This window comes from Blastomyces gilchristii, assembly GCF_000003855.2.
Source record: "Blastomyces gilchristii SLH14081 genomic scaffold supercont1.12, whole genome shotgun sequence".
Classification (NCBI taxonomy): Eukaryota; Fungi; Ascomycota; class Eurotiomycetes; order Onygenales; family Ajellomycetaceae; genus Blastomyces; species Blastomyces gilchristii.
Genome location: NW_003101671.1, coordinates 1,161,949 through 1,284,040, shown reverse-complemented (window position 1 = coordinate 1,284,040; position 122,092 = coordinate 1,161,949). Strand labels below are relative to the sequence as shown.

Below are 122,092 nucleotides of genomic sequence, written 5' to 3'. Positions count from 1 at the left end.
CTAGCTGAAACTTGTCGGGTTTAGGAGTAACGGTGACTTTTATGGCTCACCGAGTCTTGCTTGGGCCTGTCGGTAGTTATGTCAAATAGCGGCCACTGGGTCCAACACTTCGACCTAATAGCACTTGGGTTAGAAACTCAGTCAACACCAGAAGAGGGCGGCGGTAACTGTTGTTCTCTTATGGTCGATTGTGGTGAATCGTGATATTGCAACAGAATGCCGTGTGCTTAAACACGTTGAATATCGCTGCAAAGGCGACTGGTTCACAGTGATTGAAGCGGACCTAGCTGCTGTTGGAATACCGTCCGTATGTCGGGGCTGATTGGCCAGAGGGTGGAAATTACGAGTTGAGACGTTGGAAGTATCGCTCTTGATGGCTGATCGGAGGAGACCAACCAAAAAGCCCATGGGAAGACCGTAACGAGTCGATAAATTGTTCATTGGAAATGAGACGATGGGATTCGCTGCGTGGATAACATGGAACTATTCATCGAGACTTACCAGTTTTCTAGAATGTTCGAATGAAGACGAAGATTTTGTACAGGATATTTGGTCTGGGGGTTGCAGTCGAACATTCGGAACTATTTAACTGCAGCTTCTATCCCTTTGTGAACATGTACAGTACATGTCATAATTTCCTCCAAATGAACCAACACAGCCCTTTCATCAGGGTTCGGGAAGTCCCGAAAGAGACTGTCAAACCTAGATAATCTTCTTCAATGAATACATGTAGGTAAGTCTCAAGTTATCTGGCCCTGATTCAACCAGTCAAATGTTTGAAAAAACCAAGATCGAGTATAGGATGGAAGTTATTCATTCCCGTCTTAACGTCACAGAAACGTCGCAAGTCGTTGACATATTTTAAAATGATGCCTGAGCTGAAAACTAGTTAAATATTTTTAAGTGGCCGCCACCCCAATGGGCCTAATCAGCACCAAACAACACATAATCACCATCAGCCCAGCAGTTGAAAACCAGAACTATGGCACAAATTAAATGGAAAACAGAACATGAAAGCCGCCGGAATATATAACATTAAAAAAAGGAATGGGAGAGGATGATGAAGATGAGCGCGTCTTCTTGTTTCCCGAGACACTATGCTGTATGGGTTGACGATTGATTGGTTTCAATTAATAATAACCAACAACGGAGGTTGGGCAAAGGAATTATTTAACGCCAATTACATCCAAATGTCAAAGGCGGTTTACCTCGACGTGGCTTACTTGCATGTGAAGGAAATTCCTTCCTTTACCATCCTTAAAGCCGGAGAGGAGCAGAAGCAGATTGACAAACCCTGCTGACCGTTAGGTTCAATCACCAATAGCGCTTCAACACGCAGCATTGCTGGCTGCGAGCCTTGCACAAAGATGTCTGCAGCGCATAGCCTTTTCTGACGCACCTCTACGTGTTCTGACTGCAGGAAGAGCTCTCCTTGCAGCTGGCTCTTGGGCCAGTGAGATGTGCCACAAAACGAGGCGAATTCCGTGTTACACTCGCGGAGTGGCTGCGATTCACTTTATTCAAAACCGGCGGCATCAGGCGAATTCTGAATGCTATATTTTATATTCGGTTTGCTTCCACTTGCTTTTGGAAGCCTACAACTCCCTTTCTCTTGTTTCATGCTCTTCTCCACTTTGCGCCAAAACACTATGGTGTGAGTAAACGATGCGATGATTTTGGAGTGCCGGCCGTCAGCGTCAGGGTATCTTCACCTCACACACACGTCAAGCACTCATGTCGACAAGAACCTCTGGGCCACGTCTCGACCCGTTGCCCGTTTCGTGGCACTCCACCTCCGAGGGGCACCACGCTGCTCTAGGTGACGATGGTGCTGCGTTGCCTGACCGCTTCTACCCCAAGGAGACCTCGCCATTTGACCACGACTCTCAACCACCTGGTGACGATGCTTGGATAGCCCAGGAGCAACCACAAGATGTTCGTAACCTCACTGATATCAGGCAGTTTGCGGTGTGTTGTTTCGAGGGAAACAACTTTCAATAGCTAACAAGACAGCCAAGTTTAGACATTCGCTTCAGAACCATTTTGGCATGCACTTACAGTTGAGGTTCGTCAAACATCGCTTGACTCTGGTAAAATATACAAAATCCAACCTCAACAAGACTATGGCCGGGTGAGCTTTTTCTTTATTTTCCTTGCCAAGAGAGTAATAATGTTCTACTGCTCAAATTCCTTTCCTACTCTCCTTATGTGCGCCTAACCTCACAATGTGGCCGCAGCTTGGGTTTTTGGGGAAGATCCCAAACTTCTCTCGACCTTTTCGCTCGCTGTCTTCAGCCCGGGGTAGAGACGATACACATTCTGAACCACAGGTCGTGAAGGAGAAGCCAAAATCGCAGGAGAGCACCAAGCATATACCCCTGGCTGTGCAAGAACGGGAGATTCTGTAAGTTGAACAAGCCCACATCTTTGATGGATTCAACTCACCGTTAGGTAGCCCAGTCCACTCTGATTCTGAAATCCAAGCTTTGGATCACTTCCGGAACCATATTTCTAGCAGCACCTCACACACGTCCGTGACACTACAAGGCCATATTGAAAATCATCACAATTTAATGCAACCATGCGGTCAACCTCCGCCGGAAACGGGACGACGCCCATCTAGCCCATCCGCGATCCCCAATGATTGTCCCGATGACTACCCTATTGGTCCAAGCAATCTAACTCGTCCTCCATCTCCTGATAATCCTGAGAGCCCTCCTCCTCCTGAGCCACCCCCCCGGGAGGAACGGCCGCACAATTCTGCGTCCAGAACACTTAACAGATTAAAGGGTCATTTCCGCACATCTCATAACAAAACCTCCTCGAGAAATTCCGATAACTCATCCACTCACACCCAACCCCAAACTACGGACAAAATTCAAAACCCTGAAAACCGTTCAACATCGTCATGGTCAACAACCCTCAAGCAAGCCCTGAATTATCTTCCGCGACGGCAAAAAAGGGAAACAGGCCACGAACACATACCTCGAGACCAGCATGTTGATTCAAATTGCAGTAACCGGAGAAATTCCACAAAAGAGCCACATACAGGGAGAGTGATCCGTGATCAAAGCCCATCGATAAGGTCGAAAGCTCTCACAAGAGAGACCGAGTGCTCCACCTCAAAACCGCCCACATCGATTTTGTCCAATGCCAGCTCTTCCTTCGAGAAGCCTCGCTTGCCTCTAAAAGTGGCAACAACTCCCCTCACTACAGTTAAAGAGTTTCATTGCACGTTTTGCCTGTTCGAATGTCAGAATAAAACAGACTGGCTCAAACATGAACAAAGATTCCACCTGGAGGACCTCGAAAATTTCAGTCGACCTTCTAAACTTAAAGAAGCACGACGCGATGAAATCAGCTCATCAGGCTCGCGGTGGAGCAGAGGTAAGAGTATTCGCAGACTCCTAACTAAATCACAACCTCAGTCATCCAGCTCCTCGTCCCACAGCCAGCCTAGCGCACAGAGCACTGGAGGGAGTATCTACTCCAGTCAACGCAACGAGCCGCAAGCAGCCGCGAACATATTCTGGACCTGCGGCTTTTGTGACGAACTCCTGCGCTCCTGGGAAGACCGACAGGCCCATCTTGCCGAGCACTTCAGCAACGGCCAGACCATGCGAATGTGGGATCCCATGAAATCGCCATTCCCATGGCGCAAAGGCTCAGCCGGAACTGTTGATGCCCCGTCATACTGGGACTTGCCGTCGCTACTCACGCTACAGCGCCCCACGCTGCAAGATTCCATAAATCAGATCGGAACATCACCCAACCAGCGGGCAACAACAGCGAAGCCCTGTAAAGACTGCCAGGTGCCGCACCCCAGCCTCGACCATTACGACCTCTGGCACCAACCCAGGAACACCTACACCTGTCCCCAAATCACCGATTATACAAACCTAGCAGATTTCTTCGACGAGGACGAAGACGAAACTGGGGAGCTGGTTGTGGACTGGTGCAATGCTTGTGAGGAGAGGCTCGACAGAACCCATTATCTCGACAGGGACGTGCGCATGCACCACCTCTGGGATTTCCATGGCTTCGGTGATTGTGTGGGTTGGCATGATTGTCTGGATGAGGGCCAGTTTGTGTTGCATCTGGCGAATGCCCATGCTGTTAATATTGAGTATATCAAGGGGCTTGTTCGCAGGTGTACCAGAGTCAGGGATGCGCCGGTAACGATGGTGGTGGGCAGGGGCCGCTCATGGGATGAAAGGTGGTCGAGTGCGTGAGAGAAAACTGACTGATTTCAATCTTACATCGGTCACCCTCCTGATGAAGCCGTGTTTATTTTTATTTATTTTTATTTTATTTTTAATTCTTTTGCATAAGCGTGGCGTTGGGTGGGCGGTACATTTCTGTTAAATGTGGTAGCTCTTTTCTTTGAGTTTTCTCTCTGCATAATATACCCATTCCGCAGTTATTTATACTCCATTGATACTTTTGTTTCTATTCCAATAGATTTCCGCCTCTCCCAAGGCATTATTCTATCCGTTTCAAGCAGTTTCCTTCATGGACAGATGTGTCATGGCGACTAGGGATGACTCGCACGTAGTACAAATGTCTCAATCATTTAGAGCTTAAAATCAAATGTAAATCCAGTTCTCTCTAAATATGAATGGCAATCCCGCTGCTTTTCGCACAAGTAGAATGAATTGTTTTACAGGCAGATCATGCCAATAATGTAATGAAAGGTGAAAAGCAAAGATACATTGGTTTCTATTCGCAGACTAAATGAACAACAGCGAATCCATCTCAGAAATCGGCGGATTGGGGGGAAATATTGTACAAGAGTTTTATCATGAATTGCATCGAGCGCGAGACAAAGGTAAAACTGGAAGAAAGCACAACACGGGCCCTTAAGATAATGTTTTTGAAGGGAAAACCTCCGTTTCATGCATGAAGCACACAGGCGATTCTGGGGGGGTAATATATTTACCAATGTCCCTTTCCGCCTGGTTTAAGCGGCAGATCAGGGAAAAACCATGCATCCCACGGATCGTAACATCAGTCAACAATGGTAACAAGATGGAAGGAAAATGGCAGCCCTCCGGGCACTCTAATCCGGAAATAACTATTCTAATCGACTGTTCGAACAATGGAGGCGTAGAAGTCAAACCGAATGAGGAATAGCTGTCAGAGAATACATTTGTGGGAGTAATATAAATATATAATTGCGTATGGATGCAAACGCGGGTAGGGGCGGGGCGAGGAAGGAGGTAGCCGTGTGTATTTATAATAAAACAACGAAGAAAAGGCCAAAAACTCCACGGGCATGAACCTAGAGGCCTAATAGGAGACCTCTTAGTTGTATCCTCTGCGACGCTTGCCTTGGTTCCGTACGCGTGGGATAACGACAGCTTTGTTGACACGGTTTTTTGGTCTGGTTTTGTATCCGGATTTGGCCTGCATTCGAGACGAGCAAGGTCAGTAAATAAATAGAGAAAGACGGAGTTTATGTTATGAGAAGATAATTGGGGAAAGAATAGGAAATATATAAAAGAGGTACGGGAAAAGGGATAACGTACCGGCTTGCCCCAGGGACTCTTTGGATGGACATTACCCTTCGACTTTCCTCGTCCACCACCGTGAGGATGGTCGACTGCGTTCATAGCAAGACCTCGGACGGTCGGGCGGATATTTAACCACCGGCTTCGTCCAGCCTTTCCAAGGGACCGGTATTTGAAGTAGGCATTGCTTACAACACCGATTGTTGCACAACAATCCTTATGGATGAGTCTGACTTCACCGCTGGCAAGGCGAATAGTAACATGGTCGGCAAGCTGTTTGAGTTTGTGTCTTTCCTGTATGGTAAGAGGTTTCTCGTCCCCTTGTTCTGATGATAAGCCTTCCGCCTGCTGTATTTCCTCGGGCAGTTCTTCAGTTGCTTTTAGGGTGATGGTTGCAAAGGTACCGGCAGCTCGGCATAATTGACCACCTTTGCCTGGTTTTAATCCGATATTGTAGATCAATGAGCCGACGGGAATCATGTGAAGAGGAAGACAATTGCCTCGCCATGCGGTTCTGGCAGCCAACACACCGGGATCGACTGTGCCGCCCATACTCTGCCATAGCTCGTCGGGGATACCGGCTCTGTAGCTTTCGACGACATCACCTGCCCTCATGCCCTCCGCAGCGATGATATAGCTAAATTTGCCCGTATTCTTGGACTTAATAAGGGCAATATGCGCATTTCTGTTAGGATCGTGCTCGATTCTCTCAACTGTGTGGGGTCCTGGTTCCTTCCGCTCGAAATCAACAGTGCGTATTCTCCGCTTGTGGCCTCCACCCCGGTGTCGAACAGTCACTCTACCGGTACTATTTCGGCCACCTTTGCCGTGGCCTCTTTTGGGAAAAGTGAGCTTGTGGAGCGGCCTTCCTTTCCACAAGTGATCGTTAATCGGCCTTCGTAGATGCCTAAGACCGGGAGTGCGAGGTGTGTAAGAGCGCATACCCAGCCCTTCTTTGTCTCTAATTGGAGGCGGCGCAAAAGCGAAGCTAGGAGTAACTTTTTTTTCCGGTTCGGCTGGTTCATCTGGTTTCTGAATGAGTGTGCTAGAATATGCGCGAGCGGTAGCTGATGAGATACATCTACATGAGCTCTGTAGACTCCTCAATGGGAGGCGTGATTGGAGCATGATGGGCAGCGGAGGGCTCCAAATTTTGCTGGCAAGGGATAGGGGCAAGCGTAAACAGGAGGTCCAATGCTCAAGGCATACCCAGCAAAATAGAGGTGGATAAAGTAAAGAGGGGTTCAGGCGGCCCTTGCCGCTGTAATTGATGCCGTGTGTTGTGGTGTTTATATCAACGTAACGTCCGTCGTTCTGATCCTCGCTACACCAGGAACATTTCCTTTCCCAGATCCGAAAAGTTTCGCGGGTAGGGTGTCACATGATATGTGGTCCACGTGATTATTGAGCCACATGTCCTCTGCCACCAGCCATAGAAGCATGCACCGCCACAAGTGAGTTTCTATTTTTCATATGAGTAATTTTGATACGGTATTTTACTAGCTGCTAGCTATGTCTAGCGTGTGCCTACAGCGTCGTAAGTATCGATACACCCTAGAACGTATAGAAACCAACATGTCAGGAGGCTTGTTTCCCGGCCAACAGTCTTTGTTTACACCCAAGACCTACTACTCGTACGGCATTTACAGTTTCTTACCGCGACTGACATCCACAGCGCGTGTATTGATTGTACCGCAGTGGTTTGATACGCTACAGTACCTGTTACCCGCTCCTTGTTCCCTGTACCATTTAAGTACCGCTGCCGTACGCAACCACACACATTACAAGCTCCAATTCTGCTCCTCCTGTGTTCTTTTTTTCTCACCACCATCATCATTCTCTCTTCTAATCCTCTCAGACCTCACCTCAGTATTGACCACAATCTCATTTTACTACTTAACTATTCACTTCATATCACGCATCCTACTGCTTATTCTACTTTTGCCAGCTCCTACAACCTCTATGCACGCGTGAAGACTCCTGGAGTGGCTCTTGGCACTATTACTGCGCGAAAGGAGCACCAAACACTTTAGACTTGCCAGGCACCCGCACCCCATTTCTACTTCGAAATATATAGTAAGGAAGTTCACATCCCAACCGTCTACCCCCTCTCACTGCTCTTTTCAACGCTTGAGCTGGTGTGTGTGGAATTGTTGTCGTGCTAAACAAGATTATCAACAAACAGGGCTTCGTGAATACCAAGGCGTTGCTCTGGTTTTCCAGGGTTGTTTCTTCGACAGTCACAACAAACTCCCATCCGCCCCTCTCAAAACAACGACCCTTTTTTCCCATGAGATTTTTATCACAACTGGTGCGACATAATCCCCTCAGGCATATCATCATACTGTCTTCATCCCCTAATATGCTAGCGTGTCGCAGAACGAGTAGCAATTGTGACTGTTGCACGTAACGCCATTCTTAGTTCTTAGAAATCCAATTCACTTCGACGCGTTCCTCGTAACTCTTCACACCGCACAGGATGCCACCTGTAAGTCTCCTTTTCTCTCGGTTGTTCACTCAAGCATACGAACGATGGCCTCCTGGCACCCTTGTCCTGATAATTGTTTCTATGGGTTTATCATTGACTCCCTTCCAGGTACGGTCTCTTCGCCAACGAGGCGTCACAAACGAAAATGACGAAAATGCCCCCACGACACGTTTAACACGGGCAAAGGCTGCTGCCCTTGCCGTGCCAGACACTCATGGAGCAATAACAAAACCTCTACAATCGAAGAAATCTGCAGCCAATACTTCCAATGCTGCCACACAACGGCATCGCCCTGCCCTGGGAGATGTTAGTAATATGACAAAGGTAGATAACGTGGAGGCCAAAGAGGGAAAGAAACCAGCTACCTCGCGCGTTGGTTTGACTTCGAAGGCTTCCACACACAGCGCAGGAGTTCAGAAGCTTAGTCGAACAAACACAACACGATCTGCCCTGGGTGTGAAGGACACCAACAAACAACGAGAAACAACTGAGATAAAACGCCCGGGTAGTGGTTCTGGTGTTTTGGGAGGTACACAAACGAAGCGTCAATCAGGCAAAAAAACCGCCCGAACAGAAGCCGCCAGTGCTGTTGAGGAGCCACCTCGAAAAAAGGTTGATATTGAGAGGAAGGTCGAAATTGAGAAAATCGAAAACCTCGAGAAGGAGAAGGAGAAGAAGCCTGTTTTGAAAGGGGCTCGCGGTGAAAAAGAGGTTGTTTTGGAGGAAGAGGAAGACGAGGTCTTGGACCTCGACACCGAAGACCTTTATGATCCTTTAATGGCGGCTGAATATGTCGTTGAGATCTTCGACTACCTGAAAGAGATTGAGCCCCAGACCATGCCCAACCCAGACTACATCGACCATCAGGAAGAACTCGAGTGGAAAATGCGTGGTATTCTTGTTGACTGGCTCATCGAAGTCCACACCCGTTTCCGTCTCCTCCCTGAAACTCTCTTCCTCACCGTCAATATCATCGATCGCTTTTTGTCCGCCGAGGTCGTCGCGTTAGACAGACTTCAGCTTGTTGGAGTTACCGCTATGTTTATTGCTGCCAAGTATGAAGAAGTCCTCTCACCTCATGTCGCCAACTTCAGCCATGTCGCCGACGAAACCTTCTCGGATAAGGAGATTCTCGACGCTGAAAGACACGTCCTCGCAACCCTCAATTATGACATCAGCTACCCAAATCCAATGAACTTTCTGCGAAGAATATCCAAGGCAGATAACTATGACATCCAGACGCGAACTCTTGGAAAGTACTTCTTAGAAGTTAGTTTGCTGGATCATAGGTTTATGCCTTACCGACAAAGCCATGTTGCCGCTGCCGCCATGTATCTAGCACGCCTGATCCTTCACCGGGGCCCTTGGGTACGTCTCACGTCACGTGAATTGCTTTGTTTTCTGCCCTAATCTAACAAGTTGGACTAAATATAGGACGCGACACTTGCACATTATTCTGGCTACACGAAGGAAGAAATTCTCCCTGTTTTTCAATTGTTGGTTGACTACCTTCACCGTCCCGTATCCCATGAGGCGTTCTTCAAGAAATACGCCAGCAAAAAATTTATGAAAGGTATGCTTTGCGATCTTACCCGTCTTCTCATAACCCCGCTCACTAACTTTGTTTTGATAATCAGCTTCAATTGTTACCCGCCAATGGGCAAAGAAATACCATTCTCTCTACCTGGATACCGATACTGCTTCCTCGAGGGAGAGCAGCAGCAATACCAAGTATAGTCGATAGTGACACGAAGAGTCAGGCCCACTGTTATATGCTATGATTGTGATATAAAATTTATTCTCGCGCCTCAACCTGTATGTATTTCTGTCTGGACGGCCGGCGCTCACTTCCTTCATTTCCTCATTTTTGGGTCCCTTTTCTCGAGTTTATGACGGAGTATATATATATGTGGGTGCATTTTTGTTATGATGGCATCGTTATCACTCCTCGCTGATTATCTACTCTCCTCCCCACCCTCCCCCCATTCCCCCATCACTCTCTCGCCTCTTCATCTTCCGTTCGGTGCCCTAGGATTCCTTTTGATATTGTTGTTTGTTTGTGCTTGCATGTCTATTTACTCTGGTTCCCGCTATTATCTTTCTCAGGTGTGACGAAACGAAAGGACACCGTTCGCAATTCTAACCTTCGCCCCTAATTTTGGGGGGATTTTTTTGGAGCTTCTCACTTGTTTCATTTCTCTTGCCACCGGTGTTAGAACATGTGTCAGGGTTTGGAAAGCATCTTTGCCGTTTTTCTTTTTCTTCGACTTCGTTTTATTTTGCTACGCCCTATATTTGTTTATTGCCCCTATGTTCTTCTCGTTCCGAGGTTCTTTTTTCTTTCTCTTTTCTTTTCCTTGATTTCTCCTTTTCTTCATCCAAAGAATAGTTTTTACGCTTATATTTGCTATTTTGCTGCTGTTGCTCCTGCGTGAGCTTCAGTGTTTGTTTGAAGAGAAAATCTCATTTTTCTATTTTATTTAAATTCTTAGGGGGCGCGTGTCCAGTTGCTTTTTTTCCTGGTTTATTCACCATGACGCGTTTGCTCTTAACTCTCCAAGGTCGGTACGGCGCTTGTCCTGTCTATTTTATTGCCGGTAAACGCTTTCCGGAACTTGCTTGCCTGATGATATCTTATCTCTATCTCGACATCTTGCCATACTCCGCTATCTTGCTTCCGGCGGCTCGCGTGCAGAGATGTGCGTGATGGGATCTGACACAAGACAAGCAGGTAAGGGGGCAGTAGAGGATACAGTAAGGGACACTAGGAGTAGTTTCATGATACCACCCATCTTCTATTACTAGACGCGTGGACGATTTCAACTTATCATATAACTAACTGGGGATATTAAAATGATCCTTGCCACCTTCACGCAATCCAGGGTCACCATCACTTCTTGAGTTAGAGGCCGTCATTCATCTATCTATTCACATCAGCATCGGCTTCGCCGGTCTGGCTGGGTCACTCAGTTACCCATTGCCATAGATAACATATCTCGAACCGTAATCTTTTTATTATTATTTTCCCTGGGATATTACGTGCCTAAGAAGATTCAAACAGAGCATGGTTGACAGGAGCGAGAAGTATCTCGTCACGTAATAATGTTTATGGTGATCTCCCTTCACGGCGCTAGATCTGAAGAATGCGCGAAGAACAGAATATTATTAGCCTTCATATCGGTTGCGGTATGGAGTTTGCTGACCTCGGGATGGTACGAAATAACCAAGGCGAATCAACAAAGAGTCAAAGGCAACGATGTTTTTTCTTGTTGTAAGGTGAGCGTTACGAGAGCCGTGGTTATGATAAGGTATTTAGCCGCTAGCGCGACTTCCAAAGCTGGCGGGCCTCGGCTTCGCAGAGCTGGTGGGTTGGTCAGGAACCTCCAGCCCGCAGGGGGAGGGAGGGAGGAGGTGGTAACCAGGTCTCTCCAGCATATTCATATTCCGGTGTCAGATTCTGAGCTCGAGAGAATTATCTTGTCCTCTTTTAATTTCTCCGGTTGTAGACCTCGAGTATTGTTCCGTGTAGTTTTCTCTGGGTTCGCTTTACCGTCCTTGTTTCTTGTTCTCTCCACGATTGAAGTTCCGGGGTAAATATATATATTTATATATAACTAACTATAGTATCCTCTCCAACAATTTGCACCGGGCCATTTTTGAGGTATCGACGCATATCAACAGGGACACGAATCCACATAAAATCGGAAAGGTGGGACGTACGTACCCAGCTCTTCGAAATACAATGGCACCTCCAGCAACCATCTGGCCACCCCCATCCCTCAAGAAGCGTGTTAAAAAATCCCCCAAACCCAAGCCTCCCAGCTCACCAACATGCCCCTTCTGCGCTATAGCAGCCGCTCATCCCCCTTCTCCACCCTCCCGTCGGGATGTACCGATCAATCCACCTGCGACTAAGAGAGACGATGCTGGCTCCCCATCGCCCCAAGCACACCTCTTTCTCTCGACGAAGCATGTGCTGGCGTTTCTTGACATTATGCCCCTGACGAGAGGTCATGTGCTGGTGATTGCTAGGGGTCATTATGAGAAATTGGGGAATGTTGGGGCTGAGGTTGGGAAGGAGGTGAGTGCCTTATTTACTTGTGTATTAGCATTTTATTTTAAAGTTCAGAAATATTGGTCCCTGATTACAGGAGAATTGGGAGAATTGGGAGAATTGGGTTGGGGGGTTTAAATTTGATTACTAGCACGAGAACTATGGTTGGTGTTGATTTCTATATACTGATTGGAATGAATTTAACATATAGCTTGGTAAATGGCTCCCGATACTTTCTCGAGTGGTGACCAGGACGGTGCTGGGCACGGACTTAGATTCGCGCGGCGAAGATCCGGCGCAGTGGAATGTTGTGCAGAATAATGGTATGTTAGCCTCTGCTGCCTCCTGTTTCCTTTTAAAATTACATCATAAGGCATTATGTACTTTGCAATTCCTTCCATGTATTTCAATATTCATAAGCTCTTCTCTATATATTTTTTGCATGCCTTGCAAATTAATTGCCATGACGGTTACTTTTCTCACACATCCCACTCCTCGCCCCTGGAGGAGTTGAACTCCAAAAACAGGTCCGAGAGCATCACAAACGGTGCCTCATGTTCATTTCCATATCATCCCACGGCCACCTCTGGATACGAATACTCCCACAAAGGGAGGCTGGTTGATGTTTGGGCGCGGCCAACGAGACGAGCTTGACGATGACGAGGCGCAGGAAACGGTAGCTCAATTGCGGGCTGAGTTGGCGAGAGAGGTTGCCAGGGTTAAGGAAGCTGAAGGTATCGATTTAGATCTCGATGGAGAATTCGAGCAATCTAAAGGGAAAGGGAGAGGGCTGGAGAAATTGTGATCGTAGGTGGTGTTTGGATTCGATGGGTGAGGAAGGCGTTGCTTTTCGTTGTCGAGGTGTGGTATTTTGAGTAGTGGGTTCCATGGTTGCTGAAGTCTTTTTGGGAGGGATTGTTGGATGTTTTCTCGTGCCCTTATATTTTTGCGCAATATTCCCCCTTTCCGCTTGTATTCGGACTGATAAGACATGCGCTTATAGAATTTACGTGGACTGATTTTTCGCTACTCAGGGATAAGCAATAGACAAGAGATGGTTCATCGAAACCATGAAATAAGAGCTTAGATCGCATGCCCACATCATCTTCTTCATTGTGGTGTTTTGTTATCAGGGCTGTCCGTGGGAGACGGCTTGGATTTGGTAAAGTACTATTTGACAGACGTTAGTTATCGCCGTTCAGACATTCCGCATACAGTAGTAATGTATTCGTACCTTTCTTCGAAAAGAATTCAGATCATCAGCGTTCACACCATTTATCTCCTCTCTTTGGCGTCGTGGTTCAGACGATGAAAATTCCCCATCAGGTAGGAGGCGGTACGTAAGTAAACGGCGGGACCCTGCACAAACAGTGTATTAGGGGGGAGATCCAAAGGTGATTATCACAAAAAAGGTTGGGACAAAAGAAGAGTTAACCCTGCGTTGAATGGGAGAACTTACAGTGGCCAAAAGGTTGTACGCAGACACTCACAAGTTCTAGCCGGGGATGACTGGGGATTTTAAGCTCAACATCATCTTCATTGGCAGTGGGCATCCAAAGAGAAAGTCTCCCGTCTTGGACAAGGGTGCGGGCAGCAAAATCGAGGATATCGTCTAGCATTGCGTCGAAGCTGTAGGGCTTCTTGGGCGCGATGTACCCGTCCAGACTGGTTGTTAGGGAAGAAGCATATATGTTAGCTTTTTGAACCATGTAACCCTTTGCCCTGAATGCCAATATTGGACGTAGGACCGGTGAGGAGGGCTTTTGAGGAGTAAAAAAAAAATAAGACAGGTCCCTCACCTATGACTCGGGACACCATCTAAGAAAAAAGGCTCTTTCTTTTTACCATACCTGCTCCCTAGAACTTTCAAACCTTCTCGAACGCCATACGGAGGGTCGCAGATGATGCCGTCCAGAAATGGCGTCGACCTGATTGGCGAGTTGGTCAGGTCAGAAACAAATGCATCCAAGTGATATTGTTGTATGCCGTATTGTTCAAGGTTCGAGACGAGACCTATCGATTTGCCCTTCTTCCTATCCTTACCACTGAAGCTGCGCCCGTCAATATCAGAACCCAATGAATGGGTTCCAAAATGCGCCATAGCAACACAGAAGCTCCCAGTCCCCACAAAGGGGTCAAAGAACACCTTTCCTGGCGCTGCTAGTGCCATGTTTGCCGTGACCAGCGTCAACTCGGCATCCATTGACGTGGTGCTGATATAGTTTCGTTTCTTCAAGTCGTATTTATCTATAACATCTCTGCTCCCACATGCAATCCATCTACCGAAATGGACGAAATTCGGGCCAGGGCGAGCTTCCCCTGGTTTGATTGGGCGACAGGGGTATTCCTCGAATATGCAAAACTCCTCGTCCGGGTCGGTCATACGGATTGGGCCTTGGAAACCCATGTAGGCGAATGAATGGATTATTTGAGTTTTCTCATTTGCGGAGCGTTTTCCAGCATATGAGTCTACGGAGAACTTGAATGATTTGCTTTTGAAGTTGTTCCATCGCGCTTCAGTCCGGTTACGGATGTCCATATGGAGCTCTTCATATGTTTTGCCATGGCCCCAGATCTCATATATGCCCTTTGCAAGGATACTGCGACATATGACTGCTCTTGCAGCGGCTTCATCTTGAAGTTTAACGACGGCAAAAGGTGTCTGGTTCAAAACGTTAGGATGCTATCATAAAATAAGGGGAAATTATGGCTTTTCTGCTGAAACATTTTTCGGCTAACAGACATTCTCTGCGTATGCTAAGAATTCGACATTAGTCCCAACAAGCGCCGCGAGAGCTTCAATCTCGGGCTTCCGAAACGACTCGTGGACTTGTGCGAATCGAATCAAATACTCCATGCTCTATGGTTAAATTTGAATATACGAGCAGTCTCTGCCAGGTTTGGAATTTGGGTAGGGTGGACTCTGAGCACCTTTCAAGCATAAATGAACATAAATGAGTCCATTTGCTCCTTTCCTGGCGGTCTGATATGAAGTGGAATTTGTTCTCACAAAAATTGATATAAATTATCGTGAATCATGATTCCAGCAGGCTTGGAACTAGCCAATCAGATATCTAGCTTGATTCCATGTCTGACTAAACAGAAACTCTTTTTCTATGTCAGAATATGATCCAAATAAAAATAAGAAAATAATTTTATTTAATTTAATCTCTTTCTTGTGCTGAAATTATTAATTTGCAGAGCGAAGCGAAGCAAATATATGATGAAAACCCTGGTTATTAAAAGTGGAGAATTTCCTTTTTGGGGTTCTTGGCGCGAATACAGCCCACTGATTGATGTAGAATTAAGCAAAGCACAATTCCATGACATTGTACTATGACTTCTACACACTCATAACATGTTCATCTTTCATCTCATTAATTATATCATCTACTCTGTACAGATTCTTGAATAATAGATTACACATCTTATTAACTATCTACTTTATACAGATTCTTGAATAGATAACACATCTGATCAATCATCTCTTATAGATTCTTAAGAATGAATAATATATTAAAAGTTTGTATTCACTGCTTATGAAATCAGTCTCTTAATCAATTCATTTCTTTATAGTATTTTACTACTTCTACAGCTGTCTGTCTTCAATACTGCACTCAGAGAACTCAGATATTATAATCTTCTCTTATTACATCTTTTCTATCACTGATTATCTCTTTACACTGTGTAGAACTGTAAACAGATATATACAGTAAAACTAGATTCTTCTATAGTTATAGATTTTATAATAAATAAATCTGAACTTTCTCTATTATCTCAGATATATTAATACTTTATATAATTAATAGCAGTCTCTCAAGCCTGTGAATAGTCTATTGAAATAGATATATTATCTGAGATTAAGTTTTATTACTATAAAATTCATAGTTCTGATATATCTTTATTAACAGTAGTCTGTAAAAAGAAAACTATTATTCAAAGAGCTCACTGTATTATCAGATATTATAGAGAATATTTCTTATTAACTTTATTCTTAACTTAATTAAGAAAACAGCTGCAGCTGCTATCTTTGATAATTAATTTATCTCTTAATTTTACAGATCTCTCTTCAGTCTTTTATCAATTATCTATATTATTATTTAACTCATTTTTAAGTTAATCTTATTTCACTTTTATAGATATACTTTCACTGCAGATATCTTTTACATTATTTTTCTTACTCTTAATTTCTTAAAACTCTGTTTCTCAGAGCTCTGTAGATCTGTTTATTAATTAACTTAATAAAAGAGTTAACAGTCTTTTAATATCTCAGTACTCTATATAATCTGAAAGCTTAATTGATATATTAAATATAGAAGTTCTTATAATTCTTCAGAAATATAATCAGTTATAGACTGTAATTGTCTCAGACTCTTTAATAAATTCTCAGAGTTCTACTTATCTTACAGATTCAGCTGTTAATTCTGATAATTAACAGTGTATACAGAAATTTCATTATATATTTAAAGATTTATAGATAAAGATCTGTAGTTATTATTAAATTCACTGATTCAGAATGAATTTTTAAGATAATATTTATACTTATTATTATATTATTAATTTAAGACAGCTGTCTGATAAACTGTTTTTATTCTCTTAAGAGAATAATCTTAATCTCAGTGATCTTAATTCAGATCTCCCTGTTCTCAGTCAGATTAAAAAGATATTAATTTTATATATATATATCTTCATTGAGATTTGTCAAGTCAGAGAACATCATAAGTATAAAGATTATATTATTAGCTTTCTTAGAGACACTGACTATATTTATAACACTCTCTCACTTCTTTCTAAGAATTTTAATATTATTATATTAAAGTCTTCAAATTCAAATACAGATCTCTACTTATAATATCAGTTTCACTGAGATTTTATAGTTTATAAAGAAGCTGTTACTCAATGACTAATCTATCTCTATAAAAATCATCTCAGTTATCAGAACATTGTAATTAATAAAGAAACTTGAAATCAGTTATCTAAAAATAAAGATGTCTCTGTTCAGATTTCTTTTCATAAGCTTAATAAACAAGAATTGACAGTTATTGAGAATGAGAATTATTTAAATCTTAATAACTTAAATATCTCATCTAAATACTCTGATATTTCAGATCTTTTAATCTCACAGTCTGAAGTTAAGTAACTCTGTTATGAACTTAAAATATTACAGTGAGAATAGATTGATTATCTCACTCTGTCTTCAGTCTGTAATACATTACTTAGTGAGTTTAATAACACTCACTCACTCTTTTCTTAAATCTTTTCAATACTTTTTTCATAAGATAAAGCTGAATTTATTCTCTCTAGATAAAGAATAATTAGTCTTACAGATTATACACAGTTTCTTCTTAAATATTATAACAGTTATTTTATCTGTTATAGTTATTTTTAATATATTCTTTTCAATTCTTCATTCTGTAAATAGATTAATAATCAGAACTGCTTTTTCTATAATTAAACTGACTCTCTTATTAAGAATCTCACTTTAGAGAAGCTGCAGACTGCTTTTACTACTGATACTTTATAATCTACTATAATTTTAAATTCACTTATATAATTTATAGAGAGTCTTCATGAAACTCATTCTTTTTAAGATGTAAAATGTCATCAGCTATAAGTCTATATTTAAAATATTAAATCTCTGCATCTATTTCTTACTCTCTCAGCTGCAGATTATTACTGAGATAATCTAATATATTACTTCTCTGACTATATTATTTGAAAGTACAGCACTGATCTTGAGAGATTGAAGTTTATAAGAGATAGTATTTATAACTATCTTACTATAGTCACATATTACTTTCATCTATAACTTATAATCTTCAAGGAAAAGATTCTAGATCTGAAATTCAAAATTCTAGATCACTAAACTTATTATAAGTGATAAGACTGTGAATCAGTACACTTACATAGTGTATTTTAGTGTAAGAATGCACTGAATTCTGAACTTGATATGAATAAAGACTCTTATCAAGCCTTTGCTGACTACTGAGATCTCATTATTACAGCTGAGAATTCTGAGCCTAATTATACTCAGTCTGAAGATATATAGTCACTTCTTTTTCTTAGCTATTCTGATCAGATAAATATTATTGAATATTTATCTACAGTTCTCAACTGTGTTCAATGTTATCACTGTAGTGAAAAGTACTGTATTTATAAATACTGAGTTACTGATAATCTATGTTACTGATTTCACTTTCTGCATGAATACTGAACTGACTGTGCTATTCTTAAATCTTTGAGTAGTAGATATTATCAGCTGTACTCTTATTATAACAACTCAATTCTTAATAACTATAATAGATTAATTATAGTTAGCTGACTAGTAAATACTGATATTATTTTCTACACTAATAGTTATACTGTTCTTGATTATCTGTCTAAGTACATTATCAAGGCTGAAACAGACACAGAATTCTATCATCAGATTGTTTAATGAGTGATTTCAAGAGTTAGTTCAAGTCACTCACTACTCTCTATAATTGTTAAACTTATGAATCAGCTCATTGATGAGTGTAATTAATCTGCTTAGAAGATTTATCATCTTCTTTTAAATCTTTCTTTATAAATGAGTTCTTACAAGTCAATTACAGTTAATTATCAGTCTGAATCTCAATATTATTATAGCTATATTCTTGAATCTGATGAATTATAATATGATTTATTCTTTTTAAAAAAATATAAGCAGCAGTTAACTGAATTTGAAGATCTTTCATTTCTTGAATTTCTTTGAATCTTTTCTCACAGTTATTAAATTTGTGATTCAAAGGTTGCTTAAGCCAGCGTACAATTACAGGCGTACGCCGGCTTCTTATATATTGTACACTAAATTAATTAGCGGCTGCTATGACCTCTTTACACTCATAAGCAAGTTTGAAAGTGACTGTGTTATTATCTGACAGTCATATGTTCTTCTAAATCACATTCTTCCTCATCAGATTTGATCATGCCTATATAACCATGTCATACACTCTAACTTCATGCAGATTAGCTTGCTACTAGCATTTCACAATTGTGTGATCTATTTCTGATTCAGCTAGTATTCTGTATACACTCTCACAAAGAAACTTTCACTATAATACATCACTTATTCACTAACTTTTCTCATTCTTCAATTATCTTCTTCATTATTATCATTATTAAATATTATTATCATTCAAGATTTCTATCTCTTCTTCTGTTCAACTCTTTCTATCTGTTTATCTATCACATTATACACATTTCTGGCAATGGCCTCTCATTCTCATAATAAGTGTTCTTGTAGTGCTTATACTGAGCAGTTCATTAGCAGTAAGTGTAACATGTTGTGAAATGTGGCCAGGACTTGTTTATCTTCTAACAATTGTCAGAACATACTGTCATGAATAATATATCTTCTTCATCTTCTTATATACTTCTGACTCTCTTTTCTTTAGTAGTATCTGATTATGTTTTTCTGATCATGTTATATAGTTGCAGATGCTGATGTTTTAATTTATATAGAATCTTCACATGTTAACAGATTTATATCTGTCAATGATTGTGATTCCAATATTAAATCATTGATTGAGAACTTGAAGAATGTGATAATGAAGAAATTGTTCATGTCATATGTGATCAGATCTTCTATATTCTCTCTTACTCTCTCTATTTCTTTCTCTGCTACTCTCTCTCAATCTTCTACATCTGTTTCTGTGTCTGACTCTCTCACTTCTGCTACCTCTGTTCCTGTGACTCTCACTTCTGTCACTTCTGATTTTACTGTCTCTGCTTTTGTTATCAGCTCTCCCTGTTTCAAGAAGATATTATATAGACTTAATGAATCATATTTTTCAGTGTATATGCTTTCACTCTTCTTACTGACTTTCAGAATAATTTATTATATAAAGACTGTGTATGACATGACTATCTGAAGCTCAGTCACAGATGTCAATTATTACATTCATTTTAAATATTTATAATAAGATAATTATTTATTCATATCAGAGAATCATCTCTCTTCTTAACAGTATTAAGATTATAAGTTTTTTTCTTTTTCATCTTTTCTTTCTAACACTGATTTTTCTGTTCTTAGAGAAAATTGTTATGAGTTTTACTGTGCATGAAGTCATGATATTCACAGACATTAAGAAGCTTTTTACAACTGTAAAGTTCAATATCACAGAAATATTCACTCTGATGAATTTCTTCAGAATAATAGATCTGTATCAGTCTATTCTCTAACATCTGTCATTTAACTTTATAATGCAGATAAAAGATATCTGTGTTTTCAGAAACAGAAACATGAATGTTGTACTCTTTTACACTCACAGATATGAGACTCATACATCTTGTCTGAGATATTATTATGAGAATGAGCTGTTCATACACTGCATTCTGCTTTCTGTATTTCTCTGTGTCTCTCTCTCTCTTTCTGAGAAGTCTCATGCATGTTGTAATTATACATACAATTCTAAGATCAGCAGGTATTCATTCAGTAATTATTATCTCTGCTTTTACAATTTTCATACACTAATAATAATTCTTAGTTGCTTCAGCATCAGAGATTATTCTAATTAAAGATGATAATGCTGCTGAGACTACTCTCTTTCATTCTCAAGCTTCTCTTATCACTTTCTCTCTCTTCTCTGTGAGAAAGATTATACATACACTGAGTTGTAAGTATTCAGCTCTGAGTGACTCTCACTGTCATTTATTCAGTTCTGTGTCTTCTCTTTCTTCTGTTTCTTTCATCTTCATTCTCTCTGCTCTGGTTTCTGATTCTGCAGATTCTGTGCTCTTCTTCAATTTCTCTACATGTACACATGTGCATTTCTATATTGGCATTTCAGTCAATCTTGTGATAAATGACATTAATGTTGTATACAGAGTAGTAGAGGAATTAGAGATATATACAGCATTATTGTAAGAGCAGCTTGCAGCTCTTAAATCTCTTACAGATCTTGAGTTTTGAGATTTCCTTTGTTTTTGATGTTTTTCAGATGATATGACATTGGAAATAGATTAAACATGTGGCATATGAAAATAAATGAGATGTGTATGATAATATTTGTCTTTTACAGCTAACTCTTACAGTTGATGATCAATTCATTATCTCTTTTCTTTTCTTATGCTTTTTCTTTATCTGCTAGTCACTACTCTTATGTGATCTCTATATAATACAGTATTCAGTGACTAGGTTCAGCAGCTTTCATCTTTTGTAATTCTGTCTTATACATTATACTGTCTCTCTTCACTCACTCAGATCACTACAGTGAACAGCTCATTAAAACTAATCTTATCTGATCTCTGAGTATTCTCAGAGATTGAGATAACTTAGTCTCATATATCTGTGAATGTTTCAGATAGTTCATTCTCTGTGATCTTCATGATTGAACTGATGTAAATAGTTGAATTCAACTCTGAATTTCTTTTTCTTCTGCAATCTGACTCATGTACAAGTCTGTCACTTTAAGACTGCTCTTTATCATATTGCATCTACTGTCTGTGATATGTTATTGTATGATCAGCTACAGTCTTATCACTTATTAAAGTATAATATTTATCTGATTTCTTCATTACTTTTCATTCTTTTCTTATAATCATGAAAAGATCAGAATAAGTGAGATCATCTGATTCATAAGTATCTATGATTTCTCTTACTTCATGAGACTTTTCAATTATAAGTCTCTTCTTTTTCAATACTGATAATAGTGCTGTGAATAATCATAATTCACTCAGGTCTTATATCTTTGCTTTCACAAGTTATGAATCATTGATTAAGTTGTATAAGATCTGTTCCTCTGATTCTTTCAATGTGTATATTCTCAGAGAATGTGATTTAAGTATTTTATATAATTCAAATTATCTAGATTGAAACTTCTCAGAACTCTTATTATGTATAAGAACTCACATTCTTATCTTGAGACCTGATTTCTTAACTAGTGAGTCTCATATTCTTTTTAATTGAATTGCTTAATTCAGAAGTAACTTGTTAGCTTTTACATGTGTGTGACTGATCTCTTTCAATCTTGATTTCATGTTCATGACTGTTGCATCTGCAACTGCTACTACTGTGTCTGTAACTGCTGTTTCTGCTGTGTCTGCAACTGCTGTTTCTGCTGTATCTGTAACTGCTGTTTCCTCTCTCATCTTTTCTGAAGCATTCTCTGGGATGCGCGGATGCAATTCATACAACAGGTAGAATAATGAACACTTAGAGACTGCATGCTGTCAAATTCATGTAATTAATAGTGCCTGTCTGAGATATTCATCTCATAGTTTTGTAGACTTGCTCACTAGATATTTTATCAGCATGTTACTCAAGATTTCATTCAAGCATTTCATCTTTTCATTTGTCTGTGAATGATATAGTGTTGTTCTATAATATCTTATCTGTAACTGACTCATGAAATGCCTCACTGCTTCTTCTATGAGATTTACACTGTTATTAGTTAGAATCTCACATGACATTTCATAGTTGACATAGATCTCATTATATAGTAACTTTGTCATTATCTTCTCTATCATCTCTGAAACTGCTTTTATAACTGGCCAGTCAGTAGCATAATCTATAGCAGTGATTATTCATCAATTTTCATTTGATGTCTGTGATAATATGTCTATGAGGTTCATCTCTCATCATTTAAACAGTTGTATTATACACTTTATCTGATATTGTGCTTTTTTATATTCTAATCCTTTTTTAGATTCTTTCACAATCTGATAATTCAGGCACTCATGAGTGTATATCTGAATGTTCTCAGTCATACTTGGTCAGTATACTCTTGATTCAAGTATACTCATGAGTTCAGAGCTTTCTAAGTGATCAAATTTCTTGTACATGTAAGCTATCAAGTTACATCTAAATAAAGATTCTAGATAGAGAGCTTCTGCATATTCTAGATTATGATAAAGCATAACATCATTTTTCAATTTCCTCAGCTTGAAGTTCAGAAGCATCTCTTCTACTACTTTTATAAAATGCTTATTATTCAATATCTTATCATTCTTTAAGTGAGAGATTATAGTGTTCACTTATTCTGATTTCTTGCATCTTCTTAGCATGTTTAACACAAATATCTCTTATATCTGGTTCACAGAACTCTCATTCATGAAGTTAGATCTGTGACTGATTGCATCAGATATCACAGTGTCTGATTTCTTTCAGTATTTAATATGAAGATTATATACTTAAAACTCTGAGATTTAACATGCTAAGCATTTGAAAGGTTTTATTATTAATTATAGATAGATGAGACTTTCATGATCTGTGATCATCATTATTATATGCCTGTTATTGATATATCTATCTCATAACACCAGTATATGCTTGATTGCTAGCAATTTCTTTTCATGCACTGAATAATTGAGCTCAGTGTCTGATAGTTTCCTACTATTATATATTATCAGATGCAGCTTGCTGTTCTTATTCATCTGTAAAAGAGTGTCTCTGATAGCTCATTTGAATGCATCTATCTTGATGTAGAAAGGTTTATTACAATCTGATTAAATAAGCACTGAGAATGTTATTATATATTCTCTCAGTGTGAGAAAAGTCTCTTCATATACAGTATTTCAGATAATTGAATGAAACTTCTTCTTTTACAGATTTGCATCTGTTTCTCTTAAGAGATCTGAGAGTGATATAGATATTTGTGTGAAATTCTTGATGAATCTGTGATAATATAAGACTAACTTAAGAAACTATTGTATATAATGTATATTTCTCAGCTGCAGCTAATTTACTATAACATTCAATTTCTTCAGAATGAGATGTATACAGTTATCACTCACTATATATTCTACAAACTTCAACTCTTTCATTTCAAACACACACTTTGTTGATTTAATGTAGAGCTTATACTCTGTCAGAGTTATAAGCACTTCATTAAAATGCTTCAGATATTTGTTGTATGAGTTTGAAAAGACTAGAATGTCATTGAGATATATAAGACATGAGATTTCATTCTGTTTATAAAGAATTGTATTTATCATTATTTAAAAGATAATGAATGTATTTATCAGACTGAATGATATTATCAGGAATTTGAACTTCTCTTATTGTATATTAAACACAGTTCACAGAACTGATAGTTTATCTACATAAATCTGTCAGTATTCTGAGAGAAGATCAATCTTTAATAGATATCAGGTGTTTTCAACTGTATTCAACTGTTATTGAATCTATGACAGTGAATATTCATTCTTAATTGTAAGCTTATTGAGTGCTTAATAATCAATATACATTTATCACTTCTCACTCATCTTTTTCATGAATAGAACTGAAAAGCCTCATACACTTGATAAGAATTGTATGAGATTATATTCTAGAAGATCAGTGATCTGACACTTCTGTTCTTTAAGATGCATTTGTGACAGAGAGTATACATTCTGATTGACTGGTTTTGCATTCTCTATGTCAATCTCATGTATAAATCCTCATTTCAGTAACAATTCTGATAAAAGATCTGTTCAGAAGATCTTTTCATACTTCTTCAGAAGCTTCTTTATACACTTATTCTCTCATATATCTTTTATCTTGATTTTCTTTACTTCTGAATCCTGTATGATATACAGAATGCTTTTGAATGAGGTCTTGTGAATTGTTCTCTTTACTTGTTAATATATAAGCAGATTTAATTCTTCTATATCAGAGATATGAAATGTCCTTCTCATATCAGTTGATAGAATTGTATGAACTGTTTTCTTTCTATCAGTCAACTATATATGATATGTATGTCATTGAATCTGCAGATTGAACCTTTAAAATCAATCAAGTCTGAGAATAAGATTGTATTTCACATTCTGCAGCTCTTACACTCAAATATAGCAAGATTATTCTCTGAAGTGCAAGGAAACTCTTACTCTTGCAGATGATATCAAATATTAATTATCAGATAATCTTATGTATTGAGAATTCTTCACTCAGTGAACTTCTTTCAATCTTCAGATCATATAATTATCAATATATTATATAGAAGCTTCTGTGTCTGCTAACACTTTTACAGCTATCTCTTGATTCTTATTCAAGTATCTCTTATACATTAACATTTCAGATCTTAAGATATTGAGATAAGTGTTCACTTCATCATTCTCATCTGTATCTTATTTAAGAGTCTGCTTCTTCTTTATATTCACAGAATTCAGAGAGTTATCTAACACAGACATCTCTTTCACTTTAAAGACTTTTCATAGAATATCAGTGAGTGTCTTTGAGCTCACTGATTCTGCTAATTTTTTGACTCTCTTGCTTCTCTTAACTGTGCATGCTGAGTGCAATCTTTTATATCATGATTTTGATATCTGCAGTTGAAGCAAGCTCAATACTTGTAATATCAAGGTTTTCACTCAGAGAATCTCTTTTTCAGAGAATTCAGTGCTTTAGTGATAATATTCAGATCTAGATTTATCACATCTAAGTGTATAACTTATGTCATAGAAGTCTGATTACTCATTCTCTGCTGAGATATACTTAATTACAGTATTTTCTATTGCAATTGACTCACTTATTTCTGTATAATGAGAATATTATATACTTTCTTCACTGTGTCTGACTGTGAGATTAAGCATTTTCATTTCACTCTTAACTCAGATGTAAGATCATGAATGAAGATCTGTAAACAGAAAGATGTTAAAAGCTCTTCATTTAATATAAGATAGTATAAGCTGAAGTGTGTGAAGTATAATATAAGATTATTCACTTATCTACACTTAGTAAAGTGTTTATAATACTTGTCTCATATGTTTACTTTCTCAAAGTTGTGCAAGATTCATTTGAAAAACTTATTTCATATTTATAAGAATGAATATTGCTTCAGATCTGTGAGATTCATCTTTTTATCAGTTATTTATAATGACTTTGCTTTTCTGTGTAGAAATGTGACAGATCTTAAGACTTGTTAAAATTTTATTAACTGTCTGTCTGTGAGTACATATTTAATTCAATAATATAATCATATCTGACTTAGTCAGCTGATTGCAGCATCATTTTTTCAGTCATTATTAAAGCTTAATAACTTCAGCAGATCTCTCAGCTTGATGTATTTTATACTTGAATTCTCATTCTATGCAGTGATCTCTGATAATGTGTATACTTCTGAAGAGATTATGAATAATCATGATAAGATCTTCAGATTTAGTGTAGTTATCTATCTATATAAACATTCAATCTCTCACTGCAGGTCTAATATCTGATTTTCTCTATTCTTATTAATGATGATGATTGCATCAGCAAAGCTCTTCATAGTGAATGCTTGATTCACAGTAAATGTCAATTATTGTTTGACTTCTGTCTCAGCCTGTCACTGCATATACAAGGCCTCAATCTCATTTAGAATTCTTATACATATATGAAGTTTTGATTCTGATTCAGCAGTTTCAGCTGCTTTTCTTACTGCTTTAAGTAAACTCTCTGAGAGGTTCTGTATATCTTTCAGTTCAGATAGCAGAGAAGGGTGTTATTTGTATCAGCTAGAAAAGATATTCATTTCAGTGATTTCTCATTAATTGTACAATATCTATTGTTATATTGCTGTATTATTATATCACTATATTATTATATAATTTCTGTTATCATTATATGACTCCGGTGATAGCCACTCTCTCTTTTATCTCTTTGAGTGAAGAGCAGTCTTCTTTGAATCTGGTTCACTGCTCTCATTTCTTTTTCTCACATCTCATCTATTCATATACATGGTATTCATCTGAGCATGAAGTTTTCTTTCAATAAGTAAAGCAGTATTAATCAGATGCTCTTTCACTCACTGCTCTTTATATGCTATCTTTTGAGACATTCTAGAATCACACTGACATGATAACTATGAATTGCTTTGTAAATAGAATTATCACACTCTGAAGAAGCCTGCACTTCTCACTGGTTTTTAAACATGCTATCAGATGTGATTCAAAGATTGCTTAAGTCAGTATATGATTACAGATGTACACTGACTTCTTATATATTATATGCTAAATTAATTAGCGGCTGCTATGACCTCTTTACACTTGTAAGCAAGTTCAGAAGCAGCCGTGTTATTATTCAACAATTGTATATTCTTCTGAATCATAAATTAAGAGACATTTCTGTGTAAAACTCTGAGTATTAATTTACTTTTCTATTTATCAGTTTGAAACTGATTCAGAGAACTATACTTATATCAAACTTCTTCTTTATCACTCTTTTCATCAAATTAAAGATCTCAAGATTGTTAATCTTCTCACTTCTTGATTCTCTTTTACAGAGATCTTTAATTATTACTGTCTTTCTTATAATTACTCAGTTAATGTTTATAATGAAGACATACTGAAATCAGAATCTGAGTTTAAAGATGATTAGAATAATGAAGAGAAGCTTGATCTCTCTTAAGTATTACTCATCTATTAAAACTCACAGTATAATAATAATGATCTTATTAACATCTGAAACTGTGAACAGCTTGATCATTGATTCTTAGATTTTAACTATGATTGAAGCTTCTATATTGATACTTATATCAATCTTAACACAGAATTTTAAAATAATATAAAGACTGACTTCTCTGCAGACACTACTTTTTATAAATATAACTTACTCAAGACTCTAGACTCTGATCAATATCTTCTTTATAACACTATTCTCTATTATTATACTGAGATTTTTAATAGCAGGTCTCTGAATCCTTTACTAATTAATTTAGATAATGAAGATAATACTGATAAAACTTATCTGATTATGATTTTGTCTATAACTCTTCAAAATCTTGCAGAGACTCAAGATCTCTTAATCTTAATTATTCAAGCTGTATCAACTGATGTAGCTACTCACTTTATTAATACTCAAATCTTGTATATGTTATTTCAGCTTCTTATATACAAGAATATACTATATGAACTGCTCAATTCTTAAAATCTTCAATCTTTGCAGACTCTTTTTAAGAATGTTCACTATCTATTAATTGATGAAAAGTCAATGATTGATTTATAGCAACTTTTATAAATTAATCAGATCTATTGTTATATATTCTCTTATAAGAATACTTATTTTAATAGTCTCAGTGTCATTCTCAGTGAAGATTTCTATCAACTCTTATCTATTTTTCAAACTCTGTTCTATCATAACAGATGTATTAATTATAAAGAAGATATTCAGAGTTATTAAATCTACTTAACTTTTAGTAAAATTATTCAACTTACTGTAATTTAATAATAAGTGAGTGAAGATGTCATCAGCTGTCAGTTTTATAAGATCTTAAAAAATCTTCATCTTAATCAGTTAACTCTGAATAATTAAGAGTTTCTTTCAAAGTATGTACAGACTCTTATTTCTTATAAAGCTCTGATCTTTGAGAATGCAATTCATATTTATATAAAGAAGTACTATATTTATATCTATAATAATAATACTATTTAAAGCTGTAAACAATCTGTTATTAATATTCAGATTATAAATATTGATATAGATACTTTTCAGTTAGATTCTGTAACATGGCAGAACCGAAGTAGTGACTAGTCAGTAGCATTATGTAAGAGTAGTTGTTTAAGAAGCTGTATAAGTGAGCTTGACTATCTTGCTTGAATAGCAAGCTTGTAGGCTACAGAGTTATTGCAAGAATATCACAGATATGATACTTAGTATACTAAGAAGATTGTATGAGATATGCAGTAACTCTTGTATATCTTTCAGTAGAAGAAAAACAAATCACTGACTTCTTTGATGAGAAGTCAGCATCTAGCTATTCTATATAGATAATGAGTGAATACTCTTCTCTCATTTCATAAGTGAGAATAGTCAGAGTGATATCTCAGCAGCATCTCATTATTAAGAAAGAGTAATCTGCTGATCTTGTATAGAAGTGAGATTCTTATATTTATCAATCAGATCTTTCTATGATATATCTGAATGATATTATAGAGTGATTGAAAACTGGTTCAGATGAAATGAAATTATTCACATGAAAGTGATAAGCTGTGTGAAATTATAACAGAGTCTTGACACAGCTGAGAGTATGATAATACTCTTCTCTTTAAGAGTATAGTTTCTATATTCTCAAGATTACTGAATTAGAAATTATCTTTATTATATAGTAATAGTTATCAATCAATTAACAGTATATATACTGTGTGTGATACAAAGAAATAGATGAGTTTTTCTGCTGACTGTGTAGATCTTTCTTTTCTCATCTTTATTCAAATTAAATATGTGATAAGTGAGTTTCTTATATATTGATTTGAAATGTGAAAAATATAATTAATAAGTGACTTACAGATCTTTCAATATATTCTGTTCTATATATGAAATTTCCTGTAAAAGTGATGTGTTTTAGAGATAAAGTTAACAGTAGTAGTAGAATTTTTTTAAAAAGATTCTCTTCTCTTATAACACATTTTTCTTCTCTCTCTCTCATCTGTAATAGTGAGTGCATGAGAGTATCATTCTTAGAGAATAGTAGAGAGCTTATTCTGATGTTTTCTAGTGAGTAAACATCTTCATGATGTGATGATGACCTCTGTGACTGCTAAGAAAGCCAGGTTGAAGGTGAAGATGATGATGTTAATAAGTCACAGAAGCACTGCTTTCATTATCACATCTTCTTCTTCTGCTTCTTTTACAGCTGTGATGATAGTTGCTATGCCTTGCAGTGAGATGTCATCTCTTCTGCTGATTAGTTTGTTCATGTTCAGTCTGTTCTCTGCTCTCTCTGTCACTGTTGTGACACTGCCCTCTCTCTCAGTCAATACAGTAGTGTATAACCCTGTGTGATCATTCAGAGAGAAACTCAGAGAGAGCTTGATTCTGGGAACAGTGACTCTGAGAAGCTTAATTCATAGTTTCTCTTCTGCAGCTCACCTGAGCCCTGCTCAGAATACTACTGAGTTGAGTTCACAGAGTCTCTCAGTTTCTTTGTCTTCTCTCTGTGAGAAGGCTCTGATGCAGTCTCTGACTGACATTACTACTTATCTACACTATGTTAAGCAGCTGAAGAAAGAGAGGATTTTATACATCTATCTCTTCTCTCACTTCTATTATTTCTGTTATATCTGTAACAATGACTTCTATCTCTCTATAAGTATTATTTCACAGAAAGATGTTGTATCAGCTCTGACAAGAAGTCTAGATACTCAAGCAGTACAGAGTAAGAGTCTTAGAGCTTTAAGTATTGATGAATTCTGTCAAGACTGAGAAGATCCTCCTTGCTTATCTGTAAAAAGAGATGAAAGTGTGAATCTCTGAGATGAAAAAACACCTCAGAATAACTAGTCTTAAGAAGAGATCAGCTGATACTGTCTTTGAAAGTATTATAAAGATTAATTACTGATTGAAGAGAATCTCACTTCAGTTGAAGTAGATGACTGAGATGCTTTATAAGTTAATAAGTTGATACTTTCAGCATCTCTTATACTCTTCTATAGTATACTTCTCTGCAGTGCTGCAGTGCTAACTTCTCAGCAGATAAAGATACTAATACTGAAGACTTCAATGATGAAGAATGAGTTTGATAAGAATATAGTTATTAATGAGTAAGCTCTGATCTCTTTTTTTACTTTTTCAGCAGGCTGTGACCTTATTAGAATAGCAGTGATCTGTGAGTTAATAATATTAATCTTTTTATTAATTTTAAATATCTCTTTTCTTTTAACTGCTTCAGAAATGTTACACTTGTATAGTCTCATTAAACTTCTAAAAACTCTTTGAGAGAAAATAGAAGAAGAGTGCTATAGAGTCTATAAAACATCAGCTCATCACTATAAGATTATCTCTAAAAAATTCTTTAAGAAAAATAAGAAGTCTTAAGCAGTATTTCTTATTCAATGTCTCTGATGTATAACAGAGCAGTCTCTACTAGCTGTCTTATAGCTTGTAATCTCTTTCTCAGCATTTTTCAAATACTTAAGTGATTTTCATGAATTCTCTGATAATGAATATTCTTCTTATTTAACAAGATATTGAAGCTTGCTGTAATATATTTACTTATTCAATATTTTCTTTATAAGATATTCAGTATCACTCTTGATCTCAATATTATTTAACTGAGACAGCTTCATCTCAGAGTGTTGCTTATAGAGCTTTAAATAGAAAATGTGAAAAACAGAATGAATTGATTTTAATTCTATGAGTAATTTCAACTCATATATCTGCTTACTCATCACTCTTATTACTGAGAAAGATTCTAGTTATTACTTACTGAGCTTCTTATACAGTCTTATTATCTTGATATTCTTTGCTGAAAGTAGCACTTAATTCTCTATCAAGAACTTTATTGAAAGATGTTTTTAATTATAGTATTTTATCTACTACTTCTGAGTATGATAAATGCTTTTCACTGTCTTCTTATAAATTTTATTCAAAAGTTCTAATCTCACTTTTACTTCTGATACTGAGAGATACTCTATTCTCTGTATCTATTCAATATTCTGACTATCTATTTCTTTCTTTAAAATATCATCTGTGATATCACTGAGTAATGAAGAATTATATTTATAATAAGTATAGAAAGAAGATATCTTTAAGATTGCATTCTTTGTATTATTATATATGAATTCAGTGATTAAAAGATGTTTAAGTTAATCATTCTAATAATATAAATAGAATATTTGAAGATGCTGTTCTAGTGTTTGATTCTGATGTTCAGTCTGATCATTAATCTGCAGATGAAATGCAGTACTAAGAAGACATCTTATTATAAAGTGATAGTAAAAAGCCAATCAGTATTTGCTAATGAAGAGGGATTCTCAATCTGTTATCAATGATTTTGAAGCACTATGATTATGAATGATAGTATTTAAAAACAGGTCAGTTAATTCAGAGGCTTTAATCTTTTTATAAGTAGAAATATATCTGATTATCTTTATAAAGTGATTAACAATGATTAAAATCAAGTCATATTCTTTAACTCTTGTTAACTTCAGCAGATCAACTATGAAATTCATTGATAGATTCTGTCATAAGCTCTTTGAAACAGGCAGTAATATCAACTCACTGTATTACTTATACTGCAGAATCTTTATTCTTTGACAGATATTATAAGTCTTAATATACTCTTTAACATCTGTTCAGAGCTTGTCTCAAGTATATTTATATTTTAGAAGCTTCTCAGTCTTCTCTAATCTGAAGTATCTCACATGGAAATTATTATGATGAATTCTCAATAACTTCTGACACACTGCTCTGCTATGAGAGATGAAGACTGAATCATTCAGCAGTAGAAGTTTATATTCTTCTAGTTATCAGTGACTTGATTTCTTAGCAGCACTGCCCTGCTCAGAATCTGTCTCTTTCAAGTTTAAACTGAATTCTTTCTTCTTCAAGTTTTGAATTTAAGCTGCAGTAGAGATGTTTCTCTTCTATAACTTATTAATAAATTTCAAAAGTAGTCAGATTGAAAGATTATAGACTGTTTTATTCTTTACTAATTCAATAATTGTAAGATATAACATGAGAAGCTTATAATCTTCAGTATCAGTTCTCTGTGAGAATCTGAGTTCTCTTTCATCTTCTATACTGAGTTATGCAGCTGTCTCTTCAGTGCTGTTTCTGAGCTTTAGAGAATCTCAACTCTCTGCAGCCAGCTTCTTCTACAGTGATAGTAGAGATTCTTTTATAGAATTCTTCTTCACATCAATGATATTATAATCAGACTGCTTAAACAGTGTGTTAGTGAGATTAAGCTGATCTGAATAATATCAGATATAGAAATCATACTCTGAAAGCAGCTTCACTCATCTGACTTAACATTCTATCAAGCTCTTTGTTGTCAAGAAGTAATGCAGATTTATATAATCAGTGAGAACTTGTACTGAGTACTTACTACTCTGAAGATAATGTTATTAAATCTTAAAAAATTTAATAATTACTAATATCTTCTGATTATGAATATTATATCTTCTCTGTATAAGTGATAACTTCTTGAAGAAGAAAGTCACTGATCTTTATTTACAGTATCTTATAGACTCTGTGAAAAAGCCTTCTCTCACAGACAATTCATTATCTGTTTTCTCAGAAATAATTATTCTCTGATTCTTTCAATGTTAAAAGATCTTCAGTGTCAACTGTAAAAAGATTTCACAGATCTTATTTCTGAATATATCAGTCTCACACTGACTGAGTAAGTTGAGATTAAAGTGATTCAGTATTATGACATCTATGAAAGCTTGTTTTAATTTCACAAATATCTATACAGTGTCTTGAGTGAGAATAAATAATTCTGTTTTTCTGTCTTTTACACTTCTCTTTAACAGATCTGTAAGAGAAGCAGTAATCTGTGAATATGTATAGATGAATCATCTGTAGAAATTTATAAATTCTAGAAATATCTGCATCTTGTGATATGTCTACAGCACTGATCAGTTCTCAATGACAGAGACCTGACTTCTGTTTATTGAAATGTTATTCATCTTAATAATATAATCTAAGAAATCAATCTTCTGCATGTAGAATGAGCATTTTTTGATGTTTATATAGAGTTGATACTGTCTTAAGTGACTTAACACTTCTTGAACATGAGTATCATGTTCTTTTTCTGATTTTAAGAAGATTAAAATGTTGTTCAGATATACTATGTAGAAGACATTGATAAGGCCTCACAGTATCTCATTTATATAGGTCTGAAAGATGGCTGAAGCATTACAAAGATTAAAAGATAAAACAAGATATTCAAAATTACTGTACTTGATATGAAAAGCTGTTTTTCAAATATTGTCTTTATTAACTCTGATTCTATAATAGATATTCTGTATATTAATCTTTAAGAATATCTTTACTTCAGATAATCAATCAATCATCTTATCAATCAATAATAATGAATAGTAATTCTTAATTATTATCTTGTTAAGGTCTCTGTAGTCTATACATAGATATAGCCTACTATTCTTCTTAAGTACAAAGAGTATAGATGTCTCTGCTGAACTCTTTAATAAATATATTCAGTTCTTTAATTGCACTTCTTCAAGATATTTATACAGAATATTCAATTTCTTTACAGACAAGTTGTAAAGAGACCTGTACAGTATTATTATATCATCTTTAAGACAAATCTTATATTATATCTTAATATCAGAAAACTTTGCTGCTTCTCTTTCTGAAAAGATATTCTTAAAATCTGTAAAGAGACATTGTGTATATCTATCTTCAATGATGAATACTGCTGTTAATCTTGCAGTGAGAATGATAGCTTCTTTATCTATCTCTAAGTCTCAATCACCTGCTACACAGTATATTGACTTAATCTTTTTCTCAAGATTCTTCTGATGAAACTCTTCAGATTTCTCTATCACTGTCTTCTCATTAGTGAGATAATATTATCACATCTGAGTAACTCAGTCAATAAGAGAATTATTTTCTCTTAATTATAGAAGATCTAGAATAATGTTCTTATCTATAATATTAACTGTGTAAAGAAGCAGACTACTCTTCTTAAAGATTTCTTCTGAGTCTGTGATTACATACTTCACTTAAATTATGTTAAAATAATGATATTTTATTTCATCAGTAAATTTTATATAGTCTAACAGATCTATCTTCTTTCAACTCTTCATCAAAGAAAAGAAATAGAATATGAAGTTAATATCTATCTCAGAGTTGAGTAGATATCTCACTGATATCTTCTTATTCAGAGTATGTATTATGATTGTAATATGAACTTAAAGATATGAGAATTATTAATTCTTCATTTCTTTCTCTTTATTATCTTTCACAGATATATTTGTTAGAAGAGAAGTTAACTTTGAGAAGATATCTTCTCAGTTTCTTCTCTTCTTCAGCTTCTTACAATCACTGATATAGTATTTATCAGCTCTGCAGTTGAAACAGAGATCTTTATTAAATCTTTTTTAATATTTCTTTATAGTGAGTGAAGAATCAGAATACTTGAAATTCTTCTTTACTTTCTCTGCACTGAAGCTGTTATAATACTGTTTAGATTCTGTTATTAATTACTTAGAAGAGATCTTATTAATCTTTTTCTCAGAGAATTGACTATTTAAATAGATTCAGAAAGTCAGGTTGACAAGCTCAGTATAATTAATTAATGAACTCTGATATTATAATATTATTATTCATATCTTATAAGTCAGCTTTATAAGATAAAGCTGTGTTTTTAATTGATTTAAATTATTAATTAATTTCTCTCAATATTCTTTAAATCTTGTATTGAAATTGAAAGAATTCTTATTATTTTATTAATATAATAAGTTAAACTACTGTGCTGCTGTGAAGCTGTGATTACAGTGATTTTTGATTTAATTTAATAGAAAGTTTTTGAATTCTTCTCAAGTTATAATAGTATTGATATGCTCAAGCTCTCTCTTCTTGATAATCTAAGTAGTCACAGAGATATCTTCAAGAAGGTTGACAGTGTATATTACTTATATCTTATGAGTATTATACTGGCTCAGATTAAGGTGAAATTTCTGTTCAAGAGTATAGATAAAGCTGTGAAATTCAGACAAGATGTTTCTCTTATATCTCAGTGAATCTCTGATCTTAATCTCTCTATCTTCATAATAGATATAAGTGTGTAAAGGCTACAGTGATGACAGAGCAGTTGAAGAGCTCATATTAAAATATACAGCAGATTCAGAAATCTCAGATTTCTGCTGAGATAGAGATGTACACACTCTAGAAAATGATGTAGTGTTTCTCTCAGAGAGTGAGATTGAGTCAGTTTCAGTGTAAGTGTATGAGGTCATATCAGTCTGTTAAAGCTTAACTGATTCAAATGTATAATCAGATTGAGTAATTCAAATTGTAATATAATGAAACTAAAGTAATGACTAGTTAGTAATATTATATAAGAATAGTTGTTTAAGAAGCTGTATGAGTGAGCTTGACTATCTTGCTTGAATAACAAGCTTATAGGCTACAGAGTTATTGCAAGAATATCACAGATACAATACTTAGTATACTAAGAAGATTGTATAAGACACATAGTAACTCTTGTATATCTTTCAGTAGAAGAAAAATGAATTACTGACTTCTTTGATAAGAAGTCAGCATCTAGTTATTCTATATAGATAATGAGTGAATACTCTTCTCTCATTTCATGAGTGAGAATAGCTGAAGTGATATCTCAGCAGTGTCTCATTGTCAAGAAAGAGTAATCTGCTGATCTTATATAGAAGTGAGATTCTTATATTCATCAATTGAATCTTTCTATGATATATCTGAATGATGTCATAGAGTGGTTGGAAACCGGTTCAGACAGAATGAAATCATCCGCATGAAAGCAATGAGCCGTGTGAAACCGCAATGAGGTCTTGGCGCGGCCGGGAGCGTGATAGATTCTGATAAGACTGATAATCTTTATCAGAATCTTTCTCTCTTTATTAGCTGCTGAATCATACTTTTATAGAATATTTAAACAGACTACAGTCTTATTAACAGTACTCTTAAGATTCTTTATAATATTATGTAAAGTTCAGATGTAAAGAATCTCTGTTAAGATTCTTCATTTGTATTATTAATTAATTTTGATAAATATAACAGCTCTGCTTATTTAAAATGAGAGAATCTTAAACTTGTATCTATCTTTCACAGCTGCTATAACTTTTCTTATATTAATCAAGTCTACAGCTGCATGCAGTTCTCTATTACAGTTATATATATTATTACTATTTATAAATTTCAAGAATTATTACTTGATCAGACTGTTCTTAATATTTCTGAGACTGAATTTCAGACTGATCTCACATATGTTATAATTTCACAGATTAAAATATATCAAGATCTTCTATTTAAATAACTCTTTGATTATTTCAGATTTCATCAGTCTGATGATGAAGTAAGCAGAAGCATGCAGATATATAAGATTAATTATATAAGATATTAAAGTTAATAAATAACTAAGTTATATTTCTTTTCTTTTTATAGATCTCTATTAATTTATATTCTATATAGTTTTATTTATTCTTTATTTCATCTTTTTCAAAGTTTATATTTAATCTGTTTATTCACTTATTCTTTATTACTGTAAGTTTTTCACTCTTTATTCTATCATTCTCTTTATCTGTTCTACTCACAGATTTACTGAATTCAATCATTAAATTTAATAAATCTATTACAGCTGATTCTATTATAATCACTGAATCTGAGAATGAGTAGTTAGTAGTCTACAGAAGATATTAAAATAATTCAGATATTAATTTATACAGCTTAGATTTAATATAATAATATCTTTGATCTGAGAGATTGAGAATCTTCTAAGATCTATGTTATTAAGATCTGTATTATATTATATAATAAGAGATATTGAATTCTTACAGCTATTAATATATATATAAGAGAAAGTGAATGAATCTCAGAGTATTCTCTTTCTCTTTAAAGAATTTATCTTATCTCTCATCTCTCATCTCTGCTAGCTGTTTTTTTTTTCAGAAATTATATTATTTATCTCTATTAATTCATCAGAAGTTCAAAAAATTATTAATACTATTATTATAGTTGAAAACAATGACTTAAAACACATTCATTATAAGTAAGATTCTTAAAATGATAAAAATTACAATTCTAACAATCAGTATAGTTCTTAATAATCTTATTCAGTCTATTAAGTTATTAGCTATTAATCTTATTCTTAGTTCTGTATCTGTATCTGTATCTGTCTCTGCTATATCTATCAGTTCTAGATTATTAAGTTAACTGTTAACTCATTTAACTGAAAGAATATCTGAGAAGCTGTTAAAGAAGCTACAGACTTTCATTAAATTATTCTATACTTATGCCCCGGTGGCCGAATGGTTAATGCGGCCACCCGGTAGCACCTTGGCGTGGGAAACCAAGGCGCGTGGGTTCGAAACCCGCAGGGGATACATTAAATCCGGAACTCAAGCACCTCAGGTTCCTAATAAATACAGAGGTGTACAAATCGCTCCAATGAATTGCTCTATGTTCCTGGGCTGGGAAGTTATTATCGCATGTATCTAATTGTCACTCCTTTGTATTTTCCTATGTTCTTGTTATCTTGGCGTGGTCTCAACACCTGTATTTCCTCCTGTATAACCAACACTTGACCTGTATTTAACATCACGCAAGGACTCATCATAAGCTCCGCTTGCATATGAGTATAATGAAAGAATAATAATAATAATAATAATTCTATACTTATTAGTCAGTCTTATAAGAGAGTCATTAAATTAATATAAAAATTAATATAAATTATAAAGCTCTTCTTCTACAATTCTATAATACTGTTTTTACAGTTCTCTACAGTTACTGTATTAGAGAAGAAAACTCTTTTATCATCTATATCAGTACTCTGAATCAGTGCTATGAAGCTTGTATCAGTTATCATTATAATAATACTGAAAGTTACTACTCTTATTATAGAAGTGAGTCACTTTTTAATATAAAATATATTAATTCTAATACAATTAACTAATAGTTATATATAGTCAATATCAGTAAGAAGAATAATAAAGTGAAAGAAAAGAAGTAGAAGAATAAAAAGAGAAAGAAAGTCAAGAAGAAGAGTTTATTCAAGAAGTATTCTGCAGCTGAGAATATAGAAGTTAGAGTCTTGAAAAAATAGACAGTAAGTGTTAAGTCAGTTAATGATTATAATATTGAGATTTTAACTCTTTATATTGAAAATAAGACTCTGTGTAAGAAGAATGCAGTTCTAAAGACTAAATTCAGAACTATTATAAGTCTTCTTCAGATCACTTAAACTGTTCTTGAGAATAATATATAAGCTGATAAGACAGAGTGAGATGTTTTTTATTTTTTTTCTTGCTTAGTTAGCTGATGCTTTTGCACTGAAAAATGAATCTCTATATATTTTTACAGTTCTATCTCTTCTATTATTATTAATAATAAGCTGTAAAATCAATCTTGCAGAGTCTTCTGTTTTGAGCTTAGCTCTGCAACATCTTCGCACACAGAGACTCATGTGTATTAAGATATTTTATTTTTAAGTCAGACACCGTCTATTTTGCAGTTATATATAACTATATAGAACAGTATAATTCTTAATGCAGCTTTCTTGTTATGAATTATGAATTAATTGTATTTACTGCTGAACAGTTCTAGATTACAGTTCTCTTAGCACTGTGATACCTCAGCATGCTTGCTGCTCAAGATGATCACAGTGATTAGTATGTGTGATCTTTTCTCTGTAGGTCCTTATATATACTTAGGCTGTTTCTATTGCAAATGTACTGTTTCAAGTGTGTGATCACTGGCCAGGTGAAATGAACAGTGCGGAATCACCACTCTCCATTAACATTGAGAGATAAATTGATTAAGTTAGTTTAGCCATCCTGTCTCTCTCACTAGAGTATGAGTGGGATGATGAGCAGCTCATGCAACATGGTACAATGATATCCATGAGGTGAAGGTAAGTGCAGATGGGGGTGGGGCATGAGTGATTGATAGAAAATATTGATCTATGTGCAAAGTCCAAGCTCTGTCCATGTTTATAGTTACAATATAATTAATCAGATGATAAAGATGGATGCTGCCTACTGCTGCAGTGAACAGGAGGTGATCCATCAACTACAGATGTATCCAAGTTCTACTTAATTTCCATTCAACCAGGATCTACAAAGGAACATCCGTGTGCATACGTATCCGCTGCTCGTATCGTCCCTTGATGTAGCCTGTCAGAGTAGTCAGCGAAAGCCTTTCACCCTTCTACTCCGCATGGGATCCTTTAACCAGCTCCTCGCAGTCTGGAATCAAATCGCCCCGCGGTTGCAATTTTCCCTTGCGTCTAGCTGGTGAAGATCATTCCGGACCGTCGGTACCAATTATTCCGAGGAGATGTTGGTGCCCGAACACTCTGGTGATTCTGGCCAAGCAGATGTAGTAGGATTGAAAATTTCAGGGCTCGATTAACTTTCCCCCCGGCATGTATTCGGGCGCAAGGCGCGGAATATTCATGGAAGTTGAATTTAATTTCACATAAGCTTGACGCATCATTTTTCGTGCCTGTCACCCGGACAATATCCCTGCCATTAGCCGCTACATTGCAACCCAACCCCCAAATGCCAACCTTCCCCTCACTCCCCGAAAGACGATGGATCTTCCATGCAGTTTGATCAACCCCCAAAAGGGAAGCTGGCCTGGTGCAGGTCATGGTCTCCACCTGTGCCTCTTTGTCATCAATTCGGACACCGAGTAGTATTACCCGCTATATCGTCTTGGCCGATGGAACTAACTCTCGGCCTCTTGGAATTCCTGCTCAGAATCTCTTCTTCCCCTTCTTCGGCTGGGGCTGCGAAGCTCCATTGCGCCTTCGAATATTCTGCTTCGTCAGACAACGTCGATACATCAGAGTCATCCACGGTAGGAGCTGCCTCAGAGCCCATCTGGTGTTGAGATCTTGAATGAAGAAGCTGAGATTGAGCGTTTGAGTATGTTTCATTTGCTGTCCTAATAAAATTCATCCCTCTTTTCATTTGCCCAGTCCCGAGCATTTCGATATGCACATACTCCTTGCCGAAATGTTTCCAAGTTCCCAGTCATGCCCCAAGTATTGAGTTGGGTCATAATATATTCAGGGCGATCACCTGAGCCTTTGGACTCAGTGAGATGAGTTGTGTATAGCTTGAGTGTACCGCCATGATAAGTTGATGTAAGAGTGTAAGCACTGTTGTCATAAGTTGAGCCCAATCCATCTTGTTGGTATGACTGGAGAGCATGCATAATACCCCGAGCTCCTAGTGCGCCGTCATAACAAGCCTGCCGTGTAGCCACAGCCAACCATTGGAAGATCATCCCGTGTTGATGGAATGATATAATTGTAGAGTTCATTGCGGATCTGACGATTATTTTTGAGTTGTTTAGGACGTGCACCATAGAAGTGATCTGGTCTGGTAGAAGCAAGTGTGCCATCAGTTAAGGGAGCAAGATTTCCAAATGAATAATCCCCTCCAACACATTTAAGGTCACTGATATCACTGTCAAGAATTGGAACTACTGAAACTGTAACTGGCTTCTCTTTGGATGCATATGCATTTCTCAAATCAGACAGGTTGGGTCCTCCCAATCTTGAAAACCTCTCTACCAGGCAGACAATCATGGAGAATATCCGGAGTGAAATAAAAAATTTCACAGTGCGTGCTTCAGCTCAGTAAACTGTTGAGTGATGGGCCTATGAAGCTTTTGCCATGGCTCTTGAGGGCTGTTTCTTCGCGTTCTTGGTTAACACAAACCTTTGATAGGTTAACTATTCCAGTAAGACTGGCTGAGCTTCTGTGGCGTAGTTATCGGAAGGATACTCAAGGCACTGGCGCTTGCGGGATAGCCTAAAGTTGTGCGACGAAGGCATATGGCGGTCATAGGGCATTTAAATTCTTAAAAAGGACAGAAGCGGAAGTAAAGGGCGTTTTGTAGTAAATTATCGCCCTCGCAATCATGGTGGCGTTACTCCACCACATTATTGAAAGCTCATATCCACCACTGGAACTTTGCGACTATTGAAAATACATATCTGCCATTGGAATCCAACAAGAGACACTGATTCGTTTCAGCCTAAACGCATTGGGGCCCAATGGCAAATCTACTAGGGTCGCACTCCAGCCCACCACCAACGTTGCGCAACCCCTCCTACAGGGAGATAGTGATAAATAGTGCGAATTTCTGGCGCTGAAAGCCGAGCGTCATTGCTATGCCAGAATCTTCATCTGATATTGCGTTTCGAAAAGGTGAAAGAGTTATTTATTCGTCCACCAACAAGTGAACCATATGTTCCAACTTGCACCCCGCCGTCAACAATCGAGATCCCAGGCCGGTTCTGCTCGCTGGGTTCTATCGAGGAATCGGGACTCTGGTGATCCAACTACATGAACGTGCGAGTTCATCGGGCAACTGAACAGGCTGGTTTGCGAACCACTTGGGATGCTAGGGTTTGCAAAGAAGAAAAGCTGTTTACATGCTATTGGCTTTGAGCAAAGCGAATACTACTTTTGCTTTCGTGAAATTTGCAAAAAGAAACAAGAGTGTGGACATCACCAGGCATGTCAAGAGACTCTGGCGCTAATTGTTCCTGAGAGGACAACTCACGCTCTCGACGATATAATATGTATAACCCGTTAAAGATGGAATTTGTGCCATGTCCTTCCTTTGGATATCCTCATCAAGCTGGACTTGACTCTCCTTCTTCATTCTATGTTTCAGCCAAGACTGTCCTTAATATATTTAACTCTTTGTTCGTCGAACTAGATATTTTGAACCATGGCTGTCCGCAATATCCCTCCCGAAACAGTTATTATCGGCATTGATTTGGGTTTAACTCATACAGGTGCGTATCTCCGTATTGTCCTCCCCATGCTCTCTTTATGTGGAACGCAATGATTCAAGAGCGGGATCTAGGCATAGTCATGCATAGTGCTTTGGGCGAGTAGGTTGATTATTGAACCGAGGCGTTTACTGATATCCTGACAGGAGTCGCATTTTCGTCTATAGACATGGAGGCTCCACTTGACGTGGATAGATGGCCAGGACAGAAGGAGGTAGCGAAGAAAGTGCCCACGAAACTCTGGTATCGTGCAGGCTGCAAGACACCCATATCATGGGGATTCGACGAACCTGATGAGCTACATCCTGGAATGGATGTGGTGGATTGCTTTAAATTATACCTTGACCCTGGTTTCCAGCCTGGTGGCTCCGAGAACAGCGCTGAGGTGTTCTGGACACATGAGGATGTTCAAACATGGTTTATCGATTTTTTGACCGCCCTTCGACAACACATTATCCAGTATATAAGACATACAGACCAATTAGCTGACCAGGTGGTGGGCGAATGGAAATTCCACCCAGTGGAATATATTTTTAGTTTCCCGACAACCTGGCAAAACCCAAAGGTGGTTGATGCCTTTCGCAGAATTGTGAGGAGTTCGGGTTTTGGAGACTGTGAAGCCCACTCAGTGGAAATTAAGTTGACCGAAGCTGCGGCGGCCGCAGTTTACTCAGCAAAAAACTTTAAAAATCAGCGGGCAGTCCAAAGCCACAAAGGAAGGAGGCAGCTAGCAGTTGGAAAAGCGGAGCGCGTTCGAGACGGCAACGTTATTCTTATTTGTGATGCTGGAGGAGGAACAACTGTCAGAAGCTCCCTCTATTGTCTACAGGAATTGTTCTTCTGACTTAATTTCGCAGGATGTATCCGTCCTTAAAGTTTTATCAACTGAAAAATTTGAAATCCGAGGCCAGGTTGAAGAGGTACTTCAGTTGGAGCAACTCGACTACGTTAATGGTATGTTAGTCTCGCTTCTGCTTTGCTTCCGGCCGGGCCGCTCATGCATAACGTACGTAAACTGTGTAGGACGAGCACTTGGTTCTGTGCAGATTGACCAGGCTTTCCAAAGGGAAATCGAAACCCGTTTGAAAAAGATCGATTACAAAAGTGGCGACAGCCGTTGGTCTCCGAAATCTGCCGCACGAAGTTTGACAAAAGGCGATTTTCAGACTATCAAGCATAACTATGGGTACCAAATAGTCGCATCCTTAGACACAAATGCCCCCCGCGTCCCCGGACTCCCAAAATCCTATGACAACCCAGAAGCAGGCTTCAAGAACGGAAGGATAATATTGACGGAGTAAGTTTATAAACCTGCGTTATGTTTATTACTAGCACAATCGAATTACGAATTACCTGACCAGAAACAAGCTCTGATATCCGCTGGTTGTTTGACGAACAAATCCAACGGATCTTTGGGATGATTGATGAGCAGCTTGAACGTATAGAAGATATCACACCCCCAGTGGAAGTGGTACGTTGTGTGATTTTGGCCCCTTGTTATATTAAATCTGACCATCTGCCGACAGACGCATGTTGTCCTTTCCGGAGGGCTCGGCTCCTCTCCCTACGTTCAAGATTGCTTTAAAATAAACTATGGCTACGGAAAGGCAGCCAAACAGATTTTGATTTCAGAGGATCCGTGAGGAACAAACTTAAAAATCGGATGACTTTCTAGAACATGGCGCGCTGACCAGCCCTATAGTCAACTAGCGGTCTGCCGCGGTCTTGTAATCGACCGAATTCATCGTTTGAGACATGGACACTCTGTCCTATCTACTCGCTGTAGTTCAATCTCCTACGGTATAGTGGTCAACAATAGAGTTCGTGGGAGCCAAACCCCCCCCGGCTTCAATGGCAATGTGGAAATAAGCCCATATAACGGGAAGCGATATATCGTCAACCAAATCCAATGGCTTATCGAACGCGATCAGATTATCCAGCACCAAGATATACGGCGTAAATTCGATCGTGTTTTTGAAGCGACTAATTCTGGGATCGCCTGGAAAACTTTGATCGCCATGTCGAGGTCACCTGCTAAGCGCCTCCCACAAACCATCAACCAAGGAGATGCCGACGTGAAATGTACAATTGAGTCATATGTGGACAGGGAATTCCTACGACAGCACGCCCAACCTGTTAAGCAGAGACGGTGGAGTTCGAGCCGAAAACCAGAACTTCAGAAAATACAGTATGAAGTGCGTTTATGCATCGCGTCATCATACGTGACGTTCGAAGTCTGGTTGGGGGATCGAGTGGTCGGGAAGAGTGAGGAGATTCACATCGCTTGGCAGTATACGAGTGAGGACGAGAGTGACCGGCAGGTGACGCCAACTGAATATCCGGTGGATTGGTCAAATTATGGACGTGCAAAGGTGGCTAAAGGTAGCCCTTGGCCCATATTTCTTCGTTGAATAATTGGGGCTGGCTACATTTTATCGTTTGTAATAGTGTGGATCTTCAATTCATAAATTGACTGTCATTTATTTACGAGGATAGCAGGCACCTACATAGTAATTGAGCATGGTTAGAAACTCAACCCTGATCATGACTATTAGTAGAATCAAGGCCCTCATATCAACGTCATCTAACTGACTATATTTGAATATTAGAAGAGTTTTTCAGTTGATCATTCTATAGAGTCGCTACTCTATACTCCGTAATGAGATTGACATGACAAGATTTTCCTTTTCTAACTCCCCCTTTCTCATCTCTTTTTCAACCACCTACATTCAGCTACTACGTACGGGATACGCGGTACACCCCGGACGATAACCACTCGCGGGTTTCTGGTCACTACGTATAAATACCCAGAAGCTCAAAATGTCTTTTCTTGCTCCTCTCTTTTCTATAGAACGGATAAACAGAAACACAGAACGTGCACAAATTAAATATCTCCACATCCCCAGTGTCCGGATGAGAAGACAGCAGAACTGGGAATTCTCATCATAGTTTCTAACATCTAAATATGCCACGTCAGAGCCTGCCTCAAATAGGCTAGAGAGGGCATACGTGCCACAAACTGAGGGAAAGGATGCATGCCGACCTGATAGTTTCGGTGTTGCTAAGGCTTGATTATCTTTGCCCAAGCGGAAACATTGTGTTGCGCCGCGCTTTTGGCAGTTTCATGCAAGGGTTTTTAGGCTGGGATATGGCAGTCAATTTGTTATGTTGGGGGAGAGTAGAGAGAGGTTTCCAAGAAACCCGATTCCTCGGCCGATGATGCAAATGACTTTTTTCCACGTTGCTCAAATAGTCATAATGATAGAATATCAAAATTATATATAACAATGTAATTTTTTTCCACAGGTGATTAAGGTTTGAAGTGGGTCTCATGATAATCTCCAGCGAGTATAAAATATAATTGGGAGGTTTTTGTGATGAGATCAATTCCTGTTTGAGGATGATGTCAAATATCTCTCGGGTTAACTGAGATAAATGTTGAGTTATCAAATATTTTTTGCCCGGGCCTTGTTGAGAAGGTGAACAGCGATGGCACAAGTTGACTGTTGAGAAGCCTTCATTATTATTACACTTCCAGCCGCAGTAAGCGCGAAAATGAAGAGATGGTGAGGCTGGCGTTTTCAGGATAGAAATGCCTGTGGATGTTTGCGCCTGGATGAAGCCCGTAACTAGTTATTTATTAATCTGTAAGTTAATCTGCAAAATTAATTTTTCATTTCTGCCACATTTGCAAGCAGGGGTGATAAAATAGTTGGGTTTTCGGGCTTTCTGTCCCTTTATTCAACAAATAACCCAGCATGCAAAACATGTGTCATTTTGCAAATATGCATCAAATTTGTAGGGAGAAATGGGTGACCCCGAGAATTGAGCACAGAGTTGTCCATCTTAAAAAAATAAATTTAAAAAAATAAAAAAAATAAAAAAAAGCTAAGCTTTGTTTAATATTCGTCAGAAGCTAGCTATTTACCGAAGCACCACCACCATGTTGGTGGGCAGCTAACTCAGGATTTTTCCCAACAAAGGAACTGCCCAGCGCCTGGGTATTATAGCTTTGAAGACTTAAAGGATGACGTGGTAGTTTAATGTCATCAATAGCTCCGTGCCGGTTGAAACATGGGCCTTGCCTGGGGGTTTGCCGTTAAACAACATTGCCGACCCGGGGTGCACAAAACAAGAAGCTCATTTTCCTAGGCCACGACATTACAAAATTCTCTCTTGCGATCATAGAATGAATGTACTGTACTTCTGAGGCATAATCATTTTTTAGTGCAAACAATGCAGGTATTATGGGATGTGGTTCCAGCAAGGTTCAACGCGACAACGATCCTCCCGGTACCAGTTATAACAAACCCCGTCCGGCAACTCGTCCAAATTCACATCGAACGCAGTCCCAAAGAAGGCTTGCCACAGGCACCGGGGCGAGAAATCGGACCCAACCTCTATCTGCAGTTCCAAAACCGCACTCAAGCTCTCAGCCAAGGACGCATTCGCAGTCGACAAGTTCGAGGACACATCTTCATACTGGAGCGAGGACGCGGCCATCGAGAACAGGCACCCGTCGCCGTCATCCCACAGCACTGGGGACAATCCATGATGGCCAACCGCCAGAGGATAGCGCGATTCGGGAAGAGATCAATTCGTTTCGGCTGTTCATTGATCAGCACGCGATCAATTTTTATCGCACACAATGCGACGAGAGCGGGGCATCGATATCCAGATATATTGCGCGAACGATCATTTCCAATGTTATAGAGAAGCGTTCGAATGGTAAAGTAGAGCCCATTTATTCCTTTTTGCAATATCCCTTTTCATATTCAACGGTCCCCTCACTTTGGAATTGTCACTTAAACATTTAGTAGAGAACAGCGTTGCCATGAACCTAGCCAGCGCCCTCGAAAAGTACGCTAATGATGCGACCAGCCAAAAGCGAGGTGAACACCTTCTCATATTGTGTAGAACGGCGAGTATGATAGGGAGCATGATGGACAGGCACCCAGAAAGCTGGGAGTTTAGTTGGCGTGGAGGGGTTGATATCGTGTTTCCCAGCGTGATGCGGGGCCACGCAGAATTTATGCAGGCAACGCTGGATATATAAATTTTTTCACTTCGGAAATCTCAGTTTTCTCGTCGCCTAGTTGCCTGGCTGCGTCTTCGAAAAGCCAATTGGATGTATTTTTCCCTGCTTCGTTTCAGATACCAAATTTTAGTCTATTAATCTTCTCTTCAATAGTAGGAAATCCTCCTACACTTGTCCAAAATAATTAGCCTCGGACCGAATTACGATGATATTTTATTTTCAATGATTAATATATGAACAGAACATATTTATATCAAAACAATATTCGTTCCCGGAAACATAATTTCGTCAGAAAACGCAGCATTTATAACGCATGAGCATAGCGAGACCCACATAAATATTGGAGAAGAAAGATAAATATTCGAGAAATGAGGCACCGTGAGATGAACAACACTTCTAATCTCGCACACGGTCAACGTCACAGCGTTGCTGGAGAAGCCACAAGCCCAAATCTTCTGGATCCGAGTAACGTGGGGAGATTGCAAAGCGGTCGTCCGCGTAGGGTAACGAAGACATTGTAAGAAACCGGTGCCGAGGCTGCGATGTCGGGAGTGAGTGCTGGCTGCCATTTGAGCGTTCGCCTAACATATCTCTAATTAGCTTTGTCAAGGGTCTGAGGTGAAGTATTGAAAAGTATGCTCGAACCTTCAGCCCAGGTTAACACCCTGGGTTCCTTGTTCATATCGACCGGTGGTCCTAAACGTGGGTTTGAAAATGTTCGCAGTTCCAGGCACAAACGATTCGAGGTCCAGGGAATTGTGCTCTCCAAGAAGGCCAATTCCGAGCGTATCTGTGATAGTGTGATATGATATAGACGAAGCGCAGTTAAGCACGTCTGTAACTCTGCTTTAGTTTTTAGGACCCAACAGATGTCGTTGATTCGGCGCTTGGCCGCATTTTTGTCCTTGCTGCCAGCGATGATTTGTTGCGCCTTTTTGAGCTCTTTGTCGGTGCGGTCAATCTGGCGTTCGGTGTATCTTCTGCGCGAACTTGGTAGATAGTTTCTAAAATTTTCGAAATCATATTTGACGCCGATAAGTAGGTCGGACGTGCAATTTATAATGTCATCGGCGGTTCGCATTTCTCCTGCTGCACCAGCCAACCCATTTATATACTGGATTAGGGTGAGGAATGACACAATAGGGCTCCATACTGCGAAATCTGTCATGACGGGCTAGAGAGGCTGTTGTTTGTAGCTGATGGCGATTTTGATAAAGAGTAAATTTGGCTGTTGATAAACATGTAAAGTGAAGTTGCCATGAGAAAGGTGGCTAAGATATACCGTCGGAACGAAGAGTTTATAGATACCGTCGTCGAGCGCTTTATGACTCTCTCGTATGTGGGGGCATTCGATCCTTAATTGGAACCACATGTAACATCCTCATTTGGGACGCGGAAACTCAAGTGATTAAGAAAATTTCGAGTCAAAGACGCCACTGAGGATCGCTGAGGATTTGCAGTCAAGGAAGATATATGTATGTCCCTTTCCAGTGCAATAGGATTCGCAGCATTGCATCGCCGCTTGGGCTTGTTGGTGGATGCAGAAAGAAATGGTTCAAATTAAATTGTCTTCAATTAAGCCTAAAGTCATCTCCGGGTTTGTTGAATGGATGAGCCCCAACGAGGCTATACAGCTACCGACAGAGGCAGATGCAGAACTAGGAAGAGCCGCGTCGGGCATCCATAAAGAGTATAAAGCACTAATCATGCGACAGGAAAGAGGAATCCTGTCGAGTTCCAGATGACACGCACTACAACAGCTTTGGCCACGGAGCCTGATTTCATGCATGGCATCGCAGTTCAAAGTGATCTCGAGTAAATTGAGCCTTGTCATCACGTCACGCCCCAGGTGGTGATCTCTCTGGTGGTATTAAACGGTTCCTGAAACATGGAGAGGTGGACAAAGATAGGCCTGGAAATCGGTTTGAAACGAAGTATTAGTATTGGGGCGATTCATCAAAAGGTCGAGGAGTGTCCAGCACAATTCTCGGCAATGTACATACATCTGTAGTCAACGTGGTTAAATATAACATTGTTGACATGTTTTAGCGCGCATTTCTGATTTGATATTGTGAGCTGCCAAGCGACCAGTAGCCTTGCGATCTGGAAACTTGATGAGCCCACATTTTAAATTGATAGGAGCCAGTGTCTTGCGCAGGAGTCAAAGAGCGTATCTGCAATGAGCCCTTGGGTATCTCCGCATTGCAACTTTCTGAGTAACTAAAGACGGCCATCCGATAAAGCCGATCAGAGAACCCATAGCAGGTATGGAAATCCCCCACCCCAGGGCCCCGGATCCAGGTTCTGGCGGTGAAAATTTCTGTTTTCGATTCGGAAAGGGCTGTCATGCGCCATTTGACATTCATTATTAGAAAGACGACAAAACTCCATGATGTTGAGGCGCGTACATGCTCAGCTACAGTTTGGGCTGTAACCTGACTGTGCGATCCGGATCGCGCGTATTTAAGGCTCTCTTGAACTAGGCAACACGGCACCAAACCTTGTCAGTAGTATTTGACTCCAATAATAATAAACTGCAAGGTGTACTTTACCCCAATGATAAACTGCGTGAGGAGACAGACTGGTGGGGTTTTGGCGTGGTGTTAGCGGTCTCGCTCTGCAGCGCGATGACGTGAGGCTGCATTTGTCAGAAGTGACGTCAATGCTCGGCGATTTTCATCTTTTTCGTCCGCTTGTTGAAGAACCTTTGGAAGAGACTTTGGCGACTACGAAACCTTCATATTGTTTCTATAAGGTATGCCGTCTTCGTCCTGTTTTCATGGTAGAAATGACGATACATCTCCCAACACGTCTCTCACAGATTTAATGGATCTCATTGAGCCTTCGGAGGCCGCCCCCCCTCCTGCATCCAACCCATCGCCATCGCCGGGCAATGGATCGTCAAACCGCAATAGAGATGGGTCTCTTACAGGGCGTTCACAGAGGCCGAGTATACGAGTCCTACGCTTTCCCTCCAATCCTACACAAACAGCGACGCTTCGAACCAACCGACAGCGCGACAACAAGACAAATGTGTCTGAGATTGCGAACCGGCGTAGAAGTAGCTCGGATCCCCAATGGGTTGGGCCATTTGCCAACCACGGCGCTGATATAGGTCCTGCTGCGGCAACAAGGGATTTAACACGAATGCCTTCGTTAGTAGAGGAGCCTTCATATGAGGAGATTGTCCCACAAGAGAGTGGAAGCTCGCCTCCACGTCCTGGTAATTTAGGGAGACTGTGGCGGACGAGTGCTTTTGCAATATCGTCACTAGGTTTGACGCGTGCTGCCACAGTCAGTGGACATGAAGTAGGTGCAATGACTGACCGAGTGGTTGATCTTCTCGACGTTGTTGGTATGAAATTCCCTATTCCGCGGAGTTTTGTTGGAACCCAAAACTGACTGGCTTGATGTGGCAAACAGACCCTGAAATATCGACCCTGACTACCCTTACAAATGTTCAAAATTCCCTCTTCGTACCTGATCTTGGGCGGCTTTTAAATCGTAGACCGTCGTACCAATTGACTCCTAGAATTGAAGAGGCCTCCCAGCCGGAGGAGCCTGAGGGTGATCGCGAAAGCCTGGCAGGGGAAGAGAAAGATATATCAGAACGATTTCGTCTACAGAGCTCCAGCTCAACAGTTATTGATGACCTTTGTTTCGCAGTTTTACCCGACGGGGAAACGCTTCCTGGCTGGAGTGAGGCAGATAAGCTGGAACTCAATGATCATGTTAGACATATGCTTCATTCGCGGCGATCTAAGTTCAAACGATCTATGAAGGGCTTTGGGCAGTATGTTCGGAAACGTGGGTCAACCCATTAACTAACTCCCTTACGCACCATCATGTCACAGTACTAACATATTTTCATATGCAGCTCTTGGGTTTCTAGTCACGCTCTATGCGACACTAATTACACTTTTTGGTCTTGCTTGGGTCCTGTTCCTCATAGGTGTGTTCTCTGATTACAATGAGCGCTCTACGTTTAAACTTCATAAAGCACATTGACCTAATGCAATATTCGTGAAGTTAGGGTGGATCAATGTTGGCGGGCGTCAGCTCTATATCATCAACGTCATAGACAATGTTCTCGTCGCTTTATTCGCCATAGTAGGAGACGGACTTGCCCCGTTCCGCGCAATTGACACATACCACATGATTTTTGTCGCGCGCTATGCCCACATGACCTGGCGTCTGCGGAAGGAAAAAGCGCTCCCTAAACTCCACAACAAAAACGACCTTCCCAAGGAGAGGATAGACGACACCAACCAACACATCGATACCGAAATAAATACCGTGGATAATCTTAGTGACGGACGCCCCAACGATGAAATCAAACCAGAGGAATACTCAGTCCTCAACGCAAAGCAGCAGAAGCGCCTGGAGCACCATCAAAAGAAGCTCTCGAGATCACACACATTTTACAAACCGCATGAAACAAGCACCCACACAGCCTTCCCCCTCCGCCTCCTGATTGCTATCATCGTGCTGCTGGACTTCCACTCCATCTTCCAGATAGCATTGGGCACATGCACGTGGGCTATCCATTACGAAGTTCGCCCGTCCGCCCTTACGACTGTACTTCTCTGCTGCTCACTTACATGCAACATCATGGGTGGTGTTTTGATTTGGATTGGGGACCGTAAGTCGCGCAAGAAGGAAGTTATTGAGAGAATGTTCCGGCAAGAGTTGACACAAGAGGCGATGAAGAAGGTGGATAAACGGAGAAGGAAGGCTAGCAAACGGGAGAGTATGGATGTGAGGCGGAAAGTATCTCATGAGGGTGAAGAGAGGAGGATAGAGAGAAGCAGCACTGACACGAAAACTTTATCCTAGAGGTTTTTTTACGATTAAACTTTTCTTTTAATGGCGTTCATGGGGTGGGATACAAGCGATATATACACGAACACAAACGTACCGTGAGGGTTAATAATTATACGTACAGTACGATCCGTAGTGCCTTGACAAGATAATGTATAGTAAGTCAATACTATTTAAACCTGAATAACTTAATGAATAAGGGACTGGGAGTTTTGGAAGGTCGATGGATGGAAGGATCCATAGGCGTTTGTCGACGGGTGATGGGATAACGGGAGGAGGGATCTAATACTCACACAGCTTCCGGATTTTCCATTTTTCCGGATGCGCCCCGATGCAAAAAGAGCTCAATCACCACCAGAACTATCTGGGGTTGAACCATTCCTTATGTCAACAGCTTCGCTATATCTAGCTCTGCAGATCTTATAAGACTTTTCTGATATTTTAAAATTTCAGAGTTCAATTTATTATAAAGATGTTTTTCTATGAAATAAGTTAATAATGGCAGCATAATTTAATAAACTGAATAATGTGGATATCATTTACATTTTTCACTTTCAAAATTCCGTCATTCTCTATGAGCTTAGTAAAAGATACCTGTTGTGTCTGATTAATAGTAGCACAGTAGAGTAGAGGGTGCAGGCACTGGAGGAATTGAGTTAACACAAGAAAAGACAAGATCAAACTGTTATTATAAATATATAGCCTGGCCAGAGCTGCAGCTAAATCAAAAGTGATGGTACTTGATCAATCGGGGGGATCTATGCCCTCCCAGAATGACTCTGTCTCTTTTATGTATCCTGTATTCTCCAACGGCTGCTCCCACTCCGCTCGATGCGATTCCGCTATAGCCATATATGGCCCCAAAGTCTCATCCAGTTTCTCTTTGGGAGTCCCCGGAAAATGAACCAGGAGATCGCCAGGATGTACCTGGAGATGTGAAGGGGAGTCTGGATTCAGGTCTAGTCCGTTTGGTGCTCTCATGTAGGCATTGAACCAGCGCAGCGGACAGTATACAGTGGATCGGCGGAAGTAATCATTCTCCTTTATAAGGTTACCCATTGCTGACTGGTCAAACCAGCGGAGTTCGACGTTTGGGTTGTAGATTGGGTAGGCGGTTGTGGCGGTAAGCAATTGCACAGACCATGGGTGTACGCGGATCAGAAAGACACCGCTGTTCATTCCGTTCCAATCCTTGGAGAGAAGAAGATGGACGTGCGGCAAATGCGGCGGAGGTAAGAAGGTCTCCAGTGGCATGTTGGGATTCATGAGTACAGTGTCGGCATCGAAGTAGCTGGGGGTCAATTATCAATCATTTGCAAATAAGAACACCGGTTCTTGATGGGAACAAACAGGGGGTCGCAAACTCACAGCAGCCACTCCAGTCGATCATCCACAGGCTTTTGTAACTCCTGTAGTAGAACTGATAGAATGATGGCCATTTTGTTCCAAAAACCATCAAGAACTGGAGCCTGTAGTTTAAATAGAGGATATCCTAATCGGCGGCTGTGTTCTTCATGCGTCTTTAACGCCCTCTCGTAGACCGGGTTGTTTCCCCATAGCATTGTCACTTTACCAACTTTTGGTTGGACATGATGCTTAACGGGGCTTGCTATGGCTTGATACTTAACGGGGTTCGCTATGGCTTGATACTTAACGGGGCTCCCTATGAGTTCTAGTCAGTCCTATCCCAATGGATATACAAGTCTCTCCCCCCTCCCTCTCTAGGATGCAATAATTAAAAGGAATGAAATGAACACATCACACGATAGTTCAAAAATAATTTGAACAACCAAAAAAAGGCAAAAAAGACCAGAGCTACACGTAGGCCAAGTTTTAGCCCAGTGTGCAGGCTTTGAGTATGATAATGCAGTCGCCATCGCCGAATTTGTTGAGGATGTGCCATCACTTTTCGCTCTTGCTTGGTGGCTGGCCAGACAGGGACGTCTGCGCAGTGCGTAAGTGCGCAGTATGTCAAAAATATAAAAAAAATAATAATATTAGAGAAATCCTCCAAACGTGGGTTTGAAAACAATCCATAAATAAAGAAATCACCATTCTGCGAAGGTGAACGGGTTTAAAATCCTCCCTACACCCGGTGGGATCGGCTCATCAACATCATGGGTTGGGGTAAATATCGACGTCAAGTGCTTGATCACCAGCCAATTATTTCAGTTCGGTCAAGCTGAAACAAAAGACTTTGAGTTACGCTTAGGTACGTATGGACATTGTACGCTATAGCCTTACAAGCTAATATCGTTACCGCTGGAAAATGTTTCACATGTATGTATGTATAGTACATACATGTACGTTGTCTGTAAGGTTTTGTCACTCTACCTTACCGTGTGAAATTATGCACCAGCACCTTTTGGTCGAATATTTTTTTCTAACATCACCCGGTTTAGGTCAGCTTTGGGACATGGAAACACTAGGGGGGAATTTTTTAGGGGGAAAAAAAGAAAAAGAACAAAGAAAAATGGAATAAAAGGGGGTTGAATAAGAGTGCTCTTTTAACGGAGTGTGACGCGCGCCTAATAATAATAATAATCATTAAGCTTTTTATGCGAGCCAGCTGTGGAACAGGCTCCACATTTACACTGGAACCAAGGAGAGTCAATTACACTAGTCCCAAAGCAGTTTGGTTTATGCAGTGCTTATTGTATATGATTCCACTCAATATTATAAGAGAATAATACGAGAAGTTTCATTAACTTGAAGAAAACATAGAAAGAATATAGAGAGAGTATTATTTTGAGAAAAAGGCGTGAGAAAATAGGGGTAAATGGGTGCATTTAACTATCATTCAGCTCTTAACTTCTGCTAAAGACCAAGTCTCGTATTGGAGTATAGAGTTTTCTCTAACACGCTTAGACAAAGATAAGATTGATAGACGGGGTAGCTACAATATATCGTACCAAAACTTATATTATTGAAGAAATTAAATATACATACATGTACTCCGTACACCAGGCAGGTATGAACAAGGCGCATGTATGTACAAGTATATAGCTAGAGAGAACAAATCTGGCCAAAGTCAAAGAGTGCGACAGAGAAGAATATTCTCGAGAATGGCTGTCATGACAAAATGAAATGAAGGAAATACTGAGAAGGAAGAAAGGGTATATAGAAAGTAAAGAATCAACAGGGTGAACAAAAAGCCTTCATCCATGTTTAGTCGCAGCCAATTCACTTGATGGTACATTTCTATTCCCTGACCAAAAAGACGGGGATTTGTATTGCCCCTCTTTGGTATGGATGATTGTTGAAAACGGCTACATCATTCTTGCTCGCCTTGCGTCGCCGCTAGTGCCAAAGCCCGATCGCAGCAAATATGGCAATGCCGCCCACCCCGAGTCAAGCCCCCCTGGATAAACCGTAGATCTAGATTGCGGAGAGCTTGTTGGGGCACCTGAGCCGGTCTCCGAGACCTGCGATGCGGTTGAAGAGGGCTGCGCGGAAGAAGAAAAAGAAGAAATAGAAGACGAAGATGCAGATGTAGCAGTAGCCGCGGTGACGAATAGGCTAGAGTCTGAGGAGTGGAGTTGTATCGTGATGGGTTGCGCCAACATGGTGATAGGCCCTGTGACCTGCGTGCTTGAGTCTGCTGTCTTTTGGCGAACGGTGACGATTGTGGTGCCTGTAAACAGTTTGTGCCTTGTGCATCCGGCGTATATTGCCGTGCCGTTTTCCATGAGCGCAGTCATGTACTCGTAATCCCTATTAAAAGCGAGGGTCAATAAATTACCAAAATCGTATTTTCAAAGGGGAAAAAATGGCTCATACTCTCTATCACACGTATGAGAGGCAACACACCGCAGTGGTTACTGATCGTTCGATATTCACATCGGCAGAGGTGGATCCCAGGGGACAGTAGCCCAGGCTATACACCGTGTCCGCTGTTTCCCTCCCATGCCTATTGAACCCCGAAGGAAAACACGATCGATCCGCATTGTTAGACGTAGTAGCATTTTGCACCGTAGGCCCTCCGGAACAAGATTTGCCGCCGAAGGCTCGTACGTCCACGAGCTCGAGCAAGACGCTGGGGGGGGGGGGAGGGGAGGTGAAGGCCGTTGTCAGAGCAATTTGGGTGGTTGGGCCTTGAGAGGCAATCTTGAAAATGAGATCTCTGCTTGGAAATTCCCGTCGATGGGATATACATACAATTCAGTAATAGAACCTTGGTGTAGGTCTGGTATATGCCATGTCCTCGGCCAGACAATGAGAGACACACGCAGCGGGATAAGGAGCTGGAAGGATATAAAACAAAAGGGGCGGAGGCCGTTGAGGGTCAGCTCGGAGTAGAGATTACTACGGTGGCTTAAGTCGAGTCGGGCGCTAAGTAGGCTCTAGCAGCGACATGGAATCAAAAGCACTGCTTATTGCTCAAACAGTGGACAAGAATAATATTAGAGCTGCCAATCTGGCACTGCTCATTTTGCAGCAAAATACTCCGGACTATGATTTTAAGTGGCATTTATGTAAGTACATGTACATTAGCAGGGAATAAATGAAACGAAAATAAACGAAAATGAAACCCAGATCTAGCGTCTCTTCGCGCGTTCGTGAGTACGAATGAAAAATAAAACTGAAAACTGACCTAACCGCCCAGTAATCTGCAAATCCAAACAACCCAGCTCAACCCTGAAAACTCAAAAGAAAATTAAAGCCCATCCATCTAGTCAATAAATATGCCAGCCATACCGAGTCCCACTGAAGAAAAGAAAATGAACGAAATGAAGAATGAATGCATGGAGGTACTGGTACAGAGGCAGGAGTCTATGAGAAACCAGCGAACACGGTCGAAGCAAATGAAACTAGGGGGTTAAAAAAGGATATCGACTCGAAAAAGGGTTATGGGGGGATCAAGCGTGGCAAAAGTACAACGTAACAAGAAAACAGGAAAATCTATCTAACGATCCTGAGGAATTGCTGATAATGGGAATAAACAGAACAGATTGGGGGGGTCCAAGAAACGATGGGAAAACAATTCATCAAATGAAGGGAGAAATGCACAGAAAGGTAAATAAGAGGAGGAAGAAGGATCCATCCTATGGGGTCGCAGCGGTGAACCGGTATCGCGAGACGTGGCCTTCATCCAGCGCAACTTCAACAGTTTGGTCTTTGGGTATCATTTCATGCTGCAAATCCCAACCAGCGCGACGGCAGAGCTCGGAGACCACAACGTCGCATTCACCGAGCATGTTAATATCAAAATCAATGTGGGACACCGGCTATTAGGTACGGGAACGCGTCAGCAAGATTGATCGCGATATTTATTATAGCGGCAGGTAGCTTGTCTTATCAGAAATACTTACATCACGCGAAATGAAAATTTGAGGAACATGGCGAGGTAGAATGCCTGGAACTTCGGCAACTGGTGCCACTTTCAGCGATGTTCCAATGACAATAACGAGGTCCGCTAGATCACGATCGTGACCAATAAGACGCTTCGAGAATGCGCTCGGAAGATCTTCACCGAAGAATGTGATATCAGGCTTGCTGGAGTGTTAGGAAATGGAAAAAATGGACTTTAGTTGTTATGGCAGTGAACGGAACCTACCTTCATCACACCAGGCGTGGGAATATCATAGTCTTCATCATCCGAGCTGTCGTCAAAATCCTTTCTTCTACGATCTTTTGCCTGGGATCCATTTGAGCTGCGCTTTCGTTTCATTCCGCAAGGCCGAGCTGCGAGCAGCTTTTTGCAGGCAGTACATTCAGGAAGTGCTCCCTTTCGGACATGTTCGAAGATTTGCTCACCCGGGACCTGGTACTTGCACTTGACGCAGGATGCTGTCGCGAAAGAGCCATGACATTGTATTAAATTCTCAGGCAGAATCCCCGCATTTGCTTCCAAGTTGTCAATATTTTGGGTGAAGTTCGTTAATAGTTTCCCTTTATCCTGAAGGAGACGGATAAAAGCATGCGTTGGAGAAAACTTCTTCTCTGTCGGAAGAATGTCCTTTGCAATGGAGTAGAAGATATTGGGGTCCTCGTGGAAGAGGCGTATATCGAAAACTTCCTGCGGGTCGGTCAAACCCAGATACTCCAACTTTGAATACAAGCCGGTATCTTTCGAACGGAAGTCGGGAATACCGAGACTGGTAGATATCTAGGAGCCTGGATATCAGTATTATTTTATTCTTCCTTCCCTGAATAACATAACCAAGTTGCTTACACCTGCTCCAGTTAGGACGATGATGTTTTTTGATTTTTTCAGCAGCTCAACTGCGTCATCAATCGTATTGTACTGTGGTAGCTTCACGCGCCGTGAGTATTCGCGCGAAATTCCGATAATTAGTAAGGGATGATAAGCCCTGTCTGGTGCGCCTTCAAGAAACGAGGGCGGCATGATCCCAAACGCAGTGCAGAGTTTCTTCGCGGTAATGGTTCCTCGCCCTATTGTCTCTTCCGCGAAAGCAGCCTTTCCGATTTCATGCAGACGCCTGCGAAAGGCAGCCGCCTCCTCTAGAGTGCACGCATCAGGGACTGGAGTACCGTTTAATCAGTATTTGCTTTGTTTTTCTTGAATGAACGGGCGATTAAAGGACGCGTGCCGGGGCGCAAGGGGAACATTTCTCTTACCATCGCGCAGCTGTTCATCGCGGACAAACTGTAACGAATCTTCATAAAACGACTCAGTCTCCCAGTTATCTTCGGAGTCGTCAGAGTCCCCTGAGGCATAAGAATCGCCGTCCTCCGTGTCGAACTCGGGCTGTGACACGTCCTCGCTGGCGTCAGGGGCGCCTGCTGATATCACTCCGTCCTCTGTGGCTACGTCGACCACCTTCACTACTGCAGATTTCAAAGAAAGCTCCTCGTTCGGTAGCACTGGCGCGACATCCATCTCGGGACGAAGGACAAGACCCAACCAGTAGTAAGCTCCGCTCCGGTAGCTTACATTGGTAGAAGGTTGTTAGCGATTAGGTGTCGGGAAAAAGGCCCTGGTCTCGCAGTTTGGCACGCGGCAGCTAGGCGCGAGGTATTAATAATATCTCCGAGGCTCGGAGGTTTATGATAATCCGGCTCCATCGCCCCTAAAGGCCACGAACAAAGGGGCAAATCCCGAGCGTTCAAATATATCCTAGGTATGGTATGGATATAAAAAACTATTATGTTAATACCATACATCATGATGATTAAAGTGCTCATGAGGGCATGATTTAATTTCTCATGAAGGTAGTCTAGTTTGTATTTTTCTGTATCTAGTATTTTCTATTCCCCTAACCAGGCGGAAATGTGACCTGGTCCATTATTTCTGCTGTAATTGGTATCATGAAAATGTGGACATGGAAGACATTACAGGATCCTTTCTTCTCCTTTCTATTTACTCCTTTCTCTTTGGTGGGGATTCATGAATCTGTCATTTTGTGATCTTCGCCCTGGACATTATCATCGTCATCATCTGAACCGTCACCTTCGTCTTCCCACTCTCCGCCCACGTCTTCGCCATCATCGCTGTCACTAACATCGCCCAGCTGGGTTTGGAGATCTTGGACGAGTTCCTCAGCGTGTTCCTTTAGCTTCACATCCTCATATTCTACTAGCTCGTAAAGTTTCAAACTCTGTTTTAGCCAACTTCGGCTGGAGCGTAATGTAGCCTGTCGTAGTTCAGATTCTGATAGGTCGCTCTTATTGGGGGGAAGCTTTTCGCCCTTTCCTAGCAAATATAGACACCATCCTCCCAAATACCACATCTCAACGCTATGGTCGTCTTCAAGGGCCATTCTTTCTAGCACTTCGAGCGCCTCAATTTCCATCTGGGCTTCCATCAATAGTCTAGAAAGGCTTATCCGTGTGGGAAAGTCTGGCACCAAGGGACTTTCTGGAGGTAGATCTTTCCATAACTCAAGGCTTCTCGACAACGCAGCTCGGGCGTCATCGTGTCGGAGCTGTGATATTCTAACCGAAGCCAATGTTTGTAGGCATTCTGGGGAATCGGGGGCAACTAAAAGAGCCTCCGTAACCAACGATTCGCATCGAGCTTCCGCGTCCTCTTCCCATCTGATTGAAAAGCTTCGATTCAGCATTCGGCATTTTCTAAAAAAAAATTAATTTGGATAAACAGCGAACTCACGATAGATCGGTCATGTATATTTCTACCACTCCGCATAAAGCATGTGCTAGCTTTTTCTTCTTCTCTTGCGCAGCCAACGCATCGTCTGTCTTGCTGCTTTGCTCTAACGACTGTATGTTCCGTCTCAAAGTTGCGACACCTTTTTCGAACCAGTTTACACTATCCTTGCCACCGGCCTCGTTCAATTGCGCAAGCCATAAGAATTTCTCTGCGCCTCCTCCTTCAGACTCAGAAATTTCCCCGTTCGGATCTAGAGCCACTGCTCGCATGAAGTGTTCCCGCGCGGCATCAATCTCTCCCAGCTCAACATATATTTCGCCGATCAGGTTCAGGCCTAATAACACATTGGAAGATCCGGTTGAAGCGATATCCAACCCGCGTTGCGCAAGAGGAAGAGCGGCCTCCGGCTGCCCCGTTTGGAGGAGAACAGTGGCTTGGTCGAAGAAAATTGCGGGATCTTCAATCATTTTCCTCGGGGCAGACCGGTTGGCACCAAGGCCAGATTTTACTCTTTTCTTCGAAGATTTGTTTGAGGGTCGCGTTTTGGCCATATGGATATATATCGGCTATATTCTAGTTAAATAATAATAAGTAAAAAGGAGAAAAGTACGCTTAGGGAAATTATTGTTTGAAATAAATTGATTTTTATTTCTCGGTGTTGGGATGAATTGGGTTTGTCAGTTCCTGGCAACTTTTCTTCTGGAGTTTGCTCTGTTTGCATGTGGAAACGGAACTTGATTAAATATCATCGCGGTGAGAGCTTCAGGGTAAAGAACAACGGTAAAATACCCCCTCAGCCCATGCTGAAAAATCCAGATTTCGTTTTGAATAGCACATTGCAGAGACATTACTTGTTAACACCGCTAGAAACTCGCGTTTGATTGCTTTGAAAGTATTTATTCCGGAAAAGGGGATCAAACCATCAAACGACCAAGCCTAGTTAACCCCTCTCCCTCCTACGTGCTTCACCATTGAAGCAAGGGCATTATGGGCATCGAAGATCAGCAAGAAGAGAGGGAGACCCTCAAGTCGATTTTTCCAGATGAAATTACAGGTATTCTAATACAACCACTGCCTGCCTTGCCTCCGTTGCCACGGCGCGCTGGGAACTAACATATTATCATACAGATATATCTGATACCGCATATCGAATATCGATAACCTTGGATGTTACCTCCCAAGGGGACGATGACCAAGAGCCTCCCGTTCTCATCCTGCAAGTTTCATATCCACCACAATATCCCGATGTCGCACCGGACCTCGACCTCTCCGCGCCTCCTAATGCACCCAAACACCCCCACTTTGATATCCAAGAAGACCGGGCCCGCCTCCTGGAGTCGCTGCAGTCCACCATTGAAGAAAATATGGGAATGGCAATGATTTTTACTATTGTGGATATGTTGAAAGAGGGTGCCGAGCTTCTTATATCCGAGCGACAGGCAGCCATTCAAGCCTTAAAGGAAATGGAGTCTGCGAAGGCAGAGGAGGAGGAGAATCGCAAATTTCACGGCACGGCTGTGACACGCGAGTCGTTTTTGGAGTGGAGAGATAGGTTCCGGAAGGAGATGGAGGAACTTGAACGGAGGAAACAGGAAGAAAAGGAAGCGGATGAGAAGAAGAAGAAGGTTGCTGGCAAGGACGAGAAAAAGCTTACTGGCAAGGAACTTTGGGAGAGGGGCCTGGCTGGTAAAGTGGATTATGATGAAGACTATGTTGATTCCATACCTACAGATATGGAAAAGCTACAATTGGTGTCGTGACATTTCATTCCTAATATACCTTTCCTTTCGTATAAATATAATGGATTTTGAGTTGATTGCCGGGCGCTTGGAAGTTCATGATATTAAGAGTAAAATATCTCCTGTCATTCAAGCACAAATAGAAAATATCACACATATGTTCTTTCTTCGGCTGCGGAGTGGTATTTGCAGCAGGCATTGATGATGATGCTACTGCCCTGATGGCCCTTTGGCGTGCTTGTATCACTCCTCGCTTGCATATTTCGCCTCATACGAGCCGACGATGCATACTGCACATCTGCGCCTTTACCGAATTTCTCATTATAAGCATCGATTCGATGTTTGCCATGAGCCATATATCCGGGTCAGATTATTCTGCTGTAAGGTTGGGCTTCAAGCCACACTCAATTATCATCACGATTAGGGGTGCTTGTCTTTTTGCTCAGTCGCACTATCTTCTTCACTTCCTTCAGCAGTGATATCCTTTGCTTCATCCTTGGATCCACCAACCTCAGCAGCCCCAATGTCAGATTCTGACTGTGCTAACCGGTGCATCCTCATTTCCTCCCTTTCCTTTTCTGCAAGTTCCCGCTCCTTCAGCACGACCTCCCACATCTTTTCCGCAAGCTCTTTAGTCTTCTCGTCCTCATACTGAATCGTTTTTATGGTATAATCAAGTGACTCAGTAACGGTTAACGCCCATGGAGTCCCATCGTGCTGCTCCACAATACAATCCCACTCATCCTCCTGCTGCGCTAGATAAACATCATCCTCCAACTTATCCCGTTGAAGGATCTTCTTCCACCGCGAGTCTAATTTGCTCCTCAATGCGCGACTCAAGCTTGGAGGCTCTGGCTTTTTGATCCGAAGGAATGGAAACCCACGCGCAGTAGCAAGAACAGGAACATGGCGGGGCCCATTGATTTGTAGCCTTGGTCGCGATAAAATCGGTTGGGTATCCGGGTGTGGACGGAGAGCTTCTGGGCGTCTCCTTGCTCTGCCTTCTGCTCTTTTCCTTAATGCGCGCGTGTTGCGGTTTTCAGGACGGTGTTGGGCACGTTGAATTTCGCGGGATTTGTGGATATTGACTTTGAGATCCAGCGCGCGCTGAACGATTGACTCAAGGCGGCCAATACTTTCTGGGTTTGCTTGGGCGCATGAATGGAGCAAGTCTAATGCCTTGCGTGAGTTTAAAAGTTTAAAAGTTAGTGTCTGAAAGATTCCACCAGGCCTTGGTGATGGCTAACCTCGTAGCCTGCCTTCAAAGCATTGACAATCTGGCTGGGACTTTGCAAGCCTTTATACTTGTGAAAATTTGATTTTATTAAACCTTGGATTTCCGCAGGTTGGAGGTTAATTAAACGCAGGCGGGCGGATTGGGACAGGAGGGCATGGTAGAGCGAAAGACCTAGAGTAGCTATGAGTTTGGGCATTCGATCACATATCCACTGTAGGAGAACCTACATGCTAGTCTATGGGCGCCCGAGCTCTTTGGTAACAAAAACCGGGGCATTCGAAAAATCTGAGTTCTCCGTTGGCTTTACTTAAATATCTCCTAAAATTGTTTCGAGAAACTCGGATGAAGATATTCATAGTCACATGATTTGATATCAGTTCCAACTATTGGTACGCTTGAAACATTCCCCAGTTGTATAGAATAAGCTGGAGACTTGCATGAGGAAATTGCTTATAGGTCGTAGGGTAGGAAAGTATAGCATGTTCATAGTCTGTAAACTAGAAGTTTATGCCCGGTCATACAACTTAGTTACACTAAAGTCCTTAAAATGAGGAGATGTAGAACGCTTCAGAGCCTAAAGCAAAAAGAAGAAAAGGAAAAAGCGCCAAAGCAATACCCCCGTCACGTCATAATGAGGAGGCATCTCCACAAGAAAAAAGAAACCATTTAGAAGTTAGATCCTTCAGGAGGTTGAGGGATCTTCTTATTTTCCGGTTGAGCCATGAATCTAGGGAATTAGTTAGTAAATAGACTGAAAGCCATTTCTTTGCTTATATTGCTTGCCTTCTAATCTCCAGCAGAATGGTTTCCATCGTGAACTCCCTCTTCCATACAGTAAGGCGGGGTAACTTCGTCAGATCGACCTATTGACTGTTAGCATAACGTTGGTTGGTTTTCAAATAGGACATCACAACTTACTTTACCGTTTCGGGGATCGACACACGGAAGGTTCACCTTGGAAACAAAATTTATCGTGGGTGGAGAATCGGGGTAATTTTCGCCGCATTTGATATTGACACTGTATATCCGGTTCTCATGCACACTCTATTTCACCAGATGTTAAGCCGAGTTGCAAGCAATTGCTGGGGTGGGGGAATTGTGCTCACATGAGGGGGTCCTAGAATGGTCCCATTCCAATTTGTCATTGTGACGTCGTCTCCATTCGCTAAACCATAGGAACATGCTTCTACTCAGAAAGAAGTTGAATATAATTAGCATGGGGCTTGAAATTGTTCTAACTGGTAGACCAACAGGAGAACATACCTGCACCACGCCCTTTCTCTCCATTTTCAAGCTCTTCCAGGAGACGGAAGCTTCGAGGTACGACGGCGGACATGTTGGAAAACGATATGAGGAATCAGTGAGGTGTTATATCAAAAGCAGAGAGAGTATGGCAGTAAAGAAGGGGTTCGAGGTTGTCGCATGCTCGTCTATATATAAAAGTTTACCTAGGTAGGCTGAGAGGTAGAGTTAGACTCAGCGCGGGACACGTGCTGCGTCATCTCATGTGACTTCGGCCACGCTACCTACTAGCCTAGGTACCTCCCTAGGTAACTTACTGTTGGCCCTTACGGCCGTTGCGGTTAGCGATCCCACTAGATCATGTGACCCACCACTATATTATGTTCTTGTAGATAGATCTATCAATACAACCTTTAACTATTCTACAGGTTATAGTCTGAATGGTATGTTTTTTAGAACATTGTATCAACATTTTTAACACAGATAGTTTATCTTTTTTGAAAAGACTCTTACTTTTTATTAGAGATATTTCATTTTCTCTGAATCTGCTGATTAGCAGATTTATATACTTTATATTTTTAAGAAAGCATATTCTTCATTGTGAAGAATATCACTTTTTTTTTTTTTTTTTATACATCTAGAAGAAGCAGAGTCATTTTAATATAAGTGATATATCTATTACTTCAGAGTTCAGCTTAAGACTCAGAATCACACACTTTATCAGATAACTTATTAATAGAATAATCACTTATTATAAGAAGACTTCTAACTTGTAAGATAAGACTGAGATCAGTTTTCATCAGAGTATGAAATTTAATAATGAGATAATAGAGAAGCTTCAGAATAAAGAAAAGCAGAGTTAATATTTATCTATAGAATCTGTTCATTTCAACTCATTGAATTCTTTATCATTTCTCACTCTCAGAATACTAACTTTTAATAATGATTTGAATCAATCTATCTATTACACTGCAGACAATTTTATAAATCTTATATAGATAATACTACAGAATTAAATAACTACAGCTGAAATCACTTAATATCTTACTATATCTGTCTCTATATAAAGAGACACTATGAGAAATGAGTTGTAGAAATATTAGAAGAAAGTCAAATATACACTAGATATTAAATTAGTGATTACATTTAATAACTCTAATTATAAAGTCTGATATATTAATATATTAACTGATATAAAAGTTATTAATGAAACTGATATTCTATTAAAAACTCAATGAGAATTTTCTTTTATATATTATATTAACTCTGAGAAGTGAAGAATTCATTTCAAGTCTCTATATAAATATATACTATCAAGTCTTATTAAAAATGTTTAAACTACTATTAAAATCTTGAAAGCTAATAATACTGCAGTTCTGTAAGACAAGATTAATATTAAATATATAATATTACTGATAGAAGAACAAGTTAATATCTTTAAGAAATTGATAAAATTATAAGTTAAGAAGAATGATTATCTTACTTTTCAGAGATATTTTCACTATCTTATTATCTATTATAAGAAGCTCTGTCAGAGTACTGAGAATATATATTATAATCTTTTTCTTAACAATCTACAAGATTATCAAAGATCATTTATTAAAATATATTTAAATGAGTTTTTCTTCACTGATCAGAAACTCATTGTTAATATTAATATCAATGATTTAATGAAGTAACTGATGAATTATACATTTAAGAAGATCATTACTAAGTAGAAAAAGCAGTCTCAGACTGATTCTGTAACTGTGAAAAAGAATAAAGATAAGAATAAAGATAAGAATAAAAGTATATCTGTATAAAAGTACACTCACTGCAGAAGATATGAATATACTATTAACAGATATTTCATCTTACACTCTGATAAAAAGAAAAAGAAGAATGATAAGAAAAATAATAAGAAGAAAGAGAAGAAGAATAACTTGATAAGTTCTTAATCAGCAGTAAATACAGTAATTACAAAGATTAAGTTCTATTTCTCTTTCACAGTTACTGAAAAATCATTCTCTAGATCTTGATATTTGAACACATATACAAGTCTGAATATAATGAGTGAGCTTTATTCTTTTTTAAATATTAAATCTTTTAATGATAATATCTCTGTCAATTCTGTAACTGAGAAAACTGAGTTTGTTAAGAAGATTAAGACTGTTATCTTAAAGATTGAGAATAATAATATTAACTTGCAGAATGTTCACTATATGTCTAATATTACAGTTAACCTGCTCTTATTTACAAAGCTTGAAGATCAGAGATTTCAATTTATATTATCTTTCACTATTCTCTCATTTTTCATTTGCAGAGCTCTGAATGATATTATTTTTCATACAGTTTAAACTACTCAGAATAACATATATAAGATTGATAAACAGAAGTTCAATGAGAATTTCAATTATCTGAATAAGACAGTTAAGTATATTATAATATCACATGAGTATGATTTTGACTGAAAAGTTAATCTTTCTGTAGTCACTGCTACTACTGTTAATAACATTGATTCTACAGTTTCAAATACAGGTCTTAAGAATACAAGAATATCAAAGACTCTTTTGAACTAGCACTGTGATCTCAGTCACATTCACACTGATGCTATAATTACTATGGCCAAGAATTCTCATACTGAAGTCATAATTAAAGATTCTAAGACTAAGTTCTTTTACAAGAAATGTGTCAAGACAGGTATGATGTGAGATTATTTGAAAATATCAATGTCTAGATCTATTCAACTCATTGAGAAGATTCATATTAATCTTGTAGATAATAGATATATATTGAAAGATCTCTCTGATCACTTCTTAGAGTCTCATTAGAGAATTAAATACTGAATACTTATCATCTGTGATGCAACTCACCATCATTGAGTATATTTTTTAAAATTCAAGAATGAGACTGTTCAATACTTTAAGTTGTGACTCAGATTCATGAGTAATCTTAGATATACAGTCTCTGCTTTTCTATAAACTGATATTGATGATGTTTTTCAATTCACATGTATGCACACAGTTATGAATTTATATGATATTAAATGAGAATCAACAGTATCATATTCATCACATCAGAATGATGTTTCTGAATATGAGATCTGCACTATTATGAGACAAGTTAGAGCTGCTCTTTTAAAAGATAATCTCTCTAAGAAGTTCTGAACAGATGTTCTAGAGACAGTGATTATAATAATTAATAATACTCTCATATCTACAGTTCTTTACAACTTGAAATTTTGATTCTCTACTGCAGAGATTTCTATGATTTCAAGTTTATATAAGATTTCTTAATGTGCACTTACAAATATCTCACTGAATGTGAGGTATTTTCATCAATTGAATGCAGAGGTTTTTATTCACTTGCATGAATCTCAGCAGTCTGTGAATAAGCTCTCTTCATATGTTAATTTGTATCATATCATTGAATTCAGTGACACATTGATATATTATCTATAACATTCTGAATCTGATAAGATTATTGTCAGTAGTAATGTGAGGTTCTCAATCACTGAAAAATCAGTTATTATATCTGTGAAACTTATTAATCATGTTGTTGAACTGATTGTCACATCTGTGATACTCATTAATAATGTTAGTGAACTGAAACCTGATATTTATCTGATTGATGATGAAGATGCTTCTAATATTAATAATCTGAATTTCACATGATTGCAGCCTGCGAAATCACTGACTATATACACTTTAAGTCTCATTACAGATAACCTTTCAAAGTTCTATAAGAATGTCATATCACAGCTAGAAAGAGTAGAAGATTATTAAAAGAAGTTCATGTAATATGAGATTACTGATCTGAAGAGATATAATATATGAAGTTTAATCTCTAGATCTGATATTCTGAGAGATGAATTAATTACTTCAGACTATTAAGTGTTTCTTAAGAAAGATAGACCTGTGAACCTGAATATTAATTCTGATAATATTCTTAGAAAATTGTGTTGAGTGATTTATAATAACTGACTTAAGAAGAATTCTAGAGAAGAGATCTACACTTCTGTCATCACTAATACTGTTAATTATATTCTTTTTACAATAGTAGTACTACACAGTTGAACACTTTATCAAGTGAATATAGTAATGATATATCTGTATGAGTGTCTCACTAAGAAGATCTATATAAGATAACTCACTGAATTTGAGATAGATTTGCTGAAAATACTTATCTATATAGTTGAGAATAGTCTATACAGTCTGAACTCTGCAGCAAAGATCTGATATGATTACTTAATAGCTCTGTTAAGTAATCTTGAATTTACAGTCAGTATCTATGATTCAGTACTCTAATATCATATATTCAGACATTATCTCTATATAATAATCTACATTGATAATCTTAACATCATATTCAAAGTTTCTGAGAATGCTGATTAACTAGTGAGTATACTCAGTGAGAAATTAAAAGTCAAGAATCTACATCAGTCAATCAAGTATTTGAGTATAAAGATCAATTGTTTAGATGAGAAAATTGATTTAATATATTATCAATATATTAAATATCTTATTAAAGATTTCTATCTTGATAATGCAGCTGTTATCAGAATATTAATAAAGAATGAATTCTGTATTGATAATTTCTCTATATCTGAGAAAGAGACTGATTTCACAATTCAGTGATATTAATATAATATAAGTTACTTGCAATATCTCACAGTTAAAACACATTCTGATATCACTCACACTGTCTCACTACTCACTCAATGAAACATTGATTCAACATCTCAATATTGAAAGACTCTATTATATATTATATATTATTTGAAAGAGATTATGAATCTGAGCATTTTCTATAAATGTAGTCTGTATAAGAGGTCTGTTTCTTCTGTTTCTACTGATCTTTCTGTTTTCACTGATCTTTTCATTATCTTTGATTTCTCTGATGATTTCTATCTACTCTTCAGCTACTTAGATTCTGATTGAGTCAGTCTCTTGAATAATGATAGAAAATTAATATTTAACTATGTTTTTAAGCTTGCAGACAGCCTAATTTCATGATATTCAGTAAAACAATCTTGTATATCTCTAAGTTTCAATAAGACTGAATATATGACTCTTAGTGAGGCAGTTCATGAGATAATATGAATTTGAAACCTTATAATTGAGCTTAGCTTTATTACTACATCTCTGATACAGATTCTCACTGATAATAAGAGTATCATAGATCTTACAAAGATAGCAGTCATTACAGTCTGAAGCAAGCACATTGATACATATTTTCATTTTTCATATTAACAGTTGAATCAGAGAGTCATTGATTTAGAATACATTCTCATTACTCAGATAGCAGCAGATGAACTTACTAAATCTCTAGACACTGTAATATTTACACAATTCATGATTTTACTAGATCTTACAGGTGTAAAAGTTGAGAATGTTTAATTTTACATTTGTATTTAGTTTTGACAGACTAGACTGACCGTGTGACTGTGTCTGAGACCAGGACCAGATTTTTTGATAGTCTTATTATCAATTTGACTGATCTCATTACACAGTTTTAACATTAGATAGTAGTTTCATACTGTCTCAGTGAGACTTACTGTCTACTCTTATCACATTTTTCAAATGAGATCATGATTTCTACTTCTCAATTTAAATTATTTTTATTGCTTTAAATGACTTTAAATCTCATTTAAGTGTTATCAAAAAGTATTACTTTTTAAAAAATTAAAAATAGTCTAAAAAAAACCTTAAAATGTCTAAAAATAGTAACTTTATGCCAAGAATGAAACTAAATAGAATCAAATGAAATCACTTTCTCATTTTTTTCAAGTCATGATTTCATTTTAAGATCTGATATATAGTCACTTTACATGTTTTTTTGATAGTCAGTCCCAGCGGGATTCACGCCAAGAAATGTATGGGACCAGACCAAATGGGACCAAATGTGAAATTCATGATCCTGGCGGCCAGTCTATGACAGACTATCTTGGTGGTTTGGGTGTTTTTGTATGTGATTCTTGTTATCTTGAGGGGGGGTGTTGGCCCTTACGGCTGTTGCGGTTAGCAATCCCACTAGATCACGTGACCCACCACTATATTATGTTCTTGTAGATAGATCTATCAATACAACCTTCAACTATCCTACACTTACCTAGGTAGTTAACTAGTTAACTAACTATTAGTAGATATGATTAGGTAAGCAAACATGTCTTGCTCTCTAGCTAGGTGGACAAAATGCGAGATGGCCACAGTACAAACATCCCGAACATCCAGGTGCTTACCTCTGTTTCTATGATATTTAGGTGTTTGCCCGTTTCAACTATCTTTTATCTCTAACTAAACTAGTTGTTCTTCTTTACCGATGCCATATGTGGCCTGATCTTAAAGTTCTTCTGTGACTGAAACCTTAGCCTGTTCCTGCTGAGGTTGAGACGGACCGCGCCGATGACGCTGAGTGCAGTTTGATATCTGACATGACCTCCCATATCCTGCAGACGGAACTCTCAAATTTGATACAGGAGTCGAAACGGAAGAATGCAAATCTAAAAAATGTAATAATCTAACTTCCGTATTTTCAAGATGAGAGCTGCTTACATTTTGTCCAGGCAGCGGAGCAGTCCTTGACAGAGCTCAAGGGCTTACCATCAACTTCGGAAACCCAACTGGCAGCAGGTTTGCTTAAACGCTAGAAATACAGATTGATCCATATATGCTAACTTTCCAAGAGATTTAATTCGGAAGCCCCAGTTCGTAAAGCCCTTTGTGATTGCTTGCCAGACTCGCCATGGCCGGCTTGCCGCAATTGGGGTGGTCTGCATCCAGAGATTGGTGGCATCTCGGGCACTGCCGCCAGAACTCCTCAGAGATGTCCTTGACGGGCTTCATGAAACAACAAACCTAGGTAATCCTTGCTCCTATTTGATAGCTGTTGTGCTAGTGCTAAGGCCATGACAGGTCTCGATGTCCAACTTAAGGTTTTGCAAACTCTAGGGTCATTATTTCAGTATTATGCGATAGATTTGAATGGACCGCTTCTCGCTAGTACTTTGGAAATATGTTCCACTCTCCAGAATAGCAAAACATCATCTGTTGCGAACACAGCGGCCGCTACAATGCAGCAGCTCGTGGTGTCTATCTTCGACAAGGTTTCGAAAACGGATGGTATGTCAACTGGTTGTCTCCACGGTCGAATTTTTATATTAATTTTGTTACTGACATTTTCGAAGCTATGCCAGACGCTGTTATTAGCTCGGCTGTAACAGTATATGACCAGCAGATCCATATATCTTCGGCAAGCCATGACGCTTTAAGGGTAAATTATGATTTGCAATGGAGCAAATATGAGTTTCATTACTAACCCTTTTTCATAGATTTTGGATGACCTCTGCCGCTTGATAGAAGGAGAAAAGTTGGAGTTCCTCAACATCAATTCACTTTCCAAGATTTTCGTGCTTGAATTGATTGAGAGTATTCTTGTCAACAACGGTCATGTTTTTGCCAAACATCCAGAGCAAGTTCAGGTTCTCCGTAACCGGTTGATGCCGTTGACCGTGAGACATCTTTCCGAGAGGTATAGCTTTCCTCTAACGGTTCGCGTGGCTAGAATATTGCTCCTTCTACTCAGGGAATATCTACCCCAATTAATATCAGAGTGCGAAATGGCACTAGGGCTTCTAATTCATTCACTTGACACTGATGCTGCGGTACCCTGGAAACGTGTTCTTTGTATGGAAATCTTCAGAGGGTTGTATTCCGACCCTGGGCTTGTCAGACTTATTTACACACTATTCGACAGCGAAGAAGGTCGCAGAAATATCGTCCGCGATCACATGGCTTGCTTGGTGAGACTGGCGTCCGAAAAGCCATCCCTTATTGGCGTTAGTCACCGATCGACTTTGCCAACGGGTACATCGACCTCAAGAAATACGATGGATGAACAAGTTGCGCTTGAGGCTGTTGCTGTCGCTGGCGTCATTGGAGGCCCATCCGCAAGAGAGAGCGCATGTGGTATTAGTAGCCAGTGGAGTCTTGTTCGGGCGCCATATATCGAAACTCTAGACAAGATAGACGCGCCAATGCCTCCTGAAACATATATTTACAGCCTTGTCCTCAACTGTATCAGTGCGTTTTCGGAGAGCGTTGCAAAGTATATCCTTCCCTTAACGGTATCTGAATCCAAAAGCAAACGGAAACATCGAGCTTCGATCTCGAATAAAGAAGGCGACGGATCTGAACTTCAGCGTAGAAGTTCCAGTGGAGCCTCGAAGAAATTATCTGTTCCTCTAAACCCGTTGGAGCTCAAATCTCATCCCCAGATTGATGGCATTCAGGCTATCGCTAGCATGATCGACACCTGCTGGCCTGCTATTCTCGCCACATGTTCCACATTTCTCTATGCCTCGTTAGACGGGGAATTTTACCACAATCTCGTCCGATCTTTTCAGAAGCTAACCCATGTTGCTGGACTTCTAAGGTTATCTACGCCACGAGATGCCTTTCTCACTACGCTTGGGAAGGCAGCTGTTCCAGCCGATCTTGGTATCATCAGCATGCCACTCAACTCTCCTGGCACAGACTCCCAGAATGCCCAGACTGCCCAATCACCCATGCCGAAGTCCCCAATGGCCACGGACTCGTTGACTTCGGTAATTGAAAACACTGCCGCTACTCTTAGCACTCGTAATCTGTTGTGTTTACGAGCTTTACTGAATCTTGGAATTGCGCTAGGGCCAACCCTAGATCAAGCTGCATGGTCAATAATTCTCGAAACACTGCAACATGCAGAACTAATAATCAGCGTTTCGACCGTGGCTACCTCAAAGCCTACATCTGCAAACAATAGAAGCGACGTGAATGCACCACTTACCCCAGAGCCATCCAAATCCAACCTTGGTACCGAAATAATGGCGGTTGAAGCAGCAGCATCTAAAATGTTTGAGAGCACTGGAGAGTACCCCAATACTTCGTTTAAAAACCTTTTGACTGCTCTTTTACGCCTTTCTGAAAAGACTGATAATGGCATACCCGGTGTTACACGTGAACATCACACCGGACTGCCGCAATCTCCCCCATCCTCCAAGGTACCAGGGCGGATACATCAGAACAAACGCACTATTTCTATAACCCTGGGGAAATCGAGGATACAGGATGACGAGTTGAAATTCGTACTAGCCAAAGTGAACGAATTGGCAAAGTCGAATATTGAACGGCTAGTTCTCCCCGACGATGAGGAAGGAATTTGGCACACTTTGGTTGGGGATCTCGTCTCTATTACTCAAAATGCCCAAATTAAGCAGTCCCTACGTTCAAATGCAAGTCATGTTCTTGACAGCCTTGTGTTCCACTCCATCAAACTCGGAAACTTCGATGATCCGGCCAAACGGAATCAGGTCCAACTTCGCGGATTGCGCGCGTTGAAAATTCAGATCTCGACATTATATAAGTCTAATCTGGGCTCAAAGTCTTCTCAACGTACGTCCGATTTCGAAGTTCACGAGATTGCTCTTGAGACTCTAAAATTGATTCTCGAAGAATGTGGAGAGTCATTGATTGCGGGATGGGACCTGGTTTTTGACTTGATATCGAGTGTGTTTGATGATAGCGGGCTAATGTCAGGGGAGAGGGACAAACCCGCCTCGTCTAATCATGTTCACAAGAGTCAGAGAATTTTAAACGTCAAGTCCGCAAGACTCGTCAGAACAGCTTACAGCTCACTGCAGCTTGTCGCTTCCGATTTCCTTAGTTTACTATCGTCCCCTTGTCTCTTAGAGCTAGTTAGGGCATTCTCGAACTTCGCGTCACAGGTGGAAGATTTCAACATCTCCCTTACTTCTACTACCTCGTTTTGGAACCTCTCTGATTTTCTACGAAGCCAGATCGACAAGTTTTCCATCGAAAGTCATATAGAAGTCGATTCTAACGAGGAGATATTGACCACATTAGCTAAAAATTCAGATCTCCTGATTTCAAGGAACTCATTATGGCTACTTCTTCTGTTACGAATTGTCGATTTAAGCACAGATAATCGCGCAGAGATTCGTAATACTGCAATCCAGACCGCGCTGCGCATTTTTGATGCTTATGGCCACCAACTCCCGCCAAAGGCCTGGCATTTATGTCTGAATAAGGTTCTATTTGTTATGGCAGAGTCGGTACAGAAGGAAGTTCTGATGGCGTCGCAGGCCTCAAAGTTCCCTGACTCAGGGGAGATGAAAGCATTGGTCGAAACCGCTGTGATTTTGACGAAAGGACTGTCCAATTTAATTGCCGCGTATTTTGACACCATCGCACAGCATGAGGACTTTGCTCAATCATGGAAGCGACTACTAGATTCCTTCGATGCGATAATCAATATCAAACTCCTTGAGTTAGATGAATCGGTCTTTTCGAGCTTTTCGGAGGTCCTCTCACGAACGCGGGGCTACGAACAGATCAGCGTGGAATCTTTAGAGTCTGCGTGGGCTGTCTGGGTCAATGGTAACCCAATTACACGAGACGAACAGCCTGATTTAGCCGTGCAAAATCAAAATGCTTTGCTAGCCTATCTAAAAACCTTTAAGCAACTCTATCAACTCCTGAAGGACAGATTAACCGAAGGACATATTCATCAAGTGCTTAACAACTTACGAATCGCCGTTTGGGGTTCAGTGTCCTCACGATATACCCCGGATGTGGACCACCTGTCAGAACTGCAATCGCTCGCTATGGAATGCTTGAAGACAATATGCTCTGAAAGAGCTTCTTCTCAACCTGCACTTGTTACATGCCTTGCGGAGTTTTCCGATTGTGCGTTGACAAAATGGTCTGAAGGTCAAGATAGCCGAAGGCCAACATTCGTGGCATTCTCGAAGTCCGCAATGCGACTGCTTGGTTGGTATATTGCAGAATATGGGATTATCACGGATATTTTCTCGGACGGTACTTTAGTGAGAGCGCTTGAGCGTCTCTCCAACCAAATAGCTCATAAATATAATTGGAATGGAAGAGATCGTGGACCTGCCCTCTGGAGAGTGGGAACATCCGTTTCGCTCGATATTCTCCAGGTTGCTGTTCCCTATGTTGAGAAAGAACATGCCAATTCCAGCGAAGACGAACTTGTTCGTTTCTGGAACTGCGTTGTGGACATTTCAAAAGGGATCGTTTCTGCCCACGGTTACGAAAAATTGAACATTCAGTCCCACGAAATTTACGAAGATGAAGAATTTGACATAACAGCTTTCTCCCGCCTCCGTGACATCGTGATACCATCGCTTGGTTCACTTCTAATCCCGGATAAAACACGGCGTGACTTCGCCTGCGCGCTTTTCCACTCGTCCTTTGTCTACCCAGCACAGAATTCGGACCTACCCCGAGGAACACTCGCAAGAGAACCGCTGCGGGATTTATATAAAATTCGTATGGGACGTACATATGATCCGCCTCCAATCCCCCGATCAAAGATGGCCTACGTGATGATGGACTCATTATTTGACCTTGTATCAGTGCGCTCCAACAATTGTCCTTCCCACAAACAATCGGTATCGGCGTCTCCGTCGAAAGTTTCACGTCAGGACGCAACAAGTCCCTATATATTCCTCGCTAAATCCGTATCCCCGTATCTAATCCTACGTTGTGCAATATCTCTGAAATCCTACATCGCAGATCAGCCACTGCGTGGGCTCATGCCCCAACCTACACAGGCACGAAAGGAATTGCTATGGCTGCTACGTCGGCTCGTCGAGCTGCGAAGCGAACCGGCTGCGATCCCCGACGCGGGTCCTGTTGTACCGTTAGAGGGGGAAAGAGGTGGTGGTAATTCAGCGATGTACAAGAAGCATCTAGGCTGGGTGTATCCGCTCGTGGTGAAGGCGATGGGAGTTGCTGGGAAGGAGAGTGAGAATAGCAGCGTTTTGGACGCGCTGCAGAAGGTGTTGGCGACTATTTCGCGAGATCAACTTGGTGGTAGTGACGAAGATGAGGAGGAGGAGGAGGACGATAGGGATGATTGATTCGCTGACTACATTAAAAATGCAGCTCAAATGGGGGTGCTAACAGTTAAACAAAACAACATAAAACTGTATGTACTTTCCCATACTAAGATTATTGCAGTGGTTACAAAGTGATCAATGGCGTGCTGTGATCGAGGAATTGAAGTACGTGCCTTCTTCCACTTAATCAGTTGTTTGCTAAGCTGGGTTTAGTTTTATTTTACGTATCATAGCATTTTTTTTTTCTTTTTTTTTTTTTTTTTTTCGCCGTTGTCCAGTTCTTGTCGTCAATGGGAGGGTATAAAATTTCATTGAGGTAGTTATGACCCGTTGCATTGTGTTAGTATGCGGCGTAGAGAGGTTAGCTAGCTTGATAGTATGAACCGAATAATCTATGGATTATCATAATTCATGATACACAATGTGGTTGTCCATACAGAACCAAATAAACAAGGAACAGGGCCAAAGCCCATGACCACTACGCCAATAAGTCAAGCGGCTTCCGCCGCGTACGATCGAACAATCCTTACACCCGTTTCATCCTCGCTTCTTTCCATCCACCCTCAATTACACCTGGGCCGCGACCTGCTGCTTTCCAAACGATGCCGTCTGCATATCTTTTGTTGGGCCCGCTGAGGTAGTAGGTTCGCCCTGGAGCTGTTTCTGTTGAGCAATTTGCTGCTGTGCAACTTCAGGGGTCAAGCCAATTTCAGGAGCTTGGCGGTATAGAACGATTTCAGATTGTTTGAAATATCGACGGGCATCTAGAAAAATCCCTTGTTAGCGATTGATCCCGATGACAGATTATTCCCATTTAGATTGCTAGTATGAGCGCGCTGAAGCCCCGCATATAGGGGCAAAGTGTAAATTATCGTGGGGTTAAAGGTTGTTGGCCTCTGCGCAGTGAATTGTGCATCTGGCTAGCCAAACCAGAGTTTAAGGGATACAGAGGACGTGGCTCGCTGTGAGGGAGGTGAGGGAAGAGTGATTTTTTCTACGTGGGCCTGGGGTGAAACAACTAAACGTGAAGGCCAAATTGGAACAGGCAGGTCCCCATTGCAGAGAACAGCTAATTGAATCATTTAGCTGAGCCGCGTAGTTGCTCTTTAAGAAGGGATACTTTTCACCTGCCAATGATAAAAGCTTATCAAGAAAGCTGGGTTTGGGGGATGGGGTTGGATGACGACGGAGGGTCCGAAGTGATCCCAACCAAAGCAGCCTAAGCACGAAGTCGATAACTCACCTTCGTCGATAAGTACCAAGCTAAGATAGTATCGGGTCGAATACTTCTTATTCACATCACGGAACGTCGGAGTCAAATCGAAACCGCCTAGGAACAATCGAATGGGTATCGTTTCTCCTATTCGCGCGGCAATAGTATATGTTAGCCTGATCTATATGTAGCACCATTTCAACGGTCAAACGAAAGCTATGTGGAATATATCAATAGGCCAAGGGGGTTATCAGCCATACCTCTTGATGGAGAGCCGTCCATAATCTACCAAGACCGGGTTGATTGTTAGCCAAGGTCATATAACTACCCGATTTTCCAACTGGGATATCTCGCAGGAATAGGAGCCCCGCTTTTGGTAAAGGAGAATTTAACATTACCTCAAACCGCACCAGCGTTTCGCTTTCATTGTACTGATTCGGCGGTGATCCAGTGGTTTCGCGGCGGATAATCGACAATTCCATATGTTTTATTTTCAGCCTCACGAGCAAGAAGTATATTCTCCCCACAATGACATCCTTGAGATGGTATTTCGATTTTGAATACTCAAACTCGATGTGCAAACAATCCTCAATCCCCACGTCCATTTTGATAGGGCTATTGGTCTCTGGAGGCATGCGGTACGAATAAACCCAAATATCTTTTTCCCGCACAACATCCGCTATTCGCCGGGAAACCGTCACCCGGACAAAGTATCGCAGCTTCACATTAATGCCGTTGTAAGATTCGTATTGTTTTTCAACGTTTTTGAAGTTGAAAGGGAATGTCTGTGGGTGTTGTAACTCGCCGGGGGCGGCAAGCTCTTGACCGAGGGAGAGAAATTCGTAGTGGTTACCTCGATCGAAAAACATCTCTAAACAATTCTCGTTACATTAATTAGTAAAAAAAGATATTTAATTAAACAGATATAAAAGGTAGAGGGACTGGCGCATGTCTGTCATACCAATTGTTCCGATAAATTGGACCTTGATGCCCGTGTGCTCTAATCGTTTCCCATCCTTAGGCCGCACCGTTACTGCTCCCTTCACGGATTCGCCATCCATATACAATGGTGCCTTCTCCCTCCTGTTCTTGTCCAGCTTGATATCGACAGTTTCTCGTTCATCGCTATCCTCCAAGACGACGTCGATATCGACAGGGGTGGAAAAGAAGAACGACGACATGACGCCGGAGGAAGGATGGTGGGTATATAAGTCGAGTCGTAGGGTAATGCCAGGTATTAGTGCGCGAAGTTATCTATAGAAACAACAGTCAATTGCCGGTTTGTTATACATATCACTGTTATAAGGCGCTGTTTTGCGTTGGATTGTTTATCGCGCATTGTTGCGGGCTCGTGGCGATGAAGCTTATCCAGCAGCCTGCCAGCAGGCCTGATTATATAATCTCATGACGCTCTCTCTCCATTCATTCATTCACACAATCCATCGACAAAGCAAACCTTCAGCACAATTCACCGCAGTTGACTCTGAGGATGGTCGCGCCGCTCACTGGCACTAGAGAATAAGGCTCGTCAAGATATATCAATTTTGATGCTGGTTGAGCCATCTAAGTAAATATACCATGTATCCGCAAGCTTGTGGTTGTGATGCGTTTTACCTACTCAAGCGAATCTAGCTGCCCCTAATGAGTTTCCAAGCTCGAACCCGGAACAATTGCAATGGTTGACTGCCCTGACCGCCGTTGCCTCCAAGAATATTGTTTAGTGCCAGCAAGATACACCAGGCACTCGCCAAGACGTGTTCAGCAATTTGATTGTCTCTTCTAATTTTCCTGGGTAACTCCCTGGAAATTCATACCCAGTCGAACAGCCAATCCCGCGTCGGATACTCCAGACATGGGGATATCGAGCTATTTTGAACCCTCGAATTGGGAGATGCAAATCTAAAACGGAGACGAGCATTCGGGGCTGGCTATGGCTTAGTGATGCCATTCTGGTGTCGTTCTCCAAATGAAATTGATAGCAAATAAACTTGCCTGGCCCATCATCCATTTGGGTGCGAGAAACCATGAGCCAGAATTGAGAATAATCCCCGATGGCGGGGAGCCACGGGATGCGATAGGGGTGCAAGGAATACAGCAGCCCATGTTTGCAGTAGTCCTTGCCTTCAGTCAGGGTGATGTCAGAGATATTTACAGAAGTTGGTCGGATTAGTCTAAGAAGGGCTGTTCTTGAGCTAAATTTAAATCCTTTGCAGGTCAACCGCATTTGAGCCTTCTATGACACCCCTACGCTCCTTCTCGGCCGTTCATTTTTAGGATGAGAATTTGTATTTGCAGCTTGCGCGTGTCCTGTGCCAACCATGAACCAGCAGGTGTAGTGCCAATGTCCAGTGGAAACGACATTAGGATACAAACACGCTCGCTTGCAAATGACAACATCTTTCAAGTGACATTCTAAACGCGATCAAGCAGGTGAACCTGCAAAGTCACAATCCAGTTCCAATACTATCGATTGATGCCCAACTATCCTGCTGGCGTCCTAAAGAACAGAGTATATTATTGGCTAAACAAGGGTTGGGCAATCCAAACCCGAAAGCGCCGAAGCTTCTACCCCGCATTTTTCAGGCGCATCGCAAGCATTCTCGTGTGTGGAGGAGCAGCCCCGATGAAAGCGCGAGTAAAGTCGAATTAACATGTACTACTGGGCATGGTTAAAAGTGGAAAGTCTGCGCGAGAATGAGACTGTCCAACTCCCCCCAGCCTCTTCAAAAACGTTGGAAGAACATCGCCTGATCAGCGATTCTTCAGAATTGAAAATGTGGAAGAACGATAAAAAAAAAAAAAAAAAACAAAAAAAGAAACCAACCAGTAAAACTAAGAGCCATAATTTTCAAAAGTCAGTTCCTCACTTGTCACCTACAATGAGGGGCAGGAACAACTCAGTTAACCCCGCATCAAGTTTGAAATGTGGCCTTTGAACAAGGCCCAACACTGCCCCAATGACACTCGTTGAAAATATTCTGGAGCGCATTATTGTGCGTGTGGATCAGATGGGCCAGATCACAATTAGTGTTTTCTCCCTGCCACTGCAGGGTGCTTGTCACGCACCCCGCCATGTAGAGGAGTAGTATCTCTCCTACATTAATAAGAGCTGATCCCGCGAGGGACCGCGGTGTGCGTATCGCTTTGACATTAGGCCTCAAAAGCTGGAGATGCGTGCGTTTATCCGTGTGCCTTCGACGGAAATGTATGTACATACAATGCCTGATATAGGTCTAGTGACAAACTTTGCCTGATCGCCCGACAGCTAGGACGAAGAGTTAGTAGATGCGCCAAAGATTTGTTTGTTTCCCAAGGAGTTGACTTCATTTCTTGGAAGCTTGAGGGGCTGCGGCTGGAACCCTTGCTGAATCCTGGTAGTAATCGTCTGCATGTATATGTATAGGACATGGTAGATTTCCAGTTCATCCGCGCTAAGAGTGCGGAGCACTGCGGGTTGCTGCATCCCCGCAATATTCTTCAATTGATCCAAAATCGTGGCTGGTGAACGTCAATCTCGGCAAACGAAGAGGAAATGGCCATACTCTGGAATTCTAATAATTGTCCTCCGCAATGACATTGAGAGAGGCGAGGCTGGAGGGCTATGGGGTAAGGCGGCTGTTGGGCTGCTCAAGTTGCAATTAACTACTCCGTACCTAGGATCTAGTTGACCGCTGAAGTTGTAGCAAAATGGGCCTCATCTCTCACCACCAAGCTGTGAGCTAGCAAAACCAGACAGCCCCAGTTATGTATATCAGTTGCGTCGATAAGGCACACTCAGGCTGATATCTGTGAGACCTGCTGGAGAACTGATGGACAACTCGGCCCCTCGATGCTGCCTCAAGTTGTACGTTGGAGCAGCTTCGCACCCCAATGACAGTGTCCGATTAAAGCAAGGGGCTGCATTGTCGAATTGGCGGCTCAAGAGAAAGATATCAATCACATTTTCGCACATGAAGCTCTTCCAAGCACCTCATTCAAATCAGTCGCAAGGGAAGAGTTTTCGAGGCTTCTCCAATGATGCATGTCGCGTATCCTTGCCTGGCCCAGGTTCTATGAAACGATCACAGAACCATTCCAGCCAGTGAGTCATGATCCCGTTTTTTAAATATGCGGCAGCCTAGGCATCAAACAACCCCGGAACAACGTTGTCTTGATGATGTCGTGATACTTACTACGTAGATCGAATGAGCGTGCGTACATGGTAGTTTGCTATCGAAACGAGGGGGCAAATTTCCAATTTCGTCATAATATTAAACTGTAACTAACTAGCTGAGAGAATTCTGCAGCACGCAAAATAGTCTTCGACCAGCCGGGACCGTTATGATCATTTCCCCCCCAAATCTCCCATCTGCTTGCGAAGAGTGACAGGTCACATATAAGTTACGGTCCGAAATCCCGGCTCTCGCATCCCTGACTCCCGCGACGAATTTTAGTGTGGGGTTTGACTTAAGTTAACTTAGTTAACCCTGGAGAGGCGTTAAATATGCACTAAAACTACCTGCCCTCCCATTGCATTGCATCAGGCTGCATCAGACTGCACCGTCAGACTTCATCGACCAAGCATGCTATGGTTGTATGATTGTTTGCGCGCTCGCTGGTAGAGTCTTTCTCTGTTGGAAGGGATCTGTTGTCAATTGCCAGCTAGTGCCCAAGAACTCGGTTGGATCTCGATGGCATCTTGGCTCCAAACCCGAAGTAGCACTAGGTGGTGCAATAGTTAAGTTAGTTACTAGTTAGAGCAAAAGAAAAAGCAAAAAAAATAAAAATAAAAATAAAAATAAAATAAAAAAATTTAAAAAAATAGAGCAAGTCACCCCCGCTCTAGCTCTGGCCAACCATTGCCATGCCCGTCTGAGTAACTTATTATTAAAGATTATGACTCCCGCTTGTTCATCTCTTATTATTGGCTCTGGCTCACCAACGTCACGTCACAGGCTTGCTGTGAGGTTCAAACCTGACAGGATTTTCCCCCTCGTGTTGCTCGAACTCCGCCCACCTCGGTCCACTTGATCCCAGCTTGATCCCAGCTTGATTCCTAGATGAGATGGCTATTGGGCCCCGATCGGTTTGCTCCTTTTCTTGAAGCAGAACGAGCATCGATTTTCTCATCTTCCACATATTATTCTGCGGCTTACGGAGGGAGTGCTTTCATGCCCAACCAACCAACATTCATATCAACCGGGGGGTTCCTGTGTCCTGTAACTACATGTCACTCTCCTAACTTCCCCATATCTACAGCGGTCTTGTCATAATTATCCAGCTGTTATTATTCGCCGAGGCTTTATGCTTCATCACTGCCCATCAACACCATTATTGGCTCCCTGGGTGTCCATTGTTGGGATAGGATATCATCCATATTTGCCTTTAGAACATCCAGGTGTTGGAATGCGATGGCTCCAGGGCGGGCTAGGGGAGCTTAAATATCAAGCTATCCCGCCCCAGGAGGGTCCGGAGCTTTGCTGTCCCGCTCGATCGCTAAAATAATAATAATAAATGGAAGTGGTTCGGGTCTCGTGCCCCTGAGAAGATATCTCGCTTTCAGCTATGATTATTTGCAATCGTTTATCCAAGCCAGCCCTTATATAACTAGTAACTAGTTGAACTTAGCCCCTTCCGCTCGCGTGCTTCCCTTCCCCGTGAATCCGCCGCCTGGATCTAACGCCCTTTCGTGGGTTCTGAAGCCCAAGCTGGCCTATCAAATCCCTACTCGGATCTTTGCCGGGTCCCAGAACCGTGACGGCGGGCCCAAAAAGTAGCTTGAATAAGTCCCCAAATTACTCCGTAAGTTACTATTACAAGGCTTATATTATTATTATAACTTAATACTTCCCCACAGTATTCCCCCGGCTCCTTTTCGCCGCCTGATATTTGGCATATATACTCCTCCCCAGGTTACCTTACCCTATCCTCGTCGCGGGGGCTCTTCTAACCTTTTGTGTGAAAAAAAAAAAATAATCTGGTGAACTAAACATAACTAATCTATGCTCTTAACATCCATCATTCCATAATTACCTTGTGACCAAAGATCCCTCGTCATTATTCTCCCCTACCTACGGAGTACTCTAAAACAACACTCTCTTCGCGGACTCCGTCTTGTTTTACTCCTATTATTCGACTCTCTCCGCCAAGGCCCTTTGGTCGCTGGTCTTGTTATTTCTTGAGCCATCAGCCCGCTTTTCATTGATTTGCTGAGCGAGAATTCCTGGAGTTTTCATTTATTTTGGAAGCTCAGTTGTGACAAAATTCCCAACGGAAACCATCCATCAACTGTTTTGCCAGACAAATTTCACTTCAACCAAACCAAGATCTTCATCAAACTCAAAACTCAAAAAAAACTAAGTCACAACTTTAACCCCGCCATCATGTTGTCCGCCGCACAAGACACCAACCGCCGACGTGTGCATATGCACCCTACAGCCACTACTGGTATATCCCTTAATTCACAACATACGCCTATCTCACGATGCAACCCTATGTCCAGGATGCCGTATCAAAGACAGCAAGGAGCCACGGAGCAAGCCATGCGAGCACCAAACCAGGATTTACAACATATCTGGATCATCACAGGCCCTGCAGGCTGTGGGAAAACGACTGTTGCCAAAAGTTTAAGTAAGAAGCTGCAGGTGGAATATATTGAAGGTGACGATGTAAGTGCAACCTGCCCTTCTTACCTGGCCCGACCACCAAAAAAAGATGTCGCTCCAGAAACGAAGTGGTCCTTTAAACCCTGACAACAATGAAAACAGTACCACCCAGAAAGCAACAAGCAGAAAATGAGAAACAACATACCCTTGGATGACGGTGACCGCTGGGACTGGCTAATCGCTCTTCGTGATGCTGCTATAGAGTCTCTTCAAACACGCTCAGCCGTCGTGGTGACATGTTCCGCCTTGAAGAAGAAGTACCGTGACGTCATCCGTGTTGCCGCTTATAACCACCCGATGGTTCAAATCCACTTCATCTATTTAGACGCCGAAGAAGACGTTCTTGTCCAGCGCGTTACAGCGAGGAAGGGCCATTACATGCCGCCTACCATGGTCCATTCGCAGTTCCAAGCGCTGGAGAAACCGGTTCCGGGGTCAGAAGGGGATGCGATCACTGTTTCGTGCGACGCCAAACCGAGTGTGGTGCAGGATCGTGTAAATCGCGAGGTGAATCGAATCATGGAGCAGAGGACAAAATAGACGTTTGGAGGCTTCTCGGGACTACATGCGAAGAGCGTCGTAGTGTCCCTCCGCGCCCCTGATCCCCTCCTCCTTCCCCACCCCCCGACCATGGATAGAAATGACAACGATTGGATGCTGCTTCCTTCCTGCGCTGCAAATTGAATGCGAAGTTGAAGCAGGGCTGGGCTGGGTTGGGTTGATGTTTTCGGGATAACGCCACCACACTCCGTCCTCCCGACTTCGATTTGATCATGGTCCATTACCCGTGCGAAAGGGACTTAAATCTTCTTCTTCTAGTGATGGCACAGTTGGCTCCCAGCTTCTGAGGACTGAGGACCGAAACAGGCTGATCTTGGAAATTTCACATGGCACAATTCCAATCAACTCGATACCAACAACTGTATCCGGATTAATCCAATCCTCATAGAACTACCACATTGCCGACGAGCCAAACTTTTAATTTTCCATCCCGTCGCCCTTTCCCTATCTCCTCTTGCCCCAGTTCCTCGCATCAAATATCAAATATCTTTTGGTTAAAGTTTTATTCCTCTGTCAAGCAGCGAAGAAAGCGTGTCTCTTACCATCTCTGTTTTACTTCCTCTGTCTGGCCAGCCACATTTTTCGTTCCCTATATCCTGATTTTTCCTCCTTCTCGTTTTCCTCTTTCCTTCCCCCCCCCCTTTTTTTTTTTTTTTTTTTTTTTTTTTTTGCAAGGCGTGTTTGGGCGTATTCAATCTAAACAAGGGCAAATTTCCTACCCCTAACGAGAAGGGCAAGACGGGGTCCACGGGTACACGGTACTGTGTTTCGGCGCAGGAAAGACTTTGGAAAGAAGCAATGTTGGAAATTAGCATCGGTCTCTGTTTTATTTTTTGTTATCTTTCTTCGTTAGTTACCTTTACCTAGGTTTTTCACCCTATTTTGCCTGCCGCTTATAAGCTCTTGTACTTTCTTCTACTGTTGTTTATTCAATAAATCAAAGACTTGAAAATATATATATATATCAATCACAGAGAAGAAGCAAAGCTTAGACCACTCGTTCTATTTGGCACGCTACTCTGTCTCCCTCACCTCACCGCCTAAGGCTATCTATCCTTTCATAAATGATCTATCAGTACTGAATATGGGATATAAATCTTGCTGTACAAACACTGCATTCAATACAACAAGCAACAACAACTCAAATAGAATTTTATCGTCATCCTCAACGCCATGCAGCAAACTAGGCATATACAAACATCGCAACGCTAGGGAATACGAGGTGGCCAGGTCCTCCGTAAAAATCTTCCCGTAGCTCGATCTTCCTCTTCCATATCATATCGTCAAGCATGATCGTAAATTCCTCATATATATTACCTCCCTTCGTACATTCATCTATCGAACGGGTAACTTATTGATTGGGTGGGAACCACTCATTCTCTTTGTTAACCGGACCTCAAAGCTTTAAGAGGCCTGTGCATGTTCATATGTAGAACTGAAAAACAATGTGTAGTACATCCACCCTTCGTTAGGCAGGGGGGGTGGTGGTTTGGGGAAAGTGTTAAACACAGCTGGGAGAAAAAGTAACAAAAAGCCTACTACTCTACTTCGCGCTTTTAAACAATTACAGACAACATATGCTTTATATTAAGCTCTATATACAAACCAAAAGACAAGGGAAATACACACAAACAACAACAACAAAAAGAATGCCTATCTGAGAGCCAAAATCATCGACTCAGGCTCCTCCAAATACAGCCTAACCTTCTCCGCCATCCGTGCCATCGTCGCCCCATCCACAACTCTATGGTCCGCACTCCAGCTGAAATTCACCTTCTCGCCCTTAACCACGTTCCCATCCTCGTCGAAGACGGGGACTGTCTTGGCCCGTCCAATGCCAAGAATCGCAACCTCGTTCGGCACAATGACAGGACCAACATAGGTGCCGCCAATATTACCGATGTTGGATACCGTGATGGTTCCACCATTCAAATCTGCGAGGGTCAATTTGCCTGCGCGAGCCACTTTGCGGAGGCGAGTGAGTTCTGCGGCAATGTCCAGGATGGAGCGGGATTGGACGTTTTTGATATTAGGTACTAGAAGACCTGTTGGAGTGTCCATGGCCACGCCGATGTTGTGGCTTGATCGCATGACGAGGGCGGGCTTGTTGGGATTGGTGGTGGTGTCTACTCTTGCGTTTAGGAGGGGGTAGGAGTTCAGGGAGAGGGAGACGGCTTTGATGATGAAGGGGAGGTAGGAGAGTTTTAGTGGTTCAGTTCGCTGTGATGCAAGTTTCTTGCGGATGGAGGATAAGGAGCGGATGTCGAGTTCATCGGCGTAGAGGAAGTGAGGAATGTTTAGAGATCGGGTCATTGTCTTGAACATTTGGAATTGAATTGAAGTTAATGGTGTTGTGGTCTCGGTTTGTGGGGTGCTGATGTCCAATGAGGGTTGCGTAGGCTGAGATGCTGATGGCGCAGCGTCCCGCTCCGCCACGTATCGGAGGACATCTTCCTTCATAACTCTTCCATCCTTGCCGGTTCCGTTTACTTTTAGAATATCCACCTTGAGCTCCTTCAACATCCCACGAACGGCCGGGGTTGCAAGAGAGGCATATTTAGATGGGGGAGGTGTAGCTTGTACAGCAGGTTCTGGTGGTGCTCCTGCAGCCGCGGATACACGAGGGGCTTCTGCAACCACCTGCTCTGGTGTCGGAGTGATTGGCTCGTTAGCTGGTGGCGGGTGAGGAGCGTTTTCATCTGGATATTTAGACTCGTCCACATCGATGTCACACAAAGCCTTTGCATCACACGTTAGTTACCCTGTGTGTCATGTATTGATTCGACTTCATCGATTTCGGACTTCTTTCCATACCATTCCTGTAGGCACTGTATCATCTGCCTGGAAGTGCAGCTTCTTAATGACCCCGTCGTATCTCGATGTTATCTGCAGACATTTGTTAGCATGAACCGGGGATCTGGCGGTACGGATTGGCTCAAGTCAAGAACACCTACATCGTCAACTGCTTTGTCGGACTGATATTGACATAGTGGCTTCCATTCCTCAATCTTCGCCCCCTCCTGCACATACCATTGTATAATCTGGATCTCGGTGATTCCTATATAAGCCATCAGTTAGCACGATGTCCTTTTGTTCCCGGAATCAAATCAAAAGAAATAGCATACCTTCACCCACATCCTTCAAAATCTGAGACCTGATAGCGCATGGTGCAGGGGAAGGGTGAAATCGCCGGCGGGGAGAATAGCAGCTGGGGGAGATACGAGAAATAGATGGGACCAGGCGAGCTGGAGAACTGCTTGAAAGAAGTGCCTGGGCAAAAGGTCCTCTGCAGCGTAAAGGCATCATGTCGCCGGTTGGGTATAAAGAGGAAATGAAGCAATTGAGAGGACGCCGGCCTCTTTTAAGCAGGAGAAGTTCTCGATGCGTTTCTACGCCGCCGAGTGCTCGGCTATGGTGGACAACCGCCGACAGTAGCCGTGCTTGCCTCGTCATGTGACAGCACTGAACTGCCGGGGGAACAAGCGATAAGATGTGTCTTATAAATACAGGTAGTTAAAGATAATATCGAGGCACAGTATATCATAGGGGCAACGTGTAATGGCTGTATTGCCAGAACGTGCCAGACGAGACGGGGCTTCATGGCGTATCCATTGGTGCCGCTGGTAAAGACAGCTTTTGGGCAAATTCTCAACTCCCGGAGATATATCACCATGGCAAAGCCAGATTGCTAGTTGAAGCGCTGATACCCCACTTGAAGATGAGAGACAGCATGGCTTCAAGTCAGGTCGAGGGGACCCCTGTTTACTTGTGCTTAAGTCAACCAGTAGCTGTGTCGACGGGAAGTAGTAGAAGTCGGTAAGGAATTTGATATTCAGCCTGAAGCCCGACATAGCTAACGGGTCAAAGCAGGTGTGGATGTACGAGATAGGCTGTTGATGCTCAGACGGGTCGGACGCAACTCCAGTTCTACCTAGCCCAACTACTTCAAGTTAATTATGGTTGCACTGAGCTCTCTCATTTTGCTGAGAGCGCGTTGTTAGGTCCTGGCTCTGTCCAAAAATCTGCTGCCGGAGGCCTGTGTTGCTACATCTCTGCACCCTTACCAATCTGGAGATCACTTTGCCTCCCAAGTGATGGATTCTTAGCCCGGATGAAGTTAACTGGCGAAGAGGGCTAAGGAAGAGAGAGTTGGAAAGGAGGCAGGCGCTTAGAACTGCGAGTTGAAATTTCGTGCAGTAAGTTTCAATCGTAACAATTTGTGATCTTTGAGCTGGAGAACATATAGGAAAGTGGAGTATGGCCTCTCCCTGGTAGCTATGATTGCAGAAGTAGTTATTGTGTCTAATATGAATACCTAACCGAGAAGCACATGAGTGAGAATTTATACAGTAGTTTACATTTACCCCCCTGTCCGAGCCAGGATATCTGTACACCACATACATGGATCATCCTTTGTATGCCGACTCGTATGACAAAAAAGACCGCAGGTAGAAGAACCCTATAGCCTCCTTTTATTTCGTTTCTTACCACACTTTTGAAACCGTCCCCGTCCACTAGATGGATGGTAGTGTTTGCAGAGTTGACGTCTGTCACACAACAAACCCACAAGGACGGATGGGCACCGGTCATTGCTTCCGATCCTGTTCCTCCCGCCAGAGATCTAATGCATCCTCCCAGGTTACAGATCCCCCACCACATCGCTCCGTAATCAAACCCCACGTCCTCGATCGTATAATGCGTTCAACCCCCCTTTCATTTCTCAGCAACATAGCTAGCGATTCCGTCCTGGATTCGCGCGGGAAAAATCTGGCCGAATACGGATCCAATCGCTCGTCGACCACCCTCTCTCTATCCTTTGCTGATTCCCCCAGGCGCAGTAGGAGATCTGGGTCGTGTGGGTCAGGACTCGTCGCCACGCCAGCGCAGTAATTCAGGACGTCGGAGCGGTTTTGCCAGGAGGGGAAGAGAACATCATTTTGGAACGAGCGGCATTTTTCTGGCTCTATCTGGCCCTTATTTCCCAAATCTGTTTGTCGGGTAGTTGTCATACTAGGGTCGAACCCTTTCTGTGCTGGGGTGAGGAGGGCATTTAGATTTTGTGTAATGGAGTCGTCTATTGTGGATCGGGAAATGCGGAGGAAGTCTAGCGGTTCATGCCAGTGAAGGATATATCCGTTAGTTTTTAGTTTTATCTTATCATTTTTATGCTTTACATATCTGATGTGGTTGGGTTTGTTTGGGGTTGTGTCAAATGTGAGAAGGCGGCATTTACCTCGAAGGGCCCGCTCGTTGAAACAGAATTGCGGAGACAGAGTTGGCTGAGAAGGAGCCCGGGACATTTCCCCTTTTGCCGGTGGCAACGGTTGGTCGTCTGAGGGAGATAGCTTAGCCCAAAACCACTCCGGCATGAATCTGTTTGTGATAGCTCGAACTGTTGATAGCTGGCTAGTTGCGGGTTGGATTTTGTTGTATCCGGGAGATCATTGAAGTTGCGTTTGATTCAAAAATAAAAACCCCAATGACTTTTTTCTATATTTAGTAGACCAACAAAAAGACAAGGGGATAAAATAAAGTAGTGAAACATGTAACAAGAATATTTAAATATTTAGCTAGGAAATTGTCGGCAAATTGCCTGGAGCCCCATAACGACGTCAGGTCACCTGACTGCGTGTTGCGGAAGAACGCGTCCCACTTTCTTTCCTCTCCGCCGGAAGAAATCCATTCTTCTGCAAGACTCATACCCGGCGAATCGATCAAACTCTCGAATTCACCGCAGATATGTCCCAGGTCCGGATCTCCCAAGCTTGCCATTCCAGATCATCCATGCTGGGGTTTAATTCTGCATGTCCGTGATGACTAATCCCTGCTAGCTTTTTAGCCTGGATGCCGTCTGCCTTGAGTACAATAAATACGATATGAACACCGCGCAGCCAGAGTGCTTCTGATATTCCTCATATTTTCTGTTCACTGGCTTTCCCCAAATAGACCTAACTTTATCAGGATTTTTATGCTTTTTTTGGACGAAATTAAGCAATATTTGGCTATCATACGCTCCCCCAAAGCTCGGAGACACGCATCAAAACTTTTACCTTGATACCGATTGAGGGTCAGGCGCAGTCATTCAAATTCAAATTCATATTTAATATAACACAGACATCGGCCCTCCAGACACACCTCAAGTTTCGTCTTAAATTGCTGCAATCATGCCTGAGCTAGCCGAAGTGGCACGAATTGTCCACTACATTCGCAAGTATCTAGTCGGCAATACCATCACCAAAGTCCACGTCCAAGATGACCCAATCGTCTTTGGCAAAGCTGGAACAACAGCTGCGGAGTTTAAGAAACATATGGAGGGAAAGAAGATTGTGGGCTCGGGACAACAAGGGAAATATTTCTGGATAACCATGTCCTCCCCGCCTCATCCTGTTATGCATTTTGGCATGACCGGTTGGCTTAAGTTCACAATTATGAACACGCATTACAGGCGAACCACAGCGGCGAATAATGAGGAATCGCAGTGGCCGCCCAAGTTCTGGAAATTTATACTCCAGATTGACGATGCCTCGAAATCCGAAACAGCGTTCGTTGATCCACGGCGACTTGGCCGCGTTCGCCTAGTCAACTGCCCTGGAGCCGATATTAGAAAACATAGCCCGCTGAAGGAGAATGGGCCGGATCCTATTTTGGATAAACATATTATGACGTTGGATTGGTTGTCGAGAAAGCTGGCGAGCAAGAAAGTTCCTATCAAAGCCTTACTACTCGACCAATCAAATATCAGTGGAATTGGAAATTGGATGGGGTTCGTTCGCTCCACATATATATACCCATTGCCTTTTTGACGGAGCGTAATCTAACTGACCAAAATCTTTCTACTACCAGAGACGAAATATTGTACCATGCCAAAATCCACCCAGAGCAGTACAGCAACACCATCGAACAGGGCCAGATCGAACAGCTCCATTCGGCAATCAGCTATGTATGCTCAACTTCCGTTGATCTCCTGGGGGATTCCGAAAAGTTTCCAGCCGACTGGCTGTTCAAACATCGGTGGACTAAGGGGAAGCAGAAGCATTCGCAAAGGCTACCCAATGGCGACAAAATCGTTTTCATTACCGTTGGTGGTCGCACCAGTGCTGTAGTACCATCTGTACAGAAAAGGACAGGTCCAGTTGCAGGAGATGTGGAAGATGAGGCTACGGAGATCGATGAGCCACCGCCCCCTAAAAAGAAGAAAGTCGCTACTACAAAGAAGCTAAGCAGAGGAGCGGCGAATGACGACGAGAAACCTTCCACCACCAAGAAAGCTACGACTAAGTCAAGGGCTGAACCAACGGTAAAAAATGAAAAGGAGGTTGCAGCTCAGACTGAAGCGCCATCCGCCCCCAAGCACGGGAGATCCTTACGTTCAAGAAAGTAATCAGGGAAGAATTCAGTTGCATATTTGATAAATCAAAGCACAATAATCGAGACGTTAGCCGGTTTCGCTATTTCATAATTCGTGAGCCATATATCCTTCGTTCAGTAGTTTGCCTGCCCATGGCTGAACATCTCCCCTCATCTATTGTCCGTGTTTTCTTTCGTTGGTTAGTCGTCGATATAAAACACAAGACGATCTATAATAGAGGAGTGCGCAAAACTATCCCCTGCTATGAATCAAGGGTATCTGGGTATACATATCAACCTTAAACAAGCACTCCATTTAGTCTTCGATAAAACACCCCAAAATTGCCGTCCCCGTCTTCCCCCTCACCCCGATCATCCATCACAGCAAATATGATACTTTCCCACCACCCACCACTGAATTCCCGTTCCTGAAAGACCTCAGCCCAACAATCCGCTACCTCCTCCTTCGGATTTGCGAACGCTCCACAACCCAGGGCCCCCAACACCAATCTCCGGTGTTGATTCACTACCGCAGTCCGCAGAGCCACTCTCATCTTCTCCTTCATGATTTCGCGATCGGTAGGGTTTTTATAAACCTGCCTAACTCCCAATCCTGGCACTTCCCTCGTCCTAACATCTGGTACACAGAGCGCTGCTACACTAATCACACTGACAACGGGCAGCTTGTCCGGCTGCGACAAATCGAGCAGCTTATGCTCGCCTTCATCCATGTTTGCCCGAATCACTAGCACTGTCGGGGAGTATATCGCCCCCATCTCCGGAAGCGGATAATAGCGTAACTTTAAAGAGAAGCTGAGACTGCTTCGATAACAGAGCGCTTCTTCCTGCGCCAAAGCCCCCCGCTTCCAGCCTCCGCCTGCATTGTGCGCATTTGCCATGTTCAGCACGCATACTGGCTTTTTGTCCTTAATAGTGATGAACTTGGAGCATTCTTCTAAGCCAATGGCTGTGTCGAAGGTGTCTGCGTCGTGGATGCGGATGGCAGTGGGAGGAAGGTTCGGACAGAAGTGATGGGAGAGGCGGGGCGGCTGTGGAGGGGCGTACAGGTATCCCTTCGGAGGGGCATGAGGAGCGGTGGCAAGGATATTGGGGAGTAAGGAGGTGGTTTCAGCAGCTATGGCGGAGAGTTCCTTGCGGCGGGCTTGAATTGCGCGTTTCCGCTCTAGGCCCGCGTCGTAGCTTGAATCTGTGGATGTGCTGATGTTGGATACCTCCTGTGACTGCAGTCTGGGTGGAGTAGGTTGTATATCCTCCATCCTGTCTTGGGAGTCATTCGAAAGGCCGTTTGCTACATCGCCGTTTGGGGACTGGCGGACGAAATATGGGGAGCGGGAGGTCCCGAGATCCCGTCTCCGCTCCGGGTGGAGATTGAGCACGGTCTGCACCAGTTTGCGATTTGGAGGATCGGCCATCCTCAATAATATTTAATTGGGATAGCAAATTCAATGGGATTTAACAGACTAGTAGCATGCCGCACTCAGAGTCTCCCCGGATAAAAGAGATATGCCCAGTATTTAATTGCGAATGGACCAAGTCAGGGTTCGGGCTGGAGGCTGGCAGGTGCCTCAAAGGCGGTGAGCGCGATAAGAGATTCTGCCGGCAGAAAAACAGGCTTAGTTATCTAAGCGGTAAGGCCAGAACAAACCCATACCGGAAGAACGTAGGGTTGATTGTTCATTATTATTATTATTATTCTTCAATTATAGATGTATGCAGTCAGAGACTATGACATCTATCTGAGAACTTTTAGTTCTTAGGGTTTTTCTAATATTTATAAAGTTAACTATTAACTGTGTTATGCTTACTCACTCTCTCTAGTGAGTGTATCACAGTGTATGAAAAATCACACTGTATAGAAAATATTTTCAATATCTTTATTCTTCATCTTTAAATAATTATTATTAATTATAATCATGTCTAAATCTTCTAATTACACTGAGAAGCAGTTACAAAGAGCTGTTGACATGTATAAAAGTAATTTAAAATTAAAAATCACATCTCTGTTATAAGAATTCAAAGTCTCATATATTATCTTATATAAGAGAATTAATGAGAAGAAATCAAGAACTATAAGAGTTTCACTGAATAGAGTATTAAATGACAGTCAGAAAGAGATAATTAAGATATGAATTCATCAGTTAAATATTAATTTTTACTTATTTATTATTAAGTATATTGAAGTCATTATAAACTGTATATTAAGATAGTATTATACAGATTCAGAGACTGCATCTCTCACAGTAAGTAAGATATGAGTATATTAATTTATCAAACATCTGTCAGATTATAAACAGATCAAGCAAAAGCTCATGAATTTAAAATAAGTGTTTTATAAGAATATAAGCTTCATTATTAACTAATTTAATTAATATAAAGCTGTCTTTAATTAATATCATTTTTTTCAATGTGATATCTACAACTTTGATGAGAGTAAATTTCAAGAAGAAGAAGAATATAAATAGTGAGTTATAACTGTCTTTAGAGATATGAATTCTATCATACAGTCATTATACTTCTGTGAGTTAATAACAGTAATAAAGTGTGTCAGTGCAGATAATATAGTATTGAATTCATTAATTATACTGTGAGAGCTGACTTTGCTAACTGTGAAATGTATTCAGTTAATCACAATATAATTCTCAATTGATTGAGATCTCTTATTATTGATAATACCTCAGATCTCAATATATATAATGATGATAATAATATATATAATCACTTTATCTCATCATCTGCAGATTAATCATTAACTGTCTCTTTGCAATTAATCTCTTCAGAGATAGTTGCAAAACTACATCATTAAATCAATACAGCAGTCAAGATCTTAGAAGATGTAAAGAATACTCTTACATCTGATTTGACAAGACAGTTGAACAAGATCTTCAAGAGTAGTATGATTCAGACAGAATTGAACATGCACTGTAAGAGTGAACTTACAGATTATTATTAAGTAAATAGATATTAAGTTATTAAATTCTTCTACAGACAGGTGCAAGTAGATGAAGTTCTCACTATTAAGAATGTCAATTGCAAGATTATAATCTGTAGAGTAGATGAGATGAAAAAGATATTTAATAAGAATCTTTAGTTAATTGAAATCAAATCTATAAAATCTACAGTCACTTATAGACTGGTCACTGAGACTATAAATTTCACATTTAATCTCATTTGATCTGATCTTATACATTTCTTGGCGTGAATCCCGCTGGGACTAGCTATTAAAAAAACATGCAAAGTGACTATATATCAGATCTTAAAATGAAATCATTACTTGAAAAAAATGAGAAAGTGATCTCATTTAATCTCATTTAGTTTCATTCTTGGCATAAAGTTACTATTTTTAGACATTTTAAGGTTTTTTTTAGACTATTTTTAATTTTTTAAAAAGTAATGCTTTTTAGTAATACTCAAATGAGATTTAAAGTCATTTAAAGCAATAAAAATAATTTAAATTGAGAAGTGAAAATCATAGTCTCATTTGAAAAATGTGACAAGAGTAGACAGTAAGTCTCACTAAAACAGTATGAGACTACTATCTAATGTTAAAACTGTGTAATGAAATCAGTTGAATTGATAATGAAACTATTAAAAAATCTGGTTCTGGTCTCAGACACGGTCACATGGTCAGTCTAGTTACTTAACTATAATAAGATAATTCTATAGAATCTTAATCTACAGTGAATTCTACATCTTCTAATAAGTATATAGATAATCTTTATATTGTAGATAGATATAATAATAATTATTAATTAATTTTTAAAGATTACTATATTTAAAATATTTTCTGTATAATGTGATTTTCTGTACACTGTGACACACTCACTAGAGAGAGTGAGTAAGCATGACACGGTTATACATTTATTAATTTCAGATATACAAAATCAGAAAATTTTAGCTCAGAATATAAAAACTCTTTATAAATTACAGTATGTTAACATCTTCTAATACTTTGAAATCATTTGAAAATATCATGACAAAAGAAAGAGAACAAAGTCTTAAAGATAGACATATTAAATAAGTAGATAGAAAAGAACAGAAAAGAAAAAGTAAAGTAAAGAGAGACTATAATAAAATAAAATTATTAAAAGATAGTATATAACTGTTTTAACAGATTATATCTGATCAATTTTCATCTCTTCACATTTAGATATTTCTGAATTCAGTTATTTTCTTATAGCTACTTGAGTTTCTGATAGATTATTGTTATTATTATTATTCTTCAATTATAGATATATATAGTCAGATACTATAACATCTACCTGAGAACTTTTAGATCTCAGAGTTTTTCTAATATCTATAGAGTTAACTATGATACATTGATTAATTTCAGATATGTAAAATCAGAAAATTTCAGCTCAGAATATAAAAACTCTTTATAAATTACAGTATTTTAATATCTTCTAATTCATCAATTAACTCTGGAAATGAACTGGATTGAAATAGATTTCTTGATTGAAATGAAAATAATTCTTTAAAGAAAATACTCTCTCAACTATACAGACTATACTCACTGATTAAAAATCAATTTTCTTTATTAAATGTTGAAAAAGTTGATCATGAGAAGATATCTCTCTGAAGAGAAAAGCTTGAATCTCTTATAGACTTGTAAATAAGTGAACTATCTAAAGAGAGAGAATATGAACAGTATTTAAAGAGAATTTCTATAATTATGTAAGAATAAGTGCTCGCAGATGATTATTCAGGTGTTTGCAGCTTGATGTGATATGTACTGTTAACTACTAGAAGTATTCACAGTAGAAAGATAAAATGTGAGAGTCAAATGTATAATAGCATTCAAGCTGAGTTGTGAATAGTATTCATGAACTTCAGTCTATATAGTTGTGTGTAGTCAAGAGCTGCTAGCTCTATTAATTATATAAGAGATAGAAATAGAGATAAAGAATCTGTAAGAAGTAGAATTTCTTACATACTCTTCTCTCTCTAAGACTTCATCTGTGAAGCCTTTCACTGAGTGACTTCATAGAATCAGCTCAGCACTGCAGTGATACTCACTAAAAACTCTTCACATCTATAAAAATCTCAGTGAGAAAAAATCTCTTATTACTGTGAAGAGAAAAGAGTCTATCACTCAGTTTCTTATTCTATAAGATTCTTTATAATCTACAGATTCTTCTCTAACTATCACACAGATTCATCTCACATCTTTTATATAGAAGGGTTTCAGTTGACTCTTAATTATTTTTATAAGATTCTTGTGTAATCATTACATAGATTCATCTCACAGATGAATCACTCTCTATGAGATTATTCTTATCAAAGAGAAGTATTCATAAGTTAATCTTTCACTCATTTTCATGAATCATTGTTCTTTAACACTGTAGAATTGTGAGGAATTTTTCATTCTTTCACTAACTCTGTAGAATTATAGAATTAAGATATTCACAGTCTGTAATCACTCTTTATAGTCACATAGAAAGATTCAGGCCTGTAATTCATAATCACTCTTGTTTACTAGAGTAATCTGACTATTCTATGAGATTATCTACAGTGTAAGCAAATCTCTTTAGAGTAGTATAAATATCTCAGATCTGTCTGTAAAATCTTACCTTCTTTTCTCTTTTTCTATAACAGCTCTCATCTCACAAACTGTGAGTATTCTCATTTATTCATAAAGTGTTTTCACTCAGATAACAGAGAGAGAGTGTTTCTAACAATATCTGTATATTAATTCAAGAACTTCTCAAGAATAAAATTTTTTTTTTAATTTCAATATCTTTATAATAATATCTGACTGCTGTTAAGCTTCTCATGAGTGTTCTCACAACTTCTCTGATCACTTTTTACTGGCTGATGAAGCAGAGACACTGCTGCTTATAACTGTGTCTTCATCTTTCTCAGCTCTATCACTGTATCTGATCTTTGAGCCAGTGGCTAACTTCATGCCTTTCTCAGACCAGCTTCTGACTTTAAGCAGCACAGTCTCTCTCTTTGCTGTAAGTCTTCTTATAAGTAATTCCTTACAGACTCTAGCTGACAGTTCTTGTAAAGCTTCTGATATTATCAGTGTCTTCTGCAGTCTTACAGATCTATGATTATTCTCTTTCTACCTGCACAATCTCTGATCAGGTATATGCAAATATATCTAGATTCTCTATCAATGATTCTCACATTACAGTGTATTTTCACAATCTCATTGTCAATGAAAGATGAGTTCTCAGATACTTATAAAATCTGAGTAATCAAGACAATGTGAATGTCATGAATTCATGATAAGAGTTAATCTGAGCAGATGAGCTCTCTCTTCATATCTTAATTATTTTCAGGCTGAATACTTCAGCACAACTGAGAGAGTGAACACAGCTTTATAAGAGATATCTGATTACATATACAGACAGTCAGTCTTCAAGACTCTGCTGCAACTATGTATACTCTGATATTCAGCTTCTCTGAAGTCTGTGCATTTCTGACAGTCTTCATGTCAAATGCAATAATTATCTGTATCACAGATATAATACTCTCTACTTCTTTGAAGAAAGAAATTGATAGTTATAAGAAGATTGAGTATCATAGATATTAAGAGTATGAATGTGAGTTTTCTTTATTTTTTCTTTATTAATCTCTAAATTATGTTCACAGCTCTGTTTATTTTCTTATTTTTTAACTTTAATAAGAATATAATTTCTTCTTTTCTTACATACACTGCAGACTGTTCATCTCAGTAGAAACTTATTATTTTATAGACTAGAGTTTATAAATAACAGTGTTAATATCTTTATTATAACTAAATTCTTAGTAAAGATTATATTATTCTGACTTATTAGAATTTATAATATAAAAGTCATGTCTCAGCTTCTGCAGATGTCTTATCTACTCAGATAATTCTCAAGTGAACTTATTTATCTTATCAGAATACTTTTATCACTGAATCTTGAATCAGAGCTTATAATCTCACTTCTCTGAGTTAATAATTTCTTTAATCTGATATTCTCTTTCACTCTCTAGTATTTTATGAATAGAGTGATGAGTCACAGAGTTCTCTTCTAAGAATTTCTTATATTCATGAAACAAAGAGATGTAAAAAACATTGTATATCTATAACTTAGATGACAGTTTTAATCTATAGAACTGTAAGCTAACTTTCTTCATAATCTTACAAGACTCTGTCTGTAAGAGATTCAGCTTCTTACTAGATCTCTATATGATGATGTTTTCTAGACTTAGTTAGACTCTATTATCTTTCTTAAAACTCTTTATAATATGCTTGAAGTCATAGTATCTCTTCTGATACTCTTGAGCCTTTCTTAAGAATTTATAAGCTTTCTTCTGAATCTTCTGAATTCTCTCAGCCTGTTCACAGGCATCACTACACTCTATAGTGTACTCTCGCGGGTTCATTAAGATCATCTGTGTGTGGTTCGGAAGAATGTACGGTGGTTCGGAAGAACGTACAACTGTCGGATAATAACGCGGCCGCTTCTGAACTTGCTTATGAGTGTAAAGAGGCCATAGCGGCTGCTAATTAATTTAGTGTATAATATATAAGATGCCAGTGTACACCTGTAATCATATGCTGGCTTAAGCAACCTTTGAATCACATCTGATAGCATGTCTAAAAATCAGTGAGAAGTGCAGACTTCTTCAGAGCATGATAATTTTATCTATGAAGCAATTTATAGTTATCATGCCAGTGTAGTTCTAGAATGTCTCAAAAGATAGTGTATAAAGAGTGATAAGTGAAAGAGTATCTGATTAATACTGCTTTACTTGTTGAGAGAAAACTTCACACTCAGATGAATATTATATATGAGATGTGAATAGATGAGATGTGAGAAAGAGAATGAGAGCAGTGAATCAGATTTAAAGAAGTCTGCTCTCTACTCAAAAGAAGAATAAAAAAGAAGAAAGTGATCATCATCAGAGTTATACAATGATAACAGAAATCATACAGTGATATAATAATAGATATCATATAATTAATAAGAAATCACTGAAATGAATATCTTCTCTAGTTAATATAAACAATACTCTTCTCTGCTATCTAAACTGAAAGATATGCAGAATCTCTCAGAGGGTTTACTTGAAGCAGTAAGAAAAGCAGCTGAAACTGCTGAACTGGAATTGAAGCTCTGTACATGCATGAGGATTTTAAACAAGATCAAGGCCTTGTGTACACAGTAGCAGGCTGAGATGAAAGTCAAACAATAATTGACATTTGCTGTGAATCAAGCATTCACTATGAAGAGCTTTGCTGACATAATCATCATCATTATTAAGAATAGAGAAAACCAGATCTTAGGCCTGCAGCAGAAGATTGAATGATTATACAGACAGATAACTACATTAAACCTGAAGATCTTATCATGATTATTCATGATCTCTTCAGAAGTGTACACATCATCAGAGACTGCTGTGCAGAATGAGAATCTGAGTATGAAATATATCAAGCTGAGAGATCTGCTGAAGCTATCAAGCTTTAATAGTGACTGAAAAAATGATGCTGTAATCAGCTGACTAAGTCAGATATGATCATATTATCAGATTGAATATGAACTCACAGACAGATAGTTAACAGAATTTCAACAAGTCTTAAGATCTGTTATGTTTCTATATAGAAAAGTGCAGGAGCCAAAGCAAGATAGTTCAAACCGCTCCACCACGAACTCGCTCGATTTTTCGAATAAGAACCCGCCGATAGATCCATCGAAAAGCCCTCGATCATACGAGCATTTTGACCCCATCGCCGACCGCATACCCCGTGTGGTGGTGGAGTTATCCAGCCAAATGTGAACCAGACGTCGTTCAGAACTCCTGCGTGGGATTATCCCCCATTCTCCCCTACCACACCACAACCCCGGGCCAAATTGCCATACAAATTGTAAGGTGAAGAGACCTAGCCATATGCACCAATCTTCTCGATTTTGGAAGATCCCCGATCTGTAGTTGTGGAGATATCTGAGGAGTGACCTCCGCGAAAACCCTGTCCATCTTTGATGTTCCAAAACACCAACACCAAGTCTCACCCTCGTACCGCCCTTCCCAATCTGGCCCATCCCCAGCAGAAAAATACAAAAAGATACCTCGGCGATAATATCAAGCACATAATCAACAGCCACTTCTGAAGTGCAACCTCCGCGGTCTGTCTTCAGTGTATCTAGACATCAATGCCAAGTCTCACCCTTGTACCACCCCTCTCAATCTGGCCCATCCCCAACAGAAAAGTACAAAAAGATACCTCAGCAACTGTACTTGATACATAATCAGCAGACACAACAACTATAAAATCAGTATATCTCAAGGTCTGACTGAGCCTTTGATCCCTGCACAGTGAGATATATTAAATCTAGTTTTAATATCTCAATATTCAATAGATTCTGCAAGAGATTGAGAACAGCAATACTAGGTTTCTATTGAATTTGAGAATTAACTCTATATTGATATAATCATTGACAAAGTCTTCTATTTTGAGATATAAATAACCAGTTCCTCTACATCCCGCTGGCAATATTTATATTATTATATAGAAACAGACTTATATTCTCTATAATATCAAGATTCTGAAGAGAGAAAGTCTTGATAGAGAGTATACAGTAGTGCATATCTTAGCAGTTTCTATCTCATTCTTCTGCAGCAGTTAATGCAAAAAAAAAAGATCTTAGAAATAGTTTTTTACTTCTCTTAAAAAAGTAAGATGTTTTTCTCTGAGTTTTACACAATATTCTTACAAAGAATTAAAAACAGAGTTGTTTTCTGTCATAATTTCATATTCTTTTAAATAAGAATTACTTTTTCAGTGACTGAAGAGCTTTCATTAATACTTAATTCTTTTTTATACTCTTTATTAACTGATTTGAGTTGCACACTTATTGTGTGAGAAGAATTGAATGATTTAGAATAAAATTGAATAGTTTTAATCAATTTCTCTGCAAAAAATTGATTTATTTTTTGTCAGTTTTTCTCTCAAAAACTGTCATATCATCTGGTTTATTATCAATTGATATCATACTTTTTCTCACTGTATTCCAAGAAAGAGATTGTAAAGATTTTATTGATTTATCTTAAAAATTAATTTTAGTTTATTAGATTCTCTTCAAAAATCTAACCTAGTTACTGAACTAGTGTGAAAAAAATCAGGTGTTTTATACACAAAAGTCTTTTATTCTTCTTTTGAAACAGTCTGACCAACTTTTCAATTGAAAACAGACTTAGAAATATCTCAATTGAAACAGTCTGACCAACTTTTCATTGAGTGAAAATAATGAGTTCAAAAATACACTCAGTTGATGTGGAAAAAGATGCTTTCTCAAATACTATTTCTGAGATTGAAATTCTGAAGAGAAGAAAGAAAGAAGAAATAGAGAAATAACAAGTTCTTGAAATACAGAAACTTGAAAAAGCAAGCAAGATTCTTGAAAAGCAGTGTCTGAGTGAGATGAATGAAGAAGTTCTGTTAATTCTTCATACTCAGGCTAGACAACTACAGGAGATGATCAAGTTCAAACTTGAAATCTCAAACACAGTTCAAAAAACCTTGAAAATTCCTAGTACAATCACTGACTCTTCATCTTGCTCTTCTTCTTCCTTTTTTTCTACTTCTTCTTCTTCTTTAAATCAGAAGAAAACATATGCTCAAGCAGCTGAATCTGCTGTCTCTAAACCTGCTGTCTCAAAATCTACTCAAAATTCTGAGAAAACTGAGAAGAATACTGCTCATGCCTCTATTCATAGAAAAGTGAAAAAGAAAATGTAAAAAGAGAAAAACTTTCAAATCTTCAGAAATAGAAGACTTATTCTCAAAGTCTCAAACCAGGACATTCTGCAAAGAAACAAGCTAAACTCAAATCTCATTTTCAGAATCAGAAATGAAATTAATCAGCAGTTCTTTTCTCAGTTAATAACTGATATTGAAGTTCAAAAATCAGTTATAGCTTCAATTGAGTCATCATTCTTTGAAAACTCCATCATTCTGACTACAATGTCTGAATTCAGTGCTGAATTCCTTATTCAGAATAAGAATCTCTGAAAGTCAGCAGTAGAATCTTTGCTAAACACAATAATTCTATCTGAAAGAGATGAAAAGTGAGATAAATTCATTCTTTATAATATTTCAGTTGAAATTTTTGACTGTGAAGAAGAAATGCTACTTCTCAAAAATGAATTAAAAGAATACAACTCTATTCAACTGAGAAAGAAGCCTGTATGACTAAATTCAATTGAGTTCAGATAAAGCAGGAGAAATGCCTCTGTTCTAGTATATATAAAAACACTTAAACAGTCAAAGATCTCTGAAGTAAGAGTAGCAGGTTTGAAAATGAGAGTTTATGAATACAAAGACTCAAGAATGAATCTCAAAGCTCAAACACAGTGTTCAAACTGTCAAAGATATGAATACTTTACAATCTCATGTTTTAAAGACTTAAAATGTGCATTCTGTGCCAGAGATCACAAAACTAGTGAGCATAAATATGAAACATGCTCAAAAAGAGGTGAAATTTGTCAATATACTCTGCTTAAGTGCTCTAATTGCAAAGAAAAACATGCATCTAGCTCAAAAGAATGTATGTTTGCTTCTAGAACTCAAAAGAACTGGAGAAAAGATGAAGCTCAAAGTCAATCTAGAACTGAAGAGAAGAGTCAAGCCAGTAGACTTATAACTGCAAGCTTAAAAAGAAGAAACTCTCAACTATCTAAGTCTTCAAACTTCAATTCTTCAGCTAAATGTAAACAGAATTTGAATTCTCAAACTTCTGTTAAGATTAGAGAATTGAGAAATGACTCTGATGATAAACTAGATATAATGCAAGCAGTTGAGATTCCTACTTTTCAGAACAGTTATAATCTACTATCTGATAATAGTGATTAGATTCTACTCTACTCTCTTTTAGTATAAATATACAATAAAAACAACAAAAAAAGTTTAAAAACTCTTCAAAAATTACATTTATTTAAAATAATGTGAATAGAAACTCAAATTGTATTTATTCTTGTCTTCAAATTGCATTTGAATAAAAAGTTGATTTTATACTGCTTCAGAAGCCGAATTTTGATGCTGAGTAAAAATATGTCATTTCTCATTCAAGCTACTACTGCTTTTTATCTCAAAAGTCTGAGATAAAGTCAAGAGTAGTGATCTATGAAAGAAAGAGATCAAGATATCAATTTAATCTAAGATTTGATATCATATCTGACTCTGATATTCTGATGAGTGATATTATAGATAAAGAAAATGAGTTTAATACTATACAGCTTATAAATATCTATAATGAAAAGTTATTGAAGAAAAATAACAATATCTGAATAATTAATAGAGGATTTCTGAACATAACTTCATCAAGAAACTCTATAATTGCAGAAGATTTCAATACACATCATCTCTGATGAAATTCAGAATGCAAGAGAGTAGTGAGAGCTGATAATCTGGTTGAATAAATCTTTGAGCATTCAATAGATTTGATTAATAAGTCTGATCAACAAACATTCTTTAGAAAAGATATGAAACAGAAGTCTATTATAGATCTAATCTTCATGTCACAAAATCTAATGAAAAGAAGACTTGTAAACTGATTTATTGATTCAAATGAGACATCAGAATCAGGTCATGAGATTATTCAATTTAATATTGAACTGAGTGAAAAATAAATGAGTGAAAATCCTCTTCTCTCTAATCAGTATAACTTTGAAAAAGCTGATTGAAAAGCAGTTGAAGAAAGCATAAAACTGTTAAAATCTGAAAGACAGAATGAGCTATATTGAAATTCTGATCAAGATATCTCAAATGAAATGCTTGAGAATAGAGTGAAGCTTATTACATCTATTATTCTAATAAGTGTTAGAGATAATATTTCAAAAAGAAAATCTTCTGAGTATTTAAAATCTTGGTGAAATGAGAATATCTCATCTAAAAGAAAAGAATTAGCTACTGTTAGAAGAGATTGAAAGAATGATGTAATATCTGATGAAGAGTTCAAAGCTGTCAGAAATGAATATTTTTCAGATATTAAAAGAGTTAAAACAGACTGCTGGAATAAATTTCTTGAAGAAGCATAAGAAAAGGAAGTTTTTAAAGCTTTTAACTATACTAAAACAAGAAGTGTAGCAAAACTTTCAGCCTTAGAATATGAGTTTCAGAATGAATCATATACAGCAAACTCTTTTGAGGAAAAATGTCAAGCTTTCATGAGAATTCTCTTTCAGAACTCACCAGATTCAGATTCAGATTCAGAGAAAGAGAATATATCACTTCTCAACTACATTGATGAAAATGACTGGGAATGGCCTGATATTATATAAGATGAATTAGAGTCAGCTATCTTCTCAAGTTCTGTTAAAACTGCTGCAGGTCCTGATTCAATTAATCACTTGATTATTCAAAATACATATTCCTACTTAAAGAATGAATATTTTGAGCTCTTTTTCAATCTCTTGAAAAATAGATATCATCCTGAATGCTGGAGAGAAGCCACTGAAGTGATTCTTGCAAAACCTAATAGAAAAACTTCAATTCCTAAGTCATATAGAGTAATATCTCTATTGAACTGCCTAGAAAAGGTTTTAGAAAAGATAATAGCTACTTGACTATCTTTTATAAGCTCTATAGATGATTCTCTTTTATTCAGTGAATAAATGAGAGATAGAAAACAGTGTTCTGCAATTGACACTGTTCTGTCAGTTGTTCATAATATTTAAATAGCAAAGCATGAGAGTCTGGTCTCAACTGCAGTTTTTATTGATATAAAAGAAGCATTTGATCATGTTTCAAAGTCAAAGTTAATTCAGACATTGAAGATATTAAAACTGTCACTTTCTCTAATAAAATGAATTAACTGTTTTATGTCTAAAAGAATTATACAACTCTTCTTTCATGGAATGAAACAAGACAAGACTGAGATAAAAATAGAAGTATCACAGGAATCTTCAATCTCACTCATTTTATTTGCAATATACACTGTATATCTATTCAAAAATAGAAATATGAGAATAGTGTGATCTCTGAGTTATATGAATGATATTGGTCTAGTCTACAGCTCAAAAACTATCAAAGAGAATTTGAAAGTAATTGAAGAAGCGGCAAAGGAAATCTTTGTTAGAGCAGATATCAATCAAATTCAATTTGATATGAATAAAACTGAGTTAATTCATTTCTTTTCTAGATTCAATGAGAAAGAACTATCTCTAACTCTTTTAAATAGAGAGATTAAACTCAGTGTAAATGTCAAATGATTAGAAGTATGATTAAACTTCAAGTTGAATTTTAAATATCACATTCAACAAAGAACTGTCAAGGCAGAAAGACTATTGAACAACATAATCAGACTATCAAATACAGAGAGGAGTCTATCCTTCCAGGCTATGAGACAGTTATATATAGCCTGTATTACATCAGTAGCTGATTATGAAGTTCAAGTTTGATGGAATAATCAAGGGAATTTCACTGAACTCTTTCAAAGTCTGTAAAACAGAGCCTTGAGAAGAATTCTGAAAGCATTCAAATCATCTTCTATTAAAGCAATGGAAATTGAAGCTTCAATTCCTCCTTCTGCTATTAGATTTGAAAAGGCCTGTATGAACTATGCTCTGAGAGTTGTAAAGATGAGCTCAAATCATATAATCAGAGAAAGAGTCTCTTCTTCATTTCCATCAATTAACTCTGGAAATGAACTGGATTGAAATAGATTTCTTGATTAAAATGAAAATAATTCTTCAAAGAAAATGCCTTCTCAACTGTACAGACTATGCTCTCTGATTAAAAATCAATTTTCTTCTTCAAATATTGAAAAAGTTGATCATGAGAAGTTATCTCTCTGGAGAGAAAAGCTTGAATCTCTTATAGACTTACAAATAAGTGAACTATCAAAAGAGAAAGAATATGAACAGCATTTGAAGAGAATTTCTACAATCAATATAAAAGACTCTATTCTGATTTATTCAGATGACTTAAAAAATGAGAACTTAAATAGATTAGATGCAGGCATTGCTTATACTGAAGATAATATTAATTTTATCTCAGATTTCTGAAATCTAGGCTCTGAATGTGAAGTCTTTGATGCTGAACTATTTGCAATAGTGAAAGCTTTCAAACTCATTGAAATAAAATCTCATAAAAGAGGAAATTGTTTGAAAGAGATATGAATATTCTCTGATAGTCAAGCTGCTTTAAAAAGACTTAGAAATAGTCAGATTCATAATAATCAAATGAATCTTGAACTGATCTTAAACTCTGTTTTGAAAATTCAAAAGAGAAGAACATCAAAGCTGATAATTCATCTGCACTGGGTTTCTGCTCATATGAATATTCATGGCAATGAATTGGCTGATTCAGCTGCAAAAAAGAGTGCAGAATTAAGCAGATCTATTCAAAAAATTGTGTCCTGGTCTTTTATGAAGAGAAAAATAAAAGAATCTTGTTTAGACAAGTGAAATGAAAGCTGGCAGAAACAAAAGAAGAGTATACATTATTCAAGATTTGAAATAAAACTCAAGTGGAAATCTTGTTCAATTAAATGTAAAAAGAAAATATTCTCATCTATAATACAGCTGAAACTAGGACATAGCTATTTCAAATCTTATATACAAAGATTTGATGATAGATTTGACTCAATAGAATGCTCATTCTGCAATACAAATAAGAATTCTGAGCATATTGTAATGCACTGTGCATTATACAATAGTCTCAGAGCCAGATTGAAAGAGAAGTATGATCTAAATCAATTAAATATGAGATTCTTATTCTCAACTGAGACAGGAATTAAATACTTAATAGACTTTCTATCAGAAACTCAAGCAGCTATAAGAAAATGGCTAAATTCAGAATTATCTGAATATGAAGAGGAGGAAATCAATCAGATATAGTCTGTTAAAACAGCTATACACTCTCTTTTAATAATTTGTTTTGTTATAGTCTCTCTTTACTTTATCTTTTTCTTTATCTTTTTCTTTCAATTTCTTTCTATCTATCTATTTAATGTGTCTATCTTTGAGACTGTGTTCTTTTTCTCTTTTCTTTTGTTATGATATTGTCAAATGGTTTCAAAGTATCAAAAGATGTTAAAACACTGCAATTTGTAAACAGTTTTTGTATTCTGAGCTGGAATTTTTTGATTTTGCATATCTGAAATTGATGAATGTATAATAGTTAACTTTACAGACATAGGAAAAACCCTGAGAACTAAAGTTCTCAGGTAGATGTCATAGTCTCTGACTGCATACATCTATAATTGAAGAATAATAATAATAATAATAATATATAGAAAAGTGAAGTTATTATGAATAACTGATGAAAAGATGAATCTCACAGACTCAGAGTGATATTCATTTTCATAAATATGAAATAAGTTTTTTAAATGAATCTTGCATAACTTTGAGAAAGTGAACATATAAGACAAGTATTATAAACACTTCACTGAGTATAGATAAGTAAGTAATCTTATATTATACTTCACACACTTCAGCTTACACTATCTTACATTGAATGAAGAGTTTTCAACATCTTTCTATTTACAGATCTTCATTCATGATCTTATATCTGAGTTAAGAGTGGAATGAAAATGCTTAATCTTATAGTCAGACACAGTGAAGAAAGCATACAATATTCTCATTGTATAAGAATAAGTGAGTCAATTATAATAGAAAATACTGCAATTGAGTATGTCTCAGCAGAGAATGAGTAATCAGACTTCTATGATACAAGTCATACATCTGAACACAATGAATCTAGATCTGAATGTCATTACTAAAGTACTGAATTCTCTGAAAAAGAGATTCTCTGAGTGAAAATCTTGATATTATGAGCATTGAGCTTGCTTCAACTGCAGACATCAAAATCATGATATAAAAGATTGCACTCAGCATATATAGTCAAGAGAAGCAAGAGAGTTAAAAAACTAGCAGAATTAGTGAGCTCAGAGACACTCACTGATATTCTATGAAAAGTCTTTAAAGTGAAAGAGATGCCTGTGTTAGATGACTCTCTGAATTCTGTGAATACTAACAGAAAGCAGGCTTCTGACTGAAGTACAGATGAGAATGAAGTGAATACTCATCTCAATGTCTTAAGACCTGAAATGTTAATGTATAAGAAGCACTTGAGTAAGAATTGAGAGATGGCTGTAAAAGTGTTAGCAGATACAGAAGCTTCTACACAATATATTAATGATTATATAATTCAAAGACTGAAAGAGGTTCACTGAGTGAAGAATTTCTGATATATAAGATTACTTAATAACTGATATTTGATATCACCTGCAAGAGTAAGAGTTCCCTTGCACTTCAGAGAATAATCTTGCTATATTTGAGTGTAAGAGCTGCAGAATGTGAAATATGACCTTATTCTTAAGCTCAATTGATTTCAAAGGTTCAATTCACAGATTCAATGATGTACATGTTATATACAGTTGACTGATAGAAAAAAAATGATTCATACAATTCTATCAACTGATATGAGAAGAACATTTTACATCTCTGATATAGAAGAATTAAATCTGCTTACACATTAATAAGTAAAGAGAATAATTTATAAGACCTCATCTGAAAGTATTCTGTATATCATACAGGACCTGAAAGCAGAGAAAACCAAGATAAAGAATATGCAGAAGAACAAGTGTATGAAGAAGCTTTTAAAGAAGCATGAAAAGATCTTCTGAACAGATCTTTTATCAGAATTGCTGCTGAAACAAGAATTTGTACATGAGATTGACATGAGAGATGCAAAACCAGTCAATCAGAATACATATTCTCTGTCACAAACACATCTTAAAGAACAGAAGTGTCAGATCACAGACCTTCTAGAATATAATCTTATACAACTCTTATCAAGCACATGAGGCTTTTCAGTTCTATTTGTGAAAAAGACAGATAAGAAGTGATGAATATGTATTGATTATCAAGCACTCAACAAGCTTATGATCAAGAATGAATATTCACTGTCATAGATTCAATAACAGTTAAATACAGTTGAAAACATCTGATATCTATCAAAGATCAATCTTCTCTCAGAATACTGATAAATCTGTATAGATAAACTGTCAGTCCTGTGAACCATGTTTAATATATAATAAAGAAAGTTCAAATTTCTGATAATGTTATTCAGTCTGATAAATGCATCTGTCATCTTTTAAATGATGATAAATATAATTCTTCATAAACAGAATGAAATCTCATGTCTTATATATCTCAATGACATTCTAGTCTTTTCAAACTTATACAATGAACATCTGAAGCATCTCAATGAAGTGCTTACAACTCTGACAGAGTATAAGCTCTATATCAAATCAATCAAGTGTGTGTTTGAAATGAAAGAGTTGAAGTTTATAGAACATGTAGTGAGTAGTAACTGTATATGCCTCATTCTGAAGAAATTGAATGTTATAGTGAATTAACTGTGACTGAGAAATGTATATCATGTACAGCAGTTTCTTGAATTGATCTCATATTATCACAGATTCATCAAGAATTTCACATAAATATCTGCATCACTCTCAGATCTCTTAAGAGAAACAGATGCAAATCTGCAAAAGAAGAAGTTTTATTCAATTATCTGAAATACTATGTGTGAAGAGGCTTTTCTCACACTGAGAAAATATATAACAACATTCTCAGTGCTTATTTAATCAGATTGTGATAAATCTTTCTATATTGAAATGAATGCATCTGAATGAGCTATCAGAGATGCTCTTCTACAGATGAGTAAGAACAGCAAGCTGCATCTGATGATGTATAATGATAGAAAACTATCAGATACTGAGCTCAATTACTCAGTGTATGAAAAGAAATTGCTAGTAATCAAGCATATACTGGTGTTGTAGAATAGATATATTGATAACAGATATACAATAATGATGATCACAGATCATAAAAGCCTCATCTATCTATAATTAATAACAAAATCTTTCAAACACTTAGCATGTTAAATCTCAGAGTTTTAAGTATACAATCTTTATATTAAATACTGAAAGAGATTGAACACTGTGATACCTGATACAATTAGTCACAGACTCAATTTCATGAATGAGAGTTCTGTGAACCAGACATAAGAAACATTCATGTTAAACACACTGAGAAGATGCAAGAAATCAGAATGAGTGAATATCATGATCTCTCACTTGAAGAATGACAAGATGTTGAATGATAAGTATCTTATGAAAGTAGTAGAAGAGATGCTTCTGAACTTCAAGCTGAGGAAATTGAAAAATGATGTTGTGCTTTATCATGATCTAGAATTTGCAGAAGCTTCCTATCTTGAATCTTCATTTAGATATGACTTAGTGACTCACATGTACAAGGAATTCAGTCACTTAGAAAGCCCTGAACTCATGAATGTACTCAAATCAAGAGTATACTGACCAAGCATAGCTGAGGACATTCAGATGTACACTCACAAGTGCCTGAATTGCCAGGTCATGAAAGAATCTAAGAAAGGATTAGAATATGAGAAAGTACAACATCAGATGAAGTGTACAATACAACTGTTCAAATGATGAGAGATGAATCTCATAGACATATTACTGTGAACATCAAATGAAAATTAATGAATAATCACTGCTATTGATTATGCTACTGACTGGCCAGTTATGAAAGCAGTTTCAGAGATGATAGAGAAGATGATGACAAAGTTTCTATATAATGAGATCTATATCAACTATGAAATACCATGCAAGATTCTAACTGATAACAGTGTAAATCTTGTAGAAGAAGTGATGAGGCATTTTATGAGCCAGTTACAGACAAGACATCATAGAACAACATTATATCATCTGTGAATAAACAGAAAGATAAAACACTTGAATGAAATCTTGAGCAACATGCTGACAAAATATCTAGTAAGCAAGCCTATGAGATTATGAAATGAATATCTCAGTCAGATGCTATTAGTCATGCAAATTCAGCAGTATGCAGTCTTTAAGTATTTATCATTCTATCTGTTGTATGAATTGCATCTATGCATCCCAGAGAATGCTTCAGAAAAGATAAGAGAGAAAACAGCAGCTGCAGATGCAACAGTCACAGATGTAACAGTTGTGAATGCAGAATCAAGATTGAAAGAGATCAGTTATGCATGTATAAAAGCTAATAAGTTACTTCTAAACTGAGCAATTCAATTGAAAAGAATATGAGACTCACTAGTTAAGAAATTGAGTCTCAAGATGAGAATGTGAGTTCTTGTATATAATGAGAATTCTAAGAAGTTTCAATCTAGATGATTTGAGTCATATAAAATACTTAAATCACATTCTCTGAAAATGTATACATTGAAAGAATCAGAGAAATGAGTCTTACACAACTTAATTAATAATTCATAACTTATAAAAGCAAAGATACAAGACTTAAGTAGATTATAATTATTCACAGCACTATTATCAGTGTTGAAAAAGAAGAGACTTATAATTGAAAAGTCTCATGAAGTAAGAGAAATCATAGATACTTATAAATCAGATAATCTCACTTATTTCAATCTTTTCATGATTATAAGGAAAGAATGAGAAGTAATGAAGAAATCAGATGAATATCACACTTTAATAAGTGATGAGACTGTAGCCAGTCATATAATAATACACTGCAGACAGTGAGTGTAATATGATAAAGAGTGATCTCAAAGTAGCAGACTTATACATGAGTCAGGTCACAGAAGAAAAAGGAATTCAGAGTTGAATTTAACTGTTTACATCAGTTCAATCACAGAGATCACAGAGGATGAACTATCTGAAACATTCATGAATATGTGAGATCAAGCCATCTCAACCCCTGAGAATGCTCAGAGGTCAGATGAGATTAGTTTTAATAAGTCATTCACTGTAGTAATCTGAGTGAGTGAAGAGAGACAGTATAATGCATGAGACAGAATTATAAAAAGTGAAAGCTGCTGAACCTAGTCACTGAACACTGTACTATATAGAGATTGTATAAGAGTAGTGACTAGCAGATAAAGAAAAAGTGTAAGAAAAGAAAAGAGATAATGAATTGATTATTAACTGTAAGAATCAGCTGTAAAAGACAAATATTATCATACATATCTCATTCATTTTTATACATCACACATTTAATCTATTTCCAACATCATGTCATCTGAAAAATGCTAAAAACAAAGAAAATCTCAAAACTTGAGATTTACAAGAGATTCAAGGACTGCAAGCTGCTCTTGTAATAATATCATACATATCTCTGATTTCTCTATCACTCTGTATATAACATTAATGTCATTTATTACAAGATTGACTGGAATGTTAATATAGAAATGTGCATGCATACATGTAGAGAAATTGAAGAAGAGCACAAAACTCACAGGACCAGAAGCCAGAACAGAGAGAATGAAGATGAAAGAAACAGAAGAAGAAGAAGATACAGAACTGAATAAACAACAGTAAGAGTCACTTGAGACTGAACACTTATAATCTGATGTGCACACAACCTTCTCTGCAGAGAAGGAAGAGAAAGTGACAGAAGAAGCTTAGAAGTGAGAGAAGATAGTCTCAGCAGCATTGTTATCTTCAATTAGAATAATCTCTGACACTGAAGCAATTAAGAATCATTATTAGTGTATAAAACTGCAAAAGCAGGAATAACAATTACTGAATGAACACTCACTGATCTTAGAATTATACACACAATTACAACATACATGAGGCTTCTCAGAAAGAGAGAGAGAAACACAGAAAAATACAGAAAGCAGAACATAGTGTGTGAACAGCTTATTTTCACAACAATATCTCAGACAAGACATACAAGTCTCACACTCACAGATGTAAAAGAGTACAATATCTGCATTTCTGTTTCTGAAAACATGAATATCTTTCACCTGCATCATGAAGTCAGATAACAGATATCAGAGAATAGACTGATATGAATCTATCATTTCAAAGAAATTCATCAGAGTGAATATTCTCATGATATTGAACTTTATAGTTGTGAAAAGCTCCTTGATGTCTGTGAACATCATGACTTTGTGCACAGCAAAACTCATAACAATTTTCCCTAAGAACAGAAAAATCAGTGTTAGAAAGAAAAGATGAAAAGAGAAAGACTTACAATCTCAATACTGTTGAGAGAGGAAATGATTCTCTGAGATAAATAAACAATTATCTCATCATAAATATTTAAAATGAATATAATAATCAGTGTCTGTAACTGAGCTTCAGATTATCATGTTATACACAGTCTTCATACAATAAATTATTCTGAGAGTTGATAAGAAGAGTGAGAGTGTACACACTGAGAAACATAGTTCATTAAGTCTACACAATATCTTCTTGAAACAGGGAGAGCTGGTAATGAAAGCAGAGATAGCAAAACCAGAAGTAGTGAGAGTGAGAGTCATGGGAACAGAGGTAGCAGAAGCAGGAGAATCAGACACAGAGACAGATGTAGAAGATTGAGAAAGAGCAGCAGAGAAAGAAACAGAGAAAGCAGAGAGAGACACAGAAGACTCAGTCACATATAATACAGACAATTTCTTCATTATTGCATTCTTCAAGTTCTCAATCAATAATTCAACATTGAGTTCACTATCATTGACAGACACAGATCTGTCAACATATGAGAATTCTATATAAATAAAAACAACATATCAGCATCTGTGTTCATGCAAAATCATGCCAGAAAACATGATCAGAAACTCACTGAGAAGGAAACAGTTAAGAGTGTATAAGAAGATAGAGAAGATATGTTATTCATGATAGTACATTCTGACAATCATTAGAAGATAAACAAGTCCTGATCATATTTCACAATATATTACACTTACTGTTAACAAACTGCCTGATATGAGCACTATAATGATACTTATTGTGAGAACAGAAAGTCATTGCCAGAAATGTGTACAATGTAATAGATGAACAGATGAAAAGAGTTGAACAGAAGAAGAGATAGAAATCTTGAATGAGATAGTAATATTCAATGATGACAATGATGAAGAAGATGATTGAAGAATGAGAAAAGTTAGTGAATAAGTGATGTACTATAGTGAAAGTTTCTTTATAAGAATGTATGCAGAACACTAGTCAAATCAGAGATAGATTATAAGATTACAAACACTAGTGACATGCTAATCTGCATGAAGCTAGAGTGAATATCATGATCACATGAGTGTAACTGAATCTGGTGAGAGAGAATATGATTCAGAAGAATGTACAGTGATTCAGAAAAATGTACAATCATCAGATAATAATGCAGCCACTTTCAAACTTGCTTACAAGTGTAAAGAGGCCATAGCGGCCACTAATTAATTTAGTGTACAATATATAAGACGCCGGCGTACGCCTGTAATCGTACGCTGGCTCAAGCAACCTTTGAATCACATGTGAATGAGTCTCAGTGAGCATCTTAAAGAGGGTTTTATCTGTACTGACATGCTTTGAGTTGTTATACACAAACTCTGTGAGTGATAATCAATATACTTAGTCATTCTGATTGTAATTAACAAAGCACTGCAGGTACTGTTTCATATACTTATCAGGTGTTCTGTCTGATCATCTGTCTGTTGATGAAAAGCTGTGCTTAGATCTTACAAAATCTTCAGTATAGTCATCAGATCAGATCAGAAATCTTCTATAAAGATTGATTCTCTATCTGAGACAATGTTCACAGGCAATTCATGCAACTGAATCATATCACAGACAAAGATATAAGTTAAATTCTTTGACTTCAAGTCCTTGTAAGTGAATATAAAGTGTGTTATCTTGATAAAGTGATTCACTATTATCAGCACACTGTCAAAACAGGCATTATATATATTCTTGCTTTCAGAGAGACTTATAAGGGCATTTATTTCTAGCTGTTCTCAAGGTTTTCATGAGATAAGTAGAGAAGTAAGTTCTTCATATAATCTGAACTGCACTACCTGCGAACTCTGACAAACAGTATAAGAATTCACTATCTTCTTCACAAGTTCTCACATCTTCAGTCAGAAGTATTTTCTTATAAGTAACTTATGAGTTCTAGTATCTGTAAAATGACCTGCTAGAGAAGAGTCATGATATCTTTTAATGAGTTCTATGTATAGAAACTCATTCATAGGTATATAAATTCAGCTCTCTCTTTGTAAGAGGCTATTTAAGTCTCTTCAATTCTTTGTTTCTGCAGAATTGATTCCTGCTGTGAGCAGTTTCTGAATATACTGAGTATATTCATTCTTCAGTTACAGTTCAGACAATCTGAATAGAAGATCTTATAAAGACTTATACTCTGTTTTTTCTTACATCAGATCTTCTGCAGTGCTTCTCAAAGTCTACAAATTCTTCAGATTATAGATACTCTCTTCAAGAATTCTCACAGAGATTCTCAGAGTGTTAACTCTCAGTGTTATAGAGAGTAGTTATACAGGCTTCTCTTCTCTCTCTTCTCTCTTTTCTTACAGAGGATTGAGAGACTCTTCAGTCAATCTCTTCACAATACTCAGTCTAAGCATCTTACAAAGCTTTTCTATCTTCTCTAGTCTCTCTGTGTCTGTCACTCTGATCTTCTTAACATAGTCTGACCTGTGAGAGAGTTCATCTGCTGAGTTCTTAGTTCTCTTAATATATTCTATCTTGAATCAGAACTTACTCAGTCTCTGAGTTCAGTGAACCTGCTGCTGTGAGAGTTTCTTGATTAAAGTAAACTATTATAAACTGTTATGATCAGTTTTAACAGTAATCACTGTTACAAGGCTTTTAAAGTAGTAATATTAGTAACAGAAGAATTTCACTATCATAAGAAGCTTCTGATTATAAATGTCATAGTTGATCTTCATGACTTACATCTTTTATAAGAAAAAGATCACTGAAACTCAGTTCTCATTTGACTGTAGTTGTAAGACTATTTCTGAAATTGTAAAGAAGAAGACATCTGTCTTCAATCTAATTAAGAGTAAGAGATCAAAGTGAAACAGTATCACTGTGTCTGTAAATGTCTGTTTCAATCTTATAAAGACTCTGTAAGCTTCTGAGATAAGAAAGTTCTCACAGTTCTCTCTTCTCAACAATCTTTTCATTCTCTGTTTATAAGATAACTTTTTCTTGTTTTCACTCTTCAGCATGTCTGTAAGAGTTAAGAAGATTCTCATGAATACAAAGATAAACTGTTTATAGAAATTCACAAAGCTTAGAAAGATCTGAATCTCATGAATACTAGTTAACTCTGATTATAATAGAATAGTCTCAATCTGTGAAGATTTCATCTGAATATCATCTGCAGTGATTACATATTCTAGAAAATTAATTTAACAGACACTGAAGTTGTACTTTATAAGCTTAATATACAGTTCTGTCTCATCTAAGACCTTCAACACACTTTACATATACTCAGTGTGTTCTTCCTTCTTCACAGAGTATATTATCACATTATTCAGATATATTATTATAAAGACATTCAGATATATACAAAGTATTTTATTAATAAAAGACTGAAATACTGCAGAGATATTAATCAGATCAAAAGACATTACTAGATATTTGAACAATCTCAGTACAGTTCTAAAGACAGTCTTTTATTCATTCTCAGACTGTATTCACAGTCATATATATGCATTAATTATATTCAGTTGTGTGAATATAACAGCTTCTATGAGATGATTGATTACATTCTTAATCAGAGATAGAAGATAGCAGCTCTTTATTATCTTGAAGTTCAGATTGTAATAGTCTACACACAATCTGAGATCTTTATTCTTCTTCTTCATGAATATCACAGAGGCTTCTGTGAAGATCTGTGAAGATCAGATAAAGCTATTCTTCAGATTCTTCTTCACATAGGTCTGCAAGATCTCTGTCTTATAATAAGAGAGCTTATAGATTGATCTTCAGAAGAGTTTCTACTCTTCTATTAAATCTATTATCAGATTCTTCTCACAGTGAGAAGAAAGCTCAGCTGTCTTTACTAAGCTGAATATCTCTGTGAGATCTTAATATTTCTCTGATATTTAAAGCTCAGTTTTCATGACTGTGAGATTCTCAGACACTTACAAAGTCATTATATAGATGAGCTTGTCTTCTCTAACTAACTCTGCAGCATCAACTGATTCTATCTCTGTAAGTAAGTCTGTCAACACTGATTGAAAGTATAAACCTGACTTATAAACAGCTATATGTAGATTGTGTCTTTGAAGTTATATAAGTCTTAAGTACATGTCATCTGTGATGTCTGTGATAAGCACAGTTTCTGTAAATCTTCTTCAGGTTTCAGAGAGATCTTGCAATTCAAAGATAACTCTTGTGAGTCTCTTAGCTCTCAGATCTGAGTTCTTGCACTCTGCTTATTATAAGAGCAGATTTTCAGTTTTCATCTTTCAGCTCATTTACTCTGTGAGCTTTAGAAACACTACAGTGACCTGAGATTCTGAGTTCATCAATACTTTTCATACTTACAGAGTAGTAGTACTGCAGTGCAGTCTCTTCTCATAAGCAAGTATTTTCATTAAGAGAGTAACAGATTCAGGTGTCAGCTTTAAGACTCTTAAGAAGGCTATTGCTGACTCTGTCTACAACTTCTCAAATTTCTATTTTGATTTATCTGAACAGTTTATGCAGAGATATTCTGATTTAGAATAGATAAAGCAGAGTTTCTTTTTCTTAATCTCTCTATTATACACTCTATTTATAGAAGCTTGTGAAGCTCTCTCTTTCTACTCAGTAGTCAGATGTGAATCTCTCTGTATCTTATCATCTTTTTCTAGCAAATCTGTTCTCTGTTGTTCTAGCTCTTGTGAGACTGATCAGTGATTCACTCTTCACAGATCTGTGACTCTCACAGTGATTCATAAGTGATGAATAAGAGTTATCAGTTTCTTCAGAGTCAAGAACTTAAAGCCTTACTCAATAAGCTTGTTCTGCATATCTTTATTCAGTCTCTTTATAAATATCATCATTCAGGTCTTGTTTCAGAGCCCTGTTTCCACAGATCTCAATTCACATTATAATTTTATAAAGCACTGTAAGTAGTCTTCATCAGATTTCTCATCTCTTTTTCTAATATTAATGATCACAGTTCAGGTGTTCTCTGTCTGACTTGCAGAGTCTCTCAACTTATTCTCTAGATAGATCTTGAGAATGAATCAGTAGAATTTCTTATGATCATTCTCTAGATAATTCAGTCAGTTCTTGACTTCAGTGTAATAGAGGCCTGTTATTGTATAGATGATAGCTTCTTCATCTTTCATATCACATAGTCAGGCTTGTAAGTCAATTTCAAATGCAAACTTACAAAAGCTTTTATAGATTGTGATTTAATAAGTAGCCTTAAGTGATTATAGCTTAAGAAAGTTTCTTTTCAGTTCATAGATATCTCTGAAGATCATGTCTAGAGACTCAGTTCAAGAGTGTTTACAGACAGTAAGTATTTCTTGTAGAAAAATAGCTTGATTCTGCAGAAGATGCTCAAGAATGTTCTTCACTGAGATTAATTTATTCATGAGTTCAGAGAATTTCTCTGTCACAGATGCAGAGAATGATATTTCATGAGTGATTGATAAGTTCTCTGAGACTTCTTTCATAGAGACTATTCATGATTCAGATGACTGCTTCTGAGTACCTGCAGTAGAGTTTGCAGAGATTGAAGCATGTGAGTTTCTAGTTCTTTCAGTCATAACAGGTAGTTGCTGACTGACTGAGCTTGAAATGTAAGAATAAGTGCTTGCAGGCAATTATTCAGGTATTTGCAGCTTGATGTGATATGTACTGTTAACTACTAGAAGTATTTGCAGTAGAAAGATAAAATGTGAAGATCAAATATATAATAGTATTCAAGCTGAGTTATGAATAGTATTCATGAACTCCAGTCTATATAGTTGTGTGTAGCCAAGGGCCGCTAGCTCTATTGATTACATGAGAGATAGAAATAGAGGTAAAGAATCCGCGAGAAGTGGGATTTCTTACAAATTAATATAAAAGACTCTATTCTGATTTATTCAGATGGCTCAAAAAATGAGAATTTGAATAGATTAGACACAGGCATTACTTATACTAAAGATAATATCAATTTTATCTCAGATTTCTGAAATTTAGACTGTGAATCTGAAGTCTTTGATACTAAACTATTTGTAATAGTAAAAGCTTTCAAACTCATTGAAATAAAATCTTATAAAAGAGAAAATAGTTTGAAAGAGATATGAATATTCTCTAATAGTCAAGCTGCTTTAAAAAGACTTAGAAATAGTTAGATTTATAAGGATCAAATGAATGTTGAACTGATTTTAAACTCTGTTTTGAAAATTCAAAAGAGAAGAATATTAAAACTGATAATTCATCTGCACTGAGTTATTATTATTATTATTATTCTTTAATTATAGATGTATGCAGTCAGAGACTATAACATCTACCTGAGAACTTTAGTTCTCAGGGTTTTTTCTATGTCTGTAAAGTTAACTATTATACATTCATCAATTTCAGATATACAAAATCAGAAAATTCCAGCTCAGAATACAAAAACTGTTTACAAATTACAGTGTTTTAACATCTTTTGATACTTTGAAATCATTTGACAATATTATGACAAAAGAAAAGAGAAAAAGAACACAGTCTCAAAGATAGACACATTAAATAGATAGATAGAAAGAAAATGAAAGAAAAAGATAAAGAAAAAGATAAAGTAAAGAGAGCTACAGAACAAGATCTCTGCAGTTTACACCTTAAGCTATATACATATTTTAACATTCTATATAACTGACTGCCGCCTCTGTCCTCTCAGGCCTGCTTCAGAAGTTATCATTCCCTCTAAAGAGCCACCACTCAGCTAGCTTCTGTAACTAGCTTACTCATAAGTGAGATTCTCACTAAGAATAACATCAGAGCTACTCAATTCTAGTTAAGTCTCTAACCTTCCAGCTGTCAATCTTGGCATTTCAGCCTATCAATTGACCATCATGGTCTTGCTTGCACTAACCACCTATTAAGGGCGCCTAAGCCTTGTCTCACCTAGGTTCTTGCTAGGCCCAGGGTGTCCTAATCAGATAGTTTTTAAATCTCATTCCCCAGAAGTGGGTGCCTAGAGTGAGGGGGATGAGACCTGGCCAGTTAAGCTTGACAATGATTCACTATTCTGCGGGCACTCTAGATCTCAATCACTCTAGTACTGATCTAACTTGAAGCACTCAGAGGGCTGTTAACCCTAAGATCAGTGAGAATTAGCGCCTGGAAACCCCTGGGATGAATATCTTAAGCTTGATGATGATTTGCTATAGTGCATCCGAGGGCCCTCAGTACTGTTTTATGACTTAACAGTGAAAGCTGTGATTAAGATGGCCCTTGCAGGGTTCGAACCTGCCCCCTCTTAGCATTCATTCCCTGGGGGGAAGGCCGCTAATTGAGGCTCCATGATAGCGTAGTTAATCACTACGTCACCGGGCCATCTGCACTGAGTTCCTGCTTATATGAATATTCATGACAATGAATTGACTGATTCAGCTGCAAAAAAGAGTTCAGAATTAAACAGATCTATTCAAAAAATAGTGTTCTAGTCTCATATAAAGAGAAAGATAAAAGAATCTTATTTAGATAAGTGAAATGAAAGCTGACAGAAACAAAAGAAGAGTATACATTATTTAAGATTTGAAACAAAACTCAAGTGAAAATCTTATTCAATTAAATATAAAAAGAAAATATTCTCATCTATAATTCAGCTGAAACTAGAACATGACTATTTCAAATCTTATATACAAAGATTTAATGATAGATTTAATTCAATAGAATGCTCATTCTGCAATATAAATGAAAATTCTGAGCATATTATAATATACTATATATTATACAATAGTCTCAGAGTCAGATTGAAAGAGAAGTATAATCTAAATTAATTAAATATAAAGTTCTTATTCTCAACTGAGACAGAAATTAAATACTTAATAGACTTTCTATCAGAAACTCAAGCAGCTATAAGAAAATGACTAAATTCAGAAATATCTGAATATGAAGAGAAGAAAATTGATCAGATATAGTCTGTTAAAACAGCTATATACTATCTTTTAATAATTTATTTTATTATAGTCTCTCTTTACTTTACTTTTTCCTTTATATTCTTTTCTATCTATTTGTTTAATATATCTATCTTTAAGACTATGTTCTCTTTTCTTTTCTCATGATATTGTCAAATGATTTCAAAGTATCAGAAGATGTTA

At 38.7% G+C, this 122,092-nt stretch overlaps 27 protein-coding genes and 1 pseudogene across 32 annotated transcripts; 11 read left to right on the top strand and 17 right to left on the bottom strand.

Annotated features, from left to right (window-relative positions):
• The first annotated feature begins 1,030 nt into the window (after positions 1–1,030).
• BDBG_05896 (uncharacterized protein) lies at positions 1,031–4,422 on the top strand. Its single transcript, XM_031722353.1, has 4 exons — positions 1,031–1,935; positions 2,024–2,131; positions 2,238–2,404; positions 2,456–4,422. Exons 1-4 carry the CDS (start codon positions 1,735–1,737, stop codon positions 4,230–4,232), a joined length of 2,253 nt encoding a protein of 750 aa, XP_031579224.1. The 5' UTR covers positions 1,031–1,734; the 3' UTR covers positions 4,233–4,422.
• On the bottom strand, positions 3,755–6,841 carry BDBG_05895 (mitochondrial 54S ribosomal protein RML2). The gene is made up of 2 exons (XM_002623675.2): positions 5,529–6,841; positions 3,755–5,406 (listed from the first exon to the last, which is right to left on the bottom strand). Exons 1-2 carry the CDS (start codon positions 6,636–6,638, stop codon positions 5,305–5,307), a joined length of 1,212 nt encoding a protein of 403 aa, XP_002623721.1. The 5' UTR covers positions 6,639–6,841; the 3' UTR covers positions 3,755–5,304.
• A 305-nt stretch (positions 6,842–7,146) lies between these two features.
• On the top strand, positions 7,147–11,069 carry BDBG_05894 (G2/mitotic-specific cyclin-B). Its single transcript, XM_031722352.1, has 6 exons — positions 7,147–7,586; positions 7,696–7,821; positions 7,890–7,998; positions 8,107–9,366; positions 9,433–9,571; positions 9,636–11,069. The coding sequence occupies exons 3-6, from the start codon at positions 7,990–7,992 to the stop codon at positions 9,740–9,742; spliced, it is 1,515 nt and encodes a 504-aa protein (XP_031579223.1). The 5' UTR covers positions 7,147–7,586; positions 7,696–7,821; positions 7,890–7,989; the 3' UTR covers positions 9,743–11,069.
• A 31-nt stretch (positions 11,070–11,100) lies between these two features.
• Positions 11,101–13,755, top strand: BDBG_05893 (HIT domain-containing protein; the record flags this gene model as incomplete). Its single annotated transcript, XM_002623673.2, has 4 exons — positions 11,101–11,537; positions 11,623–12,079; positions 12,264–12,375; positions 12,580–13,755. 4 exons carry the CDS (start codon positions 11,101–11,103, stop codon positions 12,855–12,857), a joined length of 1,284 nt encoding a protein of 427 aa, XP_002623719.2. The 3' UTR covers positions 12,858–13,755.
• BDBG_05892 lies at positions 11,748–15,077 on the bottom strand. 2 transcript variants are annotated; one of them, XM_031722351.1, is made up of 7 exons: positions 14,796–15,077; positions 13,852–14,714; positions 13,512–13,717; positions 13,287–13,411; positions 13,153–13,222; positions 12,088–13,078; positions 11,748–12,026 (listed from the first exon to the last, which is right to left on the bottom strand). In XM_031722351.1, the coding sequence occupies exons 1-5, from the start codon at positions 14,907–14,909 to the stop codon at positions 13,163–13,165; spliced, it is 1,368 nt and encodes a 455-aa protein (XP_031579222.1). In that variant the 5' UTR covers positions 14,910–15,077; the 3' UTR covers positions 11,748–12,026; positions 12,088–13,078; positions 13,153–13,162. The 2 variants fall into 2 exon arrangements, with proteins under 2 accessions (XP_031579222.1, XP_031579221.1); XM_031722350.1 differs by having other exon boundaries at positions 12,097–13,222.
• A 22,623-nt stretch (positions 15,078–37,700) lies between these two features.
• Positions 37,701–37,789, top strand: BDBG_17331 (annotated as a pseudogene). Its single transcript has one exon. The product of its transcript is annotated as a tRNA-OTHER (tRNA).
• A 1,484-nt stretch (positions 37,790–39,273) lies between these two features.
• BDBG_05891 (uncharacterized protein) lies at positions 39,274–40,999 on the bottom strand. Its single transcript, XM_031722349.1, has 3 exons — positions 40,413–40,999; positions 40,139–40,315; positions 39,274–40,065 (listed from the first exon to the last, which is right to left on the bottom strand). Exons 1-3 carry the CDS (start codon positions 40,812–40,814, stop codon positions 39,691–39,693), a joined length of 954 nt encoding a protein of 317 aa, XP_031579220.1. The 5' UTR covers positions 40,815–40,999; the 3' UTR covers positions 39,274–39,690.
• A 1,156-nt stretch (positions 41,000–42,155) lies between these two features.
• Positions 42,156–44,630, top strand: BDBG_05890 (uncharacterized protein; the record flags this gene model as incomplete). The annotated part of the gene is made up of 7 exons (XM_031722348.1): positions 42,156–42,222; positions 42,366–43,021; positions 43,077–43,173; positions 43,243–43,516; positions 43,588–43,690; positions 43,746–43,858; positions 43,922–44,630. The coding sequence occupies 7 exons, from the start codon at positions 42,156–42,158 to the stop codon at positions 44,628–44,630; spliced, it is 2,019 nt and encodes a 672-aa protein (XP_031579219.1).
• A 1,003-nt stretch (positions 44,631–45,633) lies between these two features.
• Positions 45,634–47,501, top strand: BDBG_05889. 2 transcript variants are annotated; one of them, XM_031722347.1, is made up of 2 exons: positions 45,634–45,866; positions 46,133–47,501. In XM_031722347.1, exon 2 carries the CDS (start codon positions 46,467–46,469, stop codon positions 47,034–47,036), a length of 570 nt encoding a protein of 189 aa, XP_031579218.1. In that variant the 5' UTR covers positions 45,634–45,866; positions 46,133–46,466; the 3' UTR covers positions 47,037–47,501. The 2 variants fall into 2 exon arrangements, with proteins under 2 accessions (XP_031579218.1, XP_002623715.2); XM_002623669.2 differs by lacking the exon at positions 45,634–45,866 and having other exon boundaries at positions 46,171–46,947; positions 47,040–47,501.
• A 152-nt stretch (positions 47,502–47,653) lies between these two features.
• Positions 47,654–48,425, bottom strand: BDBG_05888 (uncharacterized protein; the record flags this gene model as incomplete). Its single annotated transcript, XM_002623668.1, has 2 exons — positions 47,654–47,838; positions 47,903–48,425. 2 exons carry the CDS (start codon positions 48,423–48,425, stop codon positions 47,654–47,656), a joined length of 708 nt encoding a protein of 235 aa, XP_002623714.1.
• An 877-nt stretch (positions 48,426–49,302) lies between these two features.
• BDBG_17330 (uncharacterized protein) lies at positions 49,303–49,623 on the bottom strand (the record flags this gene model as incomplete). Its single annotated transcript, XM_031725079.1, has 1 exon — positions 49,303–49,623. The coding sequence occupies one exon, from the start codon at positions 49,621–49,623 to the stop codon at positions 49,303–49,305; it is 321 nt and encodes a 106-aa protein (XP_031579217.1).
• BDBG_05887 (uncharacterized protein) lies at positions 49,526–52,591 on the top strand. Its single transcript, XM_002623667.2, has 4 exons — positions 49,526–50,612; positions 50,681–51,064; positions 51,135–51,209; positions 51,291–52,591. Exons 1-4 carry the CDS (start codon positions 50,015–50,017, stop codon positions 52,091–52,093), a joined length of 1,860 nt encoding a protein of 619 aa, XP_002623713.1. The 5' UTR covers positions 49,526–50,014; the 3' UTR covers positions 52,094–52,591.
• Positions 51,009–54,552, bottom strand: BDBG_05886 (galactosyl transferase GMA12/MNN10 family protein). Of its 3 annotated transcripts, none has more exons than XM_002623666.2 (4): positions 53,834–54,552; positions 53,447–53,741; positions 52,176–53,369; positions 51,009–52,089 (listed from the first exon to the last, which is right to left on the bottom strand). In XM_002623666.2, exons 1-3 carry the CDS (start codon positions 53,979–53,981, stop codon positions 52,823–52,825), a joined length of 990 nt encoding a protein of 329 aa, XP_002623712.2. In that variant the 5' UTR covers positions 53,982–54,552; the 3' UTR covers positions 51,009–52,089; positions 52,176–52,822. The 3 variants fall into 3 exon arrangements, with proteins under 3 accessions (XP_002623712.2, XP_031579215.1, XP_031579216.1); XM_031722345.1 differs by having other exon boundaries at positions 53,836–54,552; XM_031722346.1 differs by lacking the exon at positions 51,009–52,089 and having other exon boundaries at positions 52,528–53,369; positions 53,447–54,552.
• A 795-nt stretch (positions 54,553–55,347) lies between these two features.
• Positions 55,348–56,043, bottom strand: BDBG_05885 (uncharacterized protein; the record flags this gene model as incomplete). Its single annotated transcript, XM_002623665.2, has 2 exons — positions 55,348–55,792; positions 55,919–56,043. The coding sequence occupies 2 exons, from the start codon at positions 56,041–56,043 to the stop codon at positions 55,348–55,350; spliced, it is 570 nt and encodes a 189-aa protein (XP_002623711.2).
• Positions 56,044–57,123: 1,080 nt separating this feature from the next.
• BDBG_05884 (NAD-dependent histone deacetylase SIR2) lies at positions 57,124–58,922 on the bottom strand (the record flags this gene model as incomplete). Its single annotated transcript, XM_002623664.1, has 5 exons — positions 57,124–57,306; positions 57,391–57,570; positions 57,636–58,187; positions 58,254–58,564; positions 58,661–58,922. 5 exons carry the CDS (start codon positions 58,920–58,922, stop codon positions 57,124–57,126), a joined length of 1,488 nt encoding a protein of 495 aa, XP_002623710.1.
• A 186-nt stretch (positions 58,923–59,108) lies between these two features.
• BDBG_05883 (NAD-dependent histone deacetylase SIR2) lies at positions 59,109–61,111 on the bottom strand. The gene is made up of 2 exons (XM_031722344.1): positions 60,153–61,111; positions 59,109–60,079 (listed from the first exon to the last, which is right to left on the bottom strand). The coding sequence occupies exons 1-2, from the start codon at positions 60,701–60,703 to the stop codon at positions 59,428–59,430; spliced, it is 1,203 nt and encodes a 400-aa protein (XP_031579214.1). The 5' UTR covers positions 60,704–61,111; the 3' UTR covers positions 59,109–59,427.
• Positions 60,857–63,579, top strand: BDBG_05882 (RWD domain-containing protein). Its single transcript, XM_002623662.2, has 2 exons — positions 60,857–61,206; positions 61,281–63,579. The coding sequence occupies exons 1-2, from the start codon at positions 61,140–61,142 to the stop codon at positions 61,910–61,912; spliced, it is 699 nt and encodes a 232-aa protein (XP_002623708.1). The 5' UTR covers positions 60,857–61,139; the 3' UTR covers positions 61,913–63,579.
• On the bottom strand, positions 62,312–63,404 carry BDBG_05881 (DNA repair protein; the record flags this gene model as incomplete). The annotated part of the gene is made up of 3 exons (XM_002623661.2): positions 62,312–63,070; positions 63,139–63,299; positions 63,356–63,404. The coding sequence occupies 3 exons, from the start codon at positions 63,402–63,404 to the stop codon at positions 62,312–62,314; spliced, it is 969 nt and encodes a 322-aa protein (XP_002623707.2).
• Positions 63,580–63,898: 319 nt separating the features above from the next.
• On the bottom strand, positions 63,899–64,464 carry BDBG_05880 (ubiquitin-conjugating enzyme variant MMS2; the record flags this gene model as incomplete). Its single annotated transcript, XM_031722343.1, has 4 exons — positions 63,899–63,991; positions 64,047–64,172; positions 64,235–64,314; positions 64,392–64,464. 4 exons carry the CDS (start codon positions 64,462–64,464, stop codon positions 63,899–63,901), a joined length of 372 nt encoding a protein of 123 aa, XP_031579213.1.
• Positions 64,465–70,539: 6,075 nt separating this feature from the next.
• Positions 70,540–76,800, top strand: BDBG_05879 (endosomal peripheral membrane protein). Its single transcript, XM_031722342.1, has 6 exons — positions 70,540–70,860; positions 70,915–70,981; positions 71,037–71,210; positions 71,264–71,470; positions 71,536–71,621; positions 71,680–76,800. The coding sequence occupies exons 1-6, from the start codon at positions 70,783–70,785 to the stop codon at positions 76,294–76,296; spliced, it is 5,229 nt and encodes a 1,742-aa protein (XP_031579212.1). The 5' UTR covers positions 70,540–70,782; the 3' UTR covers positions 76,297–76,800.
• On the bottom strand, positions 76,516–79,021 carry BDBG_05878 (vacuolar protein sorting-associated protein 26). The gene is made up of 5 exons (XM_002623658.2): positions 78,450–79,021; positions 77,887–78,359; positions 77,749–77,773; positions 77,519–77,635; positions 76,516–77,039 (listed from the first exon to the last, which is right to left on the bottom strand). The coding sequence occupies exons 1-5, from the start codon at positions 78,667–78,669 to the stop codon at positions 76,843–76,845; spliced, it is 1,032 nt and encodes a 343-aa protein (XP_002623704.1). The 5' UTR covers positions 78,670–79,021; the 3' UTR covers positions 76,516–76,842.
• A 610-nt stretch (positions 79,022–79,631) lies between these two features.
• Positions 79,632–81,525, bottom strand: BDBG_17329 (uncharacterized protein). Its single transcript, XM_031725078.1, has one exon. It carries the CDS (start codon positions 80,701–80,703, stop codon positions 80,401–80,403), a length of 303 nt encoding a protein of 100 aa, XP_031579211.1. The 5' UTR covers positions 80,704–81,525; the 3' UTR covers positions 79,632–80,400.
• Positions 81,526–83,850: 2,325 nt separating this feature from the next.
• On the top strand, positions 83,851–84,672 carry BDBG_05875 (gluconokinase; the record flags this gene model as incomplete). The annotated part of the gene is made up of 2 exons (XM_002623655.1): positions 83,851–84,135; positions 84,235–84,672. 2 exons carry the CDS (start codon positions 83,851–83,853, stop codon positions 84,670–84,672), a joined length of 723 nt encoding a protein of 240 aa, XP_002623701.1.
• A 994-nt stretch (positions 84,673–85,666) lies between these two features.
• On the bottom strand, positions 85,667–88,549 carry BDBG_05874 (2-oxoisovalerate dehydrogenase E2 component (dihydrolipoyl transacylase)). The gene is made up of 4 exons (XM_002623654.2): positions 87,819–88,549; positions 87,648–87,751; positions 87,508–87,579; positions 85,667–87,432 (listed from the first exon to the last, which is right to left on the bottom strand). The coding sequence occupies exons 1-4, from the start codon at positions 88,144–88,146 to the stop codon at positions 86,347–86,349; spliced, it is 1,590 nt and encodes a 529-aa protein (XP_002623700.1). The 5' UTR covers positions 88,147–88,549; the 3' UTR covers positions 85,667–86,346.
• A 127-nt stretch (positions 88,550–88,676) lies between these two features.
• On the bottom strand, positions 88,677–91,202 carry BDBG_05873 (caffeine-induced death protein Cid2). The gene is made up of 2 exons (XM_002623653.2): positions 89,927–91,202; positions 88,677–89,797 (listed from the first exon to the last, which is right to left on the bottom strand). Exons 1-2 carry the CDS (start codon positions 90,060–90,062, stop codon positions 89,280–89,282), a joined length of 654 nt encoding a protein of 217 aa, XP_002623699.1. The 5' UTR covers positions 90,063–91,202; the 3' UTR covers positions 88,677–89,279.
• BDBG_05872 (formamidopyrimidine-DNA glycosylase) lies at positions 90,390–93,744 on the top strand. Its single transcript, XM_002623652.2, has 2 exons — positions 90,390–91,456; positions 91,537–93,744. Exons 1-2 carry the CDS (start codon positions 90,858–90,860, stop codon positions 92,072–92,074), a joined length of 1,137 nt encoding a protein of 378 aa, XP_002623698.1. The 5' UTR covers positions 90,390–90,857; the 3' UTR covers positions 92,075–93,744.
• Positions 91,442–93,744, bottom strand: BDBG_05871 (uncharacterized protein). Its single transcript, XM_002623651.2, has one exon. It carries the CDS (start codon positions 93,471–93,473, stop codon positions 92,340–92,342), a length of 1,134 nt encoding a protein of 377 aa, XP_002623697.1. The 5' UTR covers positions 93,474–93,744; the 3' UTR covers positions 91,442–92,339.
• A 6,918-nt stretch (positions 93,745–100,662) lies between these two features.
• On the bottom strand, positions 100,663–101,223 carry BDBG_17328 (uncharacterized protein). Its single transcript, XM_031725077.1, has one exon. The coding sequence runs from the start codon at positions 101,005–101,007 to the stop codon at positions 100,858–100,860; it is 150 nt and encodes a 49-aa protein (XP_031579210.1). The 5' UTR covers positions 101,008–101,223; the 3' UTR covers positions 100,663–100,857.
• Positions 101,224–122,092: the final 20,869 nt, after the last annotated feature.

Excerpts from the sequence above, each read along its gene's own strand:
- BDBG_05891 (XM_031722349.1), bottom strand. The coding sequence starts at position 40,814 with ATGGCACACTTGCTTCTACCAGACCAGATCACTTCTATGGTGCACGTC. Across the intron at positions 40,316-40,412 it reads TGGAAACATTTCGGCAAGGA|CTTCTTCATTCAAGATCTCA; the intron begins GTATGTGCATAT and ends GCTCAATCTCAG. Across the intron at positions 40,066-40,138 it reads GGAATTCCAAGAGGCCGAGA|GTGGAGACCATGACCTGCAC; the intron begins GTTAGTTCCATC and ends AAAGAGGCACAG.
- BDBG_05895 (XM_002623675.2), bottom strand. The coding sequence starts at position 6,638 with ATGCTCCAATCACGCCTCCCATTGAGGAGTCTACAGAGCTCATGTAGA. Across the intron at positions 5,407-5,528 it reads AGAGTCCCTGGGGCAAGCCG|GCCAAATCCGGATACAAAAC; the intron begins GTACGTTATCCC and ends TCTCGAATGCAG.
- BDBG_05889 (XM_002623669.2), top strand. The coding sequence starts at position 46,467 with ATGGGATGTGGTTCCAGCAAGGTTCAACGCGACAACGATCCTCCCGGT. Across the intron at positions 46,948-47,039 it reads TATAGAGAAGCGTTCGAATG|AGAACAGCGTTGCCATGAAC; the intron begins GTAAAGTAGAGC and ends AACATTTAGTAG.
- BDBG_05882 (XM_002623662.2), top strand. The coding sequence starts at position 61,140 with ATGGGCATCGAAGATCAGCAAGAAGAGAGGGAGACCCTCAAGTCGATT. Across the intron at positions 61,207-61,280 it reads TTTTCCAGATGAAATTACAG|ATATATCTGATACCGCATAT; the intron begins GTATTCTAATAC and ends ATTATCATACAG.
- BDBG_05873 (XM_002623653.2), bottom strand. The coding sequence starts at position 90,062 with ATGCCGGAGTGGTTTTGGGCTAAGCTATCTCCCTCAGACGACCAACCG. Across the intron at positions 89,798-89,926 it reads CAACGAGCGGGCCCTTCGAG|ACTTCCTCCGCATTTCCCGA; the intron begins GTAAATGCCGCC and ends ATGAACCGCTAG.
- BDBG_17328 (XM_031725077.1), bottom strand. The coding sequence starts at position 101,007 with ATGGACAGGGTTTTCGCGGAGGTCACTCCTCAGATATCTCCACAACTA.
- BDBG_05871 (XM_002623651.2), bottom strand. The coding sequence starts at position 93,473 with ATGGCCGATCCTCCAAATCGCAAACTGGTGCAGACCGTGCTCAATCTC.
- BDBG_05894 (XM_031722352.1), top strand. Across the intron at positions 9,367-9,432 it reads TCCTTCACCGGGGCCCTTGG|GACGCGACACTTGCACATTA; the intron begins GTACGTCTCACG and ends GACTAAATATAG. Across the intron at positions 9,572-9,635 it reads CAGCAAAAAATTTATGAAAG|CTTCAATTGTTACCCGCCAA; the intron begins GTATGCTTTGCG and ends TTTGATAATCAG.
- BDBG_17329 (XM_031725078.1), bottom strand. The coding sequence starts at position 80,703 with ATGTACATACATTTCCGTCGAAGGCACACGGATAAACGCACGCATCTC.
- BDBG_05896 (XM_031722353.1), top strand. The coding sequence starts at position 1,735 with ATGTCGACAAGAACCTCTGGGCCACGTCTCGACCCGTTGCCCGTTTCG. Across the intron at positions 2,132-2,237 it reads CTCAACAAGACTATGGCCGG|CTTGGGTTTTTGGGGAAGAT; the intron begins GTGAGCTTTTTC and ends ATGTGGCCGCAG. Across the intron at positions 2,405-2,455 it reads GTGCAAGAACGGGAGATTCT|CCCAGTCCACTCTGATTCTG; the intron begins GTAAGTTGAACA and ends ACCGTTAGGTAG.
- BDBG_05887 (XM_002623667.2), top strand. The coding sequence starts at position 50,015 with ATGCCGTCTTCGTCCTGTTTTCATGGTAGAAATGACGATACATCTCCC. Across the intron at positions 51,065-51,134 it reads TGGGCAGTATGTTCGGAAAC|CTCTTGGGTTTCTAGTCACG; the intron begins GTGGGTCAACCC and ends TTTCATATGCAG. Across the intron at positions 51,210-51,290 it reads TTGGGTCCTGTTCCTCATAG|GGTGGATCAATGTTGGCGGG; the intron begins GTGTGTTCTCTG and ends TCGTGAAGTTAG.
- BDBG_05878 (XM_002623658.2), bottom strand. The coding sequence starts at position 78,669 with ATGTCGTCGTTCTTCTTTTCCACCCCTGTCGATATCGACGTCGTCTTG. Across the intron at positions 77,774-77,886 it reads AAACGCTGGTGCGGTTTGAG|ATTATGGACGGCTCTCCATC; the intron begins GTAATGTTAAAT and ends CGGTCTTGGTAG. Across the intron at positions 77,636-77,748 it reads GGACGGCTCTCCATCAAGAG|GAGAAACGATACCCATTCGA; the intron begins GTATGGCTGATA and ends CCGCGCGAATAG.
- BDBG_05892 (XM_031722350.1), bottom strand. The coding sequence starts at position 14,909 with ATGGAGTATTTGATTCGATTCGCACAAGTCCACGAGTCGTTTCGGAAG. Across the intron at positions 14,715-14,795 it reads TCTTAGCATACGCAGAGAAT|ACACCTTTTGCCGTCGTTAA; the intron begins GTCTGTTAGCCG and ends GTTTTGAACCAG. Across the intron at positions 13,718-13,851 it reads GATGGTGTCCCGAGTCATAG|TCTGGACGGGTACATCGCGC; the intron begins GTGAGGGACCTG and ends CCTAACAACCAG.
- BDBG_05872 (XM_002623652.2), top strand. The coding sequence starts at position 90,858 with ATGCCTGAGCTAGCCGAAGTGGCACGAATTGTCCACTACATTCGCAAG. Across the intron at positions 91,457-91,536 it reads GGAATTGGAAATTGGATGGG|AGACGAAATATTGTACCATG; the intron begins GTTCGTTCGCTC and ends TTCTACTACCAG.
- BDBG_05879 (XM_031722342.1), top strand. The coding sequence starts at position 70,783 with ATGACCTCCCATATCCTGCAGACGGAACTCTCAAATTTGATACAGGAG. Across the intron at positions 70,861-70,914 it reads AGAATGCAAATCTAAAAAAT|GCAGCGGAGCAGTCCTTGAC; the intron begins GTAATAATCTAA and ends CATTTTGTCCAG. Across the intron at positions 70,982-71,036 it reads GGAAACCCAACTGGCAGCAG|ATTTAATTCGGAAGCCCCAG; the intron begins GTTTGCTTAAAC and ends ACTTTCCAAGAG.
- BDBG_05883 (XM_031722344.1), bottom strand. The coding sequence starts at position 60,703 with ATGGCCAAAACGCGACCCTCAAACAAATCTTCGAAGAAAAGAGTAAAA. Across the intron at positions 60,080-60,152 it reads ATATACATGACCGATCTATC|ATGGGAAGAGGACGCGGAAG; the intron begins GTGAGTTCGCTG and ends CTTTTCAATCAG.
- BDBG_05874 (XM_002623654.2), bottom strand. The coding sequence starts at position 88,146 with ATGACGAGGCAAGCACGGCTACTGTCGGCGGTTGTCCACCATAGCCGA. Across the intron at positions 87,752-87,818 it reads TTTGAAGGATGTGGGTGAAG|GAATCACCGAGATCCAGATT; the intron begins GTATGCTATTTC and ends TGGCTTATATAG. Across the intron at positions 87,580-87,647 it reads CCGACAAAGCAGTTGACGAT|ATAACATCGAGATACGACGG; the intron begins GTAGGTGTTCTT and ends AAATGTCTGCAG.
- BDBG_05886 (XM_002623666.2), bottom strand. The coding sequence starts at position 53,981 with ATGGCACATCCTCAACAAATTCGGCGATGGCGACTGCATTATCATACT. Across the intron at positions 53,742-53,833 it reads TTTGAACTATCGTGTGATGT|GGAGCCCCGTTAAGTATCAA; the intron begins GTTCATTTCATT and ends TAGAACTCATAG. Across the intron at positions 53,370-53,446 it reads GATCGACTGGAGTGGCTGCT|CTACTTCGATGCCGACACTG; the intron begins GTGAGTTTGCGA and ends ATTGACCCCCAG.